This window comes from Saccoglossus kowalevskii, chromosome 13 (genome assembly GCF_978046115.1).
Source record: "Saccoglossus kowalevskii chromosome 13, keSacKowa6.1, whole genome shotgun sequence".
Lineage (NCBI taxonomy): Eukaryota > Metazoa > Hemichordata > Enteropneusta > Harrimaniidae > Saccoglossus > Saccoglossus kowalevskii.
This window is the reverse complement of record NC_140653.1, coordinates 28,339,102-28,483,280: the sequence shown is the minus strand read 5'-3', so window position 1 is coordinate 28,483,280 and position 144,179 is coordinate 28,339,102. Positions and strand designations below refer to the sequence as shown.

The 144,179-nt window shown below is 36.6% G+C and overlaps 3 protein-coding genes across 3 annotated transcripts; all 3 read left to right on the top strand.

Moving 5' to 3' along the window:
- Positions 1-2,491: 2,491 nt before the first annotated feature.
- LOC100374057 (neuronal acetylcholine receptor subunit beta-4-like) lies at positions 2,492-41,924 on the top strand. The gene is made up of 7 exons (XM_078009151.2): positions 2,492-2,575; positions 16,366-16,499; positions 29,423-29,562; positions 34,897-34,941; positions 35,915-36,024; positions 36,673-37,705; positions 38,661-41,924. Exons 2-7 carry the CDS (start codon positions 16,421-16,423, stop codon positions 38,808-38,810), a joined length of 1,557 nt encoding a protein of 518 aa, XP_077865277.1. The 5' UTR covers positions 2,492-2,575; positions 16,366-16,420; the 3' UTR covers positions 38,811-41,924.
- Positions 41,925-53,839: 11,915 nt separating this feature from the next.
- LOC100374210 (neuronal acetylcholine receptor subunit alpha-7-like) lies at positions 53,840-101,853 on the top strand. Its single transcript, XM_078009081.2, has 10 exons — positions 53,840-54,008; positions 63,574-63,865; positions 75,832-75,971; positions 85,607-85,651; positions 93,293-93,402; positions 94,965-95,218; positions 95,717-95,911; positions 97,671-97,757; positions 99,577-99,686; positions 99,945-101,853. The coding sequence occupies exons 2-10, from the start codon at positions 63,787-63,789 to the stop codon at positions 100,443-100,445; spliced, it is 1,521 nt and encodes a 506-aa protein (XP_077865207.1). The 5' UTR covers positions 53,840-54,008; positions 63,574-63,786; the 3' UTR covers positions 100,446-101,853.
- Positions 101,854-107,515: 5,662 nt separating this feature from the next.
- LOC100374356 (neuronal acetylcholine receptor subunit alpha-7) lies at positions 107,516-142,762 on the top strand. Its single transcript, NM_001184934.1, is given in 9 exon segments — positions 107,516-107,606; positions 118,394-118,536; positions 121,459-121,503; positions 126,538-126,647; positions 136,537-136,790; positions 137,918-138,112; positions 138,554-138,637; positions 139,101-139,210; positions 140,370-142,762. Coding segments are annotated over 9 exon segments (1,449 nt in total). The 5' UTR covers positions 107,516-107,536; the 3' UTR covers positions 140,808-142,762.
- The last annotated feature ends 1,417 nt before the right edge of the window (positions 142,763-144,179 follow it).

Below are 144,179 nucleotides of genomic sequence, written 5' to 3'. Positions count from 1 at the left end.
TGCCCTTATTACTAGAGTTTTACCTCGTGGATTTTGATAGTATGTTATAGACTTGCTTATGCCACAGACATTCTCAAGTCAAGAGGAAATATTTTTAGCTTGACATACAGCCTGAGGGTAATCAGTAAAGACTTGACGGACGTTACGTCAAAGGGACATAGGTAAAACCTAAGTAACTAAATTTTCAGATTGTCTAAAAACTAGGAGTTTTACATTTGTATTTCTCTCCTAAAAATAACTCAATATAGTCACAGAAATTTAAAAAATGCAATTTACTGTCAAACCCCCAAAACCCAACAAAAATATATTACATAACAATGTGTGCTGGATGTTACGTGACGAATGTTACAGGTTGTCCATTGACACAGTTCTTGAATTCAGTAGGTTCTATCTCTCTTTGAGATCTCATTTTTGAGTTTTTACTTTTTCAAGCTTCTAAATTGATGGTATTAGCATATAAAATAAACGGAAAATAAACCATTAAGCAACTTAACTTAAGAAGCATTACTTTTAAGGCGAAAATTACCCTTATCTTAGGGGTCCAAAGGCTTGAAAACATGTAACATATATTTTTGAAGACACATACATGAAGAAAAATTATGGGTCTAGCGCAGTACAACTTCTTTCTTGGAAGATGGGGTCTTGTGAATAAATTCCTACCATATATAGAATAAAATAGTGATTTCTAATTTTTTACCTCATGTCCCTCCTGCTTTTGAATTGCCCAGTTGATAGGTACGCAGTTTTAACTACTTCCAGGCAGTATTAACCTGATTACTATTATTGATTATATATTTAAAGACATGTTCTTTCAATCATCACATGGTTTCATTATCGCATGTGTAAATTTCAGCGTGCATACGCCAAAGTGGTAGTGAACGACCGCGCGTCATAATCTGAGTGCGTTGTACCTGGGTAAAATGGCGCACTTTCCTATGCATGGAAATTACATGATTGCATTTCAAACTTCAATGAAGCTATTACTGGCACCATGCTATGATTACATAGGGGTAAACGCAATAATGTTTTTGGGGCAATAACATGTCCAACTCCGTTGAATTGCTTCTATACTTTTGTAGAACAACAACTACTGCAACAGTGACTCATTTGTCGTATTCCCAGGATTTTTTTCTCCTCTCATTGTTAGGTTCTTTTATGTATAACTCGGGTACAGAAAAGAAGCGTAACGATTTGAAACGGCCAGTCACGTACGCAGTCCACAGTGAGTCATTTACGTGCAAGTTCTTTTTCTTTTCGGCGGCAGCGCTTCTTTTGATTACATCTTATGGCTTGGGGGTTGCAATAGACCACGAATTTACTGTGTAATCGCCTGTTTTAATAACAACTAGATTGTTACTTTCAAGTTGTTAATTTCAGTAGCCTCACAGACGTACGGGTGTGCAGTTTTAATTAGTTCCCGGCAGTATTAACCTGGTTACTATTATTGAATGTATTTAAAGACATGTTCTTCAATCATTACATGGTCTCTTTACTTCGTGAATAAATTTCAGCGTACGAATGCCAAGGTGGCGGTGATCGATGTTTTTTCCGTCTTTTATCGAGACACTGCTAGATTTATGGGCGGATTGTTTAATAGAAGAACCGCGAGATGAAATAAGAATACACCTCATCATTTCACATTGCCATGTGAAATTAGTTACTGTACACTAAGTAGCAGTGCGTGATTGGAATAGTGGTCGATCCGTAGCTTCGGATACGGTTTTCTGAGGTTTAGTGAAATTATTTGCATACCGTATAATTTCTAGTCATCGCATCCATTTCCGCTGTATGAAATTTTGGTGACTTCAATCGTCTATGATGCGAGTTTTAAGAATTTTCAATTTATGGTATTCTTCTTTTCACCACGGGATTATCTTTTATGAAATAGCCGGGATCTGACTAGGTCTACCCTTCGGTATGAAAAGTATGTGTGATGGATTACTTTTCCCTAAAATGTCTCATATACGGGTCAACATTTTTGGGGGGAAAAACCCTGAACATAAATTAGATTTCAAAAATTGAAAAAAAATCCTAAAAAAAATGTCTCTTTCGCCATAAAAAGCCGTTTTTCCCAAAGTTTTCATAGAACAGGGTCGATGTTTTGACGGATTTGATGGACCACATATCAAAACAAGTTGACGATGTTTTTTTTACACCCATTTACGCCACAGAAGCGCTTCGACACAAGAGCGCGATGGAGTTATTGTCTTTGTCTCTGTGAAACTATGTGACCTTAATTCAGCACCACGTCTGGCCTAACCTCTAACGAATTATAATTTACTTCAACCCATAACGGCATAATTCGGAATTCTTGGTTTCCTCTCGCAGGCTCTCTCGTTACCCGACGCTTGCTGGCGCCCTTCTCAAGGATCTACATTCCCGACATGTTAGTTGAACAGTATATGTTTCTAACCGTTCCTAATCATCTTCATAATATGTGTAAATAGAGAAAGGCATCGTTAGTTTCACTATAGTTTAACTTATTTCATTACGTGAATGGATTGATCATAGAGATCACTGTATTACGCAGCAGCATGGCGCAGTCATCATCTCATTTCTGTTTCGAAAGTTGAAGGTAAATCCATTTTAATACTTTTAAAATCATTTGTAAATTACTTATAGAGAAATAATACGAGTGTATTTCACTGACGCACAGTGTGTAAGTTCTTTAAACTTAACGACTCTCCGTTGCTTGAACTCAAAGCAGCCGTTTTGCTTTATGGGTCGCCGTTTGGCCCCCAAATGAACAAAACATCCCCGGCGGCTTTATATAGGTATAATTCGGTCGTAATTTGTTGTCAAATGTTGACTAAAAGTTTAACTGAAGCGTAAAAAGTATAGTAACTGGCGGTAAAATAGTAATCAGTGACTTTATAACAGATTCCTTTCAGTTAAATGTGTTCTATTATGATCATTGAACAGAAAAATAGTCGTTTTTTAAATCTGTTTAATCTGTCATGAAGTCGAAGAGAGCATTTAAATACTCCTCATTGAACGATTCTAATTGTAGTAATGGAATCTCTCTGAAGACGAAACTCATTAAAATTGTCCTACCCCCTATTGTCAGAAGAACTCCGACGGAGAGTATTTTATTTCGTTGTTGGCTTGTGCCATTCAATGGAAATATGCGCATGGCGATCACATAATATATCGCTTTAAATACATGGCGAAAACATGGGGCATTTAACTCGATCCGACCATTTTGTAATATTACTTTTCTACTTGGTCGTTAGTATCATGATGATCCAGCGTGACGCATGCGCAGCTAACTACTGTCGCGCGCATCGGAGGGGAACACACAAGCAAACGAATGAGCACACATTTTGTGCGTGTGGCACGTGGATTACTTGGGTGTCCTTGACAATAACATAGTTCATCTTCAAGTTTTTTTTTTTTACAATGATCGTTGTCTTCCAGTTCCTGTGTCAATTACTTCCAAACATTCGTTAAAGTGCAGACCAAAGGTCACATGACACACACATCATCCTCGTCCTCGGTAACATTCTCTCTTTCGTCACTTTGTAATACAAGTATGATGACGCAACATCTGGCTAAACAACACATGGTACTGCCGTCGCGTACTCCGAGCTATGCAGGAAATCCGCTTATTATTATTCCATGTTACATCGCGTATGTGTCATCCATTTTATGGGTTGCCCAACTAATGAATAACGCAGTTAATCCGTCGGAGAATAAAGTTTCCTGAGTAGCACCGAGCATAGTATAACCCGCCAAAAATACTGTAAAACATGTTTAAATAGCTACATGCCATTTTGCCATTGTGAGAATAATTTATCCTAAATTAGCGACATCTTGAATTAGCGAAATTACAGATTACTAGTAGCTAAATTAGCTAAAATAACATGCTAGTTATAAACTTAAAGACAAGTGTTACAGTATGCTAAGAATATATGTAGATTATAAGGGGTATTTCAAAATGGTGACATAATCATGAAATAACTCTGTGGCAAAATTGTGGAATTTAGGGAAACGTGACTTTAGGGGAAAATATCTACATATCTGAGCTTATTCCCGCTAAATTAGCCGCGGGATCAGTTTTCGTCCGCCTGATCCTCCCTTCTCTGACCGATAGATTTCTGTTACATTGTAACAAATATGCCAAATTATACATTCATTCATTTCTGCAATAACAGGGAACTTATATTTCATCGGCATGTCTGCAGTCTTTCTGCACCCATACAAGGATGAAATAACATATATTGTTATTGCAATGAAATAGTAGTTTTATCGGACATTATATGAGTCCTTGACACACAATAAGGATTGTCATCAAGACATAGTAATCATAACTACTAAAAAATATGCATTTTCCTATTTAATACCGCCGTTCCAAGTAACGGTTGTTGTTAGGGTCTGTACTCTGATATCCTACACAACTGAACTTACAAGTCTTTAGAATAAATTTAATAAGATAAAATTAAATTAATTTTATCTTATTAAATCCATTATTATGATTCAACTGGAAACGTTCCGTGGGCGACTGACTACACATGTTCAGATTAATTCGTATTGCCGTGGTTCGGGAGTATACAACTCAATAGCATAGGGTAAAACTGGACACTGAATAGTTTTGCAATGTATACCCTTCCGTGTGTTTTAAGTACATATACGTACAGGTAACTCAATGCGCATGCGTACGCTCTAGCGTTTTCGTTAACTCATTTGATGAATACATACGAGATATGTTTATTGCCAAAACATTGCTAACATTGATAGGCCTATTTAGAAGTAATACGCTACTAGGTCAACCTTCCCAATACTGCCACAGACAGCGTGGTTCAGTAAGGTTTCATTTTTGGGACTTGAACTTCTCTGATGGTATATATTTGCAAAAATCTGCACACTTTTAAACTTTTCGGTTCGTTCGATGTGCAACCTTATATTTTTACATCCTCGTATGTGAGGAAGTTGTAGCAGCACTAAAATTTTCAGATCTATGCATGTGACAACTCATGTGCATCAAAATGTTTGCTGCTTTCTTTTTAAGTTCATTTAGTTGGGATGGTAAACTCATTACATTTGTTTATAAAATAATTGCGTAAACGGCAGTCATGATCTAGCTCGCGATGACAGCTTTATATACCCAACTCTCTGTTACTTGCATCTATATTCCCAATTGTAGCTACTTAAAATACCAACTCTATTATAGTTATGTGACGAAATCCCCAGAGAACTTGCACGCACAAATGGTGAAATATTAAACCGTAGTTTCGCACTTTGTGATTAACTTCGATGGAAGGCGGGTAAAACGATCTCCGGTTACTTTCCTGTGTCGACGAGAGGTTATATAACTGTGCTCCGGGATGTTCGTTCGTTTTTTCTCACCTCACTGATTCTTCTACCTGGTTTCGAGTAGTTTCAATGTGTATAAGAATATCAATACGATGAGTACTTCGCTTGATTATACTCGACTGTCAGTGATTGATTGTATGGTTGCCGCTGACCTAATTAATTCTATTTAAATACTAATTAAGTTGTCTATACTGTGTATATTTATTAATAACAATCTTATTAAAGCTTGCTAGAATAATTATCTTAAGCATTATAAAGACATGTACATGATAGCTGTACGACTAGGATCGTTTACCAGTGTTTAAATTATTTTTCCTGTTCAATCACGGTCAGAACCGCTGCGTGATATAAACAAGCCTTTTCATTGTTTCATTTAAATTGTGTATTGAGATGGCGTCGTCTTTAATTTATAGAAATACTGATATGTAACAATAACACTAAGTCGTCGTTCCAGTTCAGTTGTTAATGTTGGCCCCAGAATTATCCAAGAAGTAAACGCGGATTGTTCAATGGATTGTTCGTGTATCGTTACATCATGTTTGGAGGCCTCGGTTTCGTTAACACGCTTTAGTCTTTACGTGTGAATCGGACGGAAATTTATGTTTGTGTTGTTGTTCGGGTTCTCACGGCGTAAAAAAAAACTAAATGTTTTCAGTACGCAAAATAGTATTTTCTTTTTCACAGAAAAAATAACAACTTGTTAATATATCTTTGCGCAGTCTCCGTTGCGATGAGAAATTAATCATTAGTTAGTTGAGAAAACTGAACAAAAAAATCAAATTGGCATCAAAATAAAAAAATAACAGATTATTTGAAATCATAATTTTGCACTATTTGCTCACACGTCAGGATCAGCCAACTGCGGATAATACAAGTGTTTCTTGGTTGACCTCGAACTCAAATCACGTGCCCGTAATTGAAATGATTCAGTAAAGAGCAATCATGAATATTGTATCACGTGACTCTTGTTATTATGAACAAAGAGAATTTAGTTTCTATCACACGTTTCTGATTTTTTGTTTGTAGTTGAAACAAAACGAATCATGTACTTTTTGAATGTTATTATTGTATTCTTAGTATGAGGTCTGGTGATATTCTAATCTGCTTCGTTATGTTTAGCAGTGCGGTTAATGGACCACTCTCGATCTCAATTTTCGTTAAACAAGGAAAACGTTGCAAAAATAATGAAATGCTGTCGCCGATCTTTATAGCTACGCGATAAATAATGTATTTTAACGTAATTAAACGTCTTAACTATCACAATGGGCTGCTCGGAATACTTCTTTCAGGAGTGCTCTCTAGATCTCTCAAGCTATAAATTGAACTTGAACTACAAAGCGATTGCACACTGGCAAAAGCAAATTATGTATGTCCCATTTTTTTTTAATTTCACAAAAAGAGCATGGAATCGTCTAGTTTCGAACGGATGTAGCCTGGCCTTTTAACGTTAATGAACAAACACACCAAAAACAAATCTCTATAAATTATAGTATCGGTTAATGAAATTTACTCTCGTGGTATATCATCGGATCGCATCAGCTTTACTGTTTTGCGCATGCGCACTTCCTATGTTAGTCTCAGACGAGCTATTACGTTAATGATCAACCTGTCTGCGGGTTCTGTCAGGGAGAAAACGAGCCATGGTTTTATGTTCGTGAAAACAGAACGTATCTCCAACGCGCGCCGATTTGTTTTATATTCTTTGATTAAAATTTATGTCTGGAACAGAAGATTGGTGGAGTTCGATTGCGCTGATGGCGCGATACGTGATGGAACCCCGTGACTGATTGTCCAACTCCCTCCTTGTTGTATATCACGTGCCGCGGCGTGGACTGGAGGCCCAGTTGCAAGATCCTCGGATACATTTCCCCGCATTTGCAGGGGTTGGTGATGTTTTGCCGTATAGTCTTTGATGGGGATGCCTCCCAGCTTTATGATGTATACGCGTAACTCAATAGTAGTCAATCAATGTTAATGTACAGAGTCATTTTTGGTTCATTCATCATTTAGAGTTTGGGAACAATGCCACTCTCTAGATTACGTCATTTAAACACAATTAATCGATAAAAATTGGTCACTTGTCATTCCCGTCGATCGTGTTCATAACAATTTATAAATGAAATTTACATGGGAGAAAAGCACCTAGGGAAGATTCATTCATACGCCAGTGACCCAAAGAGGTCACAATATTACGTGTAGAGTTTCCCGTTGAAGTTGAGACAACATCATTCGTGGTAGGACGCGGAATCAGGTGTATGTTGCAATTACAGCGATGGTGTCATTCAGGGGACAAGGATTTAAGTGCGGGACTGATAACTTACAATCTCGCGAATCTCGGCAGCGCATCTTTTAGTGTCGAGGATTTTGTTTAAAAGCAGTTTAAAAGATTACGTAGACCATAACCGTCCGTGAAAGCTAATACGAATAAATAATTCTGCTCGAGGCGGCTTCGTTGGGCGTGTGTTCTGGCGCAGCGTGGTATAGCGATGCTAAAACGGATCTCGGGTTGTATTTTATTTGTTCGATCTCTCGCCGGGCATGTGGAGGATACAGTCTCTTAACAGTGGCATGTCACTCGTTCTAAATGAATCTTCCGTATTGGGTTTCAATATCAGCCAATGATCGCTATACTTAGCCGTAGGAATTGACGGCGTATAAACGCAATTCAGTTGTAGAACGTGTGTTAGTCTTTCACGCTTATTTTGCGAGCCTGTACGCGGTCATGATTCAGTCAAATAGAAGCTCGGCTTTTTGGAATTACACAGAAGCCGCCGGAAGAGCTGGTAGTGGTGACTAACCGACGCCTACCCATTCTTACTAAGCGTCGAATGTTTACTGAGCAGAGAGCACTGGACATACCGTACATATCGAGGATCCACGGGATCGTCTGGAATTGGATTTAAAAAAGGATGTGTCAAAACATGATGCACTTGTGAATGTTAACAGGGGACTTCGTACTGACTAAAAACAAAATAAAAACATCGGACGTTCACGGAATTAATTCTCGTAATCTGAATTTCGTTGTGCCGCGAAGGTAAGTTATATACGATACTCTAGTGCTCAATGTAACTTAGTGAAATGTACGCTGTGTGTTATTTAGAGACGCATCGTAGCATTGGAAGACGGTGTTTTCCTTTCCAATGCGTTGTATTAGGTACTAATGTAAAATAAATCACACAGGCGCACTATAGTGTTCTGAAACAATGGGTTAGTTTCTGATCAGAGCACGTTTTTTGACATAAAAAAAAAAAAAAACACTAGTAGTTCATCAACAACATGGTTCATTGTCTTGTTGGTATGGTAGTTCGATCGGTGGCTATTGCCAGCATATACCAAACGAGATACTTGTGTTAATAAAACCGTAGAAAATATCGACAAGGATTCCCACTATATGGTTTAGACGACCGTGTTACGTTTTCTTTCGGCGCTCAGACCTACGCTAAGCTGGAGTCATCTCAGTCATCCCACAGGCCCAATTTAATCACACAACTAAAGGTAAAAGGCTCCAATTATATAATTAACGATGTTAGACTCGGTCACCCTAAGGGGAGATTCTCTTGCCGTCCGCAGTCTACATCATAACTGCGCCAACGCTTGCGAAACCGCACAACCCACCGTGACGTAATACTAGTAACTGATCGCAATGAATGACGCGCGTTGCAAAAATCTGATAGATTTAGATAGATTTGAGGTAATTGTTTAATTTTCACTTTAATTGTCGTTTAAACTCTGTGTTAGTTAGTTATTAGGTTACCTATTCGACAATATTAAGTCCCATTCTGGACGTAGAAAGCTTTAATGCGCAAACCAGCTCATAAGCGTTCATTGAAGCATGAAAGTAAAAATCCGTTTACCACAATGATTTAACAGTCATTTGGCAACATTACATCCTATTAATTTTAGAAAACGCTGCCAGAATTCCAACTGAAATGTTCGGACTTGGTAATACCCGTGATAATCCTCGGACGTTAAATTTTCCATTTTCCAGGCACGTTTCCAGTTTCGTTTTTTTTTTTTTTTAAATTGTTTATGTACAAACTGAAAACGAAAAGCTCCGAAAAGTAGTGCGTTTCAGTCGTCACAGAAATCACACGTCTGAAATCACGTGATCTGGATTTGTTGTCACAAGGACAGTTTACTTCGGCATCTCTGCGTTTCCAAACACATGGGGAGCTTCACCAAGGAGTCCGTTGAAACTTTTAGTGATCTGGACATAACGTCGTATTCGTTCAAAACTCGATTAATGATTTCGGCCTCCCCATTGAGGCTCGGCCTCCTGTTGGTGTTCAAACTCGTGTAAGATTTGAGCTCGCAGACCTACAGCGGTCGCGATCAATGTGTTGTAGGCATGCCTAGATTCTTAGACCAGAATTAAACTTGATTTACACACACCACGAACCGGATATGACAGCCTTTCTTTATATTGTTACGTGACTATATGCTGGAATGTCATGTAACGTCTTTATTGTCTGTCCGACTGGAATACGAGTTTAGAAAAATAGCTCAATTGCATAACCATAACGAATTGTCTGAACCGAAATGTACAATACTGAAAATAACCATACATTTGAAATAGTCACATTGAATGTTGTCTGAACCGAAATGTACAATACTGAAAATAACCATACATTTGAAATAGTCACATTGAATGTTGTCTGAACCGAAATGTACAATACTGAAAATAACCATACATTTGAAATAGTCACATTGAATGTTGTCTGAACCGAAATGTACAATACTGAAAATAACCATACATTTGAAATAGTCACATTGAATGTTGTCTGAACCGAAATGTACAATACTGAAAATAACCATACATTTGAAATAGTCACATTGAATGTTGTCTGAACCGAAATGTACAATACTGAAAATAACCATACATTTGAAATAGTCACATTGAATGTTGTCTGAACCGAAATGTACAATACTGAAAATAACCATACATTTGAAATAGTCACATTGAATGTTGTCTGAACCGAAATGTACAATACTGAAAATAACCATACATTTGAAATAGTCACATTGAATGTTGTCTGAACCGAAATGTACAATACTGAAAATAACCATACATTTGAAATAGTCACATTGAATGTTGTCTGAACCGAAATGTACAATACTGAAAATAACCATACATTTGAAATAGTCACATTGAATGTTGTCTGAACCGAAATGTACAATACTGAAAATAACCATACATTTGAAATAGTCACATTGAATGTTGTCTGAACCGAAATGTACAATACTGAAAATAACCATACATTTGAAATAGTCACATTGAATGTTGTCTGAACCGAAATGTACAATACTGAAAATAACCATACATTTGAAATAGTCACATTGAATGTTGTCTGAACCGAAATGTACAATACTGAAAATAACCATACATTTGAAATAGTCACATTGAATGTTGTCTGAACCGAAATGTACAATACTGAAAATAACCATACATTTGAAATAGTCACATTGAATGTTGTCTGAACCGAAATGTACAATACTGAAAATAACCATACATTTGAAATAGTCACATTGAATGTTGTCTGAACCGAAATGTACAATACTGAAAATAACCATACATTTGAAATAGTCACATTGAATGTTGTCTGAACCGAAATGTACAATACTGAAAATAACCATACATTTGAAATAGTCACATTGAATGTTGTCTGAACCGAAATGTACAATACTGAAAATAACCATACATTTGAAATAGTCACATTGAATGTTGTCTGAACCGAAATGTACAATACTGAAAATAACCATACATTTGAAATAGTCACATTGAATGTTGTCTGAACCGAAATGTACAATACTGAAAATAACCATACATTTGAAATAGTCACATTGAATGTTGTCTGAACCGAAATGTACAATACTGAAAATAACCATACATTTGAAATAGTCACATTGAATGTTGTCTGAACCGAAATGTACAATACTGAAAATAACCATACATTTGAAATAGTCACATTGAATGTTGTCTGAACCGAAATGTACAATACTGAAAATAACCATACATTTGAAATAGTCACATTGAATGTTGTCTGAACCGAAATGTACAATACTGAAAATAACCATACATTTGAAATAGTCACATTGAATGTTGTCTGAACCGAAATGTACAATACTGAAAATAACCATACATTTGAAATAGTCACATTGAATGTTGTCTGAACCGAAATGTACAATACTGAAAATAACCATACATTTGAAATAGTCACATTGAATGTTGTCTGAACCGAAATGTACAATACTGAAAATAACCATACATTTGAAATAGTCACATTGAATGTTGTCTGAACCGAAATGTACAATACTGAAAATAACCATACATTTGAAATAGTCACATTGAATGTTGTCTGAACCGAAATGTACAATACTGAAAATAACCATACATTTGAAATAGTCACATTGAATGTTGTCTGAACCGAAATGTACAATACTGAAAATAACCATACATTTGAAATAGTCACATTGAATGTTGTCTGAACCGAAATGTACAATACTGAAAATAACCATACATTTGAAATAGTCACATTGAATGTTGTCTGAACCGAAATGTACAATACTGAAAATAACCATACATTTGAAATAGTCACATTGAATGTTGTGTGAAGCGGAATATAACGAATATGCAGAGACACGTAACAACCTGACAGAATGTGATCCTGTTTCTCCGGCCGTTGCATTCTATTTTACATCGATCTTTTGTCATGTCTGTCGTGCGAACACTTTACAATATAACGTCACTAGGGGTAATCGTGGCAGTCAAGTTGGTGACTTGCATGGTGGAACATATTATGGGATATCTTCTGTGGAGTCAACCAGGCTCAAGTTCAGAAATCGACCCGCCCCCATAACGTCGGTCAAATTAAAAGAAAACATGGTCTAATTACAGTTAAGTTCTCCGTTTACTCTCATGTCAATTGCAAACATGACATGACTTTGTATCAGTGCTATTGACCTTCCCCAATATTATTGAAAACTGTTTGTACGAAGAATAACAATAATGTTTTATGCAATTATAATTATTTTAATCATATTATAATTGTATTCGATTCAAATTACGTCGTCTGTACTACTTAAATCTGCATTCTCACTCAGGCTTCGCAAATCTGTGAATTACGATCCCCCTGATCCATATATTCACCACCCAATGTTGAGATTGCGGATGTGTAATCAGAAATTATAGCTGCAGAATTTAATTCTTGAGCGAGCTTCCAAAATTAAGCTATACATGTATTTGTAAACAAGACGCACTCATGGAGTTAAAAGGCTTTGCCTGTCCTTGAAGGTCGATTATATTGAAGATAAGTTTGTTTATGGAATAAGACCTCAATTAATCTCAAAATGGAATATACGGAAAGGTTAGAGCACTATATTCACTTTTAATATATCGTATTTTTTATCTAAACAGAATCATTTCAACATATTTAATGTTTTAGCTTGTTTGCAAAGTCGGTATGCAACTTTAATATGACCAGATATACACAAGCAAGCAACAACGAAGGCCATATATGATATAGACAGGTTTGTGAGCACTTGGAGCAAAAGTAAAATATCAAGGTAGTGTTTATTCACACTGTTAACACTCCGGAGCTCTACTTCAAGAATAATATACAATAATTGCAAAATGGCCATTTGTTCGAACGCTTTACACAGTTTTGCAAGGTTATATAAATAAATAATATTTTCGTTTAAATCGGGAACAGTTTGGGTTTGTTTTCTTTGCAATTTTGCATACTATAGGTGGTGTGTTTGCAGCCACAAAAGTCTAGATGTTTGCTTTGATCCAAAACTTGCTGGACATTCCATTTTTAATTCGATGGCTCGATCATGATTTATCATGAATGGGAACTGAGGCGAAATTGTAGTAGTTTTCAAAACACTCAACAGTGGAGTACATTGCATTTTTTTCAAATCACCACAGTCGTCACACAACGTTCATCCGGATTTCGTGTAAATACAATATTTTACATGCGTTGTACAGGACGACTTATCGAACACGACACATATAGTATTCATGAAAATGACTACATGGTTACGTCATCTTCTGAATATATTAAACATGACAATTTCTGTACTGTGGGCCCGCGTTCAGGTTAGTATCATAGTGGCGTATTGAGGAGCACGTCTGCTCACAGTGACGAAGCCCTTTGTCGTGATCCTGAGTTCATACCCCGTGCTTTGTGTCTTTATATATTCATGTAATTTGTATCTAAGTTTATACCATAACCTGTTTTTTGGGAATTTGTTATAATTTGAATTAGAACAGCTATGAATAACGCTTTTATAATGTGTACAGTTCAATGTTGGACAACAACAAATTCCTAATCGCAAAATGACAAATTGGAGTATTTTTCTTAGAAAGTTTAATCCAGAACTTTACTGATGACTTCCTATGCTGAATTAGTAGTAAGGTTCACACCTAATGCACAATAGCACTCTGTGATATTTCTCAATTTATTAAATGTCGCTATATTTTGAATGCATACTTTTAATGGAAACTCATAGCTTGACGTACGGATGTTGAGGTCAACATCACCTGGTTGTTTATGATATGCAAATAAGAACTTGAAAACTGTTGAGCACCTTCCGATGGCTGTTGCTGTGTTCTGATTTACAGGAATACGGGTCGTCGCTGCATGTATGTGGGATTAAATAAATCGCCGCTGGTGAGCACTGGCTTAGTTTGTGCTTTTCAGTTAGAAGTTGATATATGGTTGATACATGTACACACCATGCGTACGTGTTGTTCGTATCGTTCCGGCCTTTCAGTCTGTATAGAGGGTGGGCAATGGGGTTAGCTGGTACAGTTTTACCGGAAATAAAAAGGACTTTTTACAATTTACAAAGAAAAAAAGACGTTTTTACAGTTTACAGTGATAAAAAATGGAACATTGAATGGTCGGAAGAGCTCTCCAACTCAAATTCTCCGCCATCGCTGCGCCGCGTGTAGAGACGCATGCGCATATTACCCTCGTAATGCTCTTCATTCGGTTAGAGGGCCTTTTACGTCTTGACATTCAATTTTGCAGTGAATTGTGTCATCTAGTCGTTTTACAGTTTCTAAAATGTAATTTCCCTGGATTATTCTTTACGATTTTTTTATTTGGATGTAAATTCTTGTACGTACCGAGAAAAATGACACATTTTTACAGTGTACGAAACAAATATTTGATTGATTACGTTGTACGTCTAGCCTGTGATTACAGAATTACGGAATTATTTTTTTCAATTTACGTTGTACGAACCAAAAATTATTGCAATTACGTTGAACGAAAATAACCCTTGCCCCCCCCCCCTCTGCATATGTGAACCTGCGCTGCGCGATGAACGTGACGCCGAGTGACGACCCAGGCAATGTGTGACGACCGTGGCTCTACGTGACGATCCAGGCAGTGCGTATTGATCCAGGCACTGCGTGATGACCGTGACGCTGTGTGACGACCCAGGCAATGTGTGACGACCATGGCGATCCAGGCAGTGCGTATTGATCCAACCACTGCGTGATGACCGTGACGCTGCGTGACGATTCACGATTGTTGCGCCTTGACATACTGTGCTTGACATCACTGTGGTTTGGCACATAACCTTAAATTGCGAAACGAATCTATGTTTGGCGAAGCGAGACCGTGTCAAAGATGATGTTAACGGTTAACTGACCGTGGAATTCAATACGCGCGACATTCACCCGCTGCTCGTGATTGGTCAAGTTGCTTTAAACATCCATTTGAAAATAACATGTTTGAAAATAAAAAAGGGGAAGCCTTGTCTTGTACCTGAAGTTAACCTTGCTTGTATAGTTTTCGTTCAATTACCCGCGATTTAGCTTCCCGTGTATCTACGTTTAAACAGCTATAATTGTAGTTAGCGATATAGTTGGGCGTCAATCGACCAGATTCTCGTTTAGATAGGTGATGGTCTATAGCCGTTCTCCAGCTCGATAGTGCGTGCAAGTAGCTCATCGATCACGAACATACACGTAACTATAACATAACACAATAAGTGTGTAGTGATTTGATTAAAGTAGATGGATATCTAACGTAATTGTCTCATTTATACACTACCCTCACTGTCGTATGAATCAGGCCCAGAATTAAGTTAGACAGCTCCGTCAATATGATCTTAGGTCGCTTTTTGGAAGTAAGGCCTTGGCAATATATTTTTCTGAAAGCGTAACAAATCATCAGCCGAGGGCAGTGTTTTTGTTCTTGTTTTTAATGGAGGAAGCGAGTATCTCACTCACTTTTTGGGGGTACATCGCTGTGCTCCCTTGGGTAATACAGTCCAGCACGATTACAAGTGACTTGAGAACATACTTGACTCGTTCCCTGCCTTTAGATGATAATGAGGAGGTTTTAAAAAATGTTCGTTGCGTCATCTTCGATAGCAACGTGCTGCGTAAAATACGTGAAATTCGAACACGCGCTGCGCGATGACCATTATTTTGTTGAACACTTTTTTCTCGAAACGTTGTTCCAACTGATACATATAAATACAAACTTCGCACTGTATGTGTTGGACACTTGTACAGTGGAAAATGCCTCGCCGGCGATGATGCAACTGTATCGTTTTTGCTCAACCAGAACAAAGCCGCAAAAGTAACGCAGCAAACCCGGGGATAACGCGTCCTGGGCTTGGCAGTGGCATAACGCGAGAGAGTGAAAATGTCAATTCGATCGAGCGTGAATTACCTATTCTGACGTACTGATTCGGGAGTGGCTACTGAGATTAAAAAAGCATAATACACGCAGTGTGTTTGTATGGGGCCGGCATCTTCAGTTCACCTGTACAGAGTAAAACGTCGACGGCGCTTTACACATGGTAGCCCCATTTATCAATCGGAGACAAAGCAGCCACCCACTTTGCATTGGGTAAACATAAATGTATTCACAGATACCGTTCTGTAGTAGCGCGGCTGGTTTGGTGTAGACGGACTCGTAGGATGTATACGCACACATATAACTAAGTAGAGTTCCCTTCATCAGCGACCAAGTCACGCGATGTCGACGTTTGCATTAATAACGTATCGTTTGGTGGAATTTTTCGCAGGGTTCCCGACTTGTAATTTGTGGGAGATTGCCGCATAATTACGGAGCCGACTAATATGAAGATTACTACTGCTAAAATGCTGCGGCAGATTCTGCTAGGATGTTTTGTGCTAGCCACACTGTGTCATACTGAAGGTACGTACGATACTTAATTTTCTTCATGCTACTAATGTCAGACTCAACAAGCTATTCAACACGTTGCCATTTGTACAGAAAAAAATGGTAGGGCTTTAGCTGTGATTCGATTACTGTCCCTTATGTGTCGGGGCGTTTAAATCAAAACACGCGTCATTCAAGATCAGGGGCTTTGAATAATGAAATAGCAAGATTCGAAATTACATAATCCTGGGAATGTTTTAAAAGACGGTCTGGACTCAGTTTGTGTTTACTATCACGTCTATTTACACGGTATGTGAAATGTATATCTCAAATACGGCCCACTCTAAGAATTACCGTGACGACGTATATAACACCTGCGTTTGGTCTGCTACAGAAATGGGACGCCATTTTCTTTTTTATTAGACTTCCCCGTGGTCGGATCACACGAGCAATTGCGCACTTTATGTGTACTCTGGTAATTTCCGATATTAAATTATACACCTTGAACGAAATCAGGTACTGAGAAAAAACAAGCAGAGGTAGTTGCCGCAATTTATGCGTGGTCTATTTTAACACGGAGTCAACTTTGTTCACTGGGGACGCGTGTGCTTAATTATATTAAAAGCCTTTTGAAATTAACCCGGGCATGAAATCGATTAAACCGGTACCAGCACGAACTACCTTTAGCGTTGAAATCTCCCTCCCCCCCGCAAAAGACATTCAACGTTCAGGTGCTGACAACGTGACAAAAAAGATCAGAGCCCCATATGAAATCACAATCCACCGCTCACTCACTCACTCATTCACTCATGTCCATCGGTTATATTGAATCGCTGGCATTTGATACGTTTACTCAGCGAATTAAACTCGGCACCAAATTCTATTCCACGCAGACACAAATGCGCATCCAGTGGGGCACGTACAGGGTAGGTCCAATTTCACTTTTAGCCCTTGGGCAATTTTGGGAAATCGTACACATCGATCAATTTGCTCATTAATTTGATACCAATGTTATAACAAACGTCGCACTTAGGTATCCATATCAAAACACAACTAATCGTTGCAATTCTGTCGCAGTCGCCAAGGAATAGAATATTGGGAATTCTTTAAAATGTAAATGTTTCACGGCGCATTCGTTTTTCCTATGTAAAACTGGTCGTTCATTCATTTGTTCCCTTGAAATCACGCTGTTCTTAGGCACAACATGGAGGAAAACATGTGAATACATCACGTGGTCGACAACCGTGACTGTCACCAAACGAATTACCTGCAATCACGTTTCGAGCGAGGACAGAATGTTTATGAGTGCCTCTGTGGCATTTATACGCATATATGCACAGGCTTGATAAATAAAACTATTACGACCAGAAATATGTTATTTACTACTGTTCCCAACGCGATTAAATGATATTAAATATCGTGTCAGCTTGTATCCAGGCGAGGATATGACATAAAGGGGTGCTGGATTGCTGCCGTGTCCCAATTTTAATCATACTAGATTAAAACGCTAAATTTCGAAAACTTCCTTTCTTTTTGCTTTATGTTTTTTAAACAATTGCGTCGTATGTAACACGTCCATGTGTATTTCCATTCGATCATGAATTATAAGGATCGATACCTGATTGTAAGTGGTTTCTGGTTTGGTTTTCAAAAAACACTGACGGACATTGATTCATACTCACCGTCACCATAGATACCGTATTTATACGTAACATGTGAATGTTTAAAACTTTTGTTAATTTTACGGCGCATCTTCATTTCAAAGATGGCCGCAACAGCTGATTAATAAAAGTATGGGAACGTTTCTAGGTAAGCTATTGATGAACGTAAGGTTTCATCAAATAGATAACAAAGAGCAAATTATTGATACCCAAACTTATTTTCATGGTAACAGTGACTTTGTGATTTCAAGAAATGTCCGCGTCAAAAGTGCGTTAACTGCACACCGAACTGTAAGTTTGACTGTCCCCTGGAACACGCCAAGTGCGGATAACCGTACGATCATCGCATCGTTACGGTGTGCCCCCATCACGCATCTCTCTGACATCAGTCCACTCGGTTACTAGTACACACTTTTACCCGCGTAACAATTGCCGACAAACAACGTCCTGATACACCCTTATTTGAAATACACATAGATGTGCTGAAAAGAAAAAGTGAAAATAAACTCAGAGATCGTTCAACGCAGAGAAAGCGACCGTAACAATAACGGACCGACTCCGTGGGGGATAGTATTTTTTTTATTATAAGTACCCCGCCTGGACAACAACACGGGTGAAAGCTTTAACAGTGGAAAGGTCACGAGTGTGGTATTTACAAGAAGTAACGCAAATGTTTACGTATGTACCACGCCGACAATATGATTCTAAAATAGTAAGGTGGAAACAAAAAATAAAAAGCATTGCAGTGGCAAGGTAAATAAGAATGGGATTGGAGCAAGCATTGTTCGCACGACAGCGAAACAAAAAGAGGCGGGTAACCGTTACGGGTGTTACCCGGTAAAAGCCATGCGAAAGTGGTTTATTTTTTTCTGTTCAAATATCTAAAAAGCTCGATACCCGATATCATGCCGTATATCGATAACGATGGCAACAGCGGATGCACAATCAGCGTAAGGCAATCTCATTGTATATTCCCGTCATGAGCATGAGCCTCAGCGTAGTGTTCAAGTTCTGAATGTCACGTTTGCTACGCCACTCGATCATACCGATGCCCGTTACCGTTATACGTCGCCCCTTCACGTCAACGTTGTTCATTGCTTTCGTCAAGTCGACTAGTTCAATAAATACACGTGCATGTCAATCGAATTAAGTTTTGGCTAAATAGATTATGGAATAAACCACGTTAGTCGACTGAATAAATTGGGCCTACTTTGTTAAATGCGCTTCAATCTGTTTGGCTATTTGCCATGCTAAGCGCGTCTGCTAATGATATCTGTATTACCGACATATGACGGGTCACCGGCCAACTGGTGTTACAAGGAGCTACTGTAGTAGCAGAGTGTTTTATCGCAGCCCACGATGTGACAGCCAGTCCCCCATAACAACAATATTTCAAATTTATATTTATTCAACTATGTGTTTATATTTATATGACATTTTTTATCAAAATGTTCTTTTTGTACTTTTACAGTTCCATATTTTTGAATAAGGCCAAATGACCCAACAATGAGAAAGTACCATTATTATGATGGCCTAATTTACGTATTTGTATATAATTTCCATAATTAATGACGCCATTCAACAAATGTACAAATACACAATACCCCCACGTCAGTATGAACATTTAATTTTTTACAGAAAATGCATCCACTAATTCTAAGCATGTTTTTTTCCACACTGGCAGTATTTCATAGTATGATAGTACTCAATTCTGCATTCTTCTTGAAGTGAAACTAAACAAAAACACGATTTTATTCAAAAATAAATATAATATTTATAAACCTCAATTATAGTGCTAATAGAAATATATTATGTAGATGGTAATTTGATAACTTCATTGAGAAACATAGATTTAAATGTAAGTGTCAGCGAGCATGCATCCCATACTTAATTCATGAAAATAACTAGATATTGTACTATTACTAATCGGGCCTGCTGACAGTTTTCAAGTGCGCAAAAAAGAAATAGATTCACCCTCCGGGATATCCTAAAATTGGTTTTCACAATGTCTTTGCATGTGTATGATAGGATAACATTGCGTTGTTTGTCAGCATGTAAACACGTAATTTCTACTCAAGTGGTCACGGGGCATAAATTAAGCAAACATCCACACCTTCATCGTCTGGAATGCATTCATCGATGTAGTGCATACATTGAGATTGTGTTCTTTGACTTGATTGCCTCATCAATTCGTTCCGTTAACCTGTTGCCGCACGGAGGGATTGAAATCTGGACGTGGTCGTGAATAATCGATCCCTCAAATATTTACATATCTCGCCGACACTTTTCACGACTTCGCTAAAGGTATAATTGTTTTCCAATCTACACGCGATGCGTACATTTTAATTCAGACAATGGTTGTTACATTACAGGCTCATCCGCGTACATTGAAAACGCATCCGTCCCTGGCCGCACCGATTCGTGTTCTTATGCTACATATACAACGCGTGTTAATACATTGTCCGACGCGCCTTGCACGACGACATATAGAACAAAAGACAAGTACCCCATATTAGTTTAGATATCTACATATCATACCGATCTATTTGCTAATGGACTTTAAAAGCGTAAACACATTGTCACGCGCAATTCTTAAAATAAATTGACATTGCATTTTAACAATAAGCATAGTGTAGCATTTCTTATAGCCAGAGGGATTGTTTAAAAATGTTTACACTTAGTATCAGCATTTTATGCGAAGCAATGAACGCGTAGCCCATCCCATGCCGAAATAAAACACCTGAGTATGTTTCATCAACTTATTTTCCACAATATATTGCAATAACGTGGTCTGCACTGACGATTGATTGACTTTTTGTTTTCATCTAAGAAATTGCTATACTCACCACTGACTCACGAGTAATTAATTGTTTGTTTTCTTAGCAACGTGCTATACAGTATACCGCTGTAACGTAAACTATTTTCTTTACTGGTGAATAACAAAGAGTTGTGCAATGCAATGACTGAAAGACAGTACAGTACAGTACCGTAAACCGTCTAGTACGTTCATGCGTAAACGTTGTCTGCACTGATGAACATCCATGTTACGTACGGTGCAGTAACGGAACTATTTGTCTGAGCGAATGAATGTATTGTATTGACTGTATTGCTTGTTTGACAGTAACGTAATATCCGCAGCGATGAACAACTGAGTGTTTAACAGTAGCATAATGCCTATACTGTAATATAATCGATTTTCACCCACAATTATTTAGTTCCTTTCATTCTGTTACCCCTTCCTTTATGCAATGGCCATGACACCGATAATGATATGCAAATACAGTGTCTGACAACCGAAAATAATCTGTCAGGGATTTGTCGGAATGTGAACTAATTTCTAGTGTGATTATTTGACACATTGCTTTCCTGTCTCTGATTTGTCATCTTATTAATAACATGACCAGGCGTTAATGTGTTTAAGAAGAGTTTAAGTCGTGACGTCTTGACAGTTATATGATTGGTAGGGTTATGCTGATAATATACCAAATGCCAGTCTACGCTATATGATAATGAATATCTGACAAAAACACAAATTGGCAAACATGATAAGCCTTAGATAGAGATATTTTAATTTCGCTTGGCAGAAGACTTTAGTAAAATAACTTCATACAGACACAAACTTGGGTATTGTCTTGCAAAGATGTAGTGGGGTTATTTTTTAATATTTTGTTTTTCAATTTTTGTTCATTATACATTTTTTGTATACACTTTACATTATGATTTATTTATACACACACTGATAATCGGCGGAAGATACGCAGTTGCGCATGCTCTGTGAATTAACAGTGCGTATCCGTAATTAAGAGGACATCATGCGCCCTTTGGTGTGCATATTTAAATTAAATTATGATAACATCATATGACAGCGATATGCGAGTTTCAACAATAAATATTTAACATATATATTACAACATATCAACTGTGAGCCATAACCACCTTTTACCAAAATGCATGTATAATTTTTTATATATCCAGCCGCCGAGTGGTAAAAATTATAGCGTCTTTCGAGACTCCATGTAACTTTGTCTCAATTATGATTATCTACAGTATGAGAAAGTTGACAAAAAAACACCAAGTTTAACTGTATTATACTGCTTTATTTTGTACGTTAGCATGTGACCGATTTGAGAAAATGCGCTATTAATTATGTAATACATAATGTTTGAGGGCGCTATTTTATAGTATGCCCTCACTCGGTTGGGCCAGCGGCCGCCATTTTGAAAGAAAATTTAGGTTCATTGAATACAATGTTATTCAAATGTCGATTTTATAGGTTTGCCTCTGTTTGTCACCCTTCGTATATTATAGATATATGTGGATACATTTCTTTTATCAAGGTTTTCTTACAGATTATTTCAAATAATATCGTTTGTATGTATACTAGTGAGGGCATGATACAATGTGTACGGCCAATCATTTCTCACAGTAAATTATTACATCAAGGAAAGTGTCTTGATATATTATGGATGGGTAAATTGTACAATTCCCATCGTGAAGTAGATATGAGTCAGCCTTTGACATCGATTAAACGTCCCATTTGATAGGTCAGTGTGCTCGTTAAAACGTGGCATGGAAATACATCTACCGATATCTCGAATGAATAAAGTTTGTCACCCGTATTATATTTTTTAGACAATGTCCACCGTCATCAACATCATACGTTCTACAATATAACATTTAACAGGTCAACATTCACGTTATGGTGTCAGCTGGATACTCGGCCCACCCAGATCACAATATATCGAGTTCCATAACTGCTACGTTGATACTTTTTTTTATGAAATTGATCTACATGGCACCGAAAATAATTATTCCGATTGAGTGTGTAATTGGGTCCAGGCCGACATACCGTGATTTGACTTTGAATGAAGAACAAGAAAGTGGTTTGAGGTGTTTCCCTTTATTGATGAGATTCGATTGGGCCAATGAGATGTAAGTGGAGCGGAGGAATTATGTACCACATTATCCCTCTCTTCACTTAGTGTAATGTCTTTATCTAGCTAGTCTTCAGCTTTAATTAACCAAATGAAAAGAATTATTCATCCGACAGAAAAAAAAACACACACAAAATGCGAGGGAACATTCCCCAGTAATTACCTAATTTGTTCCTTATCGGAAACCTGTAAAAGGGGTTCATCACTCGATCACATTTGGGCTTTGTGTTATCATTTATCGTCGAGTCTACTATCACTTTATGAATTGAATGTGTAGCTAATTTGTTCATTTAATCAGGTATGAGCCACCGGGAACTGATGAACAAGATAACCAGAGTCGTGTTTCGCCTGGGAGCGGCACTGATATGATGTTCGTCATTTTAACTAACAGTTAAAGCGCGGTAGTCGTCGCGCCACGCGTGCCCGAGATCATATGGGTCTTATATAAACAAAGATGGCGACCAACGAGTACAAACCGAGTTTAATTAAGTATTTTGTAGGCGATTGGAAGGTATCGAAGGAGTCAACACAAATGTCGCCCTTTAAGGAGCGTGTGCATTATCGTCTTTGCCCCTCAAAATGCAGGAAATAGCGTTTCAGAGGGCCTAGATTTCAATTTTTTAAGGGAGAGCATGCCCCGACCCAGAAATCGCCGCATCTACCCGTACAGTCAAAGAAACAACCACACTGTTCTGTCTTCCGTTGTATACACTATAGTTGTCCAACTTGGAACTCGACATAGCATAGCGTTATGTACGAGTACATACTTAGTATGATGTATGGATTAATAAAGCACGGAATGTAGATGGAATAAACTTCAAATGCATTTGATTTATTTGGGAATTGGTATGTAGTACGATCTCGATCACGTGCGAAGTGGTTGGATTATAGCGAGGCATTCAAATATGTTATCAAAGTACACGTCAAGCTGGTTAGCAATCGCTTGTCCAAACAGTTTATCAAAAAGGGGAAATATTATAATTATTCATTATTTATTTTAATTATTTCATCCATGGAATCATTCTTTTTGTACATAGGTGTAATTTAGTTCCAAGTGTGTCGTGTTTTCACGTTACAGAGAACCTTCAAATACATATTATTCTGAGTGAAATGTTCGAAATAAGGTTTATATTTCAGAACCTCGTTCGGGTACCCCATTTTTCTTTCAAAGAAAAATTCAGCAAAGATTCAGTTCCTGTTCCAAAAGTGTGATATCCATGACCATATTTCATTTTTGAGAACGTCTATAACTCAAGTACATACGTGCCCATATATAGTACATATTGTACTTTGACTTCAGTAATTGTGTACATAATTAATTTCAGAACATTATTTTGTTACGATTTGAATGTCACGTTGCAAAATGATTTTCGTACAGTCAAGTTGATGGGATGGTTAGAATGTTCTAAACAACCGAATACATATTAATTAAAGTGTCTCGGAACGTTTCAAATATTCAAATATTCGTTGTAGTATGTCACGATATACTACATTTCATTCGGATCGTTGGGTCTTCTGGGGTATCCGGCGCCATTTTGAAATTCTCAATTCCATTTGACAAGCAATCTGATTAAAATAAGATCCTAGTTGGCTTATTTTTTTATATAATTACTATAATTATTATTGATTTTAATTATTTACTATAATTATTATTTATTTTAATTATTTTTTGACGGGAGAACCCGGTGGCTTTCACGAACAAAACCATTCTTGCAGCAAAATAATTGTAAGTTTAAAAAATAATTAAAATAATTAATAATTATAGTAAATAATTAAAATAGATAATAATTATAGTAATTATATAAAAAAAATAAAAATAAAAATTAAGCCAACCAGAATCTTATTTTAATCAGATTGATTTGACAAGAAGCTATTCTAAAAAAAATCAATGCAGAGGGAAAGGTACACAAACGTGCCTGTTATCAATAATTCAAATCTTTCAAACATTCAAACCTAAATACATATTCATACAAACAGAAACGTTATTCTGCTAAACTGTTCCATGAACAAGAACAGGGTCGCTCTTTGTGTACAAAAACCTTGAAGGAATGCTGTGTGTCATCCAGGCGATTATGAGTAATATCGAGCAGTGTGTAACGGAATAATAACTACAATTAGGTACTCGTCTATTTATAAACATAAGCGTATGTACACAAATCAACTCCGATTCAATAATGTACTATATACTATTTAGATACTCCATGAGAACATGGCTATCCATTTCGAGTTGAATGGATGACGTCAAATCGTAGATGATGATTGTCGTCTGAGCGCACTTTCTCGTCTAAGTGGCATCCCTTGCTGGGTTGCCGGCGCACGTTCTAAGATGTAACCCTATACCCAAAGGAAATGTTAATGAAACAGTAAGTTATTAATACCTGGGGATTTCGGCACAATAACCCGGAAGACGCAATTGGACAACGACCCGGAAGTGGTTAAGACAAAATCACCCCCCAAGTGGTCAATGGGCTGACTAACTCATTGGAACTTCATAGTATGTGAGGATATCGGCAATCAGACTTGAATCTTATCTCATGTTCCGACGATTACCGAACACGCCAAACGATTTGATAAGATTGGCTTGTCAATTTTCACTAGTATGTGTATCGATAGAATGTACACTTCATTTTCAATTCTATATATTTATTTGTTTATTTGTTTATTTTTGTGCATTTACACACTTCAAAATATTACGGTACATCATGGAGGTAAAAAATGGATACATGTACTAAACACGCAACTAATCACTGAGATTTTTTCCTCGTGCAGTGATTGTTAAATGATATATATTTTTTTTAATTGTACGTGTTATTTTTTTCTCCGCTGTCAGTAGGCTTGAAGCTCATTGTTCGTCGTCTTCCGTCGCCTGGCGGGCGTCAATTTTTTTGAAATTGCTATTCAAATTACCTCCATATTCAGTTTGGTGTCCAGGCACTTCAAAGTTAAGGTGACCTTATTTCGATCTGCTCATTTCACGTCAATATCATCAATTCTCTATTTTATGCGAACTTCGGAATATTGTTTGTCATTCTTGATTTACAAAAAAATGGTTTCATGATCCTCGTCTCAAAACCTACCAGCCCAAATGGTTTCATGATCCTCGTCTCGAAACCTACCAGTCCAATTTCCTGATAACTGATTTGTATTCACATTGGGGGAATGCTGTCCGATTTGTTCGTATTGTAATGATACTCTGAATAGTCTTGGTAAGACATTGTATTATTGGATTGAAAACCACCTCCCTAATTGATTTCATACTAGAATCCAGTGGACCTTTACTACAGAAGAACATCGTATCACAGTCGCTAAATTTGCACAGCCGTGAAATTGATTTTTACTGGACCAGATCAAACAACAACATATATTTATTTATGTTAATCGAATTTATAAATTCGTCTATCGTGCTGGCACTGTTAGAGTGGGCTTTGATTTGTTTACAATCATTCTGAAAGTCCCACAGTCTTCACGGGGCAATGAACGAACACTGTGTCAAGCTGAGCACATCTTGTTTTTTGCTACCGTTTTGTGGCGTGCTTCCGTCTAGAATTCCTTATTCCGAGATTTGAAGTAAATAAGGCAAGGCATTATGCTTTACGGTGTCATTCCACTGTGCATTAGACGAGTTTCCTTATCTCACAAGCCCATGTTTCGTAATTAACTAAGATGAAGTCGGATTATTCATCACAGCCAACGAAGTGACACGTTTATGCACTTTCAGTAATTGCCCTATTTCCGGGGGGGGGGGTTATCTGTTTTACGATGACCCATGGAAGAGTTCATCAGTTGATTACATTGAAGTTTTGAGTTATCGTCGATCTTTTAGGATCCACCCTCCCGCTTTGGATTGAACGTGTATCTAGTTTGTCGATTTAATTACTTATCTGTGTGTATAAATACCAAAAGATTCAAGAATGGGGTATAACTTTCGCTGTTCGCCATCTGTAACTGATTGGCTCAACTGTATTTACAAGATGCGGTAGTTGTGATTGAATTCATTACATTACAATTCATCCATGCAATGCTCGATGTCACAACTACGGTGTGAGCGTCAGAGTCACGGTGTTACCAGATATACGATTGACTTATTGCGTTGTGTGACAATATAGGCATGTCAATCATACTAACACTGAAAAATAATGGAAGCTTTAAATTAAATCAAATATATTAAGTGGTGCATGAGTAAATGGAAATTTGAAGAGTGTCACAGATGCAAAAAAAAAAATAAAGTATAAAATAGTATATAATATATTCAGACATGTGATTATGCCGGATTCTACAAATTCTCCAAACAGTTAGTGAGGCAGTTTGTGTGAAAGTGATGCCGACAGCGCGTCCAATGTTTGATCACATTTAATGGGATATAAAACTTTACTACCAGGAACAATTAATATGTATATACAGTTTGCCAACGTTGCATTAAACATAGAGCCACGGGGTCTTTGTTATTTGTTTTTAGGCATGCATTTATCTCACGGCTGACAAGGGTCGCTGATGTTTCCACGCCGAGACGAAAATACGTATCTCACCAAGACCGCGGGGGAATATGTGTTCTAAGATTGTATCGAATTATAGCCCCGATGACTATATGTACGCATTGAACTTTAATACTAAACATAGCGTACACTATTTGTGTACATCGGTGTTGGCTCAGAGTGCGACGATCCACCGCGGCGGCTTCTTCGCACTGTGTACACCAGTGTGTACATTAGTCTATAAGTGTGAAAGAATGATCTATGTCGCCCTCCACTTCCGAAAGGTTGCATCCGGTGACATTGCAGCAATCGCAGACTATGATTCGTGGTGATATTAAAAACAAGTCAAGAACGAGTACACAACTTGTCAGTCACCGTCGATGAATATTGATACGATCCGTCACGCTAATTGCTGTAAATGATTCGGAGATTGATTTTTAATGTATTCAGCCTTGGCCGGGGAACACCGGTGTTCACCGCCGTCGTTGTTGCCGAGGATGATGACAACCTTGCTGGAGCCTTTCAGCGATTTACCAGATGACGTTCAGGCGATTATGATCAATCATATTTAGCATGCAGTAAAATAATAGCTACAATTAGATGCTTTTCTATTTTTAAACATAAATTATCGGCACAAATTATCATTAAATATTTGATACCGCGCCCGTGAATATCCATTTTCAGTTTAAAGGATGACGTCAGAGAGCACACGATCGTTTCGTCGCGTGAGTGCTCACTCAAATGCATGTGGTGTCGCGAAGTTCAGAGCTCAGCGAGTTGTCAACAGTTGTGATGATTTCCTAGTGTTACAATTTTTAATTATCTTAAAACATTTTACTCGTACTCGATATTTAATTAATTACCTGTCGTCTGCGTCTTAATCGGAGAATGTTTAATTAATCTGCGCGTTATTAAATCCTCATGGACCGTGGTTATTGAAAAATTGCAACAATGTATATATGCTGCATTGCTTATATCGAGTAGAATGAGAGGGCACTAACATACATGCACATATGTGATGTTCACTCTATATGTGCTACTTTTACGGACAATTCCGTACAAATATTTGAAACTTATTTAGAACAACAATAAACATGGCCACATTTTAACATATAATTAAAAAACGGCCCCTTTCGTGACGGAAATGACATGTTTTCTCCCCTTCCCAACAGCGTTTTATTCGACCAAACATTTTTCACCGGGTATTGCGCATTATGTACTATTATACCTTACAGACTAAAAATGACGGCGGCATACAATGATTAACTGAATATTTAAATATATTATTTTATATAATGTATATCAATGTTTTGTGATTGAAAATTAGACAAAACCTATGGATTTTTTTTTACCATTATTATAACAAGTTTATGGCTTGACGGAACATTGTACCTGGAACAAACCATAACAGTGGGTTACACTGATTGAGCTAATATGACGGTATAAATTGTGTTAACTACCTAAGTATAAATATGATAACAGTCACTGGGGTTCGTTAGCATCCTATACCTAGCTATGAATCAAGATCCACATTTTCATTTGTATACGTGTATGGGCTCACTCCTTTTAACATACCCACATGTACGTGCAATCGTCCGTCCGTCCGTCCGTCCGTCCGTCCGTCCGTCCGTCAGTCAGTAAGTCACAGCTGAATAGCCACTGATTGACGATATATCTAAAATACTGCACTGTAAATCGCACACTGCACACATGCGATAAAGAAATACTTCGACGTCACGTAAGCAACCACTACAAAACAATGTGTTGGCTTTCAGTCATGATTGTACGTCATATAGCAAAGCGTCCCGTTCGATATGGGTTCCATGCGACGTATACAACACGTGTATCATTTATTGTATATTTTAACATCTTTTTTTTATTTGTATGTTCAGTTTCTTCTGGAGCAGACGCCGAGCGTCGATTGTTCAATAAACTCTTCGCTGGGTACAATAAACTGATTCGTCCAGTCGTGAACTCTACATCAACACTTCAAGTGAAACTTGGCTTGACCATATCCCAGCTTATCAATGTGGTAAGTGTATTGTTTTATTATTATACGTTGAAAGTCAACAAACGTCGAACACCAACAATTATACCCAGTATCGATCAATCTTTGGTGAAGAGCGACCCAATTTGAACGGTATTTGAAGTTCAACTTTTTAAGTTATAGATGAAATCATTTTCTCAATTTTTCACAACAGTGGATATGATGTCACACTTCACCCACAATCCTTTGCTGGAGAATCAAGATGGCGGACTACATAATACTGATAAAAAGTTGAATGTTAGTATTTAGAGAATGAATTGATCTAAAAAAAAAACTGTAAATTGTATACACCTACATTTGTGGAGGTCTTTATTTGGGGGTATTATGTTGTTTGCCTTGACTCACCCGTTAACTACCTAGAGTAATACAATACCAGAAATCTACTTATCATAGTAGAATCAGTATGAAGTGTACCCAATATCAACAAACCCAATATACCCAACTCATGTTGTCAACTTTGAAAACAACCAAAAACTGGCAAAACTTCAGTCTACATTATGCATTAATCCGCCATCTCAGTTATTTTAAACTGATTGACTATCAGTGCATTTGCGCTACTAACGTTGCGGGTAATTTTTTTTTTTTTTTATCACGGTGACAATTTAAAACGTGTTTCTTAGAGACAAAAAAATGTTGTTTCAAAACATATGTGTGATGTAACCACGAGCCCATGAACTAACGTTATCTCCTGGTGATGAATAAACAAATAATTACACGATCCACTCATAATTACTTACTAGGTGACTAAAATACACGCAAATGATCTTGCCTGAGACATTTTGCATAATTACCGGCATCCCTTGTCGCTGGTGCCGCGCCCTCATCGCTCCGTTCAGAGATGTTCGTCTAGAAATTTTCACCCCCCCCACCAAAGAAATCTGGTTCGATGTAGTATCAGTTTGTAAGATATAGACGTGTAGAACTATCAGTGTGCTTTTATGTTGTCAACGAGCGGCGCGTTCGGATATCAAACACACCTTGTATACACCGCGGCAGGGGACCCATGTAGAACACGCGCATATCGCGCCGCGGCGATCTCTGCCATATAGTACACTTTTGGTACTATGTCACTTGGCCGCGCACTGGAGATTGACAATCCATGGGTATGAAACCGTTAATGATAATGAATCAACACAGACTGGTCGTCGTCAATATCATACTATGCCGTGTGTCATGTATTAATAACACTTGCCGACTATGACACGTTCTTAATGTAGACAATTACATAGGTTTTGTTTTCGTAGCTGTTGTGTTCCCACAACAAAGTACATTCACCGTCAACTCAGTGGAATACTTGGCATTGTATCACATATATAGATACACGAATTCTGGCTGCAGACAGCTATCATCAATTTACCTACCAGTATATAACTGTCGTGTCATAATGATTTTAACAGTGTACTGGATTATTAAACATATGGCTTCTACATTGTGATTGTCATATAAGACGATACTAGACACTCTGTGAAATGGGAACGCTTTGCCTTCATGCCTCTAGCCTGACTATGTGAGTACCGGGAATGCCGCGTGAGGGTACCCCCTAGCCTTGTTTAGAACATGCCGCATAGGGAACCGGCGGAATCCAGTAATGGTGAAGGCGAAGGTACTTCGTAAAAAATCGACTTGCTATTTATATTCTTAGTTAACACAAATCGTAGCATAATCAACAACATTAATCAATCTTTACAACAGTTCAGTGGCGTGGAAAAACACCGCTAACATGCGCCGAAAAAAATGGGTAGATCATCTCGTAAATCCGCCGTTTCATCTCCTGAGTAGTTTGACACCTGTATTTCATTTTAATTAGTTGCCATGGAAACTGATAATTCGAGTTGGACATGTTTATATCCGCCGTATCCTAAGATGACTGGGTTTTCCCCAAGCACCGTTCCTTCTGGGTCCAGTTTTCATTTTTCAAACGATTGATGATAGTTTTACGTTACCACAACGTGCTTCATGTACGAATAATATGTACGAGTGTGCGTGCAATCATTCAGATATTGAACAATGCGAGGTCCGCATTTGTACAATACGTGTAATTGACTTACAACACGCCAACAACATCTTGAGTTTGTACCGGCCAAAAGCGTTCAAACGTGTACACGTGTTTCGGGCTTTGTTTCACTTGTTTACATATATTTACATATTAAAGATATCGCCGGTGAGCGACGTTACTGCATCTTCAACTTATGAATATGTAAGACCACACTTGAAGGTGACAAGGTACGAAAGCGAACCATTGAAATCGAATTCCTCATGTAGAACAAATGACACAGTGTTCGTTGGCATCGAACTTGGAGTTGCGAGTTCGACTCCAAAATAGGGTTAAAGGTTACCAAAACAAAATCCTGAAAATGAGTTGCGTCTTTGGCTTTATGGATATTACACCGGAACTGGTGGATATTGTGCTGCAGTAGTATTACCCCCAACACAACTGAATAGTGCTGTAACAGTTTCCATGGCGATGAAAACCTTGACGTGTAAATTTGCAACTTGAAGATTAACATATTAGTATTAATTGCAGGTGTTAGTAGAGAGAGGATAACCATCTGGTTCGTGCTTCGTATTCTCGTATTCAACCTAAACCCGATACGAGACATGCGCACCAACAGGGTACTACGTGACGTCATGCCGTAGCTCCCTGTTTTACGTACGTACGTATGATTTGTTTGGCTCGGATCACTTTCATCCTGTTGTCATCGTCTGACATAAATCAAAGTTCTGTAACAACCTCACAATCTTAAATAGCAGCGACGACATTTCCGGGATGTTATTTACGGGTCCTATAAGAGATGTGCTCTTTTAGTTTTAGTTGCATTTCCTCGTTTTGACGTATTATGACGGATTGTGTGTGTCTGATTCAGTTCATTGGCCTTGTTTCTTATGATATGTTTTCTTTATGGAATTTCCCCCACGCTGAGATGCCGATAAATGTTGATCGAATTGGCTGACTTCGCGTGACTGCGTCGCGGTATGTCATGTCTTTCAAGTCGGCTATCTTTGAACCTCAAAAATCTCTCCCAAGGGAGTTCCGTCATACTGTGCAAATACTGTGTTTAAGAGGGGCCACTTGAAGATAAATCGGCTATTTCGACGGTTGCCAGTCCGGGAACTGAATTGACATGCATACGATGTAACTATGGCAACACAATTCAAATTAGGACCATGATACTAATTGCAGGCAATCACAGAGTCAACCCAGTGATAATCCTACGAAGTATAAAACAATCGCTCTTACACGGTATATTACTTGATGAAATTAGTGAGAGACTTTACGAGGCATATCGAAAGGAAATCACATTTCGTCGACAAGATGATTTAGTAAACCACGGACGCTGAAACTACGGAAACTGCTAATGAATTCACATACATCATGTTGTTGAAGCGAGATAGAAAAGTAAAGATGAAAAAGCTTACATGAAAACACTTTTCAAGAAATTGCCCCAATATATCTCCTTGGGTTTGACTATATATCGTCGGTCGCAACGCGTCGTATTCGATACGGGTCGAATATGGCGTATGCAACGCCTGTAAAATACATCGAAACATGATTTTAAATCACCTTCAGCTTAAAATCATCACGATGTGTACAGAATCACCCTAACATCGAATGCTATTCGGAACCAGGTACCTCCACAATCGCCGTGTCGCTCGCCGGTATGATTCCATTGGTATGATTAACGCATACTATCGTATTATACATGTATATTAAATTGTGTTCCACGTTTATTCAATGTTAATGTTGAGCTACGTAACGTTGAAAGCGTTTGAGAAGCTAAGTTAAAGAAATGCATTATCGCATGGATGGTGCTCGAATATTTATTTTAGGAATATACCGTTACAAACATGCTACGTTCTTCTACGCTTTGTTTTTGTTGCAATTTATAGTTTGTTTTCTTAGCTACGGTCGCGTGGAGAGAACCAATGATAATCGTCACAGTGACCCGCGGTAAGAGCAGTAAGTGGAAGAGGTGAACTGGCATACGACCCTCGCAACGTCAATCACGGTTTGCCGACCCAATTCAGACTACGTAGCATTTGTATTCAATCAATCTATCAATCAATCAACCTGCATGGGATAATGTTAGCTATTTGGGGTTTACGGCATCAGTTTTAAAATGCAATATATGGTACTTTGGGAAGGGTGGTAGTTTCAGTCGATACGTCGGCGTTGTTCCTGTTAACCGCTAGATGGCTGTAGAGTCTTGGTAAATGTGGACTTTTTGTCTGTTTCGCTTATGATCATGCTAACCATTAAGTTTTACTGACCGCCCATAACCGTACTATGTATATAAAAGAAACCAGGCGGAAAAAAAACATTGGTAGGCGGAGTCGATATTTTCATTTTCCACCAGCTTCCTGCTCTAACATCCGGTGTCTATGAGTGGAAATAAACACAAAATTACTAGTAATCACAGACGACAGCTTGTTATCCAAACATATTGCTCCAGTTAAAAAATAGACCCCCATTTCTAGGTCATAAATCTTTAGCTGATTATCTCAGTCAAGAGGAAGTCAAGTACATGTTATAATTGCTAAGTATAAACACTGGGACACAGAAGAAGATTAAAGTCATATTTCACCTCGCCTCAACCTGCTGATAAATATATTAGTGGTGCCCACGTTAGATATCTCAGCACGTGCCGAAAAAAACTCGAGCTCAGTCCTGATAGATCTTGGTACCGAAACTCCGCACGTGGCGAGATTTGCTGCCTGAAAGCTCGGCACGAACCGAAATCACGCCCTCGATGGTGAATTTAAGAGAATATATACTGATTCATACTAATATGACATGACGATGGAGGGAAGTGAAACTAGTAGTGGTCGGATGCTGTAGTAATGATGTATACAAATAATTGTTTTTAGAATCTACTTTTCCGTCCATGTGCACGATGACCCGTAATAAATACCATAAAAACAAATGGATATAATTTCAATATAACAATTATTATTATCATCATATGCGTATCGTTTTCCATGTTTGGGTCATAACAGATCGTCGAACGAGGGCGTGATTTCGACACGAGCCGAGTGGGTCCCGATGTGGGTCCCGACTAACGTGAACACAACTGATGTAATCTCTCTCTAAATATGAAGGATTACATATTTCCCGTAACGTGAACGTAGCAATACTCTCCACGTCATTTAGTACCCGACTGGGGTCCGAGTCCTGTCCACTTTGAATATGGCCTAATCTACAAACACCACAGATTATTTAAATCGCGGGTAGGCCTTCAAAATCTCGACACGTAACTACTACAAACGTGATCTTGTGTGAAATATAAATTTAAACCACCATCTTTGTTTTCACTTTTACAGGATGAAAGAAATCAGATCATGAAGGCGAATGTGTGGTTAAAACAGGTGAGATCAACGAAATATGAGTATGTGATTTTTAGTAATTTTTACCGTTAGGTTTTTATTCACACTGATTAATAGTTGTCGTAAACAAAACGCGTTCGTTGTGTTCGTTTGTCATATGAAATAGTGAACTACGTATTTCCAATTAGTGATACGTACCAGTAATGCAATGCACATGCGCATGTACCCAGTGAGTTGTTTACTTAAATCTTGTGCGACCGAAACAACGTTACGAATTCAGTACGAATTAGAATCACCAAGTCTACTTCAACGTAGAATATTGAACAAGATTTACTAATAAAATGAAAATTGTAATGGCTTCTTTAATATTTGTCAGTATCTCAGTGTGGCACTGAGTTTGTGTATATATATGGGTATTTCGTTCTCCGAAATATATTTCACCGCTCTGAATATCTCTCTAATTCATCCATGCCAACTTGAAGTTTCTGAACGTACGGAAAATTTTGCTGTTTTTTTATATCAAATATCTCGATAACAACAATTTCTTGGTGACGCTGTAAACAAATGTTTAATGAGACTCAAATGTGTTTTTTCATTAAATTTTCGTGATATCATAAAGTTTATTTTTTGTACGTTCACTAGTCCCCTGAGGGCGCACTATAAGTCAGCGTACACTGGCATCTTTGTCAGGAAGAATAAACAAGAATATATTGACGCACAGCCTATGTTTGTTAGGTTTATATGTGTGAGACGATGAGTATTTCCGTCCGGTAGAAGTATTTTCACGTTTAAATTAAACAAAATCAATCTAAACTAGCCTGGTCTGCATCGTAGGCAAAAAAAAAAAAAAAACTCGCAGCGTATAGAGAGAGAGAGCAACCTTTTGATTATCGAAAACATTACCATTATACACGTGGAGTCCGTTATAACTCGACATTGAATCAGATGTCATGACTCCCACATCACATTTACCCTGTGTTGACATATGTGTAATATACAATGTTTTCTCATACAGGAGTGGCCAGACTACCGATTGCAATGGGATCCCAAGGACTACGATGGTATCCAAATTCTCCGCGTTCCATCACAGATGCTATGGCTGCCAGATATCGTGCTCTTTAACAAGTCAGTACAATATTTTGTAATAGTCATAATTCAATTAATATAGAAATTGTTTCTTTTAAACGTATAATTTAGTGAGAATGATTTTAAAGCGGGAGGGTCGTCACCTGCGCACGAGCGAGAATTGAGTCCTAAGCGACGATAACAACACACACTAAAAACGCAAAGGCTCATGGGTAGACGCTTGTTTATAAACAATGACACGCCACGGCCATCTGACGCATGCGCAGGTGACGACTCTCCGCTTTAAATCCGTGAACAGCTAAACTAATATTAACATGATGCTTACCAATTTGTTCAAGAAAAATGCAAAATGCAGTCTTCGTCAGCGAGTGTCAACCAGGATGGCATGTTTTTTTTTTTTTTTTTTTTTTTTTAATTAAATCCTACTGATAACAAACGAAGTCCTCTTAAATGACTGAATATAAGAATCGAGATTGCCATGATGCGGTTTTGTTTTACTTTTATTATTTTTTTTATTTGTGATATTAAATCGATGTTTGAATTGGTAATGTATCCTCACTAGTATATTGCAATGTTATAAATGAATGATACTGTTCAGGGGCACTGTGTTATGTAAACATATAGGGACTGAGGTGTAACTATTATACTTATAGTTTGTATGATTATTATGTGTTTCATATCATTCAGTGCTGATGGTAAATACGAAGTGACGCTTATGACGAAGGCGCTCCTCTACAGCAATAGTTATATTTACTGGTTGCCCCCAGCAATTTATCAGAGCTCTTGCCAAATTGACGTGGAATATTTCCCTTTCGACCAACAAGACTGTGTCATGAAATTCGGCTCGTGGACGTACGATGCTCTCCAGTTGGACTTGACTTTCAAGGATAAAAGCGACGGCTCTGGCAAGCCAATGATGCATGTAGAGTTGGAGGACTACTGGGAGAGCGGAGAGTGGGACATCATCGATATGCCCGGAGAAAAGCATATAATTAGTTATCCGTCGAGCGATGACATTTTTTCGGATATAACGTTTCATTTTATAATTAGAAGAAAGCCATTGTTTTACACTGTGAATCTTGTGATTCCTTGTGTTTTGATATCTTTTTTAACAGTTTTAGTGTTTTATCTGCCGTCAGACTGCGGCGAGAAAATCACGCTATGTATCTCCGTCTTGCTGGCGCTCACCGTGTTTCTCTTGCTGATTGCGGAAATCATCCCGCCGACGTCACTGCTCATCCCTCTGATTGGACGGTATCTCCTTTTCACCATGGTCTTAGTGACGACCTCCATCGTCATAACGGTTGTCGTATTAAACATTCACCATCGTTCTCCCAGTACTCATACTATGCCAAATTGGGTGCGAAAAGTATTCATTGAAACGCTGCCGCCCTATCTATGGATGAAGCGGCACCGCCCTCCACGGCGGCTATACGAAGTGTACGACGATCGTAACGGAATGACTGAAATGAAAGAAGTAAGCTCATTGCCAAGGTTGAGTATAGACAAGAACTGTGTCGGCAACGACTTGTACGAGAACGCTAAAAATACCAGACCGTCGTCTTCGCCGCTGCACACGATATCTGAAGGGATTTACAGCACAGATCACAAAAACACCCCGGGTCAAAGAACAAAACGAGTTCCAAAAGAGATGAGAGAAGCAATAGACAGTGTTAAATTTATAGCAGAACATTTGAAAAATGATGATGATTTTAAAACGGTGAGTTTCTTTTTATTGGTGTTTTATGGTCCTTGTATGATTAAATTACAAATAGCATGTAAAAGACATTAACAACTGTTGAGGCTACATAGCTTTTTGGTGGTGGTGGGGGGGGGGGTACTTCGCAGCGAGAATAGCGAGGCGATAGCGCCAACCGATTCCGGACTGGTACAAAATTAACCAATCTTTTGCTTATGAACCCATGGCGTTGTGCTTCAAAGCTGCTGCAGTCGGCTGCTCACAGGATCTCAATTCGTTTAACACGTGATCGAAACTGGTTGCTAAGGACGTAAAGCTTGGCCACGCGAGATCTCGCAGTGAGCGGAATATGGCATATTTCGAGGTGGATATTTTCCTAGCTTGAATCCAAAATAACAATTTCAATATCATAAAATTGTACTAAAAGAACTCCCCGAAGTTCAAACTAAATGGCGGTAAACTAATTTAGTGAATTGGGATTATAGATCTACTTGCATGTAGCGTTAGAAAGGCAGGTTGATATATTAGGTATTGTAGATTACTACGATACTGGACACTGCCGTATTTTGTCACTTATACAGTTGTTATCGTCATGTCGAATATTAGAACATGTAGTATGGTAATTAGGAGGGATAATTGGGGTCGACGGGATTTGCACCTGGCGTCGCCGAAATGCGAAAGCACACTAAAATAAGCCCTTAAAAAACTATAATAAAATTAGCTCGTGTAAAATATCTTATAGCAGAAATAAACACATGCAGCTTTTTCACCGGGCCGTTCAAAATAGGCGTGATACATGTACTCACGTTTGAACAACTTACTAGCCCACTGTAGTCTATCTAGTGCGCATGTGCAATGTTGTATTTCAGAGGATGCCAATTGAATTATTCAAATACTAAATGTCACGAAACATATTTCGTCAAGCTTTCAAAATTTATAAAAGAAGTATACGTTATATTTTTTTTCTATATTCTAGGTGAACGAAGAATGGAAATACGTTGCCATGGTGATTGACAGAATCTTTCTCTGGATTTTTCTAGTCGCCGTTATATGCGGTTCATGCGGCATCATTCTATCGGCTCCTCTGATTTTTGACAAATATGAGGCACTTACGACCCAAGGCTGAGAACAAAATACATAAAGCATTTGTGACTACTTTAATGAGAGTTGGCGCTTTGCGACATTTCTGCGTTTGCGCAAACCGTCGGCCAGGATTTGCGCCTAAAACGCACTCTCTAATTCATGCGTTCGGGATTTGTGATGGCATGCCGTGATCTTTCGTGGAAACCAGCGTCCGTGAGGGGCATAACCACGAAATTGACACCCACAGACACAGCAGATCAAGGGAATCAGTGCACTTGTTAAGAAACTCGAAACCACGCTAGAGTGGAATTAATAAGACCAACTTATACCAGTCAGTGTTCGCGATGGTCGCTAGATGGTTCTGTAATCTGACTACCACGTGTCGGCATATCACTTTCTTCCTGTCGATGACCTTCGTACACGAGTAAAACACGTGGCGGACGACTTCAACAGCTGCAGTAAATATTATTATCACGCCAAGTGATTTGTCGGTCGTTTCAGTTGAATGAAATGTATCAGACTGAATTGACTCTGAGTCGAACACAACCCTAGCCTGAAGTTTTTACGACACAGCTGTCCAAATTTGTCACGACAATTTTACAACCCTGTGTACAGTGAAGAAGTTTATTTTCCGAATGAAATTTAGTTGTCAATTCTTGATAGATCTTATGTTAAAACCTCTAACTAGAGTGCCGTTTGATGTTCATGCTATTCATTTGGAATAACCTACAGATATTTTTGTACAAATCAAATTGACATTTTACACACGTGAAATTAAATACTGGTAAGACGTGTACGAAATTCAACTTCCATTTATATTTGTAGATGTAGAACCGGAAGCACACGTTTCAGTGCCATTTAAGGAAACAGACAATGGTATACCCCATGCGGTAGTTTTTCATCACGTGAGCATGCCACATTTCAACGTCACTTCGCAGCTGATGCAACGATTAATACCTGATGCCTTTCCTCAAAGTTATCAAGAATTACATACAATATATACGATCAGGCTTGCATACATATTTCTTGGGGGGGGGGATTTTCCACTAGGCGTATTAATTTGATATTTAAATTTTTGATATTCCAAATCATCGTGACTGTGTGTGCGTCAGCAGTTGAATCAATTGTCTACAAATTATGCATTCATTTTAAGTATTTGCATGTTTGAATATGAATAGAACATTTATTTACAGTGATGTAGCCCCATGCTCTGTAGCGAATGACCTATATTACATTTGTCATATTTACTGTCACGTGACACAGATTTCGGGTCATAATGATTGCATTATTGATTACCTCCGTATTTGTCTCGGCAACTCTTGCTTTTCGTTCAGACTTACGGAGAATTAAACAGTCGTATGAAAACGGGTAATGGTTCATAAAATGCCCAGTACGTAATCAAAATGCGACTATGTTTATACGTTCTGTAATTATTTCATTTGAATCATATCTGCAAACGACATTCTAACCTTCAGTAAGGCGACTCTATTAAATAGCGGAAACATAGATCCAATACTGTCATTACACAGCTAGTTATTTTTCCGAGCTCAATTTGTTTACAGTTTTAACTTTTCTTGGGCGTAGGAGAGCAATTTGCAATACTAGAACGCAATATCGGGTGTCATGTGCGTTGATGCTCGAATAAAATCTAGTCTAGTGCAAGGCGCTAGATAATCATAATTCTAATATTATTATGATAATGTAATTTTGAGACTGTTTGAGTTTTTCGACATGATGCCCGTGGACGTTTTTTTTTTACCGTTTAACAATGTGGTTAATTTACATAACGTGTTTTATGTGCAATACATATTTTTTTAAGTTTTCACGTTGCTATGGATACGGTTTCTGTGTGATTAGATTTGTTCGTTAGTACGGTTATAAAACGAACGTGTGCACCGGGGAAGGGGCTTTTGGCTGGTTGTCGTTCTGAATTTCGCGGACGATATTTTTATTTCAAAGTTAGCTTGTCCGCGAAGATTAGAAGAAGGGGTACTTCAATTTTTTAAAACAATGACTTCGCGAAAATGCTTAAAAATGTTGTTTTCAAATTTTTACCATAACCAAAACACATCAAACGCACAGAAACGTTCGAACATTTGATTCTGCATAGTCTGTTCAACCCATACCAGCTAGGGGCCCGCTCCGTCCCCGGGGCGTCTAATAAGTGAAAGATTGATAGGCATCTTCGAATTCAGAAATCATATGGAACTCACGAAAACTCTTCTTTGCTACTTAAGTATGATATATCTGATGCATAGGGTTGCCATCATGATTAAGAATTCCATTTTACATTGAGCAAAAGTAAAATTATGTCAAAAGTTGTGTTTGCATTTATTTCTGATAACGTAAAATACAACACTAAAATAATTGCAGCACTCATTGCAGATACCAGCATTATAGTATGTACGTTTCTTTTTTGCACTATAATGCACTATAATGCTCAAGTAGTGAAGTCAAGTAATGTTTTGTGACGTTAACGCAAACAAAGTAGTTATAAATTGAATACGAATATATATATTTAAGCAAGCATTGCATTTTAAAGGTATGGTTGCCATTATAATAACTATATTATTGTAGCAACATTGTTGGTGATTGAAGCATCGTGTAATTACAGTTGAGTATTTGGGTAGCACTGGTTTGGTTTCGCCATTATGACAGCAACAGAGGTTCTTGGACCGTGCTCCGTGTACACGCGTCAAGATTATTCTGTGCGGTAATTACCATTAAGTTGTCCAGTAAGTTTATGACTAATTTAAATGCGATGGTCGTCCTGTACTAGAAGGAGTGTGTTTGAATTTTACGTATTTGACGCCTCTTGACGACCGCCGCCCTTCAATGTGGAACGAATGCTTCTGTGTATCCTAACGGCAAATACGTTTTCGCACAAATCATGAAAATAGTCTATATAGTGATGTGACTCTGATCTGCTTTTGCAATCCCGCCCTCTCCCGCCAGTTTCGGAGCAGTCGATTGAGGGCGCAATATTTTGATGAAAGATGTGTGTTTTCTTATTTATGACGTTTAACCGTGGCGAGTATTACTCAAATTATTACATTTTTCCTTATATGTATTGTACAAATAAACAGCAATATGTTCTTTTTTTCTTAAAAATCTTCAAGCAATAAAGTTATGAATTTATTATTTTTTTGTTAAATTATCATTCAGAATTATTTTATGAATGATGTTTTGTTGTGTGCTGACAGGCTGTATTCCTTAAACGTAAATGGCCGCCGAGATCTTGTAGAAAGCGGGAGAGCCGCGAGACTTGATTTTTCCACCGATATTGCTCTATTCTCTCCCGTAATCGCACGCACTGTCAACTTATTTATATAAACATGGTATTTGGAACAGTGGACGAACAAACGATGTATTTTACATACTTTGTATACGTCGTATGAAATCCACTCGACACAGTGAAACAACTCAGGTGCTTTAAAATAGAACATATATGTCAACAATTTGGCGGGAAATGATGGATAGTCATTTTTGTTTATTTATTCCCACATCACACATTTTTTCCCATTTTAGCAACCGACAATCTTAGTATAATACATTTCAAGTTTATAATTGGCAGAACACTTGGATATAATCTGCATAACCTTTCGGAATCACGCGGGAGGTACGATCTCGCGCGTTTGTGCATACGACGGATAACCCGCCTTAGAGAATTCGAGAAATAATTATCAAGGTTTTGTTATAAAATTGCTCTGAAAAAAATTTGCTCGTTCAATGGAAAATTCTAAAAAGTAGAGCAATTCTGACAGAAACTTACAAAAGAAAAATTCCATGAGTTATATAACGGGTTATGGCGTCTTTCTTTATTTGCAGGGAGTGGAATCTTTTTTTCAATAATAAACTGTTTTGTTTGAACTCAGGGGGCGCTACAACTATGATCGACCAACATCGACATTCAAGGCAAGACATGTTAACAGAATACGGTGATATAAAACACAGATGATTAACAGACCTTCGTTAGGGCGCAGTATTTGATAGTGACATTGACACCAGCTGACATAAATTCTCTTCTCAGTTATTGAAAACAGTGCATGGTTAATCTGTGACCGCAAATCGACTCGACAGTCCGAATTTTACTGGCACTATGGTATACGACTGAAACTGATGATTTGACAAGTTACAGGGGAAAGGTATTGCTCATTATCAATATATATTTATATATTAACGTGTTTGTATTGGGTTAACCAATGTGTATGAATCGACGTACACAATCGTGTGTGTGTGTTTTTGTTCAATGTATGACGCTCGTTTGAAATGTGATAGGAACTTTGATACACCGTGACGGCCATATGTCAATCTGCCCACATATCGATCAACTTATGGTATTTGAACGATATAATAATACCATTAAAAAAAGCATTCCGTGTGTACTTCGATTTCCGATAGCTTTTTAGACAACCAATCGTTATATTCCAAAGATAAAACAGCAGCAGTCCCAGTCGGAATTGTCGTTATTCGAAAATAGGACATTTAAACAATACTCGATTTCTCGACGAGCGTATTAATACATCACATGCCCGTCTGTTAGTGGCCGAAGGTCATCCTATTTTAAATTTGTTTGATGTAAATTTACTTTCCTTTCTCAAGTAGTGTCGTTAAATGGAAATGGTTCTGATGGTATGGATATTTGAATAATGAATCGGTTGTCAACCAAATGTTGATTAGGATATATTTCATGGTGATATTCATAAAAAAAATAATGACGCAACATCAGCTCCAATCTGTGTATTTGTTAAGGATTGCCAAGGTCAACCTTGTGTCACGTTTCACAAAATATATGTTTTCCTTATTTATTTATTTATTTATTTATTTATTTATTTATTTATTTATTTATTTATTTATTTATTCTAATATGTCGATCAATACGCGTAGTTATTGGGGAAAATATAAAATAATTCAAAAAAGAAATTACAGAAAATACATACAATTGTGCAAATAATTTTTGCTAAAAATAAAATATATGTATTGAGTGAATTCGTGAGTACAAAGTAACATTTATAAGAACTTGGAAAACAGACTAATGCGTTGTAGCTCTTCCATTAAAACAACCTGAGTGACATAACACGTTTTTTTTTTCTGTAAACACGCGATATCGCCCGCCTACGCACTGAAAAATAGTGGAAACATTACAAGCAATAACGATGCGTTTGTCGACGAGTTAGTTAATTGCCATCATAACTCTGTCGGTATATGAAATAAATATTCGCCGTTACATTATATTGTCTCTAATTCGCCAGAGTAACGCATGAAAAACGTGTACCTCCTCTTCCCCGTGTCATGTTAAACCAAGTTGCATATTATATACACCACTGAACGAGGAAAAAAGTTGATTTGAAGTAGTACACATCAATGTATTACGAAATCAACCGCGTCTCGGTAGCAAAGTAAAAATACCATAATACACTATATTGCCATGGAAACATGATAGCCATATTTTATAATAAATTACACGTAATCGATAATTGTAAGGTTTCCACTTCGCGAACAATGAATAATTCTCGCAGATACTAGTTCCAAAAACTGATACACATGCTATTTATTACTGTGCAATCATTCGGGGAGATGAGGTATAAAAATAATACGCACGTTGTGACTATTTGATCGGAGCTCGCCCTCTCATCAACGACAACGTGAGAGTACCATTAATATTACTTGGTTCGAGGTTTTTTAAGAGTAGGGAAATAACGGAGTGCTTGTACCAGCCGTTATTGATAGATGGAAACCCATAAGTGTTCATCAAATAGTGCACCAGCTGTCGAAAATGGTAAATAGGCACGTTACGTTGTTTGATTTAGTACTTGTAAGCAGTTTTGTTTTGTCTTCAATAGTAACCATTTCTCTGTGTTCGCAACACTACCGTTGTTAGGAACAGAGAAACACTTGCTGATTCGTCATTTTTTAAGTTAGAATCCTCATCGTAAATTAAAATACCCAGAATTTATTAATTTTGCAATAATCTGTAGTCCAAGGTAATAATAAAGATATTGGCCTAAAAAACGTTGGGGGTCACCAGCCTTTTTTTTCGAGAAATTGATGGTTGTATTTAGTGGAAAGTCGCCGTTTTGACACTATTGTAACACTTTTACCACAGGTTCCTATGGCAATAATACAATCATATCTCAAAATTTAGCCTGGTGACAAGGGCTGAAAAAATTATACATTGTTAATGATGGAGTATTTTTCATTTTTCTGAATTCTTTAAAAAATCGGGGTTTTAAAAAGTGTCAGAAAATGCAAATTCTCTTTAATATTGTGTTCTATGGAATTGTTCTAAAAATAACAATTTTCAAGAAATATTAGGACACGTTTCTCTAAAAGCTTAACTGTAGCACGCAAAATAATGCTATTTCATTATACCATGGGACATTTGCTTCATGATTGTACATAACAAAATAATGAACATTGTCATGCGATTTATGAAAAACTGAATTTTGTCAAAAATTACGACTAGACTTCTACCTTAATTAATGTCTGCATTGTATTCACACCTTCATCATAATTACAGGATTAACGTTTATATTTAGGAATTAATATGATGCGTCAGGTGGTGTTACATACTAGCAGTTCCCTGACCTCACAGGATTCACGATGATGACTTCGTTTGTTTCTGGCTTGATATCTATTTTTTGACTCGGCCAGGAGTATAAGGAATTGCCGATATGACTCGAACGCCCTCGCACGGTCGGACCAGGTTATATTGGGATTCTGCTAATCCCAAGGAAAGTGGTAGACTTAAACAAATCTTGTCCAATTGACCGGATATCATTTTGAGGGATAACGAGCAAAAGCAATTTCATCATAGGTCTTCTTTTGTATATAGATGTTATATTTGAATCGAAAAGAACAAAACGTAATTTCTATCCAAACTGAAACCAAATGTTGTACACACTCGATAGACAGGTGTACGGAAACTACCGCCCATAACACAAGATGGCGAACTTCAAAGCCGCCGCCGTATTCTTATAAGTTATCTACAGCAGCGTTTCACGATTATGCATCGCCACTCTCTAGGCCTAGCCTCTTAACCGTAAATTAACACTTACAGATTAAGCGATTTGATTTTAACATTAATCACCCCTGGCGTTTTTAAATTTTATAGACACCATAAATTTGTAGTAACATGCCGCGCAGTTTCACCGAACATAAATTGTAGAACAAGTCTCGTTAACATTAGGGAAGATCCCCATTGCTTGGGATGGGGTAGCCCGTCATTACTACGTCCCTTGTAAAATCATGCCCTCCCTCCCCCTCGAAAACAAATTGATTTACCCTTAATTGTAACACATTTCAGGCAGGTGCAAGTGTTGTATGTCATGTTAACAATATTTGTATATAATCTACCAGCAAGGACACGGTATTCAAAAAGCATAACTAGCATTGTTAGAGTAGTTACACGTTCAGGGTTGCAATGTGCAGTGACTGGAAGCGTGACTGGTACACACCGCCCTTGTCGGTCTGTTCAATTATTATAACATTTATAAAGACAAAATGACTTAATTTTATGTTTGGAGTGAATTCGGTCGTGGTGGTCGATCTACAGATCTATATATATATATACTTAAAAGCATGTTACAACACATAACTCCTTAAGACTCAACGAACGGCTACGTTAAAGCGTATTGCAACTGTAAGCCGCGCGCACCATTACACCACACCGATCGCCCAAAGCGGCCTGAAATAGAGCGCAATGAAGGCGGACATAGAGTGACTGCATGGACATGACCGTCATAGGCAACTTAAACCACGCATATCAAAATGAACCTCATCCTTACAGTTGGCAGTCGTTAAAAGTATTTTAACTCTCCCATACAGTGTTAGCATTAACAATGTGATAATGAAATCAAAATATTCTTGTATATTTCAAACACAAAAAGTCCCCACCGAATGCAATTTCTCTTTATCAGAAATAATAAAAACAAGTACTATAATGATTGTATCCAATAAACGTCAATGTTTTATGATATTCGAAAAGACATTGCTGGCATCTGGCGTCGAGTACTGTCGGTTATTTTGAAATATCATTTTATTATTATCGAATAAAATGTATGTAAAGTGTAACATATGCAGCTAGTATTGTAGTAATTGTTATTCGTATTTTTCTATTATTTTTTTATATATTTTTTCCAACGGCACGTGATAGACTCGAGCATGATTCTTGATATGATTTTTTTCTTAAATAAAACAAGTCATTATCAATGATATATTGGATTTTCCAAATTAATTTTCAGTTGATAGCCGTCTGTGACAACTTTGAACAATGGCATATCCGAGAAATAAAAGTAAAACTAACATATGACCACCAATTGAACGTATTGAATCAAATAAAATCACAAAACAAAATATAATGTTTGTTGACCATACAAATGTTGAATAAAATTTGCCCAGGCATGCCTGAGAAATGGTTAATGACATGTTCAATTATGATCACACGTAAATTCTTCACACCACTATTTCTTGCTTCGTACCAAATTTAAACAAAGGTGTATCTGGAAAAGGGGTCAGATCCGTGAGAAAAAATCACCAAATTAAATCAAATCTCGCGAATATGAATGTTTATCAGGGAAACGGATAAAATTAAGGAATCAAAACGGAAAAACAAATTGAAATCAGAAAACCATTATAAGTGACATCAGCGTAATTGGTGTTCAAGTTTAAATGTTGAATATTGGTGTTAGTGAGGTGGTGGGACAAAAATGGTCGCCAGTCAGTCAAAGGTATAAGAAACAAAACACACATAGACGTGCATTTATAGAGCATTACACTGTGTGTGTGACCAAATTCGGCCCAGGGGTGTTCGGGATATGTCAGACAAACGGCCGGACGGACAAAACCCAAAAAATAAGTCCCAGTTTCGGACTACGTCTGACGGGGACTAATAATTGCAAGTCAGTAAAATTCCCCATATGCTATTTTATGATTTTAATCACTGACTGACTCGTGGCCTTCCATTAATTGGTAATAATCATATGATAATAACATACGTTCAATATGTCCTTTAGCATAACAATACTCTGGGTGCAGCGAGGTTTTTTCAACAATTGTTAGATTTCGATATTATAATACCCATCTGTCCAACCACTCCAACCAAGGAAGTTCAGACCAACTGGATGAAAACATGTCATTGTTACTATGGTTTCATGCAATTTGGATTACAGAAAATAATCAGCAATTTTCTGAAAAAATAGTGCTCTAAATATTATGTAATGAGATTTTTTTCATTTTAGCTTGGTTTATATAGTAAAAAATGTCGCCATATCCTGAATGCTCGAACAGAGAAATGAATGCAAAAATCAGCATGCTCAGTAGCGACTCAAACAGTCTTAGTTCTGAGTAACTTGTCCAAATATCGTATCAAAACCTAAACTAGATAAAAACGACAATTATTCCAGTATCGCTTATATTTTTAACCTTTTAAATTAATGAAAACGCTGATAATGGACAAAATGCGTTTTTTTCTTTGAAATTCTGAATATTTCAGCTTTCATTCAAGCAAATTGTATTAGATTTTGACTATTATTTTATTAAAAAATCATTTTGTAAAAAACAGTCGTCCCCATAGTAACGGCCCTAACGGGAAAACAGTCATGTTCATTTCATTATTGTGAATTTAAGCAATCCCATATTGTCGAGAAACTCGAGTCTAAGTGATACGAACTATGTCTGTATTAAGTTAGGAAATATTTGAGTGGCAACCATAGCAACAAAAAATAATTTAGTTATCATTTGTAGGTATAGAAATAAATACTCAAAACTTGGATAGGATATATATTAATCAATGAATAACAATTATACTAGTAAACAACAATTTAGGTGTTTCTAAAAAATAGATCGCTGATAAAATTTTAAGCGAAAATGCTGTTTTATTTTCTTAAGGATGAAATAGAGGTTCTCAAGAAGTAAAATTCACACATTTTGTTTGTAAAAGAATTGTGTGAAAGCTTTGGATTCACAGTAATTGAAAATCGATATTACGTTAGATGCAAACTTCATATGGTCACGTGACTGTTAAGTAAATGAAACATTCACAGAAGATTTAAACGAGTACTATGGAGAAGTTAAATTGAAAAGCAATTTTTTTTCTTGAAGAATGTCGAATAAAACGTAAAAACCAAAACAGTCACAGCGATGTTGCATACACTTTTTTCTTTTAAATATCTATTTTTACATTTTCATCTGAATATTTTGTTTGGTTTTACATTCAAACACGGTTTCCAAATCTTTAGAATGCGCAAGTTTAACAAAAATGGCAGTCCAGATATTGTTCATATATCATAACACATCTACAATCTCTGAAAAAAAGTGAAAACATCGGATGAGTGCCGACTGAGTATCAATAGATGAATAGCGGAGAATTGCTTATTTAAATGGTCATGAAATCCTCTGTGACCACTGTCTTGACATCCGGTAAAATGTAGATCATTGGCACTTGACTGTGTTATTTATAATTATTTAAAATGCATGCAAATATGCTAATTCAGTCATTCCAACAATGCAGGTTGTTAACTTTGATCATTGTTTTAAGTATGTTCCATTTAATAAAGCTCTGAAATTTGAATTTCTGTAAAGTATAAACGTTCATGAAAAAGGTTCCATGCTTAATTGCTGTATTGCATTTCAGACTCGATTTCGGATGGCTACCCGTCAATTTCATGTTGAAACTTGTGATCCAATCTATTCGACTGCGCTATATAAAAGTGGCTGCTTTTGTTACCGTCAGTCTCATAGGATAGCCGCTATTTTTAACTCATTCAATGACGTCACGCTGCAGGCCACAGCTAAGCAGCATTTTGCGTTTTCGCGTAAACTTGTTACCATTACACTGAGAAATGGCAATTTGGGAGTCATATATATTATTTTTCAAAATGGTGGAACGATCAATTAGGAAAACCAAGATAATGAATCGATTTCAAATTAGTCACGTGACTGAAATCTCTACTGGTGTGTCATATGCGCTGATAATTTTAGTCAAAATTATTTTGAACATGCACTGTGACAGCACAGTCCCATAAAATCTTTGTTTCGACGTAAAACACGACAGAGAACTGATGCGAAAATATATAGGTCAACTATGTTATTATGCCGAATGTCCCAAAAGTCGTATATTTATTTTTTAAGTATACGGAGTTAAACGATGTCATTTCCGCTATGAGGGTTGGCAAATCGTGGCTTACTTCCGCTTACCACATAGTTGTAGTAATATTCTTTAACTATTTCAATGTATTACAGTTTTAAATGATCTAATTCCGAGTTAATACATATGCATATGTGAAGAAGAAAAAAACACGCAATAGAAATGTTGACTGGAATTTTTTTATATAAACACTGTCGTAATGAAAATGACAATACATTGTTAAAGGGTGCAACTGCATTAAGCAGACGACAACGCCAGGATTAACACTTTTTCCGCGCCATTGTTGTAAATAAAAACGGTATCATTACGTTGATTTAATCCGTCTATTAATTATTTAAATCATCGTATCACGACATGATCCGTTTATTTCATTAATGTGGTGACTGTCTTGACGAACGACTCCAATTCCCGGTGGACAGGCAGGTCCTATCTAATCTTGATCGAAGAGTATTAAAAATGACGCGTCTATCAGTTATTCATAGAAAATGTTGTTTTTACTGTGCCCGGTTAATGTGGGTCATCTACTTCCAATGACCGAGCTGTTGAGTGGTTAACACAAGAGCCCCACGCAAATATATGAAATATGTCACTCTTTGATGTTCCCGATCGGAGACTAATCCTCATAGAAAATGAATAAATTGGTATAATTGCGGATTCAAAGTATTAACTGATTGTTTTAAAATAACCATGCCACGAGGAACTGTCGGAAACCGTTCAAACTAATTTAAATAATAACTACATGTATTGAATTGAATTGTATGAAGACAATCTAAAGATTATGCCGATAGATTGATTATTAATATTTCGATAAATGAATGTAAACTAATGAGACAAATTCAGGAAGGAGCATTTTCTTATACTGTAAAATGACTAATATTCACTGGGTTTAAATTTCGATGATTTACAATTTCAGGCATATTCAGTGGGTTTTAAATTCACGGTTTTATCATTTAGATAATGTGTTCTATGCTAAATTTTACATATTCACTGGATTTTAATTTAGCGCATTTTCCAGTCAGCGAAATAAGCAAAATTAAAACCCAGTGAATAACTAATCCTTTTACAGTAACTAAATAAACAAAATGGCGGATATGACGACGTACGTGAACGCATCTATCACGTGCAAATAATCTACGGACATATGGATATGACCCACGTGATATGAAAGTTTGAAACCAGAATCCATCTGGGACGTTCTCTCACATGGCATTGACGTCAAGTTAGGTCGGCGTAAAGTAAATCCGACAAATCTGGAACTTAATTATTCCTTTGGTGTTTTACCGAGGATTTAATACTTAACTGTGACCCGTAATCTCAAAAAAGGGCATGACATCACTTCTTCATTTTTTTTATTTTAACTTTGAATTCTACAATTGCCTATTAATATTTGATAATACCTTGTTTTTCACTTTGCCACTCTTATTATTGAAACTTTACATCGTCCCTTATATGTCTAGTGTCGTAGCATTCGAGTATAACAAAGAAGATACCTATGCCTGACACAAGATAACTTACCATGTGATGGATACAATAAAACAAATACCAAAAAAAAAAAAAATTATACAATGTACTTACCTGAAATTCAAAATGCATGCAAATTTATACATAACTATCCAATCAATGCGTTTATGCAAATATACGACAAGCTAAGCTAAGCTAAGACTTTCGGGGACAGAAATTTGGTAAAAACAAAAACAATATTTTTTAGTTATTGTTATCAAATTAAAACACACAAAATTTAGATTTTACAATACTAATAAATAATTTCCTCAACTGTCGCGACAGAATCTGTCATTATTATCATAACTGTTCCACTTAATATCCATGCAATAATATTAGTTCATCATAACCGATACATCAAGTACGTGATTTCCATCAGACCATAACTCAAATATTTACACACGAGGTAATGAGCACATTTCTTTACATAGCAGAGTGCTTGAAATAAAACTAAATTCTCGTCTTTATTATCTCTGAACAGTAACGATATTCAATACATTGGATAACAAATTGAGACCTAGCTATATAAATGAGTAAGAACTAGTTCATTGCTTGTTATAGATTTGTGACCATTCAGTGAATGAGTTTTTGGGTTATTATAAATTCTTTGATTATAGTTTCACATTTTAGTGGCCCAGTTACGTGTAATGCAAATGATATCGTATTATCATACTGTTCGTTGAAGTTTTGAAGTTGCCGCGCGCCATGCGACGACAGTGCCGGGTTTATCAATAGGGTCAAAACACGGGTTCATCTACTGGATTGTTAGAGAACTTTCATCAAAAAAGTTACACCCTATCATATGGATGACCTTTTTGAACACGAATATAAATCACGACGCGCAAACCACTGAAGATGTGACCAAATAAGATGTTATCAAATAGTTGACTTTAATAATCTAGTCACTGGATAAATCAAATATCGCATTTTAATAAAGGAATATCGTTACAATTAAAAATAATTTTGTAAACAAATAAATAGGTAACGTAGAGAATCCTTGAATTGAGACATTCAAATCATCACAGACTACATTTCAGACTAATTTAAGTTCACACTTGCATGTAATTGGTTAAATAAAGGTCACGTGTTATGTCAGATTACTGTCAACAAATCAGAGAAAGTAATCTGTGATATTAAAACTTTCAATGTTTTCCTTTTTTTAAATTTATATCTCACATGTATTTAGTCAATGCCGTAGGTCGTAGTTCCACCTTAAATTGATAATATCAAAACAAAATTGAGAAAATAAACACATTGTAAACTGTACACATGCAAAGTTCAAAGTATACTGTTGATGCTTGAAAAACAGGGGAGACGATTTGAATATCGCCGTCTCCGTGGTTACAGAAAATGGTAACTGCGCATAATCCAAACTTAAACGACACGTGATAACGACAACAAGAACAGATAGGGTTGAGAAATCTCTCCTTCTTCAGTGTTTGGTTTTAAAAAATATCGTGTCATTTAAGAAGAAACTGACACGATATGTTCAATATTTGAATACATTCTTTTCGATCTATGTGTTTATAAAAAACATTGTATATATATTCACGTTTCTTGTTGTGAATGCATATCCAATGTTTATGTTATTGATTTTAATACCCACGTACGAATCATTTTTTCAAAACTACGGCTGTACGGCTTGCAATATATTCCATGTTCGATCTCCTGCGCATCGCATCGACACAAATCACGTGATTCAGTCCTCTTCCGATCATTGACACACTGCCGTGTTAAATCAATATTAGACATTCAGTATTAATTTTATTTGCACAATAATATTCTATCTAAATCTATCATTCTAAAGTCGAAAATAAATTCATTACATTAGAAAGTTGATGCAGGGAAATTGTATGCTTTCATGCATTTAAAAAAATGAATACTGCGTTATGTCGAATGTCACGTGATCATCCTCTAAAACCCCGAAGTTATGTCGTACACTGAGACGATGTCGGAGATTAGACAAACAAGTGTTACTGCTATTTTAGATTTGCGTGACTTTTAAATAACGTCTAAGACACGTTACAAAGGCGAGGCTAATAGATTATTAGGACCACCGTACTTCAAGTCGGGTAAGGTTAATTGTTGTGGTAAACTCATGTACCTTCTGCGTCGCACACGTAAATAACTTGCAGTAAACAGACGTGCAAGTGCACACGACGACGGACAGCTGTCATCGTGCAGGTCACACCATAAAGCCATATAACAACTGACCCCTTTGCCCTATTTGTTAACAAATGATTCAATTTTATTGATTAGCGACAGAAATGCCAACGACCCTATTAAGCATTTGACGCTTAAAGTCGGCGCACTGTCATGCCCGGAACTAAGCTCCGTGAGTAAGCGTGAGAGAGTTACACAGTGCCCTCCAGTGGCGGAGTTGTATACAGATAGACGCTCAACATCGAGCGTCAGTGTGTGAAAATCGGAGATCATTGCAACGTACAGTGAACGAGCAAATTTCTATTACAGGTATCACACCGTGTGAGATTCATTCGTTATGCTTCAATCGTGCATTGTGGATTGTTACTGGACTCGTTACTCAGTTGTACACTGTTTGCGGGATCAAGTGGAAGTAACTGATAACAGATTTCGGTAAGTTATACTTAGTTCAATGTTAAATTCTTAGCGTTTGAAACAACCCGGTCTAGTTCAAGTTGCACTTCAAGTTAAGCCGAATTCCGGATTTGGCATTATTCCAAATTAGTATGTGCATCTATGCATACTCCTACATCGACCCTTCAAGGTCTGAGATTTATCGCACTGACCGGAAAAAAAACTACTGATGACACTTCCTATTTAATTTTGGATTCTAGGCGGTAATTATATCTATCCGAGCGAAAATTTAATTTGTAATCATAATAATTATTCAAAACAGAGGGAAACACTATATAAGTGTCATTGTATAACAAATGTACAATGTTCTAAGCGTACGTTCATAATTGACTAGTCATATCATTTCTTATTACTGTATGTTGCTATAACGCATTATGTAGATTTCAATTTGTGTATGAAGCGCGCGAGAATTACATTTGCGATGAATGACACAAATATCGGAAAATCGAATCGGCGCGCTATTACAATAATATCGTCAAAAATGGTTCCCAGAGTTTGGTAAAAGTAATTTCATATTTAATTGTAAGCGCTCCTGAAATTAATTAGCAAATTTCGCCCTCGATACATGTAAATTAAATTTTAATTATTGAAGTTTATTTCTGGAATATTATTAGTGTCACGCGAAATGAATGCAACTTGTTATTGTCGGCAAGCTAGCTTACAAACATGATTACACAGATGGACGCGTGAAATGCTGCTACCCAAAGGATTGCATGACGACAAATCACGTGAACGAGCTTAGATTTCTTATGAAATGTAGTCAATGTATTTAGCTTATCTGAGTAAATGGTATTTCCTCAGGTTGACTAGCCTTGTTTCCATGTCGTTTCGCATAATGATAAAGTATTTTAAACCCTCATGTGAAAAAAATATTGAACTTGATATGGTCAAATTTAATGTTTAGTTGTAAACTATGATGAACAATTACTGTTAAAAAGTTCCTTCACTAGAGTTGTTTCCACCTAAATTGTTTCTACATCGCAGTACAAAGTAGTTCCAGTACACACATTTCCGTATCCTAGAGTTTGAAACGGTAGAGAACACCGTAACTAACAAAGAATTCATGCTGCTATTAAAAACAATTCGCTAATTCTATGGCATGGCCGTGAAACTGTGTCTGTCTTGGCAAGTTATGAAGGGGTTATTAAATGCTGCGTAGTGCTTGATTGCGCATGTCTTCAAGTATTCACGTGACATTGCTGTATTTTATTAAGGTTTCAAACGATAATTTCTGTGATTGATTTATTTAGTATTCAACATATCAAACCACGACGAGAAAAGTAAATTTTCGCACGTTACCGGAAGATATAGATTAATTTCAAACATTGTTATTTATGTCTGCGTGAAATTTGAATGTCTGCTTAATATATATTGCCAATTTCATAATTGCAATTACAAAGCTTGACAATTTAAACGCTAAAAAAAGAGCTAATCTTATTCATTATTCAGCCGATTGAACACTGGCTACATTTACATGTAGATGTTGCTAAATCTGACGGCTGTTTGTTGACTTTGGCAGCTTTTTAATGTTATCGAAGTATGCCGTGTTTTCTTCAGCTGTTGCGTAGTTTTTCTCTATCATTGAATTCGTCTAGAATTATTTACAGTCGCTTCGTGTTACAGAAAATCATCGGAATGTTATAATCCTTTTTATATTTCCGACCTTTTTCTCTCATCGTTCTAGCTCATTTTGTTTTTTCATTTGCTTGAATTTTTGTCAAGATCTAGTGTGTGACGGTGATTTGTATGTCTTAGTTTCTTTTTCAGAGCCGTGGAATTATGTTTATATTATTTCTTTCTTATTCATGTAAAGAAACGCCTACAAAGACATGTTTGTAATGTTGTACCATGAAGCGCCACTGGCAACGTTGTCGCACAGTGTCGTAAACAAGTCAGTCTGAGTTGAAAAAAAGAACAATAAAAATAACTGAACGGAAAATGTTGATGAAAACCTTTCAACAACGTTAACTTCAGTTGTATCATGGTACATATTCGATTGAAAAATCAGTTGATCGCAACATAAAAATAAAAAAAAGCAATGTTTCGGCACTTGATGATAAACTCGTTGTTAAATCATATATCGTGTTTACTCTGTGGTAAAACATATTGCATTTGCCAAGGTCGGTATCATGATAACATTAAAGCGCCACAGTTGTCACGCAGCGCGTCATGCGTCGCGTTATGATCCTTACGCAGCGCGTCATAGTCGCCACGCCTCGCGTTATGATCCTCACGCAGCGCGTCATAGTCGTCACGCGTCATGGTGGCGTGCGAAAATTGTACGATATTTTCAACATGATATGCAGTGGTTTAATATAACATTCCATCCTAAATGAAATGTTTTCCATCATACGTATACTAACAAAATTTAGCATTCTGACTTTGATTCAGTATTGTAAAGTTGAATCCTAACAAAACATACAAGTCTAGAAATAAACTAAATAAAGTTACTGTTATTATACATTCGCATATTGCTTGATGACCTCATAGGTAGTACGTGATCACAGGAGAATGTGATTTATAGCCAGAAACCAGTGAAGCAATCCAACATAAAATTGACACTCAAGGCTTAAATAAGTTCGCCCTCGGCATTCTTGGGACTTTTCGACCGAATTGTAGATTGCTTTTTGAAAAATCTGTCTTAATTGCCATTGTTCAAATTCAGTCCGGCACGACGATACGCATGGCAACAGATTAGACGTGTATATACCAATGTTGGTCATGTGACATAATCTTCAAACTATTTAATCCTACAAGTCCGCACTTACAGCTGTGGGTTGTAAAAGCAAACTGGTGGTCACAACATTATAACAATATCCAACAAACGCAGACTTGAACTCGATAGATTAAAATGCACTTTGCCCGATCTGTATCCAGTAATCTGTGGGGACTAAATACAAAAGTTGCGGGCGTGTAACTTTCAGTAATAAAGATTTTGAGTGCATTTATACCATGATACCCCCTAAAAATTAAACTCGTACGTACGGTCTGGCTTGGTACGGATAATGATTGCGTTTCTTGTTCATCGTGTTTCACGTACAAACAATTGCGAAACAGGGCAATACAAGATATATGATGTTTCACTTCACGTGCGCGTGGATACACATGTCGAATATCATTCGTAAGGTGGTTGACATTTCATGGCCACGTATCCATTTCAATACTGGCCGTGAATACTGAGTTCAGTAACGACCTGCCCCACACGTTTATATAATGTTTTGCGTTTCATTAACACTGCAGTAGTAATAATGTTAGATTTCCAAGGGATGGGTAATTTTTGGGGGGAGGGGCACATTGATGTAAACCCCACAAACACATACAACATTATTAATGTAGGTATTATGTGTTGAGACATCGTAGTAGCCAGCTATTTATTGAACCGCAATTTTATTTGCTTCCCAATTGACTATCCTACGCGAATTTTTTATATAATACGTTACTCGGAAGCATAATTGGTACATACGTTCCACGCATACATCAAGAGTTTCAAATGCCAAGTGATGAAATGTATATACACTGACTCAATCCAATGATATTCACAACAATAACAACGTTTGGCATCGTGCGTGCTAAAAATGCAAAGACCCACGGGTAGACGCTTGACTGTAAACTCTATGGCAGTCTGTCACATGCGCGGTTGACGAATCCCTTGCTTATAATATGTGTACAGCCTTTTCATACACCGTTCTCCCATCCTTGACATTTCTCAGTGGTCTTGTTCAGCTGACTTACAACTATATCTCTGGTTTCCAAGTTGAAATTAAGGTAAACCTTTTCCATTTTCTCCAGGGGTACAGGATTAATGACAGGTATAACTGACGTCATATTACCTATCACGTATGGCTTAACTTTCAAGCCTTCTGTGATTGTTTAAACATACCCATGTCTACGGTGTCGATCCTGAGGGCGATCAGTGGGATAATCTCAAGATATAGGTTGAGTCATATGTGTTCAGGTAGCATACCGTGGAATGCATTGTTACCAGTAATCTGTGCCCTCTGACGTCGAAGCGCTACCGCTACGCGAATGAGCGTGCAGGACGTCGTTCACAGCGTATTATACATTTTTTGAAAAAATACGGTTTTTGAGATAATTGCTTTATTCTAATTGATGAATAACGTCACAAACAAACAAACAAACGACGTTGTTAACACTCGTTTACGTTATTTTGACGTCACATGAGAGTTCGTCGCTAGTAGGCGCGATTTATTGGAACGGTATATTATCCATCAATGGAAAAATAGGTATGAATAAATAAACGTGAATTTCTTCAAGAATTATTTGTTTCCAAAACAACAAGAACACAATAATCATGGTAGCCTGGGAAAGCGCGTCAAATGAGTACCGATGAAGAAAACAACTGCTCGCCACTCGTGGTGATTGTTGATCGATATTTTCCTAAATTATGATACTATGTATCTAATGGTGGGTTCTCGCACTTGGTTTTCATGCCAAGTGATTTTCTCAACTAAATTCGGGCTGCCATTTTATCCCATATCTTATCAGTGTTTAAAATCCTGGTAAAAATTTCAAGTTACTAGCCCTGTGGTCGGATAGATTTTTTAAGAAAATAAATAAAATATTACATTTTACAAATTCACAAATTGTCTACGAATGTATGATCGTACCTAGAGGTCTGGTGCAACCGTATTGGCACATGCAACATGTAAAACAACAACAATCCAGTAACGACGCGTGATATAGCGAACTCTCACACTAAGCAAGATTTGAATTCTCTCATATGCGCGAGTTCAGTGAACTCTCACGCTATGAGAGAGTTTCAATTCACCCGACCTTTTGTCAGAGCAGAATTATGAATCAGATTTTTCTTACTTGAATGAAAGACACTGTAGTGACACCGAATGAAATATAGTGAAATGAATGAAAGTAAATAAAATATTGAAAACATAAACAGGGCTTGTAAATTTTAAATTACTTATACCTATTTTGACAAATTTCAAACACTGGTCTTATAATAAAGCAGCGTAATCCTAGTAATATGTGTCACAAGGCGGAGTCAAGTGTGGCTACCAAACAAGACTGCCATTGTGTTGTGGGTTCTTTTCCCCACTGCTACTTTTTAGCATTACATGTAATTGTGACTTGTATATTTGTATACAACCAACACGCAATAACTGGTGACCCTAGTGTACCAATGAAAGTGTAGCTTTTTAATGAGAATTTAGATTTCTCTACAAGTTTCGTAAAATGGTGGCTGAAACTTTCTAGAAATGAAATTGAACCTGAACCTCACTGATCGCGGCATATTACACAGCATAACTTGGTGATTTTGTTGAGAAAACGAGTAAAATACTTACCGTCGCTAACGCTGCTTTTGGAGGCAGCCATGTTGTGTACGCCCTCAACATCAAAACATGTTCAAAGCTTGAGTTATCGATGTCAAAACTAGCGGATTTCATTCCTGCAGCTAAGCTTTTCCTGACTAAGCTATGCTGCACGGTGTCAAAGCTGTGATTTTCATTAAAAAACTACACTTTCATTGGTACCCCTGAACAGACGCAATCATATACTAGCAGTTATACGGTTAACTGGAACAGATTAAAGGTCAATATCAATTAAGTCACACCGCACAAGGCTCGAATCCCAGCAGAAATACAAGTCGAACTAGAACTCTGTGCGTGTTAACCAATTCTCAACGAGTTAATGCCCGTACAGTAACTTGGAGCTTACATCCAAGTGTAAACAATGTACGAGTGAATCGTTCAAATTGACGCCGTCCAATCAAGTGCGCATACTCATTTTCAGCCAATCAGGCGTGCTGTAATAGCGAGTATTTCCTTGATTTACCCAGAACTCTTTGCGAATCCCCTTGATTCTGGCTGCTGGCCATTTTCGTTCATGAAATCGTCGGATATCATCAGAAAACGCGGGATTTGTGCAGTTTTGAATAAAACCAAGTTAGCGATTATTAACAATAGTTATTAACGTAACACCCGATCCCCTCTAAATTTTTTATTTCGCATTTTAAGGTAAGAAATCGAAATTTGAAACCGACAAGGTATCGATTTACTAGGTGCTATGTTTCACAACTTGTTTATTTATATGCGTATAGCGGATGATTTTTTTAAATGAGTATTTATTGATTACATTGACTGTGTATCCAACGTGGTTACGCCAGATGGAATAGCCCCAAGCATGCGATGAAGGCGTAGTTTTATAGGTATCAATGTCCAGGTGCACATACTCGGTATTCAAATTTCCCGACCGGACGATCTGTTCTCTGGACCATACCATTCCAACAAGGGGTGTATGACCCATCATTTAAATAGATAGATAGGCATCCGTACAGCATTTCTAGGCACCTCGTGACAATATGATTAGTCTATGCAATCAGAGTGATTTTTTGACATCATAACAGACAATATGTCAATATGTTGGTGGTTTTATGTCTTGAATGACCCTTAGAATTATATTAAGGTAGAAGCTTACTCATAAATTAAAATACTCAATAGACTGTATTCCAAGGTGATGTAAGGATATTGATTTAAAAAATGTTGGGGTCACAAGCCTTTTTTTCGAGCAATTGATGGTCGTATTTTAGTGGAAAGTCACCATTTTAGCACTATTATAATGCTTTTACCATTGGTTCCTATGATAAAGATATTATGAAATATCACAAAATCTATCCTGGTGACATAGGCTGAAAAAACCATATATTGTTAATGATGGAGTACTTTTTGTTGTTCTGAATTATGTCAAAAATTTTGGTTTTAAAAAGTGTCAAAAAATGCAATTTTTCTTTAGCATTGCGTTCTTTGGAGTTTTTCTAAAATAATAAATAATGCTATTTCATTGTACCATAGGACATTAGCATCATGATTGTACGTAATAAACTAATGAACATTGTCATGCAATTTATGACCAATTTTGTCAAAATCATGAGTAGACTTCTACCTTAATTTGGGTATTTCTGACAGTTTCAGATATCAGTTAAAACTAATGAGTGTTTTAAGCCCTTACACGTGAGGCATAATAGCCGATTAAATAAACCTTTGCTGACAAAGATGCTAATATATATGGAATACACAGAACATTAAAAGCTCGGATCAAATGAAAATGACTACACTTGTTTAATAAATCTGACATTGAAGGGTCGTTATAGAGATATCATCTACAATATCTCACGTGAACTCGTACATTTGATCTCGGAATGCTCGATGGTGGCAGTGATGGACGTAAAGGCGATATGCACATTTTGCACGTTTAGTCTAAAATTGTGTACGGAATGCCGGCGTTTTGCAGGTCAAAATTCACGTCCTTGAATGACCGTAGAAAGACGACTATTCCCTCGAACTATCAATGAGTGTAATACGGCCAATGAGATAGGAAAACAAGATTGCCTAATGAGAGTATACCGCAGAAGGATTTTCACGGTTCAAATTGTTTTATCACTCTAATAGGTTGCTATTTCTTTCCGCAAAGTGGAGCTTGAACGAACATACACACAGACAGACCCAAAACATCTCGCGGCGTTACTTTGTAAGTGGCGATATTAGCTATAAAAAGAGGGATTTATTTAATTAATTTAATTTAAAATTATTTGATTGTTTAAACCCATTTTTTTTATAAGTTGTGCAAAATTTAGTTTTTATTTGTTTTTTATTCCCTCGGTTAGTGAATGTCGTCTTATACGTTGAATGCGTGATGTGCACAACTTATGCCTACAAGGCCAAATTAGTGATGACTGATCTGTTGTTAAGAAAAACACGAAGCTGCGAGTTCTTCTTAAAGTTCATCCCGCAATTACGCTTCACGCCTGATTACCATTTTATATACCTACTTTTTTCGACCTGTAAAGAATAGAAACATAAATTTAAAGAGGGATAATAGAAAGGTTGGTTATTTATCTGTTTGTATATCTTCTCTGTGTTTTTGCAAGAATGGTTAATGGAATGTCTTTGTATAGTATACCCTTAAGGCAGCAAGTCTCGACTATGAGGTCACACGTACACGATAAGGGCTGTGGAAATGAAATACACCTGTCACTGAAACGCGGTAACAAGCGTCTCGTTCCCATGGTGATTACCTGAAGTAGAAATTATCATTGTGCGGAGCGGATTTGATGGGCACTCTATACACGTGTACCAAATATATTCACGTGCAAACTTACTAGTCGAACCGTAGAGTTTGATTTCAATATTAGCGTGGGTGTAATTAAATACAAGTCCAATGGGCAAAATTGTATCATATAATCTTCTCGTTTAGAGAAATATTTTTAAAAGATTACGTTTGAGACGTCCTTTATATACCTTATTGTAAAAGTTGAAAGTCAAAAAGAAAATAACCAGTGAGCTCTTTTCTAATTAAAACTAACAAGTTTTCCAAATTGATTTCGCGAAAATCAAACAACCAATGCGTGGTTGCGTGTTACGTCAAAAGACGTATTAGTTTACAGTGATTGTAATACTGCATCTTTAACAATATAGAGCATAACATTCTGAAATATATTCAGAGTTTTCCATATTATCACTATTGGTTTTCACTAATGTTCACTCATGGGCAGCTAGCGCGGCTCGAATCGATGTTTACCAGGGCATGCCAACTCATGATTTAATCATTATGCGGCAATTTTAGGTGATCGTAAATGCCGATGCACCCTGCAATTCCATATCTGATCATGAAGCATTGTTATCAGTAACGCCGAAAAACTGCTTGAGGGCTGAACAAATATCCAAACGTCTGTGAGTTTTGCAATTATCGCTGTTGACATTGTTATAACGGGCAATACATCTGAATTGAAACAAGGTGTGCAGAACTGCGTGCAATAACGTCTTTTTAACTAAATCACACTCGATGCGCCATAAAGACGCGAAAATGTGCTATTGGTCCGCGCAGTGCGTTGACGTCGTTTTAAATTACAAGGATTGACCTATAAGTTAATAACGTACCCGAAGGACGATCTGAGCAATTCAACCCAACAGTGTCCGCCGCTGACCTTAACTTTACCAGTACACGCTCAATCGAGATATCATCCGCTTGAAAAAATATCCAGGAAAGATCGGGATGATAATCAAGAATAAACGTCGACTCTTAATTGAAGAACCCTTGAGTAGTCATCATTTTAAAAGCAGAACACAGTTTCTCTATTAGTTATGATGACACACCTGTAGTCGATTTTGACAGCTTCATCCTTGCGATCAATTCTCGTCTGGTTCACGGTAAATTATGCCAAGGTGAGGTAGTCCTAACGATGCTCGTGTCTTTTCTTTAAATGAATATAGATGAAGGTTAAATTTCTGCGCATGGTCGATATCTTTAGCAATGTGAGTCGCTGTTAAATGGTCAATATCATGTCCCCCAGAGTGATTTGGATAGTTAATTTTACCAAGTGAAATTCATGAACGATTAACTGTGGACAACACCGATCGTCGGAACGGTGTTGCGCACATGCGCACTGAACTGTTCTTGGTAATACACAAAACTCAGTTCGCACACCACAGCTGCATTCGAGTTAAAGACATCGTCCGCATCGCAATACAAACTAAACTGACTGCCACTTGTTTTTACTTCTTCTCCATTCTAGATTTCTCGTCACTGTGGCCTTTGCGCGCCATTAGAAGATTTGTCTCAGAAGGCGATTAAGCGATAACATTAAAAAGACACGTTTCTGCAGCAGAGGGATCAACCCCGGATATCTTAAGAGTTTGTTGCCGGTACGTGATTTCCAGCGGATTTGTGCGTTCGGGTTACGAGTGGATACGCGCGGTCGAAATTGCATTTGTTATATAACATCGCGATGGTGGAACTCGGCGGAGTTGGTTGTTTCTGTTCCCGTCTACTCATAATATCGGCCATCCTAGTTCTTCTGCCTTCTGGTAAGTACTCGTACAACTTTTCATATCACATTTCATCTTTGCTATATGTATGATGATAGCTGCGCTGATTTTTGAAATGTTTAGATTGCAAACTCAATTTGAGGGAGACTTTGCAGCAACTTACAACTTTCGTCTGTTGGAAGGGTCTCTCGGATCCTGTCCATTATTTTAGCTTTGTAACTGTTGAAATCTTAAGCTTGTTACTAACTATATCCAAACTTGGGGTGCGACATCATTGTAGTATTTCGATCCAAACATTTCCACCACCCGAAAGAAAAAAAGTAACAACTATCATTATTTGGGTGTACTACTTAAGCATATTCTAACACACGGCTATCATCTTACATGAAAATATTCCCTGGCCTTTTTTTTATTTGCATCTGCAACACCGAAATTCTCGTGCGTTTTTATCATGTGCGCATAATGTACCGTATATATAAGTGGCAATATTTCAAAATATGTCTATAATTATCATGACGACATTTTAAATTCACTGTCAATCTGTCAAGTATTATGCATACAAATTTAACAGCGATATTTAGCGATAATATTTTGTCTTTAAAACACTAAAAATAATTTCAATTTTACTTATAGAAGAAAAAAAGTTATATTGTAAGATGCATATTGTTTTTTTCACTGAACACAATTTTGAGATATATCATACCTAGCATTAGTAAAATGTCTTAAAAACACAAACATGCTATTTTCACTTCATTTACGTCGATTTCCTCTGAATCGAGTTCGGTGACCCCATATTTTTATTTGATTTTTTTTTTCATTCGATGTTACATTAAATGCACATATGTAAGAATAAGGGAAATGATAAATTTTGACCATTGAGTAGAATTCTACTTAAAATATTCAAAATGACAATGATTTCACGTGTTCTATTGTGACTCACGCAGGCACACTTTGTAACATCCCAGTTGCACTCAGTGTTGCGGAAACGAACAGTCGTAATGTTACGTACATTATATGATGGTCCAAGCACGCAAATGCTGGAGAATATCTGTACACATTATCCATGAGACTGTTTACACGAACGAACGACATACTGACACATACCAGGTTTCTTCATAAACTGTTAATAAATTACTTATTTTCCCTTGTATATGCGTTTAGAAAGTTCGTCGGTTTTCGGATCGATATTTTAATCAATTTGCGATGTCATTCCAACAATTTAAAAAGAAGTGCTTGCACCGTGACAGTGGGTGTACTGCCCTCATCTTTTGTTCAAGCGAAAGAATGAATTTAATAAATTACACTTGCAATCGAATCGAACAATATGAACACCGTACCCTCGAGGCGTGCCCCGAATACAATAACATTTAATAGTACTTTTTTATTACCTTAATTTTCAATCCCTGAAAAGATTTAAAACTTATTTCTCGCATCAACGGCTACTAGCATGCGTATATGGCGGTTGAAATTGGATGATATTCGATTTACCACGGGGCGAGGGAGGCGACCAGGGAGCTGACTTCGCTTTTACACAATGTGCTACCATTTGAACCGTTCGCAAATCAATAACACAGTGGTCATCGAATACGTGTTTTGCTTTTAAAATTCGTTATCTTTCCGAGTTTTGAGTTCTACGGTAGATTAATTTCGTCATTCAAGTTGACCCCCGTCGCATCAGCATGTTTATAATCAAGGATCTTAATGAAACATTTCGCAGGTCCATTAAATTACAAATAGGTCAAATTGTGATTGGGATTGCTATCGGGGGACCTATTTAACCAAACGTTAACGTGTAACCCCTGTTAGAAGCGAATTTAACAATAGCGTGGAGCAAATGGGAACAATATTTTGATGTTTTTGTTTGTTGTTTTTGTTGATGCGAGATTTATTCATGCAAAAACAAAAGTATTTATTCAAATAACGACAGCAAGCAAGAGGGAGAATGTTAAATAATATACTGTAAGTAAAAAGAAAATGCGTAGAGCTATATCATGTGTTTAGGATAAATACATCGTGAAAAACACAGGTGATTTGCCAGCACCCCGAGAGACCAGACGCCAATCACATTGGCCACAGTTAGCTGTCAGTCACATTTTCGACTGCCTCGAAGCATAGACCCTCTCGAAGGTACTCCGTTCCTCTCCGATGTCAACTATAATAATACCACAGAGTTCATGACAACATACCTATATATTAGTAATTACTGCTAAGTAATTAATTTCTGTATAACATTCTATAACTATGCCTCTATGTTAATTACATATGACATTCATCGGTGTCTGCGCAGTAAAAACTGCAGAAAGTTATTCGGAGTGGATGGGATAATAAGAAGATTGTCACGTGATATAAATATTTTTAAAGAGGATTGATACTCGTGACGTCACTCGTATCAACCAATTCAACAAACAAGTGATTATCAGACTATAATCTCTATAGCGTAACTCACAATGAACAATTCAATTTAGTTCAATCATCCCTGACGCAGAGTAGGACAGACGTGTAGTCTCTGGAATCGTTAACGCATGCGCGTTAAAATTTTCCAGTATTTCACGTTACTGTTATTATGAAACATTATTTAAAGATCCTCAAAATGCTCTTTGAATTGTCGACACTATTTTACTCACAAACCTAGATTGGTAATTGTAAGTCAGTCAGTCAGTCAATCAGGTAGCAAGTTATGCCGTCAATCAATCAATCAATCAATCAATCAATCAATCAATCAGGTAGCAAGTTATGCAGTCAGTCAGCCCCCTAATAGACGCCATGTATTATTCTCTTCCATCGGGTACGACGTTATTTTTATTTTTCACTACAACCCATCGTTTTTCGCACATCCTTTTACGTCTGATACATTTTACATCCGGGTATCACTTGCTACATCCGGGCAATATTAGATGATCTAGGATTACCTGAATGTGGACTTTCAACCTTTATTGAATCGATCCGATTTGGGAATAATTAATCGCCATGTCTAGTATCAATAGGTCTAATTAAATTCTATTAGTCACTCAAAGATACATGACATTTACAATTATGAATTCTTTGTTAGCTAATTATCTTGTGATATGTGATTCCATCGTTATATATAATAAAACAATAATGATAAACTGTCAGAGTATTATTTCTTCACACATTTAATCCCAGCGTAAAGACAGCTAAAGAAGTATGATTGATTGAGAATACTGAGCAGACCGCAGAATACTCCAGTTGCCGCGGTGTTCGAAATTAGTTTTTCTTTTGACGTGAATACCGGGTATTGCGACAATGGCTTTGATGTTGCTCTGGCATTATAGACTCGGTAAAGGGGATGGCGACGTTCTACTCTATCAAGATTCGAATATATCGATCAATCTGGATTATTATCACTGTTTTAATACAAACTGTGTCATCATCCAAGACTAAAAGGGTGACATCCGTGTCGCCTTGTTCAAATTTACCTAGGAGACTGTGAATGACGTATGTGGATCGATGGCGCGTATTTACAATCACCGGTAGGCATTTCTTGGTGACTGCGATGCAATTTAAATTCAAATTCTGTCACTTAAATAGTCGTACAACAGAAAATTTAATTTTATCAATAGCTTCTAAATTAACACTTATACTTCGTGCGGGTTGCAATACATTGGCAATGAATAATGGAACGTATAGGACATAAACCAAATGCGTTTGATTAGAATGGATCAGTAGAGCAGCTATCTTTGTGTAAAACTGTATTATATGATAATTACCATTTATTGTAAAAGAAACAATGGTTTCAATTCTTATGTAGCCGGTTTTGGTTATTTTCCTTAATATTTGTGCAATATACATCGCTACTTGTCTACTAAAAATTTGTTTTCTCGAAAATGGTTTTCTACCGTTTTCTAACCACGCTACCCTAACGCATCTTTAGAACATATCGACCTCAAAGCCGATATTTACCAAACATATACGGACACACCTGTCACCACTAAGATCAAGTTTCCGAGTTTTCCCAAAAAATGCACAAACCATTACAAATACAGAACACTGTAAATACAACTAATATTTATATAGTAATGGAAACCGGACTTCTTGAATTACATGCGTGTTTAATTTTCACACTTTTACGAGAAAATCACAAAATCAATTTACTCATGCGTTGACGATGTTCAAAGACTATTTATATAAAGCTTGACGCTTTAACCAGCGAGGAATTATATTCGGAATGTTATTACTAATCCGATAACAACACAATCACGAATTGCTGTACTCTAGTGCATCTGTGTTGTTTGAATCGTAATCGGTAGCGATTAGTAATGACTTTCAGGAAGACGCCTCGCTAAGCTCAGTACAGTAATGGTGACTTGTCTTCCTCATAATAGGTTAAAGACAAAGTCAAGGAGATGACGTACATTACATGTCTGGATTGCTGCGTTGTATTTACTAACCCTCCGTGGAGCACATCCTTTGTAAAGTGTTAATACAGACAAGTATATGTAAGGTGCTTTCGGAGCGATTGTTCATTCAAGTTTCTGAGGTCATCGCCCATTCTTCCATGCAACATAAGACGTATAACTATGACCGAAATAATAAACAAATCTTTTAAACAAGAACATTACTAACTTGGTTCCGTGTATATACTTAGAGTTTAGACGATGCAATATTATTATACTGAAAATGAGGTTGGAAATAAACATATGTTCTGTTAACATTGATTAAAGATACATCAACAAGAAATGGTATTCATCCTCATCTTATGTGGACGTGAAATGAACACTTACTTATTTCAATATTCATTCTTGTCTATCTTTTCGAACACGCAAATTGTGCACGGTCGGCACTGAAACACCGAGTACAGACAATATTGTAACATTACACAAAATACTTGTGCCCCTCTATAAAACAACTTACGTGTCTGTTCCAACAGTGAATATTTAATTGATTCCCTTTTATGGATGCCTGTGTTTCTGCATACTGATAAGTTTAGCTCAATAGTTAAGTCATCGTACATGTACTTAGTACAGCTTATCGAAAATTTGTTTTGATCAAAATAACAATTATGAAAATACCATATATTTACACATAAAATAAGAATACTTCCCAATAAAATGGTGTGCTTCGAACGTATTTGTATCGTCATGGTTCGAATACTAATTTACAGATGACAGCATGCTAATAAGTATCATTTATATTGCAGACAACACAAATACGACTCCAACTTTAAAGGACGGTGGTTGTTGGGCAACGCGTGTTCGAATTTCGCATTTCACATGCGTTGTGTACGCTGTTATGGGTCTCATATCAAACACAACACGGCGCAACGACCACCGCCCTTTAAAATTGTCAGCCTTTAGTGTGCAGCTTCCCACCCTGTATAAAAAATAGGCACCGACCAATCAGTTTACAGATATAAAATATTTAAATGTAATAAATGAACTTAGAGGACAAATCTTCAAAATTGTAGTCTGTCTAGATTTGCGAAATTGAAGTCTAATCGACTTGCTCAACTACTGACATACAACCGTATATAGAATCATACGGTACATTCCAGTTCAGTGGGTTCGAAACATTTTAAAAGCAAGAACATGCCGGTTTGTATTACGCTGGAAAGTACTTGTTGTGTTTAGTTATATATCACGTTTGGGAAAGCCAACAAAACCTTAACCGCAATCTTAATTCGAGTCGACCTTTAAATCACACACGTTTCCCGCGAGACCTATGTTTGTTCGAGAGTTGTGTTTTTTCTATATGAAGCACTTAAATTAAAAGTGCATGAATTCAAAAAAACAAAACAAAAAAAAAGACAGTTTGTCTTTTCATTAAATTCATAAAATAAAGCACGGAAGATTCATTGGTGCAGATAATTATGTGTCGCTTTGCTAATAAATTGATGTTACACATATATAAACCCTTGAACGTGTCAACTTGTTTCAATCATTGGTCATTTATAAAAAAAAATAGTATCTGGATTTGTTTACAATATTTTTAACTTGACCTTGACCTCAGCAAAACATTTATCCTATTCTCTGCTACCCATGGATGTTAAAATTCCAAGTTCGTCGCGAGCGCCAATAAACTGTATTGCGACGATTGCGATTAAATATGTGCTTTTTTCTGGTTGTGAATCGATGATATTTATTGTACGCATGAGTTAGTTCGGCCATCGCGATCACAACACGTGGAAATTATTTATGTAAATCGAAACGTTACATATTGACAGATAAATGCTATAGTTGGTACAGTTGGTATGTTTCATAAAAAGCAAAAAGCAAACACTATTCCAAATGTCAAGTCAATTAATGCGTTCTACAGTTACACTGGCTTGTCATGTTAATTAGCGTATCAATATTGTTTAGCCTGATATATTATGTTTTTTAAGCTGTTAACATTTCCAGTCTTAATTCCGTAAAATTTCAAAACATAACATTTGCATTAATATTTCTAGCACGTAAGATCTCGACATTTTTTTTAACAAATTGCCTCAGAGTGGTGCTAGTATGCTTTCATGATATTCGGTATTTGTTTGTTCTTATGTAGATATATTTGAGGGTTTACATAACTTGTACATATCCATATTATTACAGAAATTATTTTGATGACACAGTTTACCGCCGTGGGTATGTTATACTGTAACATCGATTTGTAGTTTATCTTATTGTTCGAAAACGTCGACAAATTCTTACTGCCTACTACTGAATAAATATTATTTCTAATTATGTTAATTAGGAAGGATTAGCTTTCCTTTCGACGGATTCTTTTCGATTGTGTAATACCTCATGAATATTGAAACTTGTTTTTTTGGTACTTTATGTTTATATAGCGTATGACCATACCCGAATGTTTTCATTTCATACCAGTAGTTGCATTGATGGTATATGTACTTGTGTTTCGTGTTGTTAGATTCATTGTTTGCATTCGTGTAGATTTAGAGATACTGTTTGAAATTAAAATGAAATTCCTACGAAATTGTACGAAAAATATAAACAATGGCAAAATACATTGAGGTCTTGACAATTTTAGAAATTTAGCAATAATTTTGATTTAACATTGGAATTGAAACAATCAAAAGTCCATTCTGTAAACCATATAGCCAAAATAAATGTTGAAATATGTTACGCTCGATTCAGCGTTGAACTTTGCAAATGTAAAGTGCTATCAATTAAAAGACGGATTTTGTTGGTTTTGTTTTTGCTTGCATAGTTTTATGTAAATCTTAATGCAAATGAATTCATGACCAATGCTGTGAGTGGGATTTATTGGAGTTGTGTTTGGGGGCTACATAATCATACATAATAAGTCACAAATATTGGGGAGGATTGTAGAGGAAGTGCTATATATGGCCATTTACAGTTCCAATACAAAGTTATTATTGATTACACGTTTTTTTTAAGTTTAATGCAGTACACCGGTCGATACTTTCGCTGTACTGACTTCGTGCATACTTTAAGGTATCCTCGTAATAACCTCATATTATTATAATGTCAGGTAGAAATAACTTTGTCAGCAACTTTGACAAATAAATTAATCATTATAATTGTATATGAACTAATAATTACAAAAACATAGGGCCAGTATATTTTATAATCCGTATGTCCAAAATTAATGCGATGAGAGTTTGAGAACAGACATTTTCAAGGCAAAAGTTAATAAACTACTAGCAATAATGGAAGCAAACGGAGGCTTATGTATATTTTGTGTAGCTTCAAGGCAAGCTCGTTTGCAGTTACTATGATGCCTCAGCGACGTTCAAACCTCATAATTGTTATATCATGAGAACATAAAAACTTATATAATGTACATGTCCATTTAAATCTTCAATAATAATAGCATTAAAACATAAAATAGCGAATGTCATGAAATCGTGTGATTGCCACGCGAAGCACCTAGTTATATGGTCAGTCGTGCAATGGGGGGGGGAGGCAGAAAATATAAATAGTTATTGATGATTGAGGCTAAACCATATGATGACACTCAATTGGCTCGAAGATAATTAATCAAGTAATTACATGTAATCAGTAGAGTTAGTGTGATTCATTTCACCACAAAGCAGACGAAAATCAATTTCACCACCCGTGGCTAGGCGCCAACTGTTCAACTAATTGATGGGTTAATTACTAGTTAACGTAGAAAGATGTACCTATTTTATTTATGAGACGATATGATGGACAATTATGCTTGTGTTTTTGCTAACGTTAGCACGATTGCACTGGGGTTTGTCGTGGTTTCTGGAACTGTCGGAAATGTGTGGGATGATCGAGGGACGTTAAAACACTGACTGTGTTCCTATACAATATTGATAAAGTTAAATATTCAGGTGTTATTTGTATTTTGGAACATTAAAAAACAATGGTCGCCGAGCCACGCATGCGCGAGATGTGGGTTCCATATAAACAGAGATGGCGACTTTGACTGTCGCGCACACCAACGAGTACAAACTGAGCGGTTACCAAGTTTTAATCATAGTCCCTTCACAACGTGGAGAGACTGTGTTTTAATTAGGTAATTTTTTGGTGGTGTTTGGAAAGTGTAGAAGAAGTCCCCGGCGGTAATTAGTGCAAGTGACGCCCAAGTTAAAACTCATGCTCGTCATTTCATTAGAAAAGCGCATCAGATTGTGGGAAAATCAATGTTTATCAACACAAATGTCGCACATGCGTGGCGCTACGACAACTATCCTTTAAGCATATTGTGGACGTCTCAGACTTCGCTCAAGATTTCATGCTTTAAAGGCGGAATAAAACACACGTAGTAAAGCACTAGCATATAGATAATTGTTGTTATAGCAACAGTGATCGTTTTAAATTTGCTCCTGGTACGAATATACAGGTGTGATCGGTGAACCTATCGCATACATCTGTCCGCGATGCCGGTAGTAATATGTATATAGTTTGCCTTGTGTATATATCAGAGATTGTTGCACATGTCATTAAGCGGACAATTATACAGACATTCGATTAATGAAGTAATGACCTTCTCTGTCAAGTACGTTTATCTAGTTTGATCCGCAATTTCGATTTCCTCAAATGTCTGCAGTCCATCATTAAAATGCGTTTGTAAATTTGGTTTACAAATTTTCGTATTAAGTCACACTTAAACGTGCTTGTTGTACAAGAATATCGTCTTCCCGGTATAATTTAAATTTTGTGTTTTTTTCCTTATATGAACAATATTTTACGTGACACGATCCACGATCAGACAAGTGTGCTATCGTAATTGCAGAAGGACGATTTGTGTAGGGTTTCACAAAAAACGCTCGCGTGCAGCGTGTCTGCGATAGATTAAATGTCACAATTAGAATACTCAAATAGCTGCTTCCCATTTTCCATTTGTTCACCCTGCGTTCGTTTAAGTGTTCAAACTTTCCTGTACGTGCTGCCACTTGTTCATTGATGGCTGACTCTATCTCTTGATGATTTGGACTAGATTTACAAGGACATGTTATCTAGCTTATTCAATTAACTCACAACATGATGCTTTTTTCTGTTCTGGAAGGAATGTTAATTACATAATGTATTTACGCGTTCCGTTTCTTCTCGTTGTCGTACGATTACTGTCCACATGTCAACAGATTACGTGAGTTACGTTATTAACCCGAATGTCTTAGTGAAATCCTGAAGAAAACGTTCACTATTATGATGTTACGTTTTTGAAAAGGTCAGAGTTTACAACCGATTATCGATAGAAACACTTGAAAAAACAAATTGTTACGAAATAGACGTCACGTTTATTTTCTTGTTGTCCAAGTTGTGCCCTAGTCATGTAGTCTATGAAACACTGTTGCACAGGATTACTAATTGATTTCTATTCGACATTGGTTTGTTTGTATATCAAAAATCGAAACATACCTTGTTCCTGATTATTACCTGTAGTACAGTTATTTCCCCCACGAAGCCATTCAATTTCAATGTTGTGAACAAATTGTATAAAATATGTCTGCAGCCTCGACATTTTATCTAGGGTCGCACTTTATTTCTCGAAAGAGCTCTCAAAGTCGGGCTTTATCATATACTTGAAATAGTAAAATCCAGCGGCTTTTTATTCACGAATCCTTATCGAGTATACCGGATCTACGTAATGTAATTCAAAGTTGTTCTCATTCATTTAATATTTCTATCGGTGGCTTCTCTTTACAGAGTCAATTCTAGAATCAATTTACTCTTAAACAAAAAAAATGGCATACCCATACAGGGATAATGAAACGCGCAAACACTCAATCTAGCGTGATTAATTGGATAGCTATTTCGTATGTTATCTGAAAGGACGTAATGTTTTATTCACGATCAAATATTGAGTAAACTCCCAGACAAGTGTCTTAATTACACAGCCACGTCAAACTTGAACAAAAAAACATAGATACTCTGCCGCATATAACTTACTAATTAGGTACAACCAAATATTCGATATAATTTATCAAGAAATAACCCTGAACCTACTTCAAGTTGTTGAAGAAATGAGGTCATAAGATGAAATAAATTTAGTTTTAATTAAAAGCAAATGTTTTCTAATTAACCGTTCAACAAAGTCGCAATGCGTAATCTGTATGCCACTTGTCACACGTTGCGATGACAACGTATAATAATATGAAGGCTGGAATATAGAATACATACGCACGTGTCTTAGTATATTTTTTTATCAAATGAAGAAAATATAATGACGGGACGTATTCAATTAGTTCTTCACGTTGTGAAACAATGTCACGTGCGTGTGCATGCAAGTCGACCATTTTATTTGAGATTATCCGTTAAATAGCTCATTAATCTGTTACAGTTATAAAATATATTTATTTTTTCCCCTCTATCCGAGTTTTCAGTAAATATATGCATTTTCTAAATATATATATGGCCGCTGAGATCTCGCTAACAGTGAGACAGTCACGCGACTTGTTTTTGCCCTTTATCACATTTACTCTCCCACTTATATTGTATGTTGTGTTCAGTCGATCACAAACTTCGGAAATATCGAACGTACACATAACTTGTGTGAAAATATATGAGATAGCATTCCGTATAATGCATGGCCGAGAGTAACTGGAAAATGTGTGTTTGTTCTTTGAAAACAAACACATCATTCAAGGGATTAAAATGGCTGGTTTATTGAAAGATTTTGCAAATTTCAGGAAGATATGTAAAGACGAATTCTCGATCGTTTCAGATGAATATAATTATGTGAGCATTGATTACTCGCATACGCATTGACGACTTGGAATATCCAAGTGTCTGTCGCTAATTCGAACTTCTCCTCAGGGAACAGTTACATGTTATGACGATCTCGTTAGATAGAAATTTGAATTTCAATAAAACGACCGAGTGAGCAGTTGAACGCCACGAGAAAACAATTGTCAGCATTTTCTTGTTATATATATTCCGTAATTCATTAATGATGTTTGAGTGATTTGAGTTCTTAATTGATGGCAATACAGATGCATGTTTCCCCTCAAATTTAATTTAAGTGTAGCACAGTAACAACGTGCATATCTATAAATCGACATTAGATTGACACGGCACTTAGAAGTTACAGATGCAAATCGAATGAGGCATTCAGTTGGAAACCGGTAAACGCAGCCGTTTGTTAAAAAAGAATTGAGGTAGTTTGCGAGTAAATTGTAATTCTGTCTGGTGTGATATAGTGCAAATTTGCTTTTCGGTGTTCGTTGTAGTCAGTACTGCCTAGTATGGAGCCCTACTCACGATGATACTGATGACCCCCCCCCCGGTTAGCATGTGATTGTCTATTGCATAATGGATTGTATTTTGTTTTATCTATTAATGTATATTGAAATGAATCGCTGCTCATGTCGAACGAGATTTCCTTGTCTACATAACCGTTTGGGATAATAAACAAAATCAGAGTTTATTAAAGGTTAGACAGAGAAGTTGGCGGCGACGCTAGACATGCGAATGTTGTTACGTCACGTCACGTCACGTCACGTCACGTCACGTCACGTCACGTCACGTTACGTTACGTTACGTTACGTTATGTTATGTTATGTTATGTTATGTTATGTTATGAACTTTAACACGATAACTATGTTGACGTCTCAACAGGGTCGTTACAGGGCAAGCACGAGCGACGTCTCTTGGACAAAGTATTGAAAGACTACAACAAGTATGAGAGGCCTGTGTTGAACGATTCCGATCCTCTCACCGTGCAACTCGGCATGACTCTGCAGCAGATCATAGATTTGGTGAGTTAATTATATATTAATTATATGTAAATATATGTAAAATATATTTTAAGTTATTTGATTGGCACAGGATTAATTCAGAGGGATGAGTCAGCATTTCAGCTGGATTGGGAAGCTAGATAAAATTCAAGAAAGTCTATTCCAGCAATGGAAATTATATTGTGTATCTGTAATTGCGTGGCGACACAGTATCTGCTAAGGATCTTCTGAAAACAAACGTTTCTGAAGTAGGCATAAACTGCCTCCATACATTCTATGCCGGATGCCCACTCTCTGACATGTGTGCATTTCACTGTACATTCGAAATAGTGATAGTGGTCCAACTGATATTTCCGATTTCAGAATTATATCAATATATTTACAATGGCATATTCCACATCCTCTCACATATTTGTTCATTTCATTTTTTCTGTATGCCTTTTGTGACTTATTTGTTAAGATGGGACGTTGTTCTGTTTTATTTCTGACCATTTAAAGTATATGCATTTTTGCGATTATTTGCATTTAAATGCGTATTTGCGTTATCGCACGCTGTATTTTGTTCCAATGCAGTCAATTACTGGATAAAACGTTTGTAGCAGGGGGGGGGAGTTGCATGACACGATTGGTTGAAATAATCGTCTCATTTGCATAAATGAGAACAGTTTTGAACGCAATAAAATCACGCGTAGAACTCGGGCTCCAGCAAGAAATTGTGGCGTCAAACTGGTTGTCGGTTGAATTGTTTTGCAATAGACATAATTTTGGAGCCTGTATTTGTCTATGAAATGTTTCTAAGTTTTGTTGAGGATTTTTCTGTTAAGAAATTGCTGAAATTATTTCATCTGTTTGTAAACGGGACGTTGTTGCTTTGACTATGGGCTACGGACGACTGACATCGAAACGTACCATTCAGATCGGATGGCGCCCTCTCGTGCCAATCCCCCCCCCCCCATGGTTTGTAGTGTGTCATCCATTGATACAATTTATATCCAAAGGTTAAAGCGGGGGAGTCGGCACCTGCGCATGCGTCAAATGGCCATAGCATGTCATTGTTTACACGCGTGCGCAGGTGACGACCCTCCCGCTTTAAAGTATGTATGTGCAACGTATTTATAACTATAACACACATTTCACTATTTTACAGTTTTCGTTGGAGGCGCGCGTGATGAGGCACACAAAACTAATTTATTCTAATAGTGTAATACTAGTATGGTGCAATTCGCGATGAGAAGGTTTCTTTAGTTTCAGTATAGTTTATAGAATGTAAACTAGTGTTGTTATCAATTAGATAGTTCTTAGAAGATCTTAACAAATACGTACGCAGGGTGTATTAGATTATTGCTCAGACAATTAATGATGGTAGATGGATAACAATAATTCAGGTTGTAGTCACTGGATTAGCTTAAGTGTATTTATATTATCTAATTCATGAATTTTGTTAATACATACGAAAATGTTTTATCGAAATCTTTATACTTTTGGTGTGATCGTACTCATATTGCCCGATTTATTCTACGTCACTTATAATAATATTATTATAACTACCAAAGAAACGCTTTCGCAAAAAATAGTATATAACTAGTCTGTCTATGCCGTTCCAACTCAGAGGGTATTCAGTTAAACTATCATTGACATTTTCTAGATTCCAACTGGGCTGTAATTGGAAAAATAATTACAAAAATGATTAATCATCGTAACATTATAAATTTGTTTACTATGTTTAGGGAGATTACGTCATAATCGGCTCCTGGGGCGCGAAAACTTGAAATCAGGTCAGAAGACCCGTGACCTTACCCAGAGTAAGGTCGGTCCGATTAACCGCAAGCTCTGCGTGTTACATGAATACTGAATTCAGCAATTCGGCACTGATATATATTGGCACTTCCCATGTCTCGACAGTGTTGTCATTCATTCAACGCTATCCCACCCACCCGCTATGAAAACCGACAATCCGGACAAAACCATAATGTCAAACAAGCAATTATGAATAAATGGCACTGCTACGACCCATGGGGTAGCTTTTCTTCACACATGGTTCAAATGGCTCAATTCAAAGCTTTCGTTAAAGAATCAAGGGGAGAAGAAACATATATGCCAAATAAAGAGCAGTGAAGTATACATACTGAAATTCACGCAATAGTGCACACATATAATTTTACTCTATAGAAAATGGCATCGTGTTTAATATACACTCTGAATGGCCGACATTGTTCATTTTCACGTGGATTTTGATCACACTCCTCAGTGACGGGACATATCCGTCCACTCAATGATTATACACATTACTGCCGAAGATGAAGCACCACCCAATAATTGGTATCATATTGTCGGATAATTGAAAATCATCAATTAACAAAACGGAGTTAACGAATGTCACAAAATAAAGATAAAATCGATGCAGTGGTCCCAGGCATTACGTAAGATTCATAATAGATCCAATTTTAATTACTTCGACAAATTGATAATCCGAATTCAATATTTCTGACAACAATGTAACTGCGTTCGACCTAATACATTACTTTAATTTATCGTCTTTCTAGAACTATGCTATCATGCACATGCGCTTAATATATCAATGCAAATAACCAACCGTTTTTAATCAGTAAAATCAATACAGAGAAAGAAAAGCGTGTTAAAAAAAAACATATAACTTTGTCAAACAAATTAGCATAGGTCACCGAACACAGTTTTAATATATGATGGGATGTTTCAGCTACATGAACTGAATCTTAACTATTTAAAAAAACATTTTTGATCCATTTTTGAGGTCGTATTCAGAAAAGATTATTTCGGTGACCATATATTTTTATTGCAGAATTTTGAATATTACTAACAGTAATCCTCTCTGAATTTCAAGGATTTGTTAGTATGTTTAATTAATATTAGCGAACTATCATAAGCTGGCTGTTTGAGATCCAGTGATATGACTATGACGTAAGAATGCGATGGCAATCGTCTCTGATCAGTAGTCTCTCCTTATCATCAGTATGTAATAGTCTTCGTCTTATCGACGTTGTTGGGTTGCTCTGTTTACAGATGCAATAGGATAGCTGAACGTAATAGTATTTCTGAACATGGGGAAATTACTTTGCTTCCGCATCTTAATAAAAAACAGTCGGAATCGTCGTATCCTAAAACATATACAAACCAGTATTCTCCGATAAGTAATGGAGTCTGTATGACGTATCGGTAACTCCTGTCACACGTGGTCTGCTGTTTTTATTATTATTATATCGAATATATACAGCTAGTATTATAGTAAAACTATTTTCATTTATAACAATAGATTATATTCTACTGAATATTTATTAAGACTTTATATAAAAATTTATTTGAACATTTAATTTGTAATTATAATTTAAGTTAGTGGTCGAAACTGCGAGGCCGTATTAATTACACGCACTCCATTTGAAAATCACCTTTTCAACTTTGGCAATTGTTCGATGGTCTATTTCCCATCATCATTTGAATCATGTGTCATGTATGACTTTCAACATAAGCGATAATATATGTGTTCATTTTATATTAGATTTATTATAATCATTATGTGTACACTATAGGGTTAATTCACGATTTGATAACCGTTCAGTGAATTGATGTTGTTAGGCTTGCTGCAAATGTCAGCAATAAAACAAGAGTGATATTACCGATAAGAACCGTGACAGCACCAATGAGAATCCACGATTTTGACGTCACGTTAGTAAATTGCAAGTTAATGTAAATGGCGGAAGGATAATCGCCAGAGGTAAAGCAAAGTAATGCAATCATTATTTAAATTACAATGAGAAAAAAAAATAAAGCCCCAAACTGGAATCTTATTTTAATCAGATGTCATGCAGTATCGAACACAAATATATTTTAAAATACACAAAGTTGTTCATAATTCTTCTTTATCACGAAAACAAAATAACAAAATAAATGTTAAAATTTAACGCCCCAATTCTTTCGGCAGTTAACCTTTCTGTACAAGTGCTTAGATTTGGATTTTCGTAACATGTTGATTTCATGAATATGAAATATTGCATCTGGAATTTATTGTGATATTGACATCCGTCTGTATTAGATTATATCCCACTTGGGTGTCCATGTTTTTGAATGAATGACATGCCGAGGTGAAATGTGAAACATACCTACAGAAAAATGACCATCTCTTATTTTCGTGAACGCCATCTGCACGATGAATGTCACATACAATGGAATAGCTCAACATTTACCTCTCTGTTTATGCAAATCACCGCCTACATTTGCGGTCTCGTTGGTAACGTCACCAGGTCGAAACGCGCACATTGCGTAAACAACGCCCTTGTGTCGTTGGACAGGTTAACAGGCTTAGTTATATTGAAGTGTTAGATTTTGATCGACCAAGTACAAATTAGTTTGTACTTCGGTAAACTCAATAAAAACGACATTCTGTAAATACTTGACAAAGATGCAGAAATATCACCACATGGTGCGAGCAAATAACCGGAAGTCGTCCGCGCGACCCCAGATACGCACATTGGTTATATGGCTGATATTGCAACATTGCATGTGCATACGATGAACTGATAGCTACGCATGATTACGCTGTTATAGTATTGTAATCGCAGGTGGTACTGCTCACTGTATCTCTTGCTTTAATGAGAAGTTTTCTCCCAGAATGCATTGTCATATGTCCATGCTCGAACATTATTTTGGAAATGTTCATACTTTTATGGAGCTAAAGTATAGTACGATACCAAATACTGTTTACATTTTGCTACTTTATTAAAGCGGGAGGTTCGTCACCTGCGCACGCGCTGGAATTGAGTCCCAAGCGACGATAACAACACACGCTAAAAAGGCAAAGGTTCATGGGTAGACGCTTGTTTATAAACAATGACACTATGGCCTTCTGACGCATGTGCAGGTGACGACTACCCTGCTTTAACTCAATGGAATATCCTTTCCAACTGGAAACCAAAAGTCTCTCCCCTTGTGTTTAAACATCTTGCATTACAGCAACTGTCTTCTTGGCTCTCTAGTGGTTCAAACATTTTGCCTGACTCAAATGTTGGACAACTACGCCACGAAATAGATGCATGATGTCGTCTGTTGGCTTAATCTGCCTAAGCTAATAAAATGATTCACGCAAATTCCGGTCGGTTTTGATTTACCTTTTGAGTTCAATAAGTTCAATAAGGTCTGGATAACAAAATGAAGAAAACGCACGTTTCAAATGTGCATCGGTGGATTCCATCACTCAGTTTCAGATGTTCTTACATGAGACTGAACTGACCGGTTGTTTATTTTATTATCGGGATAGATTGAATGATGACACCCCATGCAGAACACTGCCGAGAAATATAATACCGTGTCGTCGTTCCGTGTTCTCACAAATCCTCCATAAAATACACTTAACAATAACATGCTCTGTTATCTCATACGCGCGGCGATGAAAGTAATAAATAGTAGTAAATTTAGGTATAATAGTATTACCGGTAATGAATAGTTTTACTTCAAAAGTAAATTGAACCCTAACTGAAACGAGGCGCAGCCGGGCTGAAAAACTGTCACACGCTGGCTCGCTACTGTCCTGGTGTTACGAACGACTAGAATGGACGCGTTTTTGTCAGCTGCCCGCGCCACACAAGTGAAATATCTTTGCTATTTTCAGTATCTGTATTGATAATATTGCTCTGATTTTCGCAGTAATTGAGTTTGGCGAACCTGTCCGTACTCTGACTTTCAAAATTTTGTATTTCGATATTCAAATTCGCTTCAAATTCGGCAGCCAGCGCGGTTCGTCGTACGTACGAACGCTCTTGAAGTGGAACATCGGCCTTATTCGCATATACACTGCCAGTGAGGAATATAGTGTGATTTATTTCATTCCACGTGACCACCTCTCCGCAGCTTAGTGTACTAGAATACGGTAGATGACAATAAATCGTAACCATCCCATAAGATGAAGTTGAACACACATCGTGACAGGAGAAGTCACTAAATGTGTAATAGTATTACGTAATACTTCACGTCTTATTAGATGACCACTGTAATATACTTTATTTGCAAATTACCAACGACATCTCACGGTGACCGAGCGAGAGAGCTTGACTCTAGAGACGTAATTTTACCCCTCAAATAAGTACCATTCCCTACCGACATCGCTTTCACTGTTCCAAACACAGTGGGTCAGGTACATAGATACATAGGTCATGAGAACAGTGGACGCGATGACATAGAGAATATACTTGTCTTCTAGGGGTGAGAACAAGTCTCGTAGATCTCTCGCTCTTAGCGAAATTTCAGCGGCCATTTTCGAATAAGGTCTATTCCCTAAGAACAGTTTACAACTCTCATGTTTACCAATATGCCAATGAGTCAGTTTGAAGACAGTTCTTAGTAACTTTGTTTTAATATATTTGAATGTATTTTATTAATGATTATTTATTTGTCACGTTTTTTTTCTGAAAATCATGCGGGAACTTTTTTTACATATAGCGTTTGAAATTAGGCAACATTTAGTTGCTTGAAAGCAAAGGGCGAGAACTAAAATGGAACAAATTTATTACAAAAGGTATTTTACAATATTTTTAATGTTCGTTTTAGTATAATATGTGAACAAATGGGGAGTTACTACTTCGTTGGGCGGTGGTTGAATTATCTCCGTGAATGTCACTTCGTTTGCTGCTGTGTACGTAATATTAGGTTATTTAGTTCATTCCATATCTGATCCACTGAACAAATTGATTTTTGTGAATGTGTAAGGACGATTATCATAAAAGAGCATGAGTGAAATCAGCACAACAAAAATGATGGATATCAATCCCTCGAATCCAGAATTACATCTTTTGAATTGAGTCACATGCGATAGGCTGGCCACGTTTCGACGCCTTTGATCACCGCTGATGAAGGTCGTTAATCCGATGCGTCCTTTATTCCCACATTGTGTGTAAATCAATAGTTAGCTTTAGTATACCTGAATCTTGTTTGAGCGGAACCTTTATTACAGTTGGGATTATGAATAATCTCTCTAAGTAAGGCCGTATTACCAGTTGTTGTTGTTTTTTTGTTTTTTTTGCCAAGACTATTATTCAGTCTAGTGAACGTCCTTCGGTGTACAAATTTAATATAACTAGGAGAACATGAACATCTGTTCCCAATCGACAATATGGCTATTTGTGAAACCGGAAAAACAAATAGTAATTGAATATTCTAACGGAAAAAGTCTAACGAATTTAATTTGTGTCAACTTCAATATTCAGTTTGCACTCATTTATGTCCTCTCCACTTATATTGTGTTTAAAGCAAAACCTAATTCAAACGTGTCTTGACGCAGCAATCATGGATTTAAAACTAACCCATTTTGACGCTATATAAATAAATGAGGATCTTTATGTCAAGTTTTATTTGTGAAACACCATATTAAAAAGTTTCTTTACCCCTGAATATGTTTCAAGCATTGGAATGCATTTATTTTGTCGTACAAGATCGATAAGCAGAGAAGTATGTATCTGTCTCCTACCGCACAGTACACATGTCAACACACTAGAAAATAAACGGGTACCACAATCACGGCTATTCGCACGTTCAGGGCTCTTCTTAGAAGCATATTGCACTTAAACATAAAATTAATTAGAACACCATGCATGACCACGTCTAATATAATTAACGCATGCGCAACGTTGGTTTGAAGACTTCTGACATGTTTTCATCGTTTAATAAATCCAATTGCTCCGTCATATCAATCCTCAACACAGCTGTATCAACTGTATGAATTACAAAGTAGTGTCACTTTTCATCACGTCTATCATTTGTGTCAATCTGGTTATTCGAAACTGTTGCTGATACTTGGCACAAACACGTGTCTTTGGTGAGACGTTACAGCTGTCAAATATAAATAACAAACTACTGATTGGTTTTACATGTTTTTTGTTTTGTTTTTTATAACTTCGATGTGGAGTCTGCTGTTGAAAATCGGCTTTTGGTACGGGTAGTTTATAAAGTTGATGTGATTTTTGTAGGGGTTCTCTATATTGATTGTGTGAAATTGTAGGCCACTAATTAAATATAAATGTCTGCTTAGTCAGTTTAAATGTACTGCCATAAAAAGAGGTACGCAGCATTTATTTTGCTCAGTTTTGTGTAAGAATTATGTCTGGGTTGGTAAACGATCCTATCTGAGCATACCCCTGGTCATTTTCATAAACTTTTCATAGAAGCCGAATAAACATATTTTTGGATTTTTATTTATTTGCATCCCTGGCTGTTCTTATATATAAATAGTTATATGATAAAATCGTGGGCATAATCTACGTTAAAGAACAAAATTACATAACAACGCTTTTTCGAGCAATGCGGTAACAACGTTATGTCATTATGTGTTTCGTTGCGGGACGTAAACATTGTTCCAATATACAGATTAGATAGAGGAGTTCGTTCTCTTGATACATCATGTAACGTAAATCAATTAGTTAAATTCCAGTCGATAACATTTGACACTCCTTAATTTGAAAACGAATTACGAACGAAGAAGAAGAAAAAACACCTGCGACAAATGCATGATTAAACAGAAAATAGAATATAAGTTGGGGGCTGGCTTTACAGACAGTTCAGCACACTTTCATCACCAAGAAGGAGGAGGACAGCTGCATTTAAAACTACAGATTTGCATACTTGCATGTGTGCCCAATCTACATAAATGATGTCTCAATGTTTAGCTCAAAATATTTACATGTATATAGGCAAAATCAAATATTATTAGGATCAATGTATCAACAGATTGAATCGTCAGCTCGACTGTGTCCTGCCGAATTATGATTTGGGGCAGCACATCTTGACTGTAGGTGTCAAAACAATTAGATATTTTTAAATCTAAATAGCATACAGTGCCGTGCAATGTGTTATAATATAAATATGTCAAATTAAATACATTCGTAAGTGACTGATATAATGTATCACGTTAACTCAACGACGAGACAAGGAGGTCACACCTTCGAGAAAGGGGCAGTACGTTCAGCTGAACAATACACAAAATGCCACTTGCGTTCATTGCTCGCTTCACCTCTGTCATTTAAATGAATGCATGTCAGAATACAGTATACGGAAAGGTGTGAATTCAACGGCACTTAATAGATTTAATAATAAAAAGTCGGAATTTTGAGTTAATCTGCCTATCATTTTATACCAACCGGTTTCTTTTAGTCTACAGAAGTTAATTTTGATGACGGCTTAAGTTGTTAAAAATTTAATTGAATATCATATACTCTCGATTGCGCAAAAGCGCTGATGTGAAATATTCGCTTATATTATGTAATCAATTCTCCGATCCCCCCCCCCCCAACTCTCGATATTCAGAACATGTTCTCATATAGATTGAATTAACCTTTGGAAGTATTGGCTGAATTTTCCAATTTGCTAAGCTGTCCGGAAGTGGACTGAACGTGTGTTTTGTTGTTGATATATAAATTAAACATGTTTGAATTCATTGTCATACTGAGTGTAGTGTGGAAATTATAAGTTATACATTCTGAAAACATCCTGCAAATCACTTTATGGGCGTTATTTCCAGTGAGAACATCGAATGTGCTTAATATTCATGTAATGAAACATTGATTGACAGATATGATGTTACATTATTACATATTGACATTTATTTCTCTCTCTCTCTCTCGCTTTATTTTTGTCTATAGGATGAAAAAAATCAGATTTTGACAGTGAATGTTTGGATGCGCGTGGTGAGTTATTCATATTAGTATTTTTGAGTAGAGAAATACTTTACAAATGTTGACCTAGCTGGTTAGCAGCGTATGTACTAACGTCATCCCTTTGTCTGCTTCCGTTTTTGTTTATTGGGTTTCAATTCTGAACCACGTAAGAGATAAGATGCGCACTCATTTACCCATCTGTATATTAAGTGTTTTCTTCACTAATATGCAAATATGTATAGTGATTTTCGTGAACCATTTAGGTGGCATCATTGTTATACCGTATTGAAACCAGGGAATGTGGTGTGATCTCTGGAGCTTTTTTTACAATTTGGATAAATGTTCTTTGAAAGAATATGCACGAAAACGGAAAGTAGCATTTCATGATCTTTCAGCACAATAGCGGGGGTCAATAAACTGATTAGCACTTAGGAGTCCCATCGATCCATCTGATCTCACCTACGTATACTTTGATCCAATGTATCATAATATTGATTCTGTGTAACAAACCGTGATGTCGCGCCACGTGGGACGATGCCAAGCAATAGCTTCAGTCTATGACTGGCACGCATATGAAAAGAATCTGGAATCGATTTCGTTACATATGTCTATATTCAACTATGCTACTCTGTATGTGATGATGCTTGGTATATTACTGAAATATACACGCCATGTATATATCTATTTCCATTCCAAGAAACTAATACGTTTTACATTTTCGCACTTGTAATGCATATACTAACTACAAATATTCCCGCGCTATTAACCTTTTCATCACCAGTTCTCTCTCTTCATCTCAAATTTAAAAAAAATAGTCCAGTTTATAGTCTGCAATTTCCTTCAGAATTATGGGACAAAAATAGCCATTTTTTGAGTAAAACTGAAATTTGGCTAAAATTATGTCTGTTGGCTCCAAAATTAATGTTCATTTCCAGAAATATGAAAGAATATAAGGAAAAGGCACAAACAATTTGGGGCAAGGAAGTCTGATGGTGAAAAAGTTAAAAGATCATGTTACTAAAATAAATCACTGTCAGTAAATAGTTTAAATCACAGTAAGATACACATGTGCGTCGTGATATCTAAAGTAATAAACGTACGTAGTGAATATTATCAAATTTAGATTAATCCTTCGTTCTGGCGTTGCCACCCACGTATACGCCATAGACCTCAGATGCAAATGGCCGCCGAAATCTCGTTGAGAGCGAGAGAGCTACGAGATTTGTTTTCCAACCTTAAATTCTCTTTCGTCATCACGTCCACTGCCCTGGGTCCACTGTTACAATTACCATGGTTACAAAGGTCAGGCAAACAACAGTAAACGCGATGACGGAAGTGAATTGAAGACTATTCGCGGGAGGGGAAATGCCGAGTCACGTGGCCATCTCGCTTTCAGTAAGATCTCGACGGCCATTAGTGTCTAAGATCTATTGAGTTCATTTGGCTGCTATAGTTTGTAATATTTATGATAATACTTTAATGCTGTATAAGGTATTTCGTTTCGATCGAGACGGATAGTATTATTCAAGTTCAAGTTAATTTTAGCAGTGATGTTTATAATTTATAAATACTGTTCTTAAATGATATCTTTGGTTTTTCAATTTTAGTGTCTTTGGTTTTTCGTAATTCATGACGACGTCACGCATATTTGGCGTCTTTTGCACCAGTACTAACTTGGATATGAACATGAACTTGTAGTGCGTCGTTTTGCATTTCATAGACAATCCTAAAATGCCGCGTATTCCCATTCCACGCTATGTCAGACATCGTCTTGTCTTGTTTAGCAATGTCATAGAAATTCCCTGCGGAATAGTTAAGCATGTCTGTGATTACAGTTGATTTTTTGTGATGCCGCGTATGTGTCACTGAGGTCACCGTGTGTCCGACGGCGACAGTCGGAAATGCGCTGCAAGGCTTAAGATTGTCGAGAAGGGCACGAGTGTTGATGAGTGATTCAAAGTTGAAGGGGCATCATACCCCATGCCGAGGTAAAACGTTTACTATGTTTGACGACGGGGTTGATTACAATGTCTCGGAAAAACGTGCCATACCATGAAATTATATACTTCCATGTAGTTTCACTCGAATCTAGTAAATAGTATCAACGTTCATTTAGGTTTTTGTATTAAAAGTATTCAATTGTAATATATTTAACCTACCATAATTTTAAATTAATGTAATATCCATGTTCATTCTGATAGAGGACACTAACGAGTAACGATTTGACATTTAGTAATGACTATTGACACTAATTGGCCAATTGTCTCTGAAAGTAGGGAGCATGTAGTTTAATTGAGTCATGTTTAAGTAATTTCGTTTTGATTTCATCTTGATAAAAACAATAAGATACAATTTATCGCAAAAAACAATGTGATTTTGGCAATAAACATAACAGGATTCGTTCAAAGAATTGGCGAAATTGGCCAGTGCGTGTATGTATATGTATTAGTACAGTGCTGATGCGCACTAGTGTTTTGCATTATTTGATCAAACATCCAACGCATACTGCTGTGCTTGTTATCAAAAAATTCAATCTTAATCTGTTGTTTTTATCGAGATGTAATATCAAACGAAATTATTTAAACATATTACGGTTTGAATTGAAATTTCCACGCAGTGTTAAAACTGTGCTATTCCACTGCCCGCCACCAGCTGTTTAGTTCTGTCTGTTGACGGGTAATAACGCCTGCGTGGTGGATATTGGATAAAGTGCATTTTCAGGCAGTGGAACTGTCGAAGCGCAGCAATGTAATATATTTCGTAATTACTTTTGCCGTGTTTCTTACAGACATGTGTCCAGTTCGTGCCACCTGCTAGGTGAAAATCACACCGTCGCGATGTAGATAGCAAAACCTTGTTAAAAAAGCGAGTTCTAGTTTCGAGGGGTTTGTTCATATTTAAAAGAATCTCGACACGTCTCTTGTGACGCGACTGTCCCACGGGCGGTAATCAAACCGACGTGTTTGATGTAATGGGTTGTGAAGTAAAACATCGAATTACTGTTATGGAAAATTGCTATGACAAGTTGAAAGTTTTACAGAAACAAACAAGGTGTCGTGCTGCATCGTAATATGTGTGATACTAGTAGTTAACGCTACGTATGAGAACACGGCAATCTAGATACGTTTATCCGTGCTCATGCGATTATCAGATTTATAGACGAGAGTGTGACGACGGATCGTAAAATTAAATATTTGTTGAACAACGTCCATTCGAGATTTGATTGAGATAAACGCCATCTCGTGAAAAAACAACTAAAATTCCGAGCTTATTCGCAAATTTTAAATCACATGACAAAGAAGTTCTACAACTGGATAGCACGTAAAATGTTGTCACAGACCACTTATGTCTACGGTTCACCCTTCAATGAATAAATACATCTTTGATATTTCAGGAATAGGTTACGTCAATGGGATACCTCCGATGAAATGTATCTACAATGTTTAAAACAATTGTTTAAGATATAGAGAGTCTGTCGTTATATGTCCACGATCAATATGAGAGGACGGTACTAATTATATTACGTTCTCTTCACTGATATTGTATATTTGAAATTCAACGAATATTCAATTTTGTATAGAGAATAAATATAGAATCGTGCAATATGTGAGGTCTTCTAGAATCTGCATGTCCAATCAACTGTGGTAGTTTGCTATTCTGAATACGTAAAAGAATGGAGGTTAGATGATAAACATAGGGACATCGAAGACACACAAAACACATGTACCAACATAAGTTGAAGGCCACCGTATCAAGACATGTAAAAACTAAAACAGTTTGACAGTGATAGCAGGATGGTCACGACAAAATAAACCGGCTCGAAGTTCTAAAATTGATATGGCGTACATTTCAACACGTTATGTACGGATCAATTAAGTTCAATTTATACAATTAGTGTGAAATTAAAATTGTGTCTGTGCGAGGGCCGAAATCTCGTTGAGAGCGAGAGAGCTACGAGATTTGTTTTCCAACCTTAAATTCTCTTTCGTCATCACGTCCACTGCCCTGGGTCCACTGTTACAATTACCATGGTTACAAAGGTCAGGCAAACAACAGTAAACGCGATGACGGAAGTGAATTGAAGACTATTCGCGGGAGGGGAAATGCCGAGTCACGTGGCCATCTCGCTTTCAGTAAGATCTCGACGGCCATTAGTGTCTAAGATCTATTGAGTTCATTTGGCTGCTATAGTTTGTAATATTTATGATAATACTTTAATGCTGTATAAGGTATTTCGTTTCGATCGAGACGGATAGTATTATTCAAGTTCAAGTTAATTTTAGCAGTGATGTTTATAATTTATAAATACTGTTCTTAAATGATATCTTTGGTTTTTCAATTTTAGTGTCTTTGGTTTTTCGTAATTCATGACGACGTCACGCATATTTGGCGTCTTTTGCACCAGTACTAACTTGGATATGAACATGAACTTGTAGTGCGTCGTTTTGCATTTCATAGACAATCCTAAAATGCCGCGTATTCCCATTCCACGCTATGTCAGACATCGTCTTGTCTTGTTTAGCAATGTCATAGAAATTCCCTGCGGAATAGTTAAGCATGTCTGTGATTACAGTTGATTTTTTGTGATGCCGCGTATGTGTCACTGAGGTCACCGTGTGTCCGACGGCGACAGTCGGAAATGCGCTGCAAGGCTTAAGATTGTCGAGAAGGGCACGAGTGTTGATGAGTGATTCAAAGTTGAAGGGGCATCATACCCCATGCCGAGGTAAAACGTTTACTATGTTTGACGACGGGGTTGATTACAATGTCTCGGAAAAACGTGCCATACCATGAAATTATATACTTCCATGTAGTTTCACTCGAATCTAGTAAATAGTATCAACGTTCATTTAGGTTTTTGTATTAAAAGTATTCAATTGTAATATATTTAACCTACCATAATTTTAAATTAATGTAATATCCATGTTCATTCTGATAGAGGACACTAACGAGTAACGATTTGACATTTAGTAATGACTATTGACACTAATTGGCCAATTGTCTCTGAAAGTAGGGAGCATGTAGTTTAATTGAGTCATGTTTAAGTAATTTCGTTTTGATTTCATCTTGATAAAAACAATAAGATACAATTTATCGCAAAAAACAATGTGATTTTGGCAATAAACATAACAGGATTCGTTCAAAGAATTGGCGAAATTGGCCAGTGCGTGTATGTATATGTATTAGTACAGTGCTGATGCGCACTAGTGTTTTGCATTATTTGATCAAACATCCAACGCATACTGCTGTGCTTGTTATCAAAAAATTCAATCTTAATCTGTTGTTTTTATCGAGATGTAATATCAAACGAAATTATTTAAACATATTACGGTTTGAATTGAAATTTCCACGCAGTGTTAAAACTGTGCTATTCCACTGCCCGCCACCAGCTGTTTAGTTCTGTCTGTTGACGGGTAATAACGCCTGCGTGGTGGATATTGGATAAAGTGCATTTTCAGGCAGTGGAACTGTCGAAGCGCAGCAATGTAATATATTTCGTAATTACTTTTGCCGTGTTTCTTACAGACATGTGTCCAGTTCGTGCCACCTGCTAGGTGAAAATCACACCGTCGCGATGTAGATAGCAAAACCTTGTTAAAAAAGCGAGTTCTAGTTTCGAGGGGTTTGTTCATATTTAAAAGAATCTCGACACGTCTCTTGTGACGCGACTGTCCCACGGGCGGTAATCAAACCGACGTGTTTGATGTAATGGGTTGTGAAGTAAAACATCGAATTACTGTTATGGAAAATTGCTATGACAAGTTGAAAGTTTTACAGAAACAAACAAGGTGTCGTGCTGCATCGTAATATGTGTGATACTAGTAGTTAACGCTACGTATGAGAACACGGCAATCTAGATACGTTTATCCGTGCTCATGCGATTATCAGATTTATAGACGAGAGTGTGACGACGGATCGTAAAATTAAATATTTGTTGAACAACGTCCATTCGAGATTTGATTGAGATAAACGCCATCTCGTGAAAAAACAACTAAAATTCCGAGCTTATTCGCAAATTTTAAATCACATGACAAAGAAGTTCTACAACTGGATAGCACGTAAAATGTTGTCACAGACCACTTATGTCTACGGTTCACCCTTCAATGAATAAATACATCTTTGATATTTCAGGAATAGGTTACGTCAATGGGATACCTCCGATGAAATGTATCTACAATGTTTAAAACAATTGTTTAAGATATAGAGAGTCTGTCGTTATATGTCCACGATCAATATGAGAGGACGGTACTAATTATATTACGTTCTCTTCACTGATATTGTATATTTGAAATTCAACGAATATTCAATTTTGTATAGAGAATAAATATAGAATCGTGCAATATGTGAGGTCTTCTAGAATCTGCATGTCCAATCAACTGTGGTAGTTTGCTATTCTGAATACGTAAAAGAATGGAGGTTAGATGATAAACATAGGGACATCGAAGACACACAAAACACATGTACCAACATAAGTTGAAGGCCACCGTATCAAGACATGTAAAAACTAAAACAGTTTGACAGTGATAGCAGGATGGTCACGACAAAATAAACCGGCTCGAAGTTCTAAAATTGATATGGCGTACATTTCAACACGTTATGTACGGATCAATTAAGTTCAATTTATACAATTAGTGTGAAATTAAAATTGTGTCTGTGCGAGGGCGCCTGACTATTAAATCCCGTTTAGATTACTACTTTGTATACTGACACGGTATCAGCAGGATTACACAACAACGCCGCCATGTTTGATAACGTGTATATTGTCTAGTCGACTGATGCCTCAGGATATTCTAATTCGCAATTTTTGAATATAAATTGAAATCACTTATTATAGCAGTCAGCCTCTTTGAATGGGTCGGAGTTTTTTTTTTCTCCTCGTAGCAATATTTCTTTGCTACGAACTTTTGAAATAATGTGGATTATACTCTGATATCCTTCCAACACGCCTCGAATATACGCACAAACAAAAAATAAGTGATTTCGAATTCACAGTGGGACTAACAGAATAAACTTAAAATCAAAACAAAATAATGAAAACGTGACAAGCGTCGGGAAACCTGCTAATCCACCAGTCTCACAGATTATAATCAAAAGAAGTCCCAACGAAGAAATAAAAAACTCCCAAAACTACAGTTATCACAAGTCAGAATATATAAGGAATTTAGAATGTTGCAATAAGCAAATGGCCGCCGAAATGCCATTGAGAGTAAGGAAGCTACGAGACTTGTTTTGTCCCTCAAACGCACGTTCCCTACGTATACCATATCTCTCCCAGTACTACGTGTATTTGAATAAAGCCTTCCAGTGTCACCATGATTATCGCTAGACACTTCGTCACTTTAGATTACCGCGATGTGAGTCACCATCATTGTCACCGTTTTGTATTTATCTTTTCTGAGAAGTTGAATGTAGATATGTAGGGGCATTCGAAAGTCAATGTATACGATTTCTGAATTTCGTATGACGACGGACAAACACGTTTTCTTGATTCCCAACAGATTTTTTTTCTCAGCCGCAGAAACAAATGTCATTGGCTGCTAAACGTGTGAACGGATTCGAATATCAAATCATATTTTTAAAAAAATCTTTGCAAAATATGCCATATTGTATCTTGGACAGGTGTACAGTGTACGCAGGGTTTTTAACACATTTTCCCCTCTTCGTTCACAGTACTGGCTGGATGCCTACATGGCATGGGACCCAAAAGAGTATGGCAACATCACCGACATCCGTGTGCCACCCAGTGAGATATGGATACCAGACATATTGCTCTATAACAGGTGAATACATATACTTGTATTGTTGAAAAATATTACTTATATGACAGTGTATAAGAATTTGAAATCTTCTGATGGAGTATTGCTTTCTGAATCGAACGCGCTTTGAATAGCGATTAAATTAAACACACCATGTACAGTAAACCGTGGATTGATCTCATCTAAGCCCTTTTTTCTGTGTACATATGATTTGCAATACTACTCGAGTTCAGGTAAAACCTACTCAGAAATCTGTACGCATTTATCTTGAATGCGGGTTAAACAAATATGGATACTTGTTATCTTGGCCCGAAGGGAAAATATGTTTCAAAAGTCGATTTAATGCATGTGTTACTGTGGTTTGGATTGTTATATTCAAACTATAGATGGCGCGGCAGTAGATGTGTCTTTTAGATTATCAGTATATTTCAATTCATATTAAACCACGAGAAACTTTACGGATTTGTGGAACAAACATTTATTTTGTTATCGGTACACTCGTGCATATAACATACGAATGTATTGTCAGTGAAAATGACATTATACATTATGTTTGCAAAGTTCAACATTCCGTTGGCTTGCTGAAGGATTTTCTTAACTTTTATAACATACAAGACAATAAAATCGTGATCCGAAGCTAAATAAATAAATGACGTTAAAATTTGCATCGCGTTGCTGAAGGATTTTCTTAACTCTTATAACATATAAGACAATAAAATTGTGATCCGAAGCTAAAACAATAAATGACGTTAAAAATTGCAACGTGTTGTCTTTTGAGGCTGTGTCTTGACTCCGTCCGTCATCGCGACTATAGATTTTGAAATATACCTCGCAGTATATAAAGAACTTTGTTCCGGAATCCCATATGTCCGAGTCAGATTGTCGAGTTTATTTCTTCATTTGATAGCATATTATACCCAGCTGGGTTGAAGTTAACTCTTCAATTATGTACGTTTCTTGCAAAATTAATTACTGTAACCCCCCGCGTTCAGATCAAGTTGATTCATAGCGATCGTGGTAAATTTATAAATGCGTTTAGGTAGTGCCACGTCAATACCGACATGAACCACCCTGGGGAATAAACAATGACTGGTCCTAATGAGAATAGTAAATAACAGGGGTGTCACACTTGATGGACAACCAAGGGCAATAGAATGTCGTGACCTTTTATGAAACTTCAATAGAAATCGCGACATGGGTTATGTAGGTCAACAGTGTCCCACGGCATAGTTCATCTTAAGCAACCAGCATGTTTTGGAAGTGTTGCTGATGTAGAATGTCTGTGAAGTATGAAATTATAAAACTAATTAAAGCGGGAGGGTCGTCACCTGCGCACGCGCGGGAATTGAGTCCCAACCGACGATAACAACACACGCTAAAAACGCAAAGGATCATGGGCTGATGCTTGTTTGTAAAAAAATGACACGCAATGGCCATTTGACGCATGCGCAGGTAATTGGTGAAAAATAGTGGAAACAATCCTATCTATGATTTTTAGGTACATTCGGTCACGGTGTCGTAATATTATCCCGCCAACAATGACGAATCACGTCTTGAGAAGATCGTGACCTGTTTTTTTCTTGCAGCGCCGATGAAAGATTTGACGGCACATATCCATCGAACGTCCTCATTTCCAGCGATGGTTTGTGTCAGTATATTCCGCCGGGGATTCTGAGTAGCACCTGCAAGATCGACATAGAATATTTTCCGTTTGACGAGCAGATGTGTCAGATGAAGTTTGGATCATGGACGTATAACGGTTTCAAACTCGACCTGCAGAAGCTTTACGAGGAAGGGGACATATCCACTTTTACTACAAACGGCGAATGGGATTTGATTGGTAAGTCACGTGACTCATGTGAATGGTTATGGGATTACTAATCAACGATTTGTTGACAGAAGTTGAATGTCTAAGTTATTTTGTTTCTTTTTAAATAAGAACAAAATAAGATTTAGACTCGATTCACACATTCTATTATAGTATTTACTGAGATAAAATGTCGTGTCAGAGACCGGCGTGTTTGTACCGACCAGTGCAGTGTTTGGTGCGCACAGGTCACCGTTTTACGCCGCGTTCGGTTCTACCAGGAACAATTTTAGTAAATCATATGCTACTTTATGTGCTTCGCGTATGCTGTCACATTAAAAAAAGCCTTATACTGTAATTATCTACAGTGCTGTGCAATTAGTTCGTCAGTAATAATCGGAAACAACCATGAAGGTAATATGGTATGAAATAATAAACATATATGAATATATATTGATAAAACTATTATGCATCGAATTCCGATGGACATACACACAGTGGAGCTTAAATTTAACTATTTGTTGATTACAGGTGTCCCCGTCGTTCGAAGTGAGTTCACATATCCCTGCTGCCCCGAGCCGTACCCGGATATCTCGTTCTACATTCACATACGTAGAAGAACTTTGTATTACGGGTTTAACATGATCATTCCCTGTGCTCTGATGACGGTGATGGCCATAACGGGTTTCACATTACCTCCTGACTCGGGAGAAAAGCTGACACTTGGTAGGAAATACAAAATGGAAAAACATAATAGATAAATAAATAAATGAATAAGTAAATGACTAAATAAATAAATATTTGGCAAATGACGTCATTGTATGTTGCTATGTGGCAAATGACATAATTGTATGTCGATATGTGGCAAATGACGTCATTGTATGTTGCTATGTGGCAAATGACATAATTGTTTGTTGATATGTGGCATATAACTCCATTGGATGTTTGCTATGTGGCATATAACTCCTTTGTACATGTATGTTGCTATGTGGCATATAACTCCATTGTACATGTATGTTGCTATGTGGCATATAACTCCATTGTACATGTATGTTGCTATGTGGCATATAACTCTATTGTATGTTGTTTTGTGGCATATAACTCCATTGTATGTTGTTTTGTGGCATATAACTCCATTGTATGTTGCTATGTGGCATATAACTCCATTGTATGCTGTTTTGTAGCATACAACTCTATTGTATGTTGCTATGTGACATATAACTCCATTGCATGTTGCTATGTGGCATATAACTCCATAGTATGTTGCTACGTGGCATATAACTCCTTTGTATGTTGTTTTGTGGCATATAACTCCATAGTATGTTGCTACGTGGCATATAACTCCATTGTATGTTGTTTTGTGGCATATAACTCCATTGTACATGTATGTTGCTATGTGGCATATGACTCCATTGCATTTGCTATGTGGCATATAAACCCAATGCATTTGCTATGTGGCATATAACTCCATTGTATGCTGTTTTGTAGCATACAACTCTATTGTATGTTGCTATGTGACATATAACTCCATTGCATGTTGCTATGTGGCATATAACTCTATAGTATGTTGCTACGTGGCATATAACTCCTTTGTATGTTGCTATGTGGCATATAACTCCATTGTATGCTGTTTTGTAGCATACAACTCTATTGTATGTTGCTATGTGACATATAACTCCATTGTATGTTGTTTTGTGGCATATAACTCCATAATATGTTGCTACGTGGCATATAACTCCATTGTATGTTGTTTTGTGGCATATAACTCCATTGTACATGTATGCTGCTATGTGGCATATGACTCCATTGCATTTGCTATGTGGCATATAACCCCATTGCATTTGCTATGTGGCATATAACTCCATTGTATGTTGTTTTGTGGCATATAACTCCATTGTACATGTATGCTGCTATGTGGCATATGACTCCATTGCATTTGCTATGTGGCATATAACTCCATTGTATGTTGCTATGTGGCATGTAACTCCATTGTATGCTGTTTTGTGGCATATAACTCCATTGTATGCTGCTATGTGGCATATAACTCCATTGCATGTTGCTATGTGCCATATAACTCCATTGAATGTTGCTATGTGGCATGTAACTCCATTGTATGTTGTTTTGTGGCATATAACTCCATTGTATGTTGCTATGTGGCATGTAACTCCATTGTATGCTGTTTTGTGGCATATAACTCCATTGTATGCTGCTATGTGGCATATAACTCCATTGCATGTTGCTATGTGCCATATAACTCCATTGTATGTTGCTATGTGGCATATAACTCCATTGTATGCTGTTTTGTGGCATATAACTCCATTGTATGCTGCTATGACGCATATAACTTCATTGTATGTTGCATACAATGGAGTTATATGCCACATAGCAACATACAATGTAGTTATATGCCACACATGACCTCATGGTCAAATCTGAAATGTAGTTTCTGTAGCATCTTCTAGATTCTGATATTTCATTTTTATAGGTATCACCATTCTACTATCCATGACGGTATTTTTGCTGCTAATTGCAGAAACTATGCCCCCAACGTCCGAAGTGATTCCACTTGTAGGTAAGGTTCGATCACTTCGATTGATTCATCCGCATGTAATCAGAGTACTGTACTTATATAGATTGCCCCGCCCCGCCACTCAAATAGCGTTCTATTCACTCACGTCATTGTGTCCACTGATCTCAATACCATGGTTACCATGGCAACTTTATTCTCGTAAAGATGTTCATATATCAATCTAAACATACTGAAAGTTCGACACATATTGTGAGAATAAACTAAACGTGAATGCAGTTGACCACGATACCGAATGCAGTTTAAGATGCCAATTATTTTAGGAGTAGTTGCCGAGTGGTGGTGTTTAAAGGAAACATCAATGCAAACAACATAATGACCCCTACAGATAAAGCTCTACAAATGTAGGAGAATGCAATTTACACTTTTTTATATTACTTTTAATTCACTAGATATTCAACTTTTCATCAGTATTATGTAGTCAGCCATCTTGATTCTCAAGCAAAGGATTGTGGGTAAAGTATGACATCATAGAATCTGTTGTCAGAAATTGAGAAAATTATTTCATCTATAACATGAGAAATAGTGATGTGAATTTGTTCAAATATTCGTTGTGCATATTACCCATGTATATAATTATAGTAATGGAAATTAGAATATTACAAATACACATTAAGTGAAGATATTGCAAAAAACGTTAAAAAATTAAAAATCAATATTTTAGTCATGAAATATAGAATGACACTTTTTTGCCCCTTTTTGTGGTCAACATGTAATATATCACCTATATAATCTACTTTATATTGGTAAATTGTATACAATATAAGGAAATTTGAGCTTTTGGTAGAAAAACATAAAAATAAATATTTTCAGTTCTGTTTCCATGGCAACTATTTTATAAACATGGATGGCACCAGTACATGTATGCTACCAATTTGACCAAACTTTCAGCCAATTTGAAGCTCAACTTTTGAAGTTGTAGATGAAATCATTTTCTCAATTTCTGACAACAGATTCTGTGATGTCATACTTTACCCACAATCCTTTGCTTGATAATCAAGATGGCTGACTACATAATACTGATAAAAAGTTGAATATCTACAGAATGAAAAGTGATATAAAAAAACTGTAAATTACATTCACCTACATTTGTGAAGCTTTTTCTTTAGGGGTCATTATGTTGTTTGCATTGATGTTTCCTTTAAAGCGGGGAGTCATCACCTACGCAAGCGCCAGAAGTCCATAGCGTGTCATTGTTTACAAACAAGCTGCTACCCATGATCCTTTGCGTTTTTAGCGTGTGTTGTTATCGTCGCTTGGGACTTAGTTCCCGCGCGTGCGCAGGTGACGACCCTCCCGCTTTAAGATCCGTGTATCACGTAATTCATACGCCAATTCAAGTAACCTGTTCACACTTAAAGGGACGCCATGAATAGATGTGAAAACAAATGTGTTTTGCGTTTATTATTGTTTGGCTCTGTCGTTTTTTGTTTTTTTTATTTGCATTATAAACGCGCGTTTGAATGCGTATAAACCACAGTCAACTAGCGCACAAATGATAATAACATAGATGCGATATTTACTATATGGGGGCCGCCATCTTGAATACAGCATGAAACTAGTCTTTTAGTTTAGTTTCGTGCCGTATTAAAGACGGCGACCCCATATAGTAAATATCGCGTTTATTGTATTATCACTTGTGCGCCAGCTGACTGTGGTGTAAACGTACAACGTATATACATTATTATACACACACTGTAGACATCGCGTGGTACCAATATCGAAAAAATAGGCTGTTACATCGACCAAAGCTTGGCTCACCTTTTTAATTTTGAAATGTTTGTTCTTCTTTTTCTCATACAAGCCAAGTATTATGGATCTACGATGTTGATAGTTGGCTTGTCTGTCGTCATGACGATCGTCGGATTGAATTTCCACTACAGACATCCTGATAACAGTGACATGTCAAACACTGTAAGTGTACCCTTTTTTTCCACTTTTCCTACGTAAATATGACATTCTCGCGTCTCTCTCGCCGTCGAAGATATCTCGGCAGACATTTACATCCAAGTTATATTGTAACATGCATATACATGTACTTGCCTTAACGCTAATATACTGCATCTCACAAGCATCAAAGAAACACATAGATACGTCGGTACATCTGTGTGAAAATATTAAATGTAAGTAAATTTAACATTGTTACGTAACTAAATCACGTTGTTTTTATAGACCCGGGCTATATTCTTGGATTGGTTGCCATGGTTGATGCGGATGAAACGCCCCGGAAAGAGCAACAGCAAACCGAAAATACGTAGACATGCGCACTCTGCTTATGACCCCGTCAAAGCCATTGACCTTGAAATGAACGACATAAGGTTAAGGACGCCCCCTAGGATTGAGAACCGTGAAAGGATGATGTACCGTCGCTACAAATGTAACCAGACATTGGAAGAGTCCAAACCGATGGTTATGAACGAGCCTATTTGTAATGGCCATGTCACCCCTGTTAAATCCCAGTCGTCCGAGGCGATACTCAAAGAACTAAAGTTTCTTAGTGAGCACTTTCGAAAAGAAGAAAAACATGCAGAGGTGATGTCTGAATGGCATTACGCGTGTTTGGTAGTGGACCGGTTGTGTTTGTACCTGTTTCTTGTTGGTACTACGGTTAGCTCGTTTGTCATTATTTTCATCGCGCCGAATGCGAGAGAGGATCTTATAAAGAGTTTGTGAGTGAAGTGTATTCCGCGAAGCAGAGAAATAGGATTAGAACAGAAAATGATGTTGGTATAGACATTTACGACTACCGGTATTTCAAGAGCATTGGGTATCAATCGTTCACCCGCGTTGAGTTATGGAGGTTCACGAACAGTTAAACAGAGTGTACCTTTGCAAAATAACAGGATAACAATACTAACACAAATTAGAATACTATGGAGTATATATTTTTTTGTGAACGAGGTGGAAATTACCTTTAAATGCTGACAAAAGTTTCAGGTCATATTAAGAGTGTAGCTGCCATTTACAGTTGTGGGAACGAGGCTCCGACGACAGCCAACGATGGTTGTATTTTTTGCTACTAAATAATTGTACTTATGTAGTGTAAATTTTTATCAATGTCGAACAATTTCAAGAAACACTTTTTTTATATTTGACTTTCAAATTTAAAAAAAAATACCGTCTTCGATCTCATGTTCTTGGCGGATCTCAATTAGGAATGTGTGCACATGCTGACCTTTCGGTAACTTTGAACACTTTTTTTTCGATATTGAATGTTGATAAAATGTTTAGTCTACAATTTATCAAAAACATTGCATGCATTCGACGACAAAAGACTAGACAACTCAAGTGCGCATGCGTCCCGGTTTTACATGAGTAAAGCTAATTACAAATCATGTTTTATTATTTTCATTGAACGAATAGTACAATGTTTAAAATTTTCTCTATTTTAAGATAAATCGTACCTCAATATGTTTATCCGGAGGCAATGCCAAATTATTTCAACATGCAAGCTATCCAGATGGCTTCTTCAATGAACCACGTATTTCTAATAAAGCCATTTAACCATTTTTCATTGAATATTGTTCAAAATAATGCAATCAAATTAATAATAAAATGTATTGACAAGATAAATTATCAGCTTCCACTTCTTCGATTTATATATACTGTTTTCAACTGACTGAATGTTATCGCTAACTGTTTGAAAGTTTTAATGTTCCCTATCGGTTAAGTGAGACATTTCTCCCAGCCTCCCAAGTGTGAATTATCAGATCCGTGTTCCAAAATCCATTTCAGCACAATACATGACTACAGTGCATATGTTCGTTTGATCTAGAATTCAATCCGGAAGTACCTTGTTGGTAATGTTATGTTGTTGCATGCTGGTAATGTTATTGATGGCGCGAACTCACGTGCGTCAAGTTTGCAGGTTTAGTCATATTAATATGCCGTAATCGCATAGCTAATTTACTTACATTATTACAATTACAGGGGGGGTATTAAATAACATTTACTGTCCTGTTATTCCATAGTACTATTATAAGCGAGGTGTCATTTGACTTCCGTTGGAAATGAATGTGCTCTACATGTTGTATTTCTATTTGTGTTTATAACGGTTTAGAATTAAAAAAAAAAAAAAACATCTACGAGGGTAGTTGTTTAGATCATGCAATAAACAGTATTTTTTGAAGAAAACAAACGTTTGCCTGTGTTTCTCGGTGTGAAGAGAAAGTTGTTATAAACTTTCCCTTCCAAAGATACAGACTTGAACAATGGTATTTCATAATATCCTTCAATGAGTTTATGTGGTGCGTCGAATAGCTAGAATTACTGCTTGTCTGACATCCAGGGTAAAGCTGTATGATGATACGTATTTGTTTCGTCCTGGTTTGTTACGCCAGCAAAGCTTAAAACAAATTATAAACAGCCTTTTTGTACTTCGACTTAAAATCCTCCTTTTGAAATCAGTATAGCTGCCGTGTGAGGGCAGTCTATAGCGACGAGTTTTCTTTCGCTGGTTCCCGGCGTCCCTTACGAATGGCAAGTAGGACGCAGGTAATTAGTACTAGCCATATTGTTCCACTGGGCCGGGATTCCGGCCCAAGGGCATGTAACTAAGTAACGTAAAATATTCCAATTTTCCGAAAACAAGTTTATATTAAGGCAATACAACCATGCCCATTCAGTCTGCTTAGACTTCCTATTTGGGATGGTTCTGGCATGTCTTGTTATTTGTGCAACAACAAGAAACAGTATTATATTCACGCAACTTTTGAGAGTAAAAGGAAACCCAGCTGACGTCGGGTACTAGTAACCAAAAGAAATACTAGTATAACAAAGAATGAGAACGTGATGGACCAACCAGAATTCTGGAACCATTAATACTTACCAGCCTCTTATGGCTTGGTGCGCCATGACACTTGAGGCGGGAACCAGCCAACGATTTCCTGTTTAGCTACAGGGCGCTGGTCGTTAAACGGTCTGGGTTGATGTGCAAATGTCCAAAACATTAAGGTAAATTATCCTACTACTCTCAATTCAATATTTCCCAATCGCTTTTTGAATGTTAGGTCTATCTCTGGGATCTGTGTATTGTATTTGCTAATTATTGCGTCAATTGTTATTCTGTTTCGGTCACGAAAATGTACGGAATTTATTTGTGGGAACAGTGTATCAAATTATATGACCGCTAGTCGGCCAAATTCGTTCAGATCACAAACCTGTAACAGAAAGTTGCATTCACACTTTGTTTGATCTTCAAAAAACCTGAGCTGTGTGAACACCGTGAGGGCATTGTATTTTGTATGTTGTGCAGTTTATTAGGAATATTATCTAACAGAACCCGTCCGTGAAATCGATTTTAGAAGCTTCTTCTAAATAGAGTAAGGTGGCCTTGAGTGGTTACAACAATGACAGGTATGTTTGATTCACAGTCAGCTTACGTACAAAGTGATAATAAAATTAATTTGGTTACCGATATTTACTATAGAGACAGCCATCTTGAATACGACTTGTAACTAAATAAAGAGACAAGTTGGGAAACGTTTTTTTTTTTCAGATTCCTGCAAATCCCGCTTTCAGAGCCAAAGGATAGCCAAATTCGAAGTTTTTTGTGCGGAAAAATTCCTTGCATACAAACATCTAATTTACAAAAAGAACATAGAACCCTTTCCCGGGGTAATTGAAACCATAATCGTCATCTAACTATAAGGCCGTCGCTGATTGGCTCATGATGATCACAATAATAAGTGGAAGGTATTCTACGTTATAATACAAAGTGGCAAATTCAATCTCTTGAGCAAAGAATGACTCGATCTCAAATGCGCAGAATTTATTTATTTTCTGGAATTTTCCGTGTATACCTTGCTCTAATAGTTAATTTACAGATATGTTATTATTTCTACTTTGATAAGTGATATAAGAAATCCTAATTACACATTAAATCAACGAGTAATCGTAATATTCAAGACTTCCTATCAATTGAGAATAATCAATTAAGGATTTAGTATCATTGCAAAGCTCTTGTGTGTGCAGTTTATCTAAGTAATCGATGCAGGTTCACGACTGGGTGTCTCCAATTAATGGAACACTAGTCACGAAAATGAACATAATTTCATAAACAGAAATGTCAACAAGTCCGAGATATCTGACAATTAAGACGTTGAATTAATTTCAATTAATTCGTATTAATAGATAATGTTTATAATAGCTGGTAAACGGGTTCCCCAACATTCTATAATACTGTTTTTGAGATGGGATTAGTAATAAGTATGTCAAATATAACAAAAAAATGTTTAAATATACAACCTTTTGTGGCAAGGCTGAAGATAGGTCAGCGAATACTATTATAAAGCATTAATTTGAATATGACGTGCGGTTCTAATAAACATCAAAACTAATCAACGGTAGACTTAGATTGCGTGAGCATTCCCATGTAGTGAGTTTAACGTTGAACAATTATCATATTAGAATGAAAAAAAAACATTTGACAAACAAGTAATTTGTTTTGGACAGCCTGAGCAATGTCAATTTAGATAAAAAATATAATTACACGTAAAATAAAAAAGCGATTCATATCTTTCGACAGATTCACAATATAATTCGACGACATGTCAAATAGTCACATTATATTCGTGTACACGCCACATGGTAATGGGTTATGCATGTATGTGAATAAATGCTTGATATGCGCTGTTGTTCATTAACTGTAATTGTTTAGACTGGAATCACTAAACCATCACCGGGCACTTGCAAATATATAGCAGGTGCCTGGAAGACATTATGTAGTGGCATATTATGGAAGTTTTATTATACGGATAGAAAAAGTTAGATTTAATTTAAATGTAGGAAAGACAGAATAAAGTAGCACAACTATGGAAGGGCTTTTATTTTACCTCCATGGAAATGATGAAAGAGAAAAGCAAAGGTAGGAAAAATATCGTGAAAATAGTAAATCAAAGAACAAATAGCAAAGTAATGTGAATGTAGAAGAGCAATGAAAAGAAAGCAAATACAATGTAAAGATTGCAAAGACGATGTAAACGTGAGAAAATAATAGAAAAGTAGCAAAGCAATGGAAATGTATAGGCATTCCAAGTCAATTCAGGAACAAGGACAATACGAAGGTGTGCGTATAGGTATTTACACTCACTGCAAAGACAGTTGAAAAAAATTATTCAAAGGTCGCAAAAGCCAAATTTAAAGGCAACAAAACAGAATTCAAAGGTGGGAAAAACAATGTGAAGATAGAAAAGAATGAACACGGGAAGATGGTTATGAGAATTGAAATGCCTCGGTAGTAAAAACAATATAAATGTAGTAAAGCAATAGAAATATAGTGAGTGTAGTTTACCAGTAGCAGAACATAGCTTCGAAAGACACAGCGTTGAAAAAACAAACAATGCGAAGTTTGCGTAACAGATGATATGAACTATCAAAGACGACAAATTGGTATCTAATTAAATAACGCAACGGGTGGAAACAAAAACATCGCCAGACAAAATGAAAATTCCAACCGAGAATTCGAAGAATACAGTTACTTATTTACTTATTTATCTCATGTTGCATTTTGCAATTACATAATTGTACATTATAAAATTATTGTTCACCATTCCTTTAACAAATAAACATAATGTTGTCATTTGGTCACGGTGCTTGTATCTAGGCCTAACTGAAAATTCCTTGCAATGCTAGTTTAAATGGCAGCTGGTAGAGAGGAATAGCCACCCAGCAGCACTCACTCACTCATACACACAGTCGCTGCGTCTAAATTGTTTCATATATTCTTCATGGTACAGTAAACAAATAGACTGACCCCTGCGAACCCTTCGTATCAAGACTGCAGGTTATTTACTTTAGTGTGTTCTTAGTGATGTATCCAGCGAAGATTCTATTTTAAAAACTAGTCACCTGCTGTGAATATTTTTTAATAGTGTCTAGATTCGTCTATGAAAATAACTTTAATAATATCACTTGGTAATCGTTGTGAATCTTCCCCGGGTACGTACCACGGATAAATTTCCATCTGGTTATTAATTGGAAATAATACGGGTTTAAGATATTGGTAGCATGTGAATGTCAGCTAGAACTAGATTGATATGAACATCTTATGCATAACTAAGAGTTTAAGATTTTAGCTAATCGACGAAATCTCGTAGAATGAACAATTATGTGCTCTCTCGTGGTTACTATTCTCGTGTTCGTATGTCTGACTTAGGGCAAATAAGAGGATTGAATCATTAGACTTTTGTCCTGCATTCTCAGTTTCTGTATAATCCGATATGACTTTTTGGATGAACATATTATCGTTGTAGAAATTCTAATTGACACTGAGTGGGCGTATGGTTGATATATATCGTGTATGGTAAGTTAAGTGATACAGCCTGTGCTGAGTGGCGGCTGAATACATTGCTGATATCTAAAACACTAACCTTATCAAGCAAGCGTAAAACGGTTTTTGACACCAGGAAAACGTGGCCATTCCAGTGAAATTATGCGTATTGATCTAAACCTAATACCTTTTATAAGGAAACAACTATTTTTTTCCATGTTGCTCTTTGAGATTGTATTTTCTGAGTATATTGTCGTTATGCATTATGCGCTGCCCGTTATCGAAATTCTGCAGTCTTATTGGTCGATCGATACCACGTGCAGCTCTATCACCGGACGATAACAGGACAGTTCTTGAGGTCAATGCACGAACGTACGAACAAGATTGTGTTTATGTGCTACTGTAAGAATTTAATATTTCCCCATATTTGTATGGTTAGTTTAAACAACAAACCAGGGTTATTTATTAAGGTTAAGAAATCATGGTCATTTCATCTAAAAGTTACCAATTGTGTAAGCTTCGTGAAATTCTTCGCATAACTCAAAAAAAAGTGTCCCGACAGGCTAACCGCATTTTATTTTCTGCTCAAGCTGCCACTGCACGTATATTCCATTTTCCGGCAGTCCATGGCATTATAATTACCCCTTATTGCGTGATAACAAAGTTTGTCTCTCCGGACTACGTCTCACCCATTATTGCACACGTCCCCGTACTATCCCTGTTATTACACATTAATGGAAGGTGTGTGTTGTATTTTATTCCCTAGATACAGCGACTCCACTTAAACTCCGCTTTGGCAACAATGTCACATTTCAATAATGTGTTTTTTTTTAGGAATCGGGTTCATGAATGCCAAATAACTGGTTGCTATAATTGAATTTGTCATAACCATAACTCACGTTTCTGATCGAATATCATTAATTCCACCTGTGACGTAATCGTTTCTACCATGGTTTTGTTTTTTCACAGTGATGTACTTGAATGTCATAACGAGACGTTTGGAGTACGGCAATTACGGATTGTAATATTGCTTCTTGGTAATTAAATATTTAAATGCGTAACATTTAAATATTAAAAATTATTCATTCATTGACTTATTTAATTGATTGATTCATTTATTTATTCATTATTTTATTCAAGTATTTATTCGACATCTATTCAGATTCCCCTAGCTTGAAAACGGACGCGTGCTAGTCACGTGTTACCCACTAACCCTCTGACTCAATCGAGGTCTGTGTTGCGGACAGGTTGATATACTGTTGTCATCTGTGCATTGGGCGTGTGCGTATGCTGACGGTTATACTGCCTCTGCGTTGCTGACATTTTAGCCACCTGATCAGGTCACTCAAGATTCCAATTGTAACGAGATACGAGACGTATAGCTTCCCATGATAATATCGGCAAAGTATCCGCGACAGCGGAGCAGTGGGCTCGTCGTAGTCGTATTTTTGTTCAGCCTCTGATAGCTAGTCAATACCAGCGGGTGAAAGGCACAATGAACTGTTTGGCAGTGTTTTCGCAGCGGATATGGGTATTATTGGCGGTGACAGTGATGTTAGTGAAAGGTATGTATCGAAACACTTCATAAAGGTCTTATGAAAAGCCAACTTCAAGGTGACATTATCTGCTTTCATCGCTGCGTGTTAGTGGATTACTTTAGTTATAGTCATACTATTCATAGTGTAGTCCCAGAGTGTAGCACTGGCGGCAATCAAAATTACTGATGGTGCCAAACATTCGCCGACAACACCACTGTTACTACACACTGAACGAAATAAAAAATGACTTGATGTCAGGTTATGGTTGTTCAGTACAAAAATATTGCCATTTGTTTGTGCTAGTGCCGTGCAAATGAATGGAATATGGTTTTTGATAAAATTGGTTTGTATAATCGTGTCCAGGGTCACTGACAATTGATGGCAGAAAGCACGAACAAAATTACAGAATTTATATTGGTGTTGCTTCTACCGCGACACCCGTCACGTTGGGTGGAAGTTTCCGTGCAATTCACTCACTTTAGTCTGGAACGCCAATATTGGATCAATTTTATTATCCGTTCATCTCGCAGACGACAACTGTTTTCGCGCGTAAAGATAATCAACCGTATCGTGTAATTTTTTGTGGACGAAACCACTTTGCCGAACAAGTGAGTAGTGCGGGTGGGATAGGTGATGTTTAATTACTTCACGTCTGAGTATTAACTCGGGACATAATTAATAAGAATCAACCCAATTATCGACACCTTTACGGAAGACGCAACTACTCAGTCGCCAACTAAAAAGGAATTTATATGAATTACGTAAATTTTATCGTGGACCACTCATTGTAAATGCACACTACAGTTTTAGACTGTGCTAATCAATATGGTTAATGCATTATATTTTGTTGCGCAACCAGGTAGGTAGAGATTTTTTTTGAATAAAGTTTTGGAGGTATCAAACCCAACTTTTTAGAATTCAACAATACTTCTGAAAATGGGTAAATTATAAATAAGACAACAAAATCGGTTACAAGAAAATAGATGTAGGCATATAGACGCACATCTTGTTTACAGTGTTACACAACCGAGCATTTTTTGTATGTAAATCCCCCCTGCTTCTCCTGAAGTCTGTAAGTTTGGTGTACAAACGACACCGGCAATAGCGAGACTTATTAGTATGATACATTGGTTTCTGGTGTGTTTATTTTTATAATTCAATACAATTAAAATGTGACGTCTTATGCTTAGCAATAAATTAGCAGAATGATGACACATAAGATCGCCGAGTTATCTTTTTTTAAATGCAACATTTCTGATCAAATTGCGCTATTAAACACGGTACTGTGGGATAATGATTCGGTGGTAGTTTAACGAGGTCGACCTTACTGTGTACTTTGTAAAACAGTACGTGCTAGTCCGGCGGTAGACTGGCGCAGTCGGGGCGATTAATTTGTTTTTGTAGTTCAAATAAAATACAAAAAAATCGCGAAATGGAGGTGTTAGCTCGAAATCCCCTGTAACTGTGAAATTACCCCCGGACTGATTTATTCTGCATGGCCCTCTATCGACACTGCAGGAACCCGTCGATTTTTCAACGGGTAATTATGTTAATGATGTTCTAATTGACAATCATCTAAACCAATCACAACGTCTCTTCAACTGATCTCTGACCGAGAAGACGTCGGCTGGTTGTAGCAGCCGATTTTTTTTTAATTCTACGACTAGTACGAGTTACTTTTTTTACAAATTGTGATGAATTAGAAACGACGACTACGACAAACTCGAATTTCAACGTGCCACCAAGTTATGTCTGCAGTGTGACCTTTACCATGTTCACCTCATTTTGCACGTGTTTCCGCGCCCACCTGTGGGTATTCATGAATATTTAATAGCAATGAATTTCCTGCAGAATAAACCAGTCGGGGTGATTTCGCGCTAACACCTCCATTTCGCGATTTTGTTATTTTATTTAAACTACAAAACACAAATTAATCGCCCGACTGCGCCAGTCTAGTCCGGCGGGTACACCCAAGTGATTGTGCAAATGAATCTGGCTCGTAGTTTTCAATAAGATGTCTTTTTTACTAAAATTGATACAAATATTTATTAATATAAGAACAAAATCATCCAAAGTATAGTCAGTATAATATATAGTTGTTTCCAAACTCATTTACAGCAAAAGTTGACGCGGGACAAACAATCAGATTTGTTTATTTTTGTCATTATTTTCTTATCAAATTTCTCATTGCTTTTTAAAACACAAAAATCAGTGTTTGGAAAATAGATCCACAGTGAGTCTCTCTGTTTTTTTGTTTTTTTTTTTTTTTGTTGTTAGGCAAATTAAACTCTATCCATGTACCAAATTGTATGCACTTGCTATAATTTTAATACTGTAAAAGTGTTAAGTATTCACTGGGTTTTCATTTTGCTTATTTCACTGACTGGAAAATGCACTAGATTAAAACCCAGTGAATATTTAAAATTTAGCATAGAGCACATTATCTAAATGATAAAACCGTGAATTTAAAACCCACTGAATATTCCTGAAATAGTAAATCAGCGAAGTTAAAACCCAGTGAAAATTAGTCATTTCACAGTAATACAACATCTTCACCCCTGGACGATGCTGGGGGTTTAATTATGGTTTAATTTCAGACTTGCATCAAAAAGATACGCATGTAGTATATGAATACTGAGAATTTTCGTATGATTCATTTCTTTGTTTTTATCAGACAGACTGATGATGACGGTGGTATGCAGTAGGCACCGCACCCACTGTAAAACAATAAAAAAATCCTGGCTAAAACCAGTTACTATCGATCGCAATAAGACATTCTTGGTAATAATAAGCGGTTCGTGAATTCTTTCGGTGACCGGAATGCTAATATCGCAGGCGAGAGCCTGTTTTGGGCAAGTAACCGTAGAGTAATGTGATCAGCTGCGGTAGCACTTGTGGTGGGGGATTATGACAATATAATATCGATATACTGTGCCAAGTCTCGACAGATCGTTCTTATATTTCCCTCGAGAAGGCTCTATTCTCAAACTGCGGCTATGAATTGCAAACAAATATCATACATAATTGCCAGATTATCATCATCATGTCAAACGGGAGAGAACCGTTCAGTTTGTAAGCATAGTACCTGTATACGACACGTACCCGCTTCGCCAACTCATTTAATGTGTCGTTTCCCTGTATTACATGCCGTTTTGGTTATTATATAGCGTCCGTATCATAAACGGCAATTAGCCCCGCCTGGACATTCATTCGCTCCAAAATACTACCCAGTGTGTGGGATGTCATCCCTTTCTCCGGAACCAAGAATAATGTCGGAAATGCTAAGAATTATAGTTCCGGATTAGTTAAATCGCATTCCGTTTAATACACAGCTGTTATCAATTTGATAGACTATAAAGAGAATAGTAACCAATATACCGTAATCAAAATCTAATTTCAGTCTAGTGCTAAAGACAGACGTTACTAACCCTGATTATAGTGGTTAAACTTCGGGATATTAATATTTAAAGTAAAAGTACTAGTAATATACTCTTACATATAATTAAACGAAGTTTACTGAAGAGGTAATATGGATAACATTTGGTAACTACTCAAATGCGCATGCGCTTTAATTATATGGAATGTACCATTATTTGATTCATTGAACGTGCGTTGTTTCATTGATCTACTAGTATTGTGTGAATGTATCAAACACGCAGTAGTCAGTTTTGTGTTTATCAACTTGCAGCGGCGTCGATTCCTCCGACGATAACGACAATGCCATCCATATCATTAATTTAACAAACATAAATTACTAGTACTACGCTGTGCACTTCATCAAAATACAAAAGTCGTTGTAAATAGAGTTGCGCAAATAATCGAGAGTTAATCATCTGGAGTAGTTAATCTAATCTAGTAGGTTAGTTTCCATGCTAATCGTATACCTTGTGGTGGTGAGGAGGGACGGTCACGTAAAATCTCGACTATAAATGGTTTGTTCTTTTGCCCTTGATAATAACGATAGGTCAAGATAATAGGGTGGACAGTTGTTTGTAGATGTCAATAAGTATAAAATCTAGATCGCGTCCGATATTTCTATAATTAATGAGATGTCGCTTAAAATAATTTAGCAGTTGCCTTGGACATTACACGCGACGTACTTGTTATTGTTGAGAGATAAGTTTTCGTCCTAGTACACATATTTGACAAAAGAGTCAAATTATTTGATCCCTGTTCGAAATTCGCTGAGTTACTATGGTGCGTTCAGTCATTTTGCGTGGATTGTTTTGCGACGTCATCAAAGCTACGTAAATCAACTTTCAAACCGTATTTATGCTCAATTAGCTGTCATTCATTGGCTGTGTCGTCGTGACTTAGATTTGTATCTAGGTAACAGAATAGAGAGTGTCATTAGTTTATTATGAGCCACACTTTCCTCCATCACCAATTTACACATCAACTAACTGGATTCAACTTTTTCGGGAAACGTTTTAGATGTTCTGTCAAATTGTCCTCCTTAAGTCAACACATAATATTCAATTTCTAGTTTGTTGTTTGGTTCTACTGTTTCCGTCGTTTCAAAACTTGATTTGATCATGCATAATTATATGCATGATATAGGTATGGGCTCTTACAACGTGTTTGGGTTACCTAAGCGTTTTATTAACTGTAATTGTATCCAACTACACGTAGCTTTATATTTAGTATCAGAGCATGTTCCAAATTCCGTATTTTTAAAACTATTTAATAATAAAAACTACTGCAATTCTGTTACACTTCATTTACATATTACATGTAACTCCAAGTTATAATCGATAGTATATTTGTAATGTGTCCTTAATAATAATAATATTATTACTATTATTATTTTTCATTGATAGGAATAAAATCTAGGGTCACGAATTTAATATCCTGTTCACCACATTATCTGTTTTGCAATAGACTAAAATCCCACGCAGTACTGAGCGCGTATTCGAGACATTGTAGAGCATTCTGGCTCATTTGCATAAATGATCGCTGTCCATTACCGTTTACCGTTATTTTACTCTACTACGTTTAAGAATATAAGGTTATTTTTAGAGCCATCACAATATTTACTGTTTCAGGGATGTATTGTTACCATAATTTTCAATTAAAACCTTGGTCGTTTCACAATCCGTTCCAAATGGTCACTAGACATGGGTGAAAACAAATCTCCGTACGCCAAGAAGTTGAGGTTGTGAAAAATTGATATGATATCGCAAATGTATGCGGCTTTATACCACACATTCATTTTAGCGGACATCTGAAACTACTAGAAATATTCGAAAATAATATAATTCTTTATTAATAATTCAAGAAATGTTGCGTAAAACCACTTGAGATATTGCCATATGTTGTGTGTTCAATCTGAATGCATGAATTTTTTTTCATCCATGTTTGGTCGACAACTAAATTAAATAATAATTATCAAAATATTTCCCGCTGGTTGGCTTTAGAAATATGGGACAATGATTTCAAATATCGTGGTTTTGATATTATCGAAGTGGACAACACTCGAAATGGTTTTAAAACCAACGTAACATTTACCACGCAATACATGTACCGCAATGTCAGAGACGCATCTATACGTCGTTGAGTAGAGTTGTAAATGAAAATGAAGTGATATTTTACGTGATTTTGTACATGCAGCTTCATGAAGACTGAATAACAAAATAATTATATTTAATGGGTTTCGTACGGGCCAGATCAATAATATATATGTCAATGATCCTACATTGACTAGTAATTAATGCCAGAATTTTCCTATCGATATTCGACTTAAATCACCTCCCTGCGTGGCGTTATATTTATGTTTGATTTATACTTCCTATTTTTGAAAAACATATATTTTAATGTTGAACTGGCGTTACACAAGACATTGTATGACAAGTGTTACGCCTCATTATGCTTATTTATCAATAGAAACACCTATGGGTACATGGTGGATCATAATATCACCGGTTGACCCATCTGCTCAAGAACGTTTAATTCAATCACAATGCGTCCCGATGGAATACTTAAATCAATACCATTGTCGCAGTTAATTCATACGAGTCTTGATAGAATTACAACAATGGGGCATGTGGATGTAATTAATCAGTAGCTTTGTACTAGCTACCTAGACATAAATCATGAGAACAGGTTTTTGACATGTCATTTACAGCAACATATGTTACGTCCAATGCTACGGCTACTATTACCTTAATTTAAAGTATATATGAAGTTTCGTGGGAGCTCGCAGACCTAAAATATTTGTTTAACACTTCTGGCATCATTGTTTGAGAACAAAACATGGTATGGAAAACTGGACGTCCTTTTCTTTAGAAACGTGCCACCTACATTAGTATTAAACATTTAATATTTAATATAAAAATCCTGCACTGATTTTATACTTTAATTTGACTTAATTGTTAAAACTCTTTATGTGCGCTTGCATTGTTTTTGATTGCGCCTATTGTTTTCAAATTGTGAAGATTCTAATTTAAAAAAATGGGTTTCAGTCAATGTTGCGTACAAGGATTGTATAAACATGTATTAGACTGCATACCAGCCATCCCATCAAAACCACACATACGCATAATGATAATCAGGATTGTTATCAACTATTAATATTATACTTATATGACAGATAAAATAAATTTGTGGACAATTAGGGTAATAAACATTTTTCGCGAATGACCGAAATCTCGTTGAGAGCGAGAAAACCACGAGACTTGTTTGTTGCTCCTCCAATAGTGTTTCTTCCTCCTGCGTCATCACGGCCATTATTTCCCAACCTTTATAACCATTCATCTGGAACATTGGAAAAAAGTGAATACTGTTGTATTTGATGTTTGCCGTGCATGCATGGTAGCACGCTAAATGATTAACAATATCCAGTCTCTACGTATTATGCATCGACAGGGGTGCTATCTCCCGTTGATAAGTGTTCCTGTCTTGTCCATTGAGGAGATGCTAATTCAATTACTGTTACAGTAATTATCATCGAAGTTTAGAGTTCATTTATGAATGTACTCGTAATTAACTCAAGTATATGTGTATAGTAAATATATGTTGGCAGCAGCAACACGCAAAGTTCCCCACTGAAGAATTCTATACATAGGAATGATTAATTCAATCAATCAGGAAAGATATATAAATATATCCAAAATACGTACATTGGTTTTTTGAAAGGATTTTGCCCCTAACCACATATTACTTCCAATCAGACCAATGTTGTACATTTGCACCATCCTATCATGAATCTCTGTATGGGTGCTGTAGTAATCTGAGTCTCATATGCAATGACAATGTTTGTACAATCTTTCGAACTTCCAGGGGCAGTACATTGCTGTTGCAAATATTTCTCAACTTTCAATACCTATAGAGTAGGAGTGTGCGAGGATTATTCATTTCGGCACAAGAAAGATCAGATGACGTTGTACACTACAAAAGGTTACAATCGCGTTCAATCCACTCCGATAAGTACCTTAGTTAGCAGGATGAATGGAAGAAACGTGTATCATTGTCGAGAAGGGGGGTCAGTGGCGAATCTATTATTGTTGAGCGTTTCGTATGGAATTCTAGATGTTTTGAACACAATAGTTCACAATAAGTTTAATATTATCAACAATAACTTAGACTAAATCTATGTATTATATAGTATTGTGAGACTATAAAAAGAAAACAGTGTCGGGCATGAGACATAGCCAAACCCGTGTGACTATGCGTTCTAATTCTGCAAAAAAATTGTACCTTTCGTTGCGATGTTTTCAGCATGATACCCTAAGTGTAATATAATTTTAGACTAAAGCAATTCATAAACACGTATTGTATGGTTCCTCCAAACCACAGATCTGTAAATCCTGTACATACAACTATTCCCCCGGTGGCCATAGTGGTGATCTGAATGTAATTAAACATGACATTCTATAGTTGACCGCGGATAACGTCAAGAAGCCTTTTTTTACTTTGATCGTATAATTAAACCCAAGTCTTTATCTTTAAAAAAACGTTCAAACATCACTATTTTAGCACAAGCGTACACTTACTAAGTGAATCTATTGCTGACTCATCCAATTTGTTGACCAATAACTCGTTAAATAGGTGCAATTAAGATATTATACTGCAATGCCGCATACTAAATTTCAATTACACACTGATGTTTTTTTTACGCTGACGATGACGTTATCAGTATGACTGAATGCTTGATTGACAGCATATTTGTCGTGATTTCGAACACTGTTTGGACATTCCATTATGTATTAATTGTGCCCCGTGCTGGGCAGTATGTGTCTCCACTCAAATGAAGAACAATTACTTCAGAAACCGGTTTAAAGCAACAAATAATAAGAAGTAAACTAAACTATCAATTTCACGAACGTTAGGTATTTTTTGTTTTTGTTTTAAGCATCACTAAAGTTACTAAATGAGGTATATTGTTCACACAGATGATCAATATAACATGGTGTAGATAAACTTACTAACGAGATCTACTTCTTGTGGCACACATGATTGACAAAGTAGTGAGCACAGCCAGTTTAACATGTGGCATTCGCCGTATATTATTCTGATTCATATAAAATCAATTAGTTTCTGTTAGAAAGCCGAAGTCTACACCAGACAGATTTCATTGGTGGTGCCATCTGGGATCATCTGTGTAGCAGTGTTCTATATTGAGTCACAAGCTCACTATATCACTATACAAAAAAACTGTTGAATGTTCAAGAGAATGAGTGTTCTGTTTCAGCGAATCTAACAACTTCATGCAGTAAACATACTGCCCAAAGCTTAGTCACGTCACAACTCTATTGAGAGTGCATCTCACAATTATTTGTAATTAATCAGCCACCTGTTTCGGCACAGTCGGTGGAAACCATAATAGAGGCTGTAACGTTCTGTTATTCAATTGACTCAAAAACCATATACAACATTATTATATTATACCTATATTAATTAGCAGGACGACAGCCAGTGGCGATAGCTGCTCACTTGTGTTAATATATAGCCCACTATTAAACAAATTACCTGCTCATTAGTCGGGAACGTCATTCAAGCTATATCGATGCTGTTTTTATGATAATTGCGTGATTGACATGAATAAATTTACATATATTAATATGTGAATAAGGATAAATACGCGACTATGCTAATTATTGCAAGTAAATATATGTTACCGACGTTTTATTAACAATCATGTGGATCAAGGTCAATAGATGTCGTTCCGGTTGATAGTTTTCTCATTAAATATTACCAACGTTTCAATTAAGACCTGGATGTTTTACTGTAAATTACCCTTGTGCTTTCGCAGTGAATGAATGAATTCAATAATTAAGCGCCGCAGTTGCCTCGTCACTCCGTTTTCAATAATGAATTCATGTGACGTATAAGACGCGTGTTTACTCAAAAATCGAAAGCGCGCTGTGTGACGTCAGTGACCCTTTAATGCACATATTTAAACACGATTGGCAGGCCGGGATAGGCGTTTCCAAGCATTTCCAAACACTGAACCGTTTTTTGAACATGTCCTGTGACGTTTTACAAATAAATGTATCTATAACCGACAGTTCAACACATCAACTAACTTTGCGCGTTCACAGTGTTCGTACATCACCGGATGACGACACACCAGAAAGAAAATATATCGTGATTTCCCCTCAAAACATCGACTACTCAAATCGGAACGACAAGACTGTAACAATCAATCAGTCAGTTATTTGCAGCCAATGCAACCCTAGATCCCGCGAACTGTGCTAACAATATGCATATGTCATTAAACAAAACATTACCCAGTATATAGTTATGAGAATTAGTGCAGCATCTCTCACGAGTTTTGGCAGTTATACTTTTACGGGCGCCTATAAAATAAGATCCACGCGCTATAATTTCCATCACCTGCGTGAACCGCTACGTGTAATCAGCTAATTCAACATTAAAAGACCAATTACTTCAAATGACGACGCCAGTGTCGAGAATATTTGATACAGCACGTCAATCTTCATTATATTACGCAATTGATAGATTGCCCCTGTCGCTAGGCAGTTAGGTTTGTACATGGTTGCCATGAGAGCAATGATCATAACGGTTCGTCTAAGTGAGGTTTATTCGGAAAACGAATTTTTGATTATTGGACATTCATTTTTAAATGTGTCGTTCAGTAAACTATTAAATTCAATAATTTCTGCATCATATGTCTAACATAAAAACGTGACCTTTGACCTGATAATCAATATGCACTATGACAAACGGCTATATCAAATTCAGCGCAAATTATAGAAGATCTGTACATACTTGATTATTGGTTTTATTAAAGAAATCAATAGTAGTAGTGATTACAGCCGGGACCAGTTAGAAATCAGATTAAATGTGTAATAAAATAAGTCAACAATTGAATGTATTGATAAAACCAATATTTTGATATGCATTCACATGTTCACATGAATACTGATGCAAAGTCAATAATAGTTTTATATGTCACTGTATTGTTATTCATACAACGCACTGCTAATATTCACCCACAATCAGATACACCTTTCTTCCGAACTTTGATTTTTGGTATCGATGCTACACGACAAACTAATTAGTTGGTTAGTCCCGACTTTGTTTATCAAAATCATTGAACCGATCGGAATTTGGTGAAAATGGTCGAGAAGTCTCGTTCGAAGTCACCTATATATGTTTTTCCAAGTTGAATACCTCCACTGCTTTCTCATGTTATGTTATGGTATAAATTTACACTAGGTGGAAAGTCATAATGCTTCCATCCGGTATGTTTGCTTATATCAAGTATGAAGTTATTCATTCCTAACAGATTATATACCATATAATTTCCATGAATGTTAAACGAATATTTGTTTCTTTCTTCCTATTTTCAGACTCTCATCAGGGGAAGTTCGAAAGACGTCTGCTGAATCATTTGGTCAATGAAGACTACAACCCCTATGAACGACCAGTAGTCAACGACAGTGAGCCCCTCCGCGTGGAATTCGGAATAACATTGCAACAAATCCTCGATGTGGTAGGTAGAAGTACATATAGTTAAATAATTGCTCTATTGTTTGCAAGATGCATATTATGCACACACAGCACAAATTAACGACACATGCATGTTTATAAGTAATACCGACAAATAAAAGTTATTCTGGAAAGGAAAATGCATTATGTGATAAAACGGTAGTTGTATGTAAGCGGAGTACGCAAACAAATCGAAACATTGCGTACAGTAATAATAGGAGGTTATTACGATAATACCTCAAAGTATGCACGAAGACGGTACAACGGGAGTATCGACCGACGCGCAGCTTATGGCGTTACAGCGTAGCGTAATTTTGAGGTATTTTACGGGGTATTTTCATCCTACCATATTAGGAAATACGAATTCCAACTATGGAATGATTACGCGCGTAAGCGTCCTCTAATAATAAAAACAAACATGGCTGCCTGCAGGGTTCGACCAGACGCCACACAAATATGTTCGCTGATTCTGTTCTAAACTTTTTGGATTTCGGCACTCCCATGATCTCATGAAGGAAAAGATGTATAATAATAAGGCTATTACGAGGACCTCTCAAAATATGCACTCAGACAGTACGCCGTCGCATTGACCTCAGCTGCGCGTCGTCGATACTCCCGCTGTACTGTCTTCGTGCATACTTTGAGGTATCCTCGTATTATTATTCCCGACGTTTATCCCACCACAGAGGTTTGGAAAAGATATGTTCCCATTAAATTATTAAAATACAATCGTGGTGATACAGAATATTGATTTCTAGCCTTCGCTGTGAATTTCAGATGTGTGTCAGGTTTGTTTTAATCAACATGATGTTTTGATATGTTTTCAAGTGGAAAGGTTGTGCTTCGCTTCCGGTGTTCTTTCGAGCATTTTATTATTAACTCGCCAGAACGGATATGTGATTGAATTAGATTTATCCCTTTCAGCGAAGTGTGTCGTTGGTTATTGTATCTGGCAGGCACGTGTACATTACGATATGGCGAATAACTATCTTGTGAATATTGGGTTGACAGTATGAACTGACGTTCAGCGATTGATCTGTAACTTCGCTCTAGGACAAACGCCGTGTATATTACCCATACGATAACTGCGTGTTTACATACTATGCTTTTAAAGTTGTTATTGGGTATTTCACATATTACCGGTAACCCAGTACTTATTATCTTTAAAAATATATATGTATATAGAAAAATACATGTTAAACCATTATTTCAAGCACATTATCAGCATGTTTTACACAATTATAAGTATACATTTATAACATATGTTTTTTGTAACCGAACAAACTTAAATATAGATATGATAACATATTTGTACCATAGAAGCCAACGGTAAATAGCTAAAAATCACCTAGTGTGTTGATGTTTGACATGTGTTTTGTTCGAAAAGACCATTTTCTGGATTTTGTGACCAGCCGCATAAAGCACGTTATATAAGTCAAGGAAATCTGGTCATCTGCTTTAATAGTTGCCAACTACGGTACCTCAAGCGTTGATGTCAGCCGACACTCGTGTTAGACATGTGAGTATGAAACAAACTGAAGAAGATCGATACTGTATTTGTTTAACATCGCCGTGCAGCTGCTCCGGAGTCACTGATACGGGAGGATATATTTTGCATGCGTACCGAAGAAATCGTTGGATATTGTTCTAATATCGAGGTATACACAAAGCATACTTAATACGCAGTGAATAGAAGTAGGCAAACGTTAGAAAATTTAAGTCTGGCAGATTGACATTTAATCACAGTGGCCTTCAAACAAAAAATGTCAACTATTCTTTTTCTTCACACGTATTACAACAATAATTCCCAGAATGTAATTTGGTGAGCGTTTAATTTATTAATGTCCTGCGGGGAGATAAATGTGACAGTGTGACTGCAATCCACTACGCCACACTCGTCGATCTGTATCAGGAGTAGTGATCGCGGCTACGCCCATTTTATCTTACATTGCATGGCATTGTGCAATAATATAACACGTGATCTTTACACTATGAACACACGTAGCATGTAAAACCGAGATGATTGGATTCCATGTGAACTTTGACCCATGACCCAGTCATTCTGAATGTGTGTCATGCTGCTGACGGTATTACCCGTCATGCAATGTGAAATACGTGTCACGTTCTGTTTTGAAATCAATTAGTCAGCTCAAAATTTTGAGGCGGGTTTGTAAGCTATGTGAAGTGTCTTCCATGTGGTCCCTGCTGTAAAATTTAGTTATTTCCTTTTCAGATTTGCACGGGAAATTAAATCATCAAAGACGTCTAAGAACATTGAAGTACATGATTTGTTTCTGGTCACTGCGCGCGTCAGTTCAAGGGGGCCGTTCACGACCTTTTGCTGTTTTCGACCAGGATGAAAGAAAAAACTGCGACAAAATAGTAAAAAAAAACGCGTCACCGCATCAGTTTGTTGTTTATGTACATCAAAAAGTCTTTTCAGCCTTAGCGGTCGACCATCAGAAATCCGGGGCGATTGCAGAATTGGAAAATAAATATAATTTACACTGGAAAAAAATCCTGCGAAAACAATTTTGCAGGGTTCAATAGTAGAACAAAAATCTGCACGCTTAAATATTGTAAAACAAATATTCTATATAGTGTTTTCACACACAATGACTCGTTCCAAAATATACCAGTGGATATGGCGTTACTGTCATCCGAGACGTGTGCGGAACGCCTTTAGCTGACGCATAAGGAAATTACTACGTAATTAGTACACCAGATCGGAAAACTCAGTATCGGTTAAAGGGCGGTGGTCGTCGCGCAGCGCGTGTTCAAATTTCATGTAAATAAACAATGCATTTCACACGCGATGACCGCCGCTGTTTAATAATGGCCCCGACACTCGTCGCGTCTCGGGTCACCGTGTTAGTATATGTAGTAAATGTACACTTATACATTTTTTCTACTATTTTATTTGCAGAATGAACGTGACCAGGTTCTCACTTCTAATGCTTGGCTACGATTTGTAAGTATATCTTCGTCTTTTGTGTATTTGGTACTTTATCCCTGATGATAACATAGTGGGGGAGTGGGCAATGGGAGGGGTCGGGCTGAGCAGATTAGTCACTGTATTGTTTCGAAAATGTCCCCATGGAAACATAATGTAAATGGGTTCAGCCTGTTGCGTTTGAAGGTTACCCAATTAATCAGTATCAAATAGACCGTTTAATGAGGACACATTTATAATTGGTCGGAAATAATTATAACTGCTTTCCGTCAACGCGTCAAAATTTTCCCCGTTGGACACGGGCTTATTTCGGTGGATTACTTTAAATTAATCTTCCAATCGTCTTTAATTTGTCACCAAAGTATTTCAATTTACTGTTGGTTTCAGCTGAATGATAGTTCGCATATTAACATTCTCCACCGTGTTACTTCTAGTTTTGTTTGCGTATCAAAGCGAGTAATTACCATTGATCGTTCAGGTATGGCATGCCATGTCAACTAGTAATAGGCAATTTAAATATTCGGGAAAAAATCCGTATGTGAACTTTTTATTTAAATACTGCCCCACATGTTAATACTACACCCTAAGAGACATCGCGTTGTAGTACCAGTAGGGAATATTTGTTTGATCAATATGTGACCAAACATAAGGCGGCAATTTCCGTTCGCGAGCGATTAAAAAATACATTTTACGAGGAATGACTATACTTATAACAAACGCATACCATAACATACTGAAAAAGTAATTTGCACAGTTTTGGTTTATACTACCAAAGTTTCAAAATCTCTTAAATTGAACTGATATGAACAGATCTTTTTTCAGAATGATTAATTCAATATAAGTTAGACAGCATGTTACATATCATTGCGATGTATTCAAGATTATATACCCAGGAGGAAGTTGTCACATCAGACAAATATGAATAACGTCCCCGAAGATAACAGTAGTCGATCTGTTACTGCTCGTATTAGACAGTTGTTACATCATTCACGGGAACTAACACGCGTAATATATACACACGCAACCTTTTAATAACGGTCCCAGCAGATGTACGTGTGACCCGAGAAGCTAATGTGACTTTAAATTTATTGTAGACGACATCTGTGTCGTGACTAATAAAGATTACCTAACCTTGCTATCTGCCACTCACAAATCGACCTAATGCGGAATTTACAGACAGAATTAAAACGCATACGTAAAAAGCAAACTAAACGGCAATACCTTGTCACAAAGACATAAAAACCCAATGTGGTTAAATAAGATCCTAGTTTGGGCTTTTCTTTTTTTAATTTGCGTTTAATTATTTATGTTTATTATATATATTTTTTTACTTTATTTTCTTTTAATTCATTACTAGTATTTATTTGCTGGCAGTTCTGGTAATCGCGAAAGTCCACAAGGATCTGACCCAACGCCCATATAAATCTCTAACAAACTCGTTTAAGCCACAGCCAATCACAGTTAGCCTTTTATATTGGCTGATGGCGTATTCATTGGAGGAAATAATTAACAAACAATTACAATGTACAAGAAAAAAAGATTATGTTGCGTGGCGAGGGCACTAGGTCAGTATTACCGGGGCGACGTAACTTCTGCAAGCCCTGACAGCAAGTATTGTAGGTAATATTGACTTAGAAACGTTACAAGACCCTTTGGGCGTAGGTTTTTATTTTGAAGACAATCATTTCAATCAAAGGTTGACCAGGGAAAATGCCCGGAAAAGGTGGTTAGATATTCGGGAAAATTGTTATATTGCCTTTGGAGGCTACAATCCATGTCCTCTACTGCGACGAACAACTTATTTAATTTTTCATTTTTCTGACGTGTTCTTGACCATATTTTCTTGTAAGTTGCACAAAACATGACCAGACCATCAAGATCGTCATTGCTCTGTATTTTACAGCTATTGTAAAAAATGCAACATTTAAATCCCTGAATATTTGAGCAAAAAAAAATATTTTCTGATGAATTACAATGTGTTCCAAATAAGAAAGAATATTTTATGTCAGCTCAGTTACTTTAATAAAGCGTTATTGTACATTATGTGGACACAATTTGATGAATATTTACAGCTACGGCTTCAATGCCGATTTTGACCCGATCATCGACAAAACATCACCCGGAATAACCACGCAAAATAACGACCTAAACTGGAACCATTTAAGCCACAGACAGTATAATCATTAAAATCATAGATGATTTTAGTTGTATTTGACAATGATAAACCGAAAAGCCAGTTTTTTTCCGGATCGTTTCCATCGCTAACATCGGTATAATCCGCCATTTTATTTGAGTCTGTTTACGACCTGACTCTGACGTCATCAGGTGCGCTATAGAATGAGGTCTATGATTCGTTGACTAAACCAGTCAGAGGATTCTTGTTGAAATCATCGTTCAGATGTATGTGGCGATAGTTAAAAATACACCAGATCAGAAGCACGTAACAAAAAACAATAAAATAATTTTAAAAAATGGTAAAAATGAAATAAATATATAAAATAAAATACACGCCGTACAATACATCTAATTTTAATCAAATTGATAAAACCCGTGATTGTATAATTTATTAATTTAAATAATGAGTATTTTCCTCTTCAATGTTCAACAAGTATATTTATAGTGCTCAGCCGGGAAAAACAAGTCACAGTCAGCTGGCGTTCAAGTGGTAATGTAATAAATAAAACGATTTGTTCTCAGTGTCCTAGTTATTTTTTATGGGCAGCCATCACAAACGGAGAAAAATACACAACTTATTGAAATAATTGATCTTTACAAAACAATGAAATCATCGCGCCGAATCACGTCGCGCCATACCGCAAATGTAGCGTCACATCACTGCACATCCTATTACGTCAGTCACATCACATCGTCACACCCCGCCGCAACACTTTACGCACTGACGCTTCAAAACGTTAGCTCATATCATATCATAACACATCACGTCACGCCCCGCGAACTACGAAGTGACGCCCTTACGATTAAACTACCGCCAATTTCTTCTATAAATTTGATTAAAAGATTTAAATATGCATGTATAAAGCTAGTTTACTCTATCCAGCGTTAATCGCAATAAATGCCTGTCAGTCTGTCCTTCATCTACAAAAATTATAAAGCGACAATAAAGGGGTGTTGTTTAAATATGGTATTCGATACTGCATGTTGAATCTGCCTATATTTTCCGTCATAATGTTTTTTTATAGATTCTTTTGCATGCGTCCTCATCTTTGCCTCGTACCATTGTTGTGAGTATGACTCCTCCTTTCAAATAACCCGCTGGTTAATTGTGTTATAACACGGATTTTGCGAGTTTCACTAGATTCTATAGTCGATTTCACTATTTTGGTGAATTGTCTACATAGCCTACCATGGTTGCTGCGTGTGTTACGTAACTCTTTTCGTGCAGAAGAACAATTAGAGGTGACCATACCAACCCGGATGTACACGGCGCATCTGATATTATAATGCATTTGTAATAACGAAGCACTATTGTCTTGTTGAATTTACTCATCGACATCCTGCTCAGTTGGTGGAGTGTCTAGTGTGGAAATTGATTCGAGTCCCTCGTCTTTCTTTTGAAAAGAAAGAAGTAAATTGCACTCCTACGCACGTTCATCACAAGAGAGCAAAATAGTGGCATGTTCCACATTTCGCATTAAAACAATTCATGCAGAAAGATGAAAGAACATAACGAATTCTTCAAAAGTACAAGAATTTCGTTAAAATATGTATCTATAGTTGGTTTGGGGGAAGGTTTTTAAGCCGGACTTTATATCCCAGAAGAGTCTGGTGGGCACGGAAACTAGTTGTTGAAATGCGTTACTCATTTGTATGCATTTTGGCCAAAATGGCCGTTGGCCATCATTATCATGGTCAAAAAATTGAGTACAACTTCTTCTTAATTTGCTTTTTATCTCTGATTTGATGGAACATTTTACCCAGGTTTAAGTATCAAGAATTCGTAGCGCTTTTAATTGTTTTACCAGCTAGGCTCTGTGTATATATCGTTCATCGAGACAAGTCACAACAGTCCGGTTTTATCTTCGATACAGTACAGACTTTTTCAAGGTCGGCGTCGTAGATTCCTTTCTCCGGCATTACAAACAATTTACACTCGAGTCCATATCTGGCAGTTAGACGAGATTGATGTATAATATATAGCGGACGTGTTAAATTGAAATGCTACGCAGATTAGAAAAAAACATCGCTCATTCGTAGAAACTCATTGACATGCATTCACATACAACTTGAATAATACAAATAACGCATTGATAAAATATATAACAATATGTTGTTGTTGTTGTTGTTTTTACGGTATTGTACCCCTCATAGAAAAAACGGAAATAAAATATGCACTAAAAAACTATTATCCATTATTATCCAGAATGACCGATGAATTCAAACTGCGACCAGGAAATCCATAAATGCGAATCACGTTTGATGACAGGGATGATTGATGATATCCATTTGTCTGATCACCTGTTCCATACGACTGTGTCTAGTCCTTAAAATAACCTGCACTTGATAAATGAAACTATACAGACGTGAAACACGTCGAGCATACAGTCCCAAGTGGAACGATCGTCCATCTCGATCACGCGCATCAGCGATCAGTGTGGGAAACTAATAACACTTTATCAAGCGATATACCATATGGTTCTTTTCTTTTTCCGCGATGTAGATCAGGGTGAATAATATAAATTATGTCAAACGTGGCCGGCATTGTGCGATCTCGAATAACACGGCCAATAATCAATCAGACTATTAATGAACTCCTGCATTTCATGTAATCATATCATGTAAACTGCAATGAGAAACATTGATTGGTATCAATAACATTCGATTGACGTTACATTTTCGTATACACCTGTTAATAATGTGCATTCATGCTTTTGTACATGTGAATATATTTACTTTCATCGCATGGTACTCGTACATTTACACGTCACGACACGTCATATCACGCAACGCGAATCGCCTAACGCCGCGCCACGTCGCGTATGCCACCTTGCTTCACGTCATTGCGTAGTAATGTTCTAACTGTTTCTATTACAGATCTGGAAGGATGCGTACATGACGTGGGATCCAGCAGATTATGGAAACGTAAAAGATATCCGCATACCGCCTGATAAAATATGGGTTCCAGATGTCCTCATGTACAACAGGTGAGTGTGTGTGTGTGTTTGGGGATTTTCACTTTTGAAAAAATCAAATAAGCTGACTAAGCATTCACAGTGGGCCAATACATTTTAACGCTATGTGAATGCATTGCTTGTTGTAAACAATCATTTGTGCTACCAAAATTGTGGTTCCGTCTCAATTCTCTGCCAGCACCCCAAGAACCATCCGTCCTTCTGTATTGCTTGATGAATTGCACCATTGAATGTCACAGGTTGATATTATTAACATTTTATTGTGCGTATTATCCTTGGTTGATCTTTCTTCATAGCGCGCACATGGTACTACAAATTACCTATAATTTTTATGGTTTATACTCAAGACATTGATTTACCTTTTTATTAGAAATTTGATCCTGTGAGTCTCGTATTTGTTTTTCAAATCTGCGTTTTGCAATATGTGTTCAGAATTTCAAATTTTAGCTCCAAGTCTAGTGAAAAGCAATTTATAGAGGTGCTAATCTTTAGGAAATGCAATCAGCAATAAAAAGTAATCCCCTTCATCACCATGCAGATTTCAGCTGACATGTATATTTCATTGTTTCATCCATTTTCATCCAGTGATTTCTTTAATTTTAATTAACATATGCTGTTCAATTCCATAGTTTATGAACAGATTCTGAACCATATCAACAAAACATGCTGAATATAGTTAATTAGTATGCAAAGTAGATAATCTCATCGTATGCAGAATAGTAGAATAATCACAGAATAGTATTCGTCATTCAATTACAAAAACAGCAAGCATGTATAAAATTTTAATCGATTAAAGCAAACAGTTGTTAGGATATTAAATACGCATGATGGAATATTGTTAGGTAATTAACTTATGCAGATTGATTCCAAATTCTAGTCTATGTTTATTCATCTACAAACAGTTGAAAGTAATAATTAGTATGCCAATTAAGTAATTAACATATGTACATTATTACTTAATGAGTAGTATAATATTAAACTACACTGTGCATTTACCAAGTTTTAACCCATTTGAGCAAAAAGCTGTTAGAAATCCAACAAAACATGCAGAAAGTTGTTAATTTGTATGCAACAGACTGACACCAATATGACATTAGCCTTCCCGTGTGCCTACACACGACACTACGCTTCACAAAAACAATATGTTCTGTAATTTAAAATAAAAGTACCACCATTATGGTTGGTAAAATTAACATGGGATTGTGGGTAATCACAGACACTACGCGTTATATGCAGTTCAATAAAAGCAATATGGTTGTAAATAAACAGAGCTTACAACTCATTCAGTAGAGTTACCATGCATCAACACAACCCATCGATCTGGAAATGGTTGTTTCAAATCCAGGATGTTGCTGCTTAAAATTTTTCTTTTTAAAAAAAGGGGGGTTGTATTCTCCACTTGGGTCATCTGAGAACAACCTATTTCTGAAAAAAAAGGTCTTCTTCTAGTAAATAGGCATCGTTGAGAATGAAGATACTAGTAAATAGGTCTTGTTTGAAATAAAGAAAAAGCACTTTCCTAGTAAATGCTGAACGAAAACTGTCCACCTTCAAAGAAAGACGAGGCAAAAAGTAGGAGTTACGACGGCAGTACTTGCTGTTAGTCTATGGTCTATAGCCGGGGGATCAGATGCTATGAAAGTTGCATATACATGTCAGGGATTACAAGTTTGGCGCGAATTATCAGTTTGAACCATAGATGTTTTTGGTGGTTTAATATATATTTTGCTAACGTCCACGTTGAAAAAATTGCTCTGAAAATCAGTTGTCATCGACTCAAATAAATAAACAATTTTGATAATAACAAATAAGATGGAGTGACAGTAAACGCATTATTAACTATCTGACGTACATTGATTCAGTGTCTATCATGCAGAATACGAATACGAACAAACGAACGAGTGAATAAATGAATGTTACTGAATGAGAATACATCTCAATAAATGACGCTCTGTGCCAACCCCTTCCCCACCCAAAAACACTGAAATTAAAAAATTAATATTTTCTAATGGCTATTAGATTAATAATACAGCTTCTAATAAAATATCCATTATAATATGCAAATGAAACATCGTGTCGAAATGCAATACATTATGTATATCTGAAGGAGTGTGAACTGAGATAAACACAGTCGGAGGTCATATGGTATCTAGCTAATAACATTACAATTACAATGTGGCGCAACGGATCGTTTTAAGTAATTACACAGATCGACGAAGACGCTACTAATAGGATTATACAATGTTATACGATGATAGCCATTCGATCAGTTTGACTGTGTAGTAGTTGATTAACGACTCGGGTTGTATTCCGAATAAAATATCATTGATTAGCAACATCATAATAAAGATTTAGTGCTTATTCCGACAAATGAAATTAGTCATGAAATTTTATTTTCATTTATGGAAACGTGTATCAGCGTATCTCAATAAAATAACACATTTCTTTCGTGTAATGTACCATCGAGTTTGAAGTTGCATAAGCTGTGTGTGTTTTTTTATTTCTCGTAATGGTGAGATAGTATTAATTACAAAAAGACAGTGAAATGGCGATAACAGACTTAGTCACACATCATTTTAAATTAACACACGTTACATAAGGAAATACAAATTTATGGACACATAACAACTACAAGCGACAATACATGGTCAATTAGTCAATGAATTATACATGAACCCAACCCCGAGATTTACATCTAAGACGTAATGTCGGCTGTTTCGAAAAGAGTGCGCACATTTTTGAAGCCAGCCCCGAGATTTACATTCAAGACGTAATGTCGGCTGTTTCGAAAAGAGTGCGCACATCTTTGAAGCCAACCCAGAGATTTACATCCAACACGTAATGTCGGCTGTTTCGAAAACAATGAGCACATTTTTCTCCACATGTAGCATACCATATATAATTCTGAGTCATAATCAAATAGTTTCTGTAAGAAACCCGATGTTTACACCAGACGAATGACATGGATGCCATCTTATATCTTCTGTATCATATTTACCCACAAACTCATTATATTCACCAAACCATTTGTTGATTGTTAAGGCTAGTCCTAATACAAGATGTCATTCTCATTGCGGATATTTATGGTGTTGACGGGTTCTGTATTCTTCAATAACCAACTCATTTTTAGATTTATTGAATTTTAAACAGTCCCCATACAATACCTTTTTCAGGTTATAACATTCATATTGAACATTGATTTGTCTATGTTGGCATATATAAGTGGTTAGGTAACACAGGCATAATTAATGAAATAGGACTTAGATGCAAACGGCCGCCGAGATCTGGTTGAGAGCGAGAAAACAGCGGGATTTGTTTTGTCCCACCAATAGTGCTCCATTTTCTCTCGCTATTCTATCCACTGTTCTCCTTGATCTCTGTAACCATGGTATTTGAAATAGTGGACGCGATGACGAGGCAAAAAGGAACACCATTCGAAAAGTCTCGTGAATTTCGAGATCTCGGCAAGCAGGCGTCTAAGGTCTCTTCAGTTGGCACGTGAACTTTTCAGTATAATGAATATATGTATGCAAGTGATATTACAGCGCAAACGTATTTTCATCAGTCAGCCTTCGTCATTGAAAATAAATAACTTGGTACACCACTATCGGTATAAATTAAATTGACCAATGGGTCATTGTATGAATCATTCAGTTGATGTACATAATATGTGCGCATGGAGAATTGCTTGTTTTTTATTGGGAATACTAAAAACCCGGCGACAAACGTTTAGACTAATGATTGAACGTGTCGGTTCAAGTTAAGCAGTTGTCCTTGAAGGCGCGCGTACTTTGTTTCTATGTTGATAGTTAATAAATATGTATTTTCAGTAGTTTACATTTTTGATTATTTGCTACCAAAACATAACACTATTTAAAATATCCAAGCTAGTTTATTTAGTTTTTAATCAATAGTTAACACAGACGCAGTTGATCCCTTCATCAGTTTATAAGGAAAAAAATTCAATTTTGTAGATACTGATACAGCATATACTATGACATGCGTTAAATGTCGTTAATTGCTCGTCATGCAAAATGTGCACTTTAAAAATGCCATCTCTATTTTTAACTTTATAATACAAGGAAGTTATGTATGTTGTAAAAGCAGCGTGTGGTGGTTGATAGCCATTTTTTGCTGTCGTAACTCTCAAGTTATACGTCGCTAAGTGCACTTGACATAATTGACATACCTAGGCAGTGTGTTAATTCATCTCAGTGAAGCCATATCATTTATCCATGAACTATCGGTGACATTGTAGATTTGTTATCCCTTAATCTTATAGTTTCTCACCATGATCCATTAAGTGGTTGTCGTTTTTTTATCATAACATTTGACGAACGTTTATAAATTCAGTTACGTTACGTATCTATAATAATATATTGCTATACTTGGAACGGACACTTACTGCAATTGATCTGCGACGTTTCGCAAACATATTTACATCAGTGCCGGAATCAATCAGCGTTCCTATCAACATTCGCCATACGCGATCCAACTGACTACTAGAAGATATAGATACGTCTCTGTGATATCTGACCAAAGTGCGTGTTCAATGATTAGATGTGCATTACCGGGGTGTATTAGGACTTCTGTATTACGAGTAGTGAAATTGTTCCTCTGTTGTAGCGAATAAAATTGTGTAATAGTTCAATCTATGTGTCTTTTATTCCAAATGCTAGTTAAAGGCACATTTAACTGTAGTTTTATAGTCACGGGAGCCCCTGTACATTCAAACGATAGTTGGGTATTTTTTATATTAGTGTGTTTCTGCATCTGTCATTCGACATGGATCGTGTAATATTGTGAAAAGGTGAAATTCAGAAATATGTCCACACTTGCATAACGTATCCAGTAACAATAATTACAATAGTATGACATGCCATATCACTAACTTTCTTCCTTTTTGCAAAAGTGAATGAATGGATAAAATATTGCCCACATCGTATTGTGTCCGTCATACTGTGCCCTGGGTAAATCAAGTATTTTTTTCTCCAAACTTTTTCAAACTTGTTTATTTTATAAATCATGTTTTTGGTGCAGTTTAATATATACATATATTCGTAGATAAATTGGTGAAAATGTGTTTTCAATCTGCATTTGCTTAATATAGGGTGTAATTGATATCTCGTATGTCACTCAATAGGCTACACTTTGAACTTTATAATGTAGCTATTGTTTTATAATGGGATATATGCTATACTGTAACTCGCCAATATATTCCACTTATAAGAGCGAGTCTGACACTCTACTCTTGAAATAAACATGATTGTAATCCATCAAATGTTGGTCTCCCTCAGCCAAACAGCAGAAAAAATAGGATATTCTCTTCAGTGGGCAAAATAATATTCCCTTTATTGGGTAAAAACGGGTTCTATTTCCTCTTTGATGGGGAAGTAACAGTATTTACCTGCAAAAAATTAGAAGAATCATCAGACTAGTCAATAGTATGAATGTAAAAACACAAACACAAGTCAAAGTTGTTAGCAAAATTAATGCTACGACAAAATGAAATTAATTAACACATATTCAAGGAACGATGGGACCCAGATTTATATATTCCGAATTCAAATAATTTGCAATTATAAAAAAATAATACACAAAGCATACCCCCCCCCCCCAAGTCATTGTCAATAACTTAGTTGAGGATAAAATGTTGTCTAGCTTTTGTAGCAACTATGAACAAAATCCAACATGGAATGCCCGAGAAATGGTCAATGATAAATAAAGCTAACATGGCTGTCAGTCGCCCATTTTTTGGTCAAATTACAATATAGAAACAGGAAATGAGGGAAATTGTAAACTTCAATTGAAACAGTGATGACAGTATGAAAGGTCAGTAGGACAAAAATCAACTAGTAATAAAAGAAAGCTGAGAGTATGAGAGAAATATTAAAAATAAATTAGCCTTCCAAATAATATCTGTCTGCTATTTAAGATGTGCATTTACAACTACATGAAAACATTAATGAAATTTATACTTACAGAAAATACATTTGATCTGTGGTTTTCTAATTTATTCCAGAGCACCTCTATCTCAAGTTCAAATTAAATCTGATTTTTTGAGGTATCAGAAATTGTCTAATAATCATTATGCATGTTTTTCATTATCAATCACGTCCGTGATTGTCTTCAGAGTATTTATATATGTATATAAGTACATATGATACTGATGGAAAAGCTGAAATCTGACTTATTATGCAAATTAGGTAACTAATGTGCAAATTACAACTAAATAGGAGTGTGCATTGTTCTGGAGCATCCATGTACCAAGTTTCATTGATATGTTATGATTAGTACTTGAGATATCAAAGGAAAAGCATAATATTATGAAATGTTTTGCAAATAAGGTGATTAATATACAAACCACGACTAAACAGGTTTGTGCATTGTCCTACAGCATCCATGTACCATAGATGGTATCAAGTCTACCCACAACTTGGCAACATATCAAACAAAACCATGGAATACACAAGAAACATTTTTCCACCGGGATTTCCCAGCTTTGGTAAATTTACATATTTTCTCACTGCAAGGATGATATCTCACTGCAAGGATGATATCTCACTGCAAGGATGATATCTCACTGCAAGGATGATATCTCACTGCAAACTGCAAGGATGATATCTCACTGCAAGGATGATATCTCACTGCAAGGATGATATCTCACTGCAAGGATGCAAGGATGATATCTAAAAGTACAATAAGCTTTGATTATTCAGATAAACTACATGTATTTTACTGGCAGGGAACTTCAAACTGTGAGAATACTTCAGTACGAATTACTTCCTGCAGTTCATATATGTTAATAGCAGCACCATAATAGCGAACTAGTCGCATAGCTTTGAACATCACTAAACAGGTGTTATGAATCAAAACATGCATGAGCGCATGTACAGACTCCTCAAATACATTTTTGTATGCATTAATGACAAAAAATACACATAATAAATAACAAATCTACCAATACAGATTATCAACAGCAACTGGGCGATTCAAAACGTCCCAACGGCGATGAATCGTGACACAATACCATTTATATACACATCCAAAATGGCGACACGACAGGCAAACGGGGAAACCCTTGTGATGTATCGCCCACTTTGGGCGGTATCAATAATGTCTTTCGTTACATTGTGCTAGAAGCGCTTAGGATTTCATCAACCTAGTATTATATCTTTATAATAGCACTGATAATACACTAAAATTAACAATCCTTAATTCTGCACATATTCTAACACTAACACTTTTAATTGGAATGATTTCTTCTTTCAGGATATAGCGCATCTTTAAGTAATCAAAATTACTGCTTTTGTTTACACGTTACTAGAATGTACACATGTAACATACATAATAATTGACATAACACTGCAATCAGTAAATAATAAAATATATAATTTTCTTTTCAAACAAACATTAATCTTGTATGTTTTATTAACTCCAATTTATTTGCTCCAATCCACTTTTCAAGTGTTCCTTTCATTTTAAGAGAAAATAGAAGAAACAGTTAATTAAAATACACTAATAAATTAACATGAATTAAACCAAAAACATGACTACTCAAGCAATATACGTAACCTAAATTACATTAAATTAGTGTAATGTATTCTCAGGATCCTGATAATAAATTACAAAACCAACAACTCACCTAGTTAATATGTACAGATTTTACCAAAATCTAATCAGGTTTGGCATTGGGGCGTCAGAGGGACAAGATTTGTCACAGACATACATACGGTAAGGCGGACAGACGGACGGATATTCACAGACGGGAGCCAAAAATGATTGACCCATTGTCAGCTGATGTATCAAAACAAGCCAATGTCATTGACAGACTTGTACAAGTAGATGAGGGTTTTGGGGTCATTAGAAATTTTAGAGGACCACCTCCATATTCTGAAATGACGAAACTAGACATCTTTACTATGGTATGCCAGATCAGAATTCCTACATATTTTAGTATTTTCCGCTGCTGATGGTTGTGCTTGCTTAGAATACTGAGAAGTGTGCAAGACAAACGACACTATACTGAATATGACAAGCATCGGTGTGGTGCATGCTATGCCAGAATAAAGAAAATATTAAGTAAAAAGAAACATCCTACACCTAACCTTGCACCAGGGTTCTATATTCACTGTCACAACATATTTTAACCTACGGCGAGAGTGTCATTATATAGGCAAGAATTATTTTTTTTTAGTTGTGACATCACACATGTTTTGTCGTCAGCTCTGCATATGACATCAGGTACATGGCGTTATCGTCGTATACCTGAAATACAACGCACTTAAACAATCAGTCGCGCCCTCTAGCGTTAAAACGTTTAAATGACATAGTAGTTAAGCAATGTCGTCCAAAAACGGCAGCAGTGATTGGTTATTCAGGCATTGGCAATTTAGAGTATTTAACATATAATAAATCTCTTAATCATATTATTTGTTATTTGTTGATGGATGACTACAGCTAAAACCAATATCAACATTGAATGACCTTTCTTTCACCCATTTACGTAACGGAGCGCTTTTTCGCTAGAGGGCGCATCTTATAGGTAAGATTTTATTAAATGACGTGGCGAATAAGGCTTTTATTTTTACCTTGCCCGTACCATCAAAGATGGGAGGGAAAGGTATATTAAGGGAAAAATTTCTGTCCGGCGTTGTTGTTGTCGTCGTTGTTAATTGATATTGTGTGCACAATAACTTTACTAATTCTATTCCAAACTTTATTAAACTTGGTTACCTTATTCATCAGTATAAAGTCTTTCCAGAGTATGAACGACAGATGTCCTGTATGAAAATGTCATGCAAAAATTGAGAAAATCTGAAAAAATATTTTGACTGTTTCTACTTGACTGGTCACTGGTGATACACATTCAAAGGTCACTGATCTCAGTGGAAATATGCATTGTTGTCAATGAAGCAAATCATTTATCTTGTAATAATATCCTTGGTAATGTATCACCCAAATTCCATGGGAATACTAGACTGGGTTTTAAACCCAACTAATGGAGAGGGTTTTTGCACAGTCTGATACACATTTGCAAACCTACCAATAAAATCTTTACAGAAAAAAATGTCAGTAAATCAATATAAGCACTCCTATGAGTTGGGTGCCAAACTTTGATCAAGATCTGAAGCTAATAGAAAATCTGTTTAGTCCAAAGTTACCAAATAAAAAACAACACATAAAAAGCAAAATGTTTCATCCACATTTTGAAAAGAAAATTGTACTCAAAAATATGTATTCTGTATTTGACAAACAGTTCATTCGACAAATGAAAATTCACATGAATTTGTTTCAGCTATTAGAATAGAATGATAGAGCTTTTATAATAATGATTTAAAAACGCACTTCAAAAACAAAGATTGCAGTGTTTGTAGATTCCCATGAGGCAACAGTACTGTTGACTTTACTTTTTAAATAATACAATAGTCACACAATGAATATAATAAGGCAGTTCATATTTGTCTCTGTGAATCATTAATTTTTGACAGACACCTGTACAAAATACTTGGACAAAATCCAGCTAAGATTTTCTGTTATCTTGCATGTTTTATGAATCTATTCACGTCTAAATGCAGCACTTTTTTTCTGCGATGAGGCATTTGTTTTTATACTAAAATATCTGAATTACTTTGAATAAAGCTGGAAATTATGTCTCTTAAAATAATTAATCAAATAAGGCACCAATGTTTTTGTAAAATATTTATCTATCAAGGACATTCGGTAGACTGATTCCCCACTGTTTGTTAAACCCCAAAACTTGTTTGTATTCAAAATTAATTATGACAATGCATATTCATATTGAAAAAATCTACGATAAAGGTAATAATATTATATAACAAAGGGCAAGGTCATCAGAGTTCAACTATGTTTTTGTTTGTATGTTGTGTTTACTATTCAGTGCCGACGATGGATTTGACGGGGCTTATCCCAGCAAAGTCGTGATCAGTTCTGATGGTTCCTGTCTGTGGGTCCCACCTGGCATTTTTCGCAGTACATGCACCATCGAGGTGGCAAACTTTCCGTTCGATGAACAGTTCTGTAAAATGAAGTTTGGTTCGTGGACATTCCACGGGTTTCAGCTGGATCTACAAAAGATGTGGGAAGAAGGAGACATTAGCAACTTCATGCCTAATGGAGAATGGGATCTCATAGGTGAGTACACTACAATTCAAAAACCCGTGAATAATTTTATATGCAAATATTTATAAATTTGTTATAAATCTTCAATCACAGTGCTTTAGCAGATGAATACCACCTATCTGTGCGACATTTGCCCATCACGAATATCCTCGAGGCTGTTGCCGGGAAAATGAATACATTTAGAAATTTAAAACGGTATGTGTTTTATTGTGAACTGTATGGGAATCGGGAAATCGTTATCTGCGAAAGAGAAGTGTGAAGCATTTTGAATAAATTTGAGGGGACTCATAAATCGGACATGGTTGATGGAAAGACGAAGAGAATTGTGGGTAATTGACGTTTTATACTGTCCATTACTTACCGCAATGCTGTCTAGTCGGGTCATTGGTTTTGAGGCAATTTGTTTTATTTAATTAATAAATATTATTAGTACATTACTTTTCGACATCTATGACTTTTTTGTTCAAATTGTCTCACGTTTGCCAACCTCGTCACAAACATTGGCCTATTCCATATCTCTCCAACAGGTCAATAATCTATTCAAGATCCTGAACAGCAGGAATATCCGAATATCTGTCAATATGTCCCGGTAGTTATCCGGCCTAAAATTGCATAAATAAATAAACTAAATGTGTGTCTAAACAATTTAACTATATTCCAGCCTAAAATATAACTTCCCCACCTAAAAGTGTTGATAATAGGTCAAAGAGAATTAAATTAAAATAAATAAGTTTTGTATTTACGCAGTCGACATGATAATTTCGTTAGTGCGGGTCAGTTCATGTTTGCCGCTCGAACTGACCACGCCAAAAGCTTGGCTTCGCATTTGAGCTCGAACCCACACTGACCTCCCTCGCAGCTTATATACAAGTAGGTTACATTAATCCAATTCAAATACTACTCTGCTTTCGGCTCTTTTTTTTTATTTCTAGCTTTCGCTATTACCAAAACCAGTAAATATATAATAACTTAAAATAAAATAAAATATACATAAATTAAAAAAAATAAGGAAAACCAAGTTTTGAAAAAATAGTATTTTATTTAGAATAGATTGGGGTGACATATGTTGCGTATAAGTTAGGGGTTTCAAACCAAGGACGTATTACTAAGACTACTCTTATCTTTATTTTTGTATTCAGCTGTTCTGGCTAACCGTTCAGAATTCGTGTATCCGTGTTGCCCAGAACCGTACCCAGATATTACGTTTACAGTGCATATGAAAAGACGTACTTTGTATTATAGTTTCAACATGATCATACCCTGTGTGCTGATGTCTTTCCTGACCATGCTGACGTTCACACTACCATCGGAGTCCGGTGAAAAGTTAGCTTTAGGTAAGTCCCTCAACACGGTGGCTTTAAAGCGTCGCTGTCATCGGTCAGCGCGTAACGGCTGTTACGCAGCGAACGTTGCATCGCGGATCGCGCGTTCGAATTTGTGCCACGAAAAAAACCGCGCTTATAAGTAATAGTAGTTTATAAATAAATAAACGCTGATCGGACTGATAAATATGATATATAGAAGATAATATTTGGTAATCGTAGTCCTAAATAACTATTAAAAATAGCTAGACGTTTCGAGCAATGGCTCTTTATCGATAGCATAGAAGAAAGTGTACACTTTAATAGTTATTTAGGACTACGATTACCAAATATTATCTTCTATATATCGCGCTTATAAGTGTTACACGCGTTTCATGTGCTGCGTGGGACCTATTTCGAACACGGCGCATCGCGCCAACGGTCACGTGTTAACAATGTTATTTTCTTCGCTAGGTATAACACTATTGCTCGCCGAGACGGTGTTTCTTCTCATTATATCTGAAAAAATGCCGCCAGCCAGCGTGGTGCCGATAATAGGTAAGTAAAGCTATACCGTGTCCATATCTGTTTTTGTGTACCTTTAATATACCGAAGTTAAATATGGCTTAAATAAGGCAGAGTTAGTCCTCTTTAAAAGAACAGCATGACCGGCGTAGTAGGCAGGTAAGCAACAAGGTACTCGCAATATGTTTAAAATTTTCGAGCAGTTTAAGTTGTTATATTGATACATGTATTTTGTTGAACTCGATTTATATGTACGCTCGTATATATATGACATTGTTCATAGTCAGCCGAAACATTGCCTATCGGCGAGTCAGCGCCATGGCTTTATCCAATAGCCGCCATAATCACGCTCCTTGTAAACATAATCTGGTGTGATTACCGGTCGCAACTCGCACAGGCGTAACTGTTTTTCTAGTGAGAACATGGAACCTCTGTCCTTCCGATTACCTGGGATGTTTACCAATTTGTGACTTTTTTTTCCGTCTTCCGACTCTAGGTACTTACTATGCAGCTACTATCATCATGACGGGCTTGTCAGTCGTGTTCACCATTTTTGTTTTGAATTTGCATCACCGTCACCCGGATTTCTACGACATGGGCAGGGTGGTAAGTAATTGATCAGTCACGCTTCCATGAACTTTGTCTTTTCATTTTATTTATCACTGAACCATGAACATTAAAGAGGCAACGTGATAAGGGAGTGGTGTCACTACTGCTGAAGCGCACATGCGCGTTGAATAACTTGTACGTACTAACAAATCTGAGTGCATGCGATTATGTGCATCGTTAGATCCGGAAGTTGTTTTTGTTCTGCGAAATAATGCAGATTCGACACACCACAAAACTATAGAGTGCCGTTTGTGTTTTCATTTATGTCATATATTACTTAAATTATTTACAAATAAAATAACAGTTAACCTCTTAAATGATTTAATATATCAATGTAAGCATGCGCCCCAAGGAACCCATGCGATGTTTTCAAACGTGTCAAGTTAAACATGTATGTTCATATTACTGAGAGTATAGCAAGTTGCATCGTGCACGCCAATCTGATTCAAATTCGATGTAGGTATAGGCTTCAATTGTTTTTTTGTTTTGTTTTTTAATTTTTTTATTTGTAATTTATATATTTTATATTTAAATTTATATTTTTTATTGTTATTTTTGTTTATTTTATGAATATGTTTTGGTTTAACTTGCTGTAAATTAAAAAAAATATAAAAATTGTACAATAGCTAGTCGGCTTTTAATCAGACTGCGTGTACGCGAATATTACCATTCATTTCACATTTGCCGTGTTTCACGGCTGTGTTTCTTCAGTGTAGTATAGTGAAAATAGAAAAACAGATTAATAGATCGAATGGATCTAATTAGTAGTATTTTAGCTCACAAATAACCGATCCATATTGTCCGTGATACGACTATAACGTACAATTTGATTGGGCAGTGCACTGAAGAATGTATCTCTACTATTGCCAAAGAGGGCGCTCTTAAATACGCGTTGGCTATATAGAATCTGCTAAGGTGTAGTGGTGAGCCGAATAAACACATCTTAGAAGATGGTTTGAAAACTGATTATTTATAAATAATCATATCTGATATTCATTATAACATATAATATGGTTAAATCTTATAAAATTTGACATATGAATAAGAACACAAACGGCACCCAACACGAAACAAAACACCATGACCGGTTATGGTACTTGGCATTTTAACGTAATGTGATAAAACAATATTTGATCTTCTTTCTTGCTTTCCACAGTGCCGTTTCATTTTCCTCAAATTTCTTCCTACTGTCTTGTTCATGAGGAAATTGGACAAGCATTCGGATAACATGGTACAGCGTGGGGAGAAGAATGAGATGGTGAAGGTCGGCACAAAATTGGCCAATGCTTTCAACAACTACGACCAGTACCATGCAATGGGACGCGAACGGGCCTACAGTAAAGAGCTGCCGGAAGATTTTGGCAATACAACGTTTCAGACGACACCAGAGAACCTAGTGATGTTAAGAGAGACGTCGGCAATCTTAGAAGAAGTCAAATACATCAGCTCGGAGTTGCGTGGCCAGGGTGAGGAGAATGCGTCAGTCGTTGAATGGAAGTACGCCGCCAACGTCATCGATCGCCTGTGCCTGGTGCTATTTTTCATCTGGACCGTGGCGAACACATTGTACATATTGATCGCTGCACCGAAATAAGTGGCGGGATTGTTTTTGTTAAGCATGGAGCGGTAACGGGGTCGGTTGACATAGAAACCACTCGTCGAGTAAGCCGTGACGGGGGTTAGCTGATCGAAATGGTGCAGACGGGTGGCATAGAGCTGGCGCTAATATAATAAATAAAGCTGCGCATAGAACATTGCGCAACGTGGGAATACGTGCAGTATTACATCGGTTTTCAATATAAACAATGAATTGTATGTGAGACAAACAAGCTTTTTAAAACGAGCCAATATGCACTTTGGTGAATCTGGAAGTAACATTATTGTCAAATCGTTGACATCATTCGAATGAACTTAATAGACAGTATTACAACGAAGCGAAGGAGTGAAAAAACGATGATATATGAAAAAATATAGTAAAAAAAATTAATATTTTTGTAGTGAATGGAAAACTACACTGTCTTCCAATGAAACGAGATCGACTTAATTAGTTTTTATATCAGTGTTACGGGAGTGTATTTAAGTGTATTGAAGTAGAAACAAGTACTGCGGACGGAAATAAAAAATGTTCACCCAAAGCCTAAACTCGAGAGGCTGTGAATTTACAATAGAATTATATTCTTAGATGTTTGACCATTTACTGACGTTTGAGTTCGAATGTTGTTCGTAATAGGAAGACATATAGTAATTTTGCGTTAATCTTTAACACTTCTGTGTTTTGGTTTGATTAGTTTAACTCTTCAATTTTGTTGAGAGACGATACTACTATTTTTTCAGTAATAATTACATTAATAATTCCGTGTGTTTGATGTTACATTAGTCTTCCATCTTCGCTCTATAAATCAATTAACTTTTTGAAATTCTGAGTTGTCAACATATTCCAAACAATTAAATTGATGCAGCACTCATTTAGATTAGGTTGTACCTTGTTCGTACATATACGAGTGTGTTTCCAAGTCTGTAATATTGCGAGTAACGACAGGGCACTATCATGTTATGTATGCCTTTATATTTCTTTACCGAACTTTGCCAGAGTACATTGTGCCGTGTCAACCCACTTTACCATTTCCGTAAATGGGTATTCGGTGGCGTCAATTGATTGCGATTTAGTTTTTTTACACGTGACTATCGTGTTTCGGTTAATATATGAGGCCCGTCAAGACGTTTAATCTCAGAGTACAAATACTTATACGACTAGGGCGTGCGAGAGAGATGAGAGAGACGCGCGCGTGTATGCGTTTGAGGTGCGTAACATTAAGCGCTCTTATTATTGGGCTGTTAAGTTAGAGCAATACATCACCCATAAAATGGGTGTAAATATTAATTATTAATTATATTGACGACGGTTTTCAATCAAGAAAATTAATTACAGCATCTGTCAAGGACTGTTTCGTTTGAACTGTCATCAAATCAAACTGTCAGTGTATAGAACGTAGGAACTCGTATCGCCCATTTGTTTTTCAATAGACCGCACATACGTCGCGTTACGTCGTCTTCAACATGGTCGACATACTTCGTTTAAATTACTTTACAAAACAAATTGAATGCTGCATGGCGACTGTGGCGATTAACAAAACGCACTGCTACACGGGACACGAGGACACATCTGGAATAGATAATGTGTTCATTTGCGTCTCGCACAATTCTAATATTTCACTTTAAGTTAGCATATTTGCATCCAGTAAGATAAACTATCTGTTCTTTCTAAGTGCGTAACGTTAAAGGCTTTCTTTTTCGAAATTTCAAAGCGGAGGGGTCGACATCTGCGCACGCGCGGGAATTGAATTCTAAGCAACGATATGTGATAATAATGCACGCTAAAAACCCAAAGGTTCGTGAGTAGACTATCTACCGTCCTGGTGACGAACCCCCGCTTTAATGAAACAATTATAGATACAGTTATTAAACTTTGAAATATTCCATTTTTTTTATTTATTTTGTAATAATACATTTAACAGAAATGCAATAAACGTGTTGCTTGTTGGTTTATAATTATTGTTACTAGTGTTTTTATCATTTCAATACATCCTATCCACGTACATTGTTATTATGTCCGCCTGACTGTGATAATTAAACTTCTCTGATGTGTATAGCGCCCTCAATTGTATGTAACTTTTTTTTTTCGAGCATTTGTTTTATTGTAGTATTTGGTCGTGGTGATTTAGTATGTTTAGCGGCTCGTAATAAGAAGGATGTGGTTGTATTGGCGTGTTATTTTGTTTTTGTATACCTCAGCATCACAGTCCTCCAATTTCCGTTAATAGTGTCTGTCCATAACACGTAAAGCTTAACTCAGTACTGTGTATAAGTGACTGATGTTTATTTCTAATTCCGATGGTTGGTATCTTTCATTCATGTCTATTTCACCATGTGTCTATTGCGAATTGATGTGTTTATATGTATTGTTAGATATTCAAGATGTTGCCCCATTATAGTCAAGATGGCTTCCCCCATTCAAGTTACAGTCAAGATGGCTTCCCCCATTATAGTCAAGATGACTGCCCCCATCAGGGGCATGTATACATTCAGTATCGGCTTAGTCTTTTCCACGAAACGAAATGAAACAAAATAAAACGAAACGAAACGAAACGAAACCCTAACCCTAACCCTAACCTTAGATTTTGAACGACCTCAAACATCGTCACGTCCGTATTTCACAGTGTGAAATTTTCTCAGATATTATTGGGCCAATGAAAACAAAAATGCGAGTTAGGGTTAGGGTTAGGGTTTGGGTTTCGTTTCGTTTCGTTTCGTTTCGTTTCGTGGAAAAGACTAAGCCTTCAGTATCTCGATTACATAAATATTTCTGGGCTTGACTATATTTGCCAGACATGTGGCATTGTTGTCTTTTCAGTTACGTAATTTACCAGACGTACTCATAAAGAGGTCAGAATATCATTCATGCATTGACTTGAATTGTGTTATATTGTTAGATACATCGCTGACTGAATAGTGTGCCAAATATTTTCACATTATGAGGTAACCCCGTCCTATCTGATCTTTGTCATTTCAACAATTTTCAATATTGAGGATTTAATCTCAGAATGGCTTCGCCAGAAATGCTTGTTAATAAACACGCTCTTGTATCTAGGTAGTATATATTATTTTCAAAATTAAAATAGATACTAGTATATGATATCAGATAATAATATGAGCATATGTAACGACATATCTTCAGCCCCTGCATTTTACTGTATTATTGTGCTGTATAGGCGGTCGTATTGTGACGTCATACGTAAATTCACCATTTCAAGTTTTTAACAGGGACAGGTACTAGTACATTTAATAACAACGGCAGCAATTATTTTATCTTCAACTGCCAACTTTGTAAAAATTAAACACAGCTCGTGCACATTTTACAGGTTTCGTGTTAGTCTACGATAATTCAAAAATATGTTTGACCACTCTT

Coding starts and splice junctions, on each gene's coding strand:
- LOC100374057 (XM_078009151.2), top strand. CDS start 16,421: ATGAAGATTACTACTGCTAAAATGCTGCGGCAGATTCTGCTAGGATGT. Junction 16,500..29,422: donor CACACTGTGTCATACTGAAG/GTACGTACGATA, acceptor TTGTATGTTCAG/TTTCTTCTGGAGCAGACGCC. Junction 34,942..35,914: donor CGAATGTGTGGTTAAAACAG/GTGAGATCAACG, acceptor TTTCTCATACAG/GAGTGGCCAGACTACCGATT.
- LOC100374210 (XM_078009081.2), top strand. CDS start 63,787: ATGGTGGAACTCGGCGGAGTTGGTTGTTTCTGTTCCCGTCTACTCATA. Junction 85,652..93,292: donor TGAATGTTTGGATGCGCGTG/GTGAGTTATTCA, acceptor CTTCGTTCACAG/TACTGGCTGGATGCCTACAT. Junction 97,758..99,576: donor CGAAGTGATTCCACTTGTAG/GTAAGGTTCGAT, acceptor TTCTCATACAAG/CCAAGTATTATGGATCTACG.